Source organism: Capricornis sumatraensis, chromosome 8 (genome assembly GCF_032405125.1).
Source record: "Capricornis sumatraensis isolate serow.1 chromosome 8, serow.2, whole genome shotgun sequence".
Lineage (NCBI taxonomy): Eukaryota > Metazoa > Chordata > Mammalia > Artiodactyla > Bovidae > Capricornis > Capricornis sumatraensis.
In genome coordinates this window covers 104,784,973-104,908,753 of record NC_091076.1, presented here as the reverse complement: position 1 = coordinate 104,908,753, position 123,781 = coordinate 104,784,973, and the positions used below count along the sequence as shown (strand labels likewise).

At 53.8% G+C, this 123,781-nt stretch overlaps 6 protein-coding genes across 8 annotated transcripts in view; 4 read left to right on the top strand and 2 right to left on the bottom strand.

Moving 5' to 3' along the window:
• The first annotated feature begins 30,982 nt into the window (after positions 1-30,982).
• On the top strand, positions 30,983-38,460 carry SPHK1 (sphingosine kinase 1). Of its 2 annotated transcripts, XM_068977930.1 has the most exons (7): positions 30,983-31,002; positions 35,578-35,612; positions 35,918-36,106; positions 36,441-36,593; positions 36,689-36,783; positions 36,885-37,000; positions 37,277-38,460. In XM_068977930.1, the coding sequence occupies exons 1-7, from the start codon at positions 30,983-30,985 to the stop codon at positions 38,079-38,081; spliced, it is 1,413 nt and encodes a 470-aa protein (XP_068834031.1). In that variant the 3' UTR covers positions 38,082-38,460. The 2 variants fall into 2 exon arrangements, with proteins under 2 accessions (XP_068834031.1, XP_068834032.1); XM_068977931.1 differs by lacking the exons at positions 30,983-31,002; positions 35,578-35,612 and having other exon boundaries at positions 35,874-36,106.
• A 912-nt stretch (positions 38,461-39,372) lies between these two features.
• UBE2O (ubiquitin conjugating enzyme E2 O) lies at positions 39,373-87,387 on the bottom strand. Its single transcript, XM_068977208.1, has 18 exons — positions 86,983-87,387; positions 51,300-51,359; positions 51,083-51,193; positions 48,998-49,095; positions 48,431-48,494; positions 47,629-47,772; positions 47,238-47,347; positions 46,940-47,090; positions 46,265-46,737; positions 45,777-45,931; positions 45,435-45,547; positions 45,212-45,340; positions 44,586-44,675; positions 43,109-43,805; positions 42,776-42,912; positions 41,633-41,836; positions 41,466-41,523; positions 39,373-41,347 (listed from the first exon to the last, which is right to left on the bottom strand). The coding sequence occupies exons 1-18, from the start codon at positions 87,385-87,387 to the stop codon at positions 40,689-40,691; spliced, it is 3,858 nt and encodes a 1,285-aa protein (XP_068833309.1). The 3' UTR covers positions 39,373-40,688.
• LOC138084243 (small ribosomal subunit protein eS27-like) lies at positions 74,697-74,951 on the top strand. The gene has a single exon (XM_068978424.1). The coding sequence runs from the start codon at positions 74,697-74,699 to the stop codon at positions 74,949-74,951; it is 255 nt and encodes an 84-aa protein (XP_068834525.1).
• Positions 87,388-100,219: 12,832 nt separating the features above from the next.
• LOC138084025 (serotonin N-acetyltransferase) lies at positions 100,220-101,471 on the top strand. Its single transcript, XM_068978092.1, has 3 exons — positions 100,220-100,382; positions 100,674-100,828; positions 101,166-101,471. Exons 1-3 carry the CDS (start codon positions 100,220-100,222, stop codon positions 101,469-101,471), a joined length of 624 nt encoding a protein of 207 aa, XP_068834193.1.
• Positions 101,472-112,502: 11,031 nt separating this feature from the next.
• Positions 112,503-113,752, top strand: LOC138083693 (serotonin N-acetyltransferase-like). The gene is made up of 3 exons (XM_068977517.1): positions 112,503-112,665; positions 112,955-113,109; positions 113,447-113,752. The coding sequence occupies exons 1-3, from the start codon at positions 112,503-112,505 to the stop codon at positions 113,750-113,752; spliced, it is 624 nt and encodes a 207-aa protein (XP_068833618.1).
• Positions 113,753-114,738: 986 nt separating this feature from the next.
• RHBDF2 (rhomboid 5 homolog 2) overlaps positions 114,739-123,781 on the bottom strand; it is a 9,664-nt gene continuing 621 nt past the window's right edge. The window contains exons 3-18 of one of the 2 annotated variants that reach the window (XM_068977161.1): positions 123,242-123,367; positions 122,582-122,777; positions 122,301-122,504; positions 121,278-121,406; positions 120,791-120,903; positions 120,441-120,635; positions 119,310-119,421; positions 119,013-119,087; positions 118,665-118,826; positions 117,987-118,096; positions 117,693-117,756; positions 117,506-117,600; positions 117,229-117,304; positions 116,997-117,097; positions 116,675-116,828; positions 114,739-115,947 (exon numbers count right to left, since the gene is read on the bottom strand). In XM_068977161.1, coding sequence (XP_068833262.1) covers positions 115,528-115,947; positions 116,675-116,828; positions 116,997-117,097; positions 117,229-117,304; positions 117,506-117,600; positions 117,693-117,756; positions 117,987-118,096; positions 118,665-118,826; positions 119,013-119,087; positions 119,310-119,421; positions 120,441-120,635; positions 120,791-120,903; positions 121,278-121,406; positions 122,301-122,504; positions 122,582-122,777; positions 123,242-123,367 — 2,332 coding nt within the window. In that variant the 3' untranslated portion in view covers positions 114,739-115,527. Of the gene's footprint in view, positions 115,948-116,674; positions 116,829-116,996; positions 117,098-117,228; positions 117,305-117,505; positions 117,601-117,692; positions 117,757-117,986; positions 118,097-118,664; positions 118,827-119,012; positions 119,088-119,309; positions 119,422-120,440; positions 120,636-120,790; positions 120,904-121,277; positions 121,407-122,300; positions 122,505-122,581; positions 122,778-123,241; positions 123,370-123,781 lie in introns of both variants that reach the window. The other variant, XM_068977162.1, reaches the window with a different exon arrangement.

The window sequence follows — 123,781 nt, the reverse complement described above, 5'->3', positions numbered from 1 at the left end:
TGATGACATTGCATCCAACTGGAGAATCCAGTAAAATCTCCCCATCTCAAGGACCTAACCACATCTCATCTGTGAAGTCACTTTTACCGTAATCGACTCGCTGGTTCGGGATGATAAAATAAATTTTCACATATTGAGGCATGGAAAGTCATTCTGGCTTATACATGAGTTAACTTGAATTTTATACTAACTGTAACAGTCTGTTAGTGGCCTAGGAAAATTACAGTGTACATCTGTTTTAATTATTAAGGAAAAGGGCACACTGACCAGAAGTAAAGAATGAAAGTAAAAGTGTTAGTCGCTCGGTCATGTCTGACTTTTTTCGACCCCATAGACTGTAGCCAGCCAGGCTCCTGTCCATAGGGTTCTCCAGGCAAGAATACTGGAGTGGGTTGCCATTTCCTTCTCCAGGGGATCTTCCCAAACCAGGGATCAAACCCGGGCCTCCCACGTTGCAGATTCTTTATCGGGGCAAAGTGAAGAATGTACATGTTAAAAGTAAAGATTGAATGCCTCCCTCTGGGATGCCACTGTTGGCTGCTCTTTCAATGCTAAGACTCCCTTCCCAGGCACAAGGCCATGAGTCACCGTGTTCCTGCCGATCTGCTGGTTTTTTTTTCTCAATTTGGAAAGAATGTCTTGCTGACTTGTTTGATGTTGTTTGTCCTAATAAGACAAAAAACTGTGCTGAAAACCATGCTTCTCTGGAGCAGTTCCTCAGAGTTATCTGGGAGGCTGTCTTCCAGCCTATAGTTTGGCTCAAATAATACTATTTTCTTTTCCTATTATAGTGTTTTGTTGTTGTTTTCCATTTAGTTTTGTTCTGAGGCATATGGAACTTCCCTGACCAGGGATCAAACCGTTGCTTCCCACTGTGGAAGTGCAGAGCCTTAAACACTGGACCACCAGGAAAGTCCCTTAGATTCTTTATTGATTATTTTCATCGACAAGGGGATCTGGAGGTCAACATCTTTGGAGGAATGTTATCCTTGCTACCACAGAAGAAAAAAAAATAGGAGAAAGAGCAGAAGAAGAGGGTTCTGGGGTGGGGTACCAACCAAGTTTTGTGTTTTCTACTTTCCGAAAGTTCTGGAAGCCCTCCCACCTTCTTAGCCCTGTGATAGGTGTCTCACTAGGGTAGCCAGCTCCTTCCTACTGGGTTCCATTCATAATGACTTCTCTATGTTCACCTGTTCTCCACATAAGCCAGCCTGGGACTTACATATACAGATCTGATAGTGACTCCTCCCAGAAGGAATCAGAGGTTCCCTGTCACTTTTAGAATAGAGCCAAAGCTTAAGGTCTGATCCCTGCCTGTGTCTTCAGTTTCTTCCCTTTGGCATCAACCTGATTGGCTTTCTTCCAGCCCTGCTCTGGCCCTGTACCCTGCTGCCACAGGATTTTTACATGTGCTGTTCCTTCTAATGGGAAGCTCTGCCTCCTTCTATTCACCCAGTCAGCACTCATTCCTTTTCAGCCCTGGAGAGTCTTCTCTGACCTCTCTGAGCAGGTCAAAGTCTCCTCCCATTGCCTCTCCCAGCAATATACCTTGGTCACATTCTCATAGCTCAAACGGTAAAGAATCTGCCTGCAGTGCAGGAGACCCGGGTTCAATCCCTGGGTCGGGAAGATCTTCTGGTGAAAGGAATGCCGATCCATTCCAGTATTCTTGCCTGGAGAATCCCATGGACAGAGAAGTCTGGTGGGCTACAGTTCATGGGGTCGCAAAGAGTCAGTCACAACTGAGCGACTAACACTTCACTTCACACTCACTGTTTATTGTGATCCACACAGTCAAAGGCTTTGGCATAGCCAATAAAGCAGAAATAGATGTTTCTCTGGAACTCTCTTGCTTTTCCCATGATCCAGCGGATGTTGGCAATTTGATCTCTGGTTCCTCTGCCTTTTCTAAAACCAGCTTGAACATCTGGAAGTTCACGGTTCATATATTGCTGAAGCCTGGCTTGGAGAATTTTGAGCATTACTTTACTAGCGTGTGAGATGAGTGCAATTGTGAGGTAGTTTGAACATTTTTTGGCATTGCCTTTCTTTGGGATTGGAATGAAAACTGCCCTTTTCCAGTCCTGTGGCCACTGCTGAGTTTTCCAAATTTGCTGGCATATTGAGTGCAGCACGTTCACAGCATCATCTTTCAGGATTTGAAATAGCTCAACTGGAATTCCATCACCTCCACTAGCTTTGTTCGTAGTGATGCTTCCTAAGGCCCATTTGATTTCACGTTCCAGGATGTCTGGCTCTAGGTGAATGTGAGTGATCACACCATCATGATTATCTGGGACATGAAGATCTTTTTTGTACAGTTCTTATGTGTATTCTTGCCACCTCTTCTTAATATCTTCTGCTTCTGTTAGGTCCATTTCTGTCCTTTATTGAGACCATCTTTGCATGAAATGTTCCTTTGGTGTCTCTAACATTCTTGAAGAGATCTCTAGTCTTTCCCACTCTATTGTGTTCCTCTGTTTCTTTGCATTGATCCCTAAGGAAGGCATTCTTATCTCTCCTTGCTATTCTTTGGAAATCTGATTTCAAATGGGTATATCTCTCCTTTTCTCCTTTACTTTTTGCTTCTCTTCTTTTCACAGCTATTTGTAAGGCCTCCTCAGACAGCCATTTGGCTTTTTTGCATTTCTTTTTCTTGGGGATGGTCTTGATCCCTGTCTCTTGTACAATGTCATGAACCTCCGTCCATAGTTCATCAGGCACTCTGTCTATCACATCTAGTTCCTTCAATCTATCTCTCACTTCCACTGTATAGTCATAAGGGATTTGATTTAGGTCATACCTGCATAGTCTAGTGGTTTTCCCCACTTTCTTCAATTTAAGTCTGAATTTACTTTGCCAACAAAGGTCCGTCTAGTCAAGGCTATGGTTTTTCCACTGGTCATGTATGGATGTGAGAGTTGGACTGTGAAGAAAGCTGAGCGCCGAAGAATTGATGCTTTTGAACTGTGGTGTTGGAGAAGACTCTTGAGAGTCCCTTGAACTGCAAGGAGATCCAACTAGTCCATTCTGAAGGAAATCAGCCCCGGGATTTCTTTGGAGGGAGTGATGCTGAAGATGAAACTCCAGTACTTTGGCCACCTCATGCAAAGAGTTGACTCATTGGAAAAGACTCTGATGCTGGGAGGGATTGGGGGCAGGAGGAGAAGGGGACGACAGAGGATGAGATGGCTGGATGGCATCACCGACTCGATAGACGTGAGTCTGAGTGAACTCCGGGAGTTGGTGATGGACAGGGAGGCCTGGTGTGCTGCGATTCATGGGGTCGCAAAAAGCTGGACACGACTGGGCGACTGAACTGAACTGGCAATAAGGAGTTCATGATCTGAGCCACAGTCAGCTCCTGGTGTTGTTTTTGCTGAGTGTGTAGAGCTTCTCCACCTTTGGCTGCAAAGAATATAATCAATCTGATTTTGGTGTTGACCATCTGGTGATGTCTATGTGTAGAGCTTCTCTTGTGTTGTTGGAATAGGGTGTTTGCTATGACCAGTGCGTTCTCTTGGCAAAACTCTTTTAGCCTTTGCCCTGCTTCATTCTGTACTCCAAGGCCAAATTTGCCTGTTACTCCAGGTGTTTCTTGACTTCCTACTTTTGCATTCCAGTCCCCTATAATGAAAAGGACATCTTTGGGGGGTGTTAGTTCTAAAAGGTCTTGTAGGTCTTCATAGAACTGTTCAGCTTCTTCAGCATTACTGGTTGGGACATAGACTTGGATTACCATGATATTGAATCGTTTGCCTTGGAAACAAGATCATTCTGTCGTTTTTGAGATTGCATCCAAGTACTGCATTTTGGATTCTTTTGTTGACTATGATGGCTACTCCATTTATTCTAAGGGATTCCTGCCCACAGTAGTAGATATAATGGTCATCTGAGTTAAATTCACCCATTTCAGTCCATCTTAGTTTGCTGATTCCTAGATGTCAACATTCGCTCTTACCATCTCCTATTTGACCACTTCCAATTTGCCTTGATTCATGGACCTGACATTCCAGGTTCCTATGCAATATTGCTCTTTACAGCATTGGACCTTGCTTCTATCACCAGTCACATCCACACCTGGGTGTTGTTTTTGCTTTGGTTCTGTCCCTTCATTCTTTCTGCTTTATTGACTATGCCAAAGCCTTTGACTGTGTGGATCACAATAAACTGGAAAATTCTGAAAGAGATGGGAATACCAGACCACCTGACCTGCCTCTTGAGAAATCTGTATGCAGGTCAGGAAGAAACAGTTAGAACTGGACATGGAACAACAGACTGGTTCCAAATAGGAAAAGGAGTACATCAAGGCTGTATATTGTCACCCTGCTTATTTAACTTATATGCAGAGTACATCTTGAGAAACCCTGGGCTGGATGAAGCACAAACTGGAATCAAGATTGCCGGGAGAAATATCAATAACCTCAGATATGCAGATGACATCCCCCTTATGGCAGAAAGCAAAGAAGAACTAAAAAGCCTCTTGATGAAAGTAAAAGAGGAGAGTGAAAAAGTTGGCTTAGAGCTCAACATTCAGAAAACTAAGATCATGGCATCCCGTCCCATCACTTCGTGGCAAATAGATGGGGAAACAGTGGAAACAGTGGCTGACTTTATTTTGGGGGGCTCCCAAATCACTGCAGATGGTGATTGCAGCCGTGAAATTAAAAGACGCTTACTCCTTGGAAGGAAGTTTATGAGCAAAGTAGACAGCATATTAAAAAACAGAGACATTACTTTGTCAACAAAGGTCTCTAGTCAAGGCTATGGTTTTTCCAGTAGTCATGTGATGTGAGATGTGAGAGTTGGACTAAAAAGAAAGTTGGGCACAGAAGAATTGTTACTTTTGAACTGTGGTGTTGGAGAAGACTCTTGAGAGTCTCTTGTACTGCAAGGAGATCCAACCTGTCCATCTTAAAGGAGATCAGTCCTGGGTGTTCATTGGAAGGACTGATGTTGAAGCTGAAACTCCAATACTTTGGCCACCTGATGCGAAGAGCTGACTCATTTGAAAAGACCCTGATGCTGGGAAAGATTGAGGTTAGGAGAAGGGGATGACAGAGGATGAGATGGTTGGATGGCATCACTGACTCAATGGACATGAGTTTGGGTAGACTCCGGAAGTTGATGATGGACAGGGAGGCCTGGCATGCTGTGGTTCATGGGGTTACAGAGTCGGTCATGACTGAGCAACTAAACTGAACTGAACTCACACTCGAAAATGTGTATATTGTGAGGATCACCAGTCATGAGACTGTACCCAATCTCCCTTCTTCCTTTCAGTATTGAACCAGGCCAGCTAGTGTCAGGTCCCAGCCTCCCTTGCAGCTAGGGTGGCCGCGTGAACACATTTGGCCAAGGGAATGAGAATAGAAGCAATGTGTGCAATGTGCAGGCATCTGGTGCCCCTGGTCTGTCATTTCACTGCTGGGAAATGACAACCACTGGAGCAACCACCGTGGACCTGGAGGTGGAGGCCGTGTGTTGAGGACGGCTGAGTCAGCTTATCACCTGAGTTGCTGGCTGACCTCAAGAAGCAGACCTGTGTTGGGAGCCAGAGTGAGGAACTCCACCCATGGCAAAGGTCATGAGGAAGGAAGCTTGGCATACACAAAGGCATGATCAAGCCTCAGGAAATCCCCTGTTCCCGAGCATCTATCCCCAAAACCAGAGTACCTTATGGGGAGCTCTCCCCCATAACCATTTCTCTCAGAGAAGGAGTTAACTTGCAGCTCCAGTTGATAAAAATTCCTGGGCGTGATAAGAGTGTTTCAACTTATGAACTCTGAAGTTTCTCTGGCCTGCCTGATCAGGCTCCTCCGGCCGCATGTGATTGTTTACAGCCTCCCAACTGTGAGAGGCACGGGATGTTTTAAAACTTTCTAAATACAGACTCTTTTGAGAAGTTAGAAGATCATTAGTATAGTATAGTAGGTTGATTAAGAATTATATTGGTGAAGGGTTTTTTCATTTGTCGTGCCAATAATTACTGCTAATTCCCTGCCCTGGGTGTGACAAGGATGTCTCAGGTCAAACCTCTCTGCTGACAGACTAGCTTGTGTGACAACCCCTCAATCATAAACAGCACAGAGAGTTTGGAGTATTAGCGTAGGGCTTTTTTCATTGATGAGTCAATGATTGCCATCAGCCCTCCATATCCTTAGGCACCCGGGAATATATTAATCAATGTATTTGGAATATAGAAAAGGAAATACAGTAGTTTTTGATGTTAGCAATACTAGACTTTTTGAGTTAATGAATTTTCTCTTTTATTATAGACCACTGTACTTTGTTATAAATCACTGTGTCCTTGCTATGCAAAAATGTAACTTTATCACTATCTTAAGACAAAACAGATCTTAAGGGAAACATTGGTGAAGGGTTTACATTTGTTAAGCCAATATTTGCTGCTAAATCTCCATATTCCTGCCCTTATAATGAATATAACTAGCATATAGGAGAAATAAGTATTAACCTTTAAGATTAATCATGTTAAACCTTAGGTTAAGTAAATTCCTTTCTTGATTGTAACTCACTACATCCTCACCCTATAGGAATGCAACTTTATTTGAAGGGTGGCGCCTGATTTAAGAAAAAATCACCCCTGGAAAAATAAGTTTTGTGGTTAACTGACCGACATCAGAAAGAGCCATAAAATGTCAGCAGACCTCATGCCTAAAAGATGATGAAACTCATAAGATCTTTGTATAATTTTATATGAAGCACCTGATTGTGACAAGGGTCAGGTCTGCTGACCCCCGCGTGACTCTGTATTCATCCCTATGTATAACAAAAAGGTATATAAACAAACCTGAAAAATAAAGAAATCGGATCAGTTTCTGGAAAGACTGATTCCCCCGTGTCGTTTCTTTCTCGCTCCCCGTTTTCCTGGCTGAATTCCCATCTGAAATGTGGGTACTCACCAAGCCTGCTAATTCTGCCTGGGCTTCTGAGGTCGGACCGGGGAGGCCTCAGTGCCTCCTCTCCTTTGGGAGAATGGAAAGACGCCTGTGGCCTACGTAGGTGGTGATTGGTATTCCATGTAAACCAGTTATTCAGCCTCTTTTCTCCACTAATTCTCCTACTACACTATCTGTTTCTAATCTGTCTACATATCTGTAATTAAATAAGTTTTTTCCAGGACGCCAATTCCGTCCCCACCTCCGAATTACCCTGGATCCACCGGGGCTGGACCCCGGCAGACCTGCCCTGCCAGGTCTGGACCATCCACCTCTGCTTGGTCACAGAGGACAGGAGATCACCATCTATCTGATTTAAAGCACTGTATGCTGGGAGCTTTCTCTTAGAGCCTTTTAGCCTGTCCCCAACCGGTCCCCATTTTTGGATGATTATTTATCTCCCCACCAGACTGTTAGCTCCAAAAGGCACGGATGTGTTCTTTCATCCTTATGTCTCTCGACCAGACAGACCATGTTTAGCCAGCGCATCTCATGTTTAGAAGTCTCTGATGAAAAAAATGTACAAAATTTGAGATTGGAAGTCCTCACTTTCACAAAGCCTCAATGTCTAAATTCCTACAAACTTCTCTTATTTCTCCAGTGATAGGCTGGAAGGGTTGTAAAAAATGAATTAGGGGGAATTCCCTGGTGGTCCAGTGGTTAAGACTTCATCTTCCAGCACAGGTTGTCTGGGTTCGATCCCTAATTGGGGAGCTGGGGTTCCATGTGCCTCATGGACAAAAAACCAGGACATGGAGCAGAAGCAGTTGTGACAAATTCAGTAAAGACTTTAAAAATGGTCCACACAAAAAACAGCCTTCAAAAAAAGAGATGAATTTGTAATAACTATTTGGGGGGCTACTGATGAGAAACAGCTGCCCTCCCAGACTGCCTCAGGCATGGAGGGAGGAGGCTGGGCTTTATGTACAGAATGTCTTTGGAAGTGCCGTCAAGCTAGGCATTTAATCTTAGCCTAGCGTCAAGAACTACATGCTCTGTTTTAATGTGACACTTCATAAAGAATGAACATTTCAGTTCATTTCGGTTACACTGCTGGAAGTGCTCCCAGTTAGCGATCTGTGTATGACAATCTACGTGGCTCCAAGATGCTTCACTCGCTCCACTTGGAGCAGGGATCGGTAGTGCCTTTCGGGCACATAGTAAGGGCTGTGCTTGTATTTATGGACCTGACACGTGACACAGCAAATAGCTATTGATCTCTGATGTTGGGCAGAGGTCTCTCAGCTGGCCTCATGCTTTCACATTCTGTCCTTCCTTCCCTCCAATGGCTCTAGCCCACCCTCCACACACACAGCAGATTTCCTGGTAAAAAGCCTTCAGGGCTGTCCACTGCCTACGAGGCCAGACTCCCTAGTCTGACATGATCGGAGCCTCCCTCTCCGTCTCCTGCTTTCCCCTCCCCCTCCCCCCATAGGCCATGCCCTGGGTCTGTGGCTTTCTCAACTCTTTGCCATTTGCTGAAAATGACGTGGTTTTTTACATCTGAGAATCTTTGGAATGTTCACTATGATTTCTTCTTTGTCATGTGAATTGTTAGCAGTGTGTTGCTTGATTTTAAAACTCTGAGAAACTTCTAGAGACTTATGACTGATTTCTAATTTAATTCCACTTGGTAAGAGAACACACTCTAAGTGAACTCAGTCCTCTGCTATGTGCTGAGACACTCTTGGTGGTTCGGCACGTGATCTATGTAGGTAAATGTCTTACCAACACCTGAAAAGAACAGGTGTTCAGCAGTTTGGAAGTGCATGTCCTATATCTTTTGGTTAGATCAAGTTTGTTAGTTGTATTCAAATTCTTTATTAACTTAATTATTTTTCATCTGCTTGTTCTCTGATTGGGGAGTTTTTAATATTTCCTTTTAGTTCTTTAATATTTGCTTTCTAGGGACTTCCCTGGTGGTCTAGTGGCTAGGACTCTGCTCTCCCAATGCAGGGGGCCCTGGTTTGTTCCCTGATCAGGGAACTATAATAGAGCCCATATGCTGAAACTAAGTCTCGGAGCAGCCAAATAAATAAATATTAAAAATTGTTTTGCTTTCTAGATAGACAGATAATCATATCAATTCTATTTCTTCTCTGCAGAACCCTGACCAATACAAGGTCTGAACCGAGGGAAAAAAATACCTCTGCTCAATTTTGTAAAGAATTTTTTTTTTTGCTTTTTGAAATGAGACTTTTCTTGCCCAGTTCTATTTTTTTTTTTTTTTTTTAAGTTTTCTCTATAAGAACAGGCTGGTCTTCCAGATCTGCTGGACACTTCCTGCAAAAAAAAAAAAAAACCAAAAAACAGCTTTCTCTGCCAGTGCAAGATGACATTTTCCGCATTCAACTCAATTTCGGTTTTCAAGTTAAAAAAAAAAAAAACCTGTTGTTAACTGGGCTGCAGGTTCAGCATAAATTATGGAAACATAATCTCATCTATTCTAAAAACTGGAAGAGAAAGCACAGGTTCAGATTTGACACAAAGAGTTGTCCAAGAGAACAGGCAGACAAAGACAAAGAGGGGTGTGTTTCAAAAGACTCAGCCTTGTCCCCGGGGAATGAATCCTTTGGAAGACAAGGTCAGTCTCTGCAACAAAGGAAAACATTTGAGGCAGCGATTCAGAAGTGTTGCCTCCAGGTCGCATTACTCTGACTTGAACTTTGAAAAAAATATGAGATTTTTCCCCTGTTTTCATTGCCTGAACAGGACTAAGCAAGCTGAGACCAAATGATCTTTAGTTCTAAAAATAATACCGATTTGGATCTCTTAGCTGATTCTCTCCATAGGACACCAGAAACCACGCTGGGGACGAGGGCAAAGTACTGCATAGACAGAGCCAAGCACGCCGGGAGTGACCCTTCCCAACTCGAGCAAGGGCAGTGATGGAGAGCAGCTGCCCTGACGGCCACTGGGAAGTCTGAAATGGAATCCAGCGTGGAGTCTCAGTAGGACAGAACCGCTCTGTTGTGGGGTTTTCAGGAACTCTTGGTGAAGGCCTTTGGAGATACGTGCTAAGCAGCTTCAGTCGTGTCCAACTCTCTGTGACTGCATGGACTGTAGCCCACCAGGCTCCTCTGTCCATGGGATTTTCCAGGCAAGGATACCGGAGTGGGCTGCCATTTCCTCCTCCAAGCGATCTTCCCCACCCAGGGATCGAACCTGTGAAGACATAAGTGTCTCTTAAGTCTCCTGCATTGGTAGGTGGGCTCTTTACCACTAGCTCTACCTGGGAAGTCAGAGACGTTTCAGGGCATCACCAATACCCATACTTGCTGAAGACTTTGGTTCAAGGTGAGACCATAGTGCCTTGTAGAGTTCTGCCAAATGAAATGTTTCCTTGCCCATATCTCCAGATTTATAGCAGCACTGGCAAGGCGGTGGGGGAGCTCATAGGGAAAGACATGAAGGGAGGAAAAAGGTCAGTAGGGGCTGATAAGATAGAAGATAAACATTAAGGAGACAGCGGACTCTCCTCGTGGTCAATGGCTAAGACTCAGAGCTCCCAGTGCAGGGGATCAGTTCGTTTCAGTTCAGTCACTCAGTCGTGTCCGACTCTTTGCGACCCCATGAATCACAGCAGGCCAGGCCTCCCTGTCCATCACCAGTGAACTCTGGGAGATCACTCAGACTCACGTCCATTAAGTCAGTGATGCCATCCAGCCATCTCCTCATCCTCTGTAGTCCCCTTCTCCTCCTGCCCCCAATCCCTCCCAGCATCAGAGTCTTTTCCGATGAGTCAACTCTTCGCATGAGGTGGCCAAAGTACTGGAGTTTGGGGACCTGGGTTCAATTCCTGGTCAGGGAACTAGATCCCACACCAATGAAGATTGAAGATCCTATGTTCCAGGACTAAGACCTGGCACAACCAAATAAATAAACAAAAACAACCTTATTAAAAACAAACAAATGTTAAGGAGGTAGGTTGCAACAAATCACGGACCAAATAATTCGGAAAGCTGCAAGATTCCTGGCTCAAGTAAACTAAATTCATCAGATTCAACGTGATTCAGGATCTCTAATAGCCAAAACCTCCACATGATATAAACATCCAAAAATAGCCCTAGTCCATCCATAAACTGGGAAACTATGTGTTCACTTAATGCCCCAGGGACACCCTGAGAGGGTGCATACGTGTGTGCCATCTTGGGCCCAACTCTTTCCAGCTGTGTGACCCTGAGCAAATAATTCTGTCTTCATTTGCCCTTCAGTTTTCTCCCCTGTTGAAGTGAGGATAATAGTAATTGCTGTTTAGAAGGGTTTTGTGAGAGTTAAGTGAGCCCATCCATGTCAAGCAGAACAGGGTCTGGCATGTTGGAGGTAATTAGGTGAAAAGTATTAGTGGCTCAATTGTGTCTGACTCTTTGTAACCCCATGGACTGTAACCCCATGGACTGCAGCCCGCCAGGCTCCTCTGTCCATGGGATTCTCCAGGCAAGAATACTGGAGTGGGCTGCCATGCCCTCCTCCAGGGGATCATCCCAACCCAGAGATCGAACCAGGGTCTCCTGCACTGGTGGATTCTGAGCCCCCAGGGAAGGGAGAGGGGAAATGTTCATACATATTTATTAGTCACGGGCAACCAGGAAAACAAGAACATTCATTATTTTAACAAAGAATTTAGAACAGAGAATTGGTTAAATGGGCATTGCAGGACAGAAGCAGCAGAAAGCAGACTCTGGGGGAACCACAGGAAGCAGCTACCCCACCCCCCTTGGCTGGGGAACCAAGAGGACAGGTCGGGGTTATGAGATCCTTAGAAGCCTGGAAGAGGGGATCCCAGGGAGCTGGGACTCGGATCTCTGGCGAGGGGTCACTGCCCAGCTGGTGCGGTATTTCTGTGAAGCACAGAGGCTGGTTCTCGAGCACAGGGACCCTGGAGCCTGGAACCAAACATCAGGGTGATGCTCGGGAGCCGGATCAGGGAGCCGACTGGAAGCCACAGCCCTACCCGCTCCGCCGGCCCTGTGGGCCCGGCTAGCGCCCCTGGCGGCAGAGGCTGGAAGGGAGCCGTGGCCGAGGAGAAACGCGGGTTCGTGGAGTCTTGGCAGCATCACGGAGCCGCTTGTGGCCCCAACTTTAAACGCTGCCCCTCCTCCCCCTCCCCACAGCCTCAGGACGGCGGCGGATCGGAGGAGTGAGAGGAGGTGCTCAAGGGTTTAAAGGTAGGCCTGAATGACAGCGCGGCCGCAGGAGGAAGAGAGCAGGACAGCCTGGCACGTGGACTTCAGTCCTGGAGAAGGGCTTGGTGATCGGGGGCGGCCGCGAGAGAGTAAAGGCTGAGGTCGGACGCGGATGGAAAACGCTCTAGATCGGAGAGAGATTATGGCAGGCGTCCAGCTCCCAGAACCTAGTGTTCTACACTTTCTCGGAACTTTGAGTCAGGAAGATTAAGAGCAGAGGCCAGAGACGCCCCAGAGAGGAGTGGGTGACCACAGGGGGAGGGTTCGGAGTGGTGAGCCCCGTAGCAGAGGGTCAGGACACGGCTTTGCAGGAGGAAGGGAGGTGTTTTGGAGGCCGTTGAGGGGAGCTGGCATGATTACACCAGGGGGTCAGGGGATGAGGGGTTTGGGGAGAGCCAGAGCTCTGCTCCTCATGAGTGGGCAGCTCTGGAGTCAGACAGACCTGCACTCAGTCCTGTTCTACTGGTTTACCTGGGGAGTCTCTCAGCCTGCACCTGCGTTTCTTCATCTGTGGAAGGGTGATCACAATAACACCTGCCTAGGGGCATGGGGGTGGGAGACTGGTTGGACTAAATGAGCTGATGTACATGCAACAAGATGGAGGCAGGCACCCTGCAGGATCTTTCCTGCTCTCCAAGAATTGCCAGAGCCTACGGACACGACTGAAGTGACTTAGCAACGACAACTGCCAAGAGTAAAATGCACCCCACATTGTAAGTTCAGAGAACTAGCAGCCAGGGGCTGGTTGGGAGATGCCACGCAGCACGGACTCTATGAATCCTGTGTGTAACCCGGCATTTGGATGGTCCTTGTCTGGTTCTTGGGAAGCCACCTCTAAATCCTTGGAATTTTCTACATGATGGGAGTGTCTGGTATTCACACTGGACTCCTCCAGCTTGACCTGTTGGTTTAGGATAAACCATGTGTTGTTAGCTCAGTCTCTGGGGAAAGGGAGACTTCCCTGGTGGCTCAGATGGTAAAGCGTCTGCCTACAATGCGGGAGACCCGGGTTCTCAATCCTTGGGTTGGGAAGATCTCCTGAAGAAGGAAATGGCAACCCACTCCAGTATTCTTGCCTGGAAAATCCCATGGATGGAGGAGCCTGGTGGGCTACAGTCCAAAAGAGTCGGACAGGACTGAGCGATTTCACTTTCACTTTCTGGGGAAGGGAGGGGAACTGGAGATTGAATTCAGTCAATGGGGTACATATATAATGAAACTGCAGTAAAAACGCTGGGAAAGATTGAAGGCAAAAGTAGAAGGGAATAGTAAAGGATGAGATGGTTAGACAGCATCACCAACTCAATGGATATGAATTTGAGCCAAGTCCGGGAGATAATGAAGGACAGGGGAGCCCGGCATGCTGCAGTCCATGGGGTTTCAGAGTCACACGTGACTTAGGGACTGGACAACAGTGACAGCAACAGCAATAGAAACTCGAGACACTTCAGCTTGGTGAGCTTCCTTGGTCTTCCATATTGATGTGCCAAGAGGGTAACATGTCCCTGAGGATGTCAGAAGCGTCAAGTTTGGGACCACCCCCCCACCAGCCCTTGCTCGAGACTGGTTCAGATTTGTATCCTTTTGCGATCATTAAACTGTCATGGCAAGTACAGCACTTTTCTGTGAGTCACTCTAGTGAATTATTAAACCTGAGGGAGTAGGGGGAGCCCCCAGGTTTGTAGCAAACTGGTAAAAAGTGAGTGTGGCCTGGGGACCCCCCAGACTTGGCTGCTGGTGTCTGAGTGAAGACGGTCTTTCAGAGGACGGAGCCCTTAACCTGTGAAGTTTGGCCCAACCCTGGGTAGTTGGTGCTTCCAAAGGAAAAGGGAGGGAGGAGGGGTGAGAGGCTGCTTCTTCATGAAGACTTGACTGGCTTTTCTGGGAAACAGGTGGGAGTGAAGGGGGTTGGGGACACAGTGGAGTCATTGTAAAGCGGGTGGGACAGCAGAGAGGAACACCTTGTCTCCCACTTGGCTGTCTACTTGGCCATGGGCTGGTGGCTCTTTCCTAGGGCTCCTGAAGTTTGGAGAGTGTTCAGGGAAGCTGGGGTGGTGGGCAGTCAGCCAGGAGGCGAAGGACTGGGACCATCCCCACCCCCACTGCCCTACAGTCCCAGAGCTGGATCCAGAGTACTGACGGAATTGCAGAGTCTTGGTGGTTTTTTGAGGCTTTTTTAAAATTTTACTTTTGGTTGCACTGTGTCTTCATTGTTGCATGCAGGCTTTCTCTGGTTGCAGCCATCAGGGGCTACGGTTTATTCTGGCACTCATGCTTGGCCTTCTCATTGCGGTGGCTTCTCTTGTTGCAGAGTCCAGGCTCTAGGCATGACAGCTCAGTAGTTGTGGCACACAGGCTCTAGAGCGCATGCTCAGTACTTGGGGTGCACAGGCTTAGTTGCTCTGTGGCATATGAGATCTTCCCAGACCAGGGATCGAACCCACGTCCCCTGAGTTGGCAGGCAGATTCTTTACCCCTGGACCACCAGGGCAGTCTAGAATTGGATTCTAGGGTTTGGAGGCAGGGGAACACCTCAGAGAAAGATGACATGAGGCCAAGGGTCAGCAAGAATATGTAACCAGGGGAGCCCCATGGGAGAGAGTCTCGGTCGGTAGGCCCATGGGGCACCCCTTTGGGCACACCGAGTCTAAGGAGCACTGGTTCTCAACCAGGGCATATTGGTAATGGCTGACACATTTTTGGTTGCATAACTTGGGGAGTGGTACAAGACTTAGGACTGAACAACTGGCGTCCAATAGGGTGAGGACAGGGATATTGCCAAACAATGCATAGGACAGGGCCCCACAACAAAGGATAATCCAGCCCTAAACATCAGTAGTGCTGAGGATGAGAAACTCTGCTCCAGAGAACGAGTTGGGTCAGCAGTAAAGACCCAGGCCAGTGACCACAGGAAGCACCTCTGTTTTCCATTTCTCTCCCCAGTGCCTCAAGTAAGCAGAGAGGAGGGTGGTATGAGAGGTATGCTTGGTCCCTGCTTCACTGCTGAAACCTCAGGCCTGTGCTTTGGCAGGGGTAGGGGTAATCTGAGACAAGCTTGACTTCATTTATTTATTTTTTTGGCCATACCAGGTGGCTTTTGGGATCTTAGTTCCCTGACCAGGGATGGAAACTGTGGCCCCGGAAGTGAAAGTGAAGAGTCCTAACCACTGGACCACCAGGGAATTCCTGAGTTTACCTTTTAATTTATCTTTATTCTTTAATTTTTATTGGAGCAGAGTTGCTTTGCAATGTTGTGTTAGTTTCTGCAGTACAGCAAAGTGAATCGGCTCTGAGGATACGTATGTGTGTGCTCAGTCATTTAGTTGTGTCCCAATCTTTGCGACTCTAAGGACCGTAGCCTTCCAGGCTCCACTGTCCACGGGATTCTCTAGGCAAGGGTACTGGAGTAAGTTGCCATTTCCTACGTCAGGGGATCTTCCCGACCCGGCAGTCAAGCCACATCCCCTTTGCCTCCTGCACTGGCAGTCATTCCTTACCAGTGAGCCACCTGGGCAGATCATGTGAGCCAAGGCTCTTCGGTCATGTCTGACTCTTTGTGACCATATGGACTGTAGCCCATGAGGCTCCTCTGTCCATGGGATTCTCTAGGCAAAAGTATTGGAGTGGATTGCCATGCCCTCCTCCAGGGGATCTTCCCGACCCAGGGATTGAGCCTGCGTGTCTTATGTCTCCTGCATTGGCAGGTGGGTTCTTTACCACTAGCACCATCTGGGAAGCCCTGGGAAGCTCATGCATATACACATATTCCCTCTTTTTGGATTTCTTTCTGATTCAGGTCACCGTCATGCATTAAGCAGAGTTCCCTAGGTATACAGTAGCTGCGCCTTAGTTATCTGTTTTATCGCTAGTGTATACATATGTCGATCCCAAGCTCCCAGTTCATCCCCCCTCTCCCACCTTGGTATCCGTAAGTTTGTTCTCTACATGTGAGTCCCAAGTTTAACTTTTTAAATGGACAAGCCTTAAACTCCCAAGTGGGGCTGCCTTAATAACAACAAAAACAAAATGACTGGAAAAGTGGAATCAGATTGAGGTGCCTTAAGAAGGAGCCTTACACTCAAGTGACCAAAGAGGTTTGGACAGAACACAGCTGGTGGTAGTTATTGGAAACAAACAAGCAAGAAAGCAACCTTTTCCTAACAGGCACTTCAACAAGACAAGTCTTCTTAATGGAACGGGCTAAGTGCATGCATTGCTCAGCACAGTGTCTGGCACAAAATAAGAGCGTGATGAATGTTAGCACTTGTATTAAGAAGGAAGTGGAAAATCAGCAGCTTCCAATGGAGAGAGAGGGCTTAAGGATGAATGCTGTCTGGCTGGGTAGCTGGTTCCAGTTAAAGCACGAACACTCAAGGAAGCTGGGGTTTGATCAACCAGGCACTGGGGGTTCCTGAAAATACATTTGAAGGAGTCTGTTCTTAAACTGAAAAACAGTTTCCTTCAGGGTGAAGCCATTCCCTAAATTTGTCCCAGTTCCCACTTCCTGAGATAAGTAACTGAGTCCCTAAATATGGCCTCCATAGACCCCTCCTCCCCCACCGAGGGGGAGGGGCCCTGGCTCCCTTCCCTGGAATCTGCCCTGGCCTTAGTGACTTGCTTGAGCTGTAGAATGTGATGCAAGTGACAGCCTGGAACCTCCAAAGCCAGGGCATGAGATGCCGCACAGCTTCCGCTGGGCATCTTGGAATGATGCCCGTGAGACAGTCGCTCTGGGAACCCAGGCTCCATGTCACCTGGATGGGCCACGCAAGAGCTCTGGCTACCGGCCCCAGTTGAACTAGCTGATAGCCCCCCCTCAAGAGTCCCCCGGGAGGGACCCATTTCAGATGTTCAGACCATTAACATGCAACCACATGAGTCCTTAAGTGAGAACCACCCAACTGAGTGCAGTCATCCTGCAGTTCACTTCACTTCAGGCGCTCAGTCGTGTCCGACTCTTTGCAACCCCATGAATCGCAGCGCGCCAGGCTTCCCTGTCCATCACCAACTCCCGGAGTCCACCTAAATTCATGTCCATCAAGTCAGTGATGCCATCCAGCCATCTCATCCTCTGTTGTCCCCTTCTCCTCCTGCGCCCAATCTCTCCCAGAATCAGAGTCCTTTCCAATGAGTCAACTCTTTGCATGAGGTGGCCAAAGTACTGGAGTTTCAGCTTTAGCATCATTCCTTCCAAAGAACACCCAGGACTGATCTCCTTTAGAATGGACTGGTTGGATCTCCTTGCAGTCCAAGGGACTCTCAAGAGTCTTCTCCAACACCACAGTTCAAAAGCATCAATTCTTCGGTGCTCAGCTTTCTTCACAGTCCAACTCTCACATCCATACCGCAGAGGACCCAGTAAATTATTGCTTCAAGCCACTACATCTTAGGGTGATTTATCACTCGGAAACAGGTAATTAAAACACTTCCCTAGGGAGTCAAGAACTCTCAGAAACATATGGTGCTTTCTTGAATGAAAAATTAATTGTCTTTCTAGTGACTGTCCAGGAAGGGTTTGCATAAATGGCATATCCAGGCTGGTGGAAAGATACACGCCAAACACTCTTCCAATCCTAAGTTCTAGCTCAAGCACAGTATCAGCTCATAAGATGGGTGACATGAAAGCATTCCAGCCCCCTACCCCTTGTTCTCCCCTCCCTGCCCATTTCTTCCTGCTGTCAAGCCTTTCCCATTCTTCCGTAAATTTTAAACCACTATTCCAAACAACCACTATAGAGCCACGGTCAGGTTCTTGGAAATCTGACCCATATCATAAAGGTATAGTGTGTCTAGGTGGGAGGAACAGGAACATCAGAGGTTAACCCCCACCCCCGCCAGTGAGAATCCTCAGGGGGTGGGGGGTTGGAGGAGTTGGGGAGAGTAAGGCAACTTTATCTTCCTTTCAGGGAAAGCAGAATCCCACCAGTAATTAAATACCAATTCAATACTAAGAAGGAGCACAAGGAAATAAGGTTTGAGGTTTTTTTTTTTTTTAAAAGATATTCACAAGAGCTTCTGATCTGGCGCCACCTAGTGGGAGTGACTGTAATAACAGTCCCAGCCCCCACGCCCCACTTTCCTGGAGCCTGGGTGGCAGCCAGCTTTGTCACTGTTCCCATAGTCCCACGCCGGCATCCGGGAGGATGTGGGGAGAGGCCGTAAGAGTGTGTGTCACTTGTGTACTACAGCTGACTCATTTCCAGAAGTGAAATAGTCAAGGGGACCATGACAATTCATGATGCTCTTGAAGAAGATGGATTTTTGTGGTAATTACAGAATCTCTGGGAGGCTTTTGAGTCTGCCCACCTGCTTGGAAGGCAGGCTTCACATCCTCCTTGTAAGCTAAGTCAGTGGTTCCCAAATTTGTCTACGTATTAGAATCACTAGAGAGCTTTGAAAAATTCTGAAGCCCAGACCAGTGAAATCACCATCTCTGCAGATGGAGCTCAGGCATCTGTAGTCCGGAAGCCTCCCTGTGTGGGGGGGAGGGGGGTGCCAAAGTGCTGCCCAGTTGACCTGGGAAGGCGATAGGGCCATCAGTTGATCCCATGGCTACTACCAGCTGCCTCCTTCTGCTTTCCCTTGGGAGCAACCTGAGGCCAAACTGACAGCTCTGTCTTTACCATGTCTAAGCCATTTGGAAGATCCTTCACAAAAAAACTTCCCTGGTGGCTCAGACGATAAAGCGTCTGCCTACAATTCGGGCGACCCAGGTTCCATTCCTGGGTTGGGAAGATCTCCTGGAGAAGGAAATGGCAACCCACTCCACTATTCTTGCCTGGAAAATCCCATAGATGGAGGAGACTGGTAGGCTACAGTCCATGGGGTCAGGAAGAGTCGGAGACGACTGAGTGACTTCACTCACAAATAAAAAGTGCTGGATTAAAATTTTTTCCATCTCTAATATGTGTTTGCTTTGCTTAAATTTTAAGTATTTTTTCCCCAATATACACTGCGTGAGTAGTTATTGTGGTTGGGGGGTGGGGAGGAGCTGGGAGGGAGTACGAGGGGTCTCTAGGATGTGTTCTTTTATTGATCCAGGTGTGTTGGTTCATAAACTCAGTTTATAATGTGTGCTTTCCTGTACATATTTATACCTCAATAAAAACCCCACATAGCCAAGCGATTCAGTTATACAGATATGTACATTCTTTAGAAAAAAAACCCAAGGGATTTCCCTGTTGGGCCAGTAGTTAAGACTGTGCTTCCGCTGCAGGGGGCACAAGTTTGATCCCTAGTCAGGGATCTCGCATGCTGCACGGCAGGGGTCCAAAAACTGCTAAAAACTAAAATAAATAAAAACCCCACACATACTTCATAACTATGTAGGGAAATACAGATAAATGAAAAAAAAAAAAGAACCAGTGAAAACCAAGGATTGCCCTTTAGGGCCTCCACAAGGTGACACAACTTTTGAGACAAGGTAAGTCCCTCCAAATAAAGCCACCAAAGTGCTGGTGGCCACCTCTCACCCCTGTAAGGAGATGGAAGGAGCCCCTGGGAGGTTCCATGAAGTTGACATACTGGACTCCGAATAATTCAGTGCCAAGGAGCAAGATTCTCTCTTTGATCTAATCCAGCTCACCTGAGCCCTCTCTTTGACCAGGTCTCAAACCCTGGGCCCTTTTGTCCTTCCATGCAATGTCCAGTTGTAACAAGAATCCTGATAAGTCAGTTTAGCCAGAACCCCCATCCTCCAGGTCTGGTCACCTTCAAAATATTTGGGTTCCCCATTGTCCAGCATCCTCGGGTGATGTCTGAGCCTCCTGGCCTGCCTTCAGCAAGTTTTTTTTTTTTTTTAAATTAATTTATTTGGCTGCCCCAGGTCTTAGTTGAGGCATGTGGATTCTTTAGTTGTGGCATGCAAACTTTCAGTTGCGGTATGTGGGATCCAGTTCCTTAAACGGGAATCGAACCCAGACCCCCTGCAATGGGAGTGTGGCATCCTAGCCACTGGAAGTTCTGCCAGGTCAATTTAGTGAGAATCTCCCCTGATCCCTGATGGTTCCTTTTAGTGATCTTCCACCCACTGATGCCTACCCTACTCCTTGGCTTATATTCCCACTTGTCTTTGTATTGACAGTTGAACTCAATCTCTGCTCCCTCCCACCCATCTGTAAGACCCCAAGGTAGTGGTCCCTACCCCTATCACAGAGGGTCTGAATATAGCCCAGCTTACCCTTCTTTAACAAGTGCCTGGAATTGTTGGGACCTAACAAACACCATGATAGGCTTCAGGGACTAAGGTAGGACTGACGGGAAAAGCTGAGTCATTGCCCAGTGAGGTCATCCCTGCGGATGCCAGGACTTGTCTAATCAGCATACTCCCCGTAACCTGGTTTGAGTTCATCAGGACGTAAAAGACATCCCCCTGCAGCCAATAGCCAATTAGTAAATACCATGAAACCCCTGCAGCCAATAAAAGATTAGCCAATTAATAAATACTAGGAAACTCCTGCAGCCAATCAGCCCTTGCCGACTCTCTGTTCTAAAACCTATAAATACTGCTGTAAATCTGGGCTCGGGGCTCCTTGCTCCACTCCACTGTGTTGGATGTGGTGGGAGCCCTAGCTCGAGCTAGAAATAAAACCCCTTCATGCTTTTGCATTGCTGTGGACATCTTATTCTCTCGGTTTTGGGGACTCGGACTCTGGGCATAACATTTGGGGGCTCGTCCGGGATCCCTTTAACTGGGAAGAATAACACTCTCCCAGTAGAAGGGGTTTCCTCACTAGGAGGAGAGATATCTGAACACTGGTGTTAGTTCTGGTTAAGACCAGCGTAAGGCCGAGGCCTGGCATCGTGCTGGGGAGGCGGCTGGCTCTGTTCTCTGGTTAAGACCAGCGTAAGGCCGAGGCCTGGCACCGTGCTGAGGAGGCGGCTGGCTCTGTGGACGCCTTGTTGGTAAGATTACCTCGAGGGAAAGAAAGTTTCAGGGGGGCCCAGGAAGACCTAGTGCTGTGTTCTCGGCCGATGTGTATTTGTTATCCGTTTGTCATGTCTGTGTGAGTGCCGGCATTGTCTCTGCTCTTTGTGTGTCCATTTTGTCTCCTGTGTTCTCTGTAATCATGGGGCAAGCGACTTCTACTCCTTTGTCCCTTATGACTGATGTTAGTACTTAGATCTGAAGTTCTGTGTCTCTATAGGAGGTTTTCTGAGAGACTGTATTTTTGTATTTAAGGGCTTCCCTGGTGGAGCCGAGGTTAAAGAGTCTGCCTGCAATATGGGAGACTTGGGTTTGATCCCTGGGTCAAGAAGATCCCTTGGAAAAGGAAATTTTGCTTTGTCTGGCAACCATGTGGTTTAGACCTGCCACCATTTTGTTAGAACTTGATTTTCTTTCCCTGTGCCTTGAGACCAGGGCTCTCAGGAACACTTATCTGACACTGAGGAAAAAGGAAAAAAAAGACTTGAAGCTAGATCTTGCACTGTCTGTCTAAATATGTCTTGGTAATATTTTTGTATATGAGCTCTATTTATTTGGCTTAAAAAAGGTAAGCGCTTACAAATCAAGTAATTCTAAATTAATAAATTCCAGGTTCATGTGAACTGGGAAATATTCAATGTTAAATACCTGATATTAATGTTTGTTGACCTATCTAATATAGACATGTCTTAGAATAATTAACGTTAAGAATATTTTCATTCTACCTAGGATTAATATAGGTTAAATATTATATCTGTTACAAGTTTGTCAACAAGGAAATTACCTCAAGTGAAGAAACTTCTAAAAAATGTAAATGAGATATGAGCTTTTATATCTCTAGCTAACTTTGGGGTGCTTCAGAGGGCCCCTGGAGCATCCCAAGGAGAGATATTAAACTGTTTATTTGGTTAAATTACATGAAAAAGACTACCAGATGAGTAATAAATCCATTCAGGTTATAATGTATGGTAAAATTACTAATACAGATATCCTAAAAATTATATGGAGTTTTTAACATTCTGATATATCCTGGTATTTTAATGGAAAACCTGATGACTTCACAAAAGTTAGCAAAAGGACTGAATGAACCAGCGAATATGCTTATAACTTTTATGGCTTCTATCTGAAAAATTATGGGGTTGAATCTCATGTTTTCAGGGAGTAGGGAAAATCTTCCTCTCAAACTAATTCCAGTATATAATTTTCCTGGAAGATAAAGATTCTACAGGACAGACTAAGTCAGATGACCTGAAGATATACTGGGCTACATCTAATGGAAGTTCTTAACATAAGCCTTACTTGTGACTTTACTAATACTGCTGGCTATGGTATTTGTATTTCCCCTGTCTTACAAAATTGCTGTTTCTTACACTGTCAAATGTGTGTATGAGGCCTCTAATAGAATAATGTATAGTCCCATATGAGATTGATGATGGTAACAGTGTAACTCTAGATATGGCAAGAAGCAACAAGAGGGAATATTTTCCTGGACCAAGAAGCTAATAAGACAGGTGGTCCAGAGAATTTTAGATACTGTTTTATGGCCTAATCCAGTAACAGCACATTGAGTGGCCTGTCAACAAAATCTTTTGCCAAACCTGAGAATGGACATTCTCAGCACCATGGGATAAAATGGTCATGAAGTGCCCCCCCCCTCATAATCATGGTCAAGTTTATGAGCAAAAAGGGGCTCTGCCAACTGAAGACTGACACTCACCATCTGCATCTACAAAGATTAAATCATGGCCGCTGCAACTGCTGGCTTTCAACGCCCCTGAAAGGAGTTCAGGGTGAAAATCAGGAATGAGGCACTCTGTGCTCTGGGAAAAACTGGCAGAACAGGCCGACAGATAGTTAGATCTTTTCAGGAGAAAATTTTATGAGTCCCAATTCTTGCATCTTCTCATATCTAGAGAAACACTGACGTCATTCACGGTGAAATCTGCTTTGGCTATTAAGAAATAGTTTACAAAAGTCAAAATAGAGTAGCTACGGTTCAGATATCCTGAAAAATAACTAGGTGATGCTATGGGTGTACTTTCAGATTAGAGCTTGTATTGCTCCAAGCTGGGGCGGTCCTTTGCCCCATTTTGACAGGAAGTTATCTTAGTCATTGTTGCCTAGTTCCCTAAAATTAAAACTGAGCGGGACTCTGTGGGGCTCTGGAGTACAGATCTGCTCTGGGTTCTCCATTTCTTATCTGTAGGATATAGACTTTGTTCAGCCTCCTTGGCCTTCCCTGAATTCCAAAGCATGGATTCAAACAATGGCTAATCAGGGAAGGGAGGGGATACAAAAACAGAAACAGTCAAAGGCTGGTACAGCCTCCAGACAGAGTCCTGGTTCCTACTCAAAGAAATATGCATAGCAATGTCTTTGAGCCCCCACCCAGGTGGAGGATGGTAACTTCAGACTGAACACAAGATTCCTGGAGCACTGCTCTGTTGCCTCACCACCAGCCAATCAGAAGGGGTCACAAGCCCTGTAACCCTCACCCCAAACGTTGCCTTCTGTTTCCGGGGACCAGAGATGACCATCCTGGTAGGTCTCTTGTTTGGCCCTTGTCTATCTCATCTCTGAGAGGGGCCAACTAAATTGCTGCAACTACAAGGGTAAAAGCTGGTTTCAGATGTGGAAAACCCCAACTTAGATCGGGTAGAGAGACTTCTGCTCTGCTAGGCAGGCCTATGCCCATGCACAGCAGGAAGAAGATACAGAAGAGACCTCCGCCCCAATTCCCAAAAAGTATCTTGAGTATGAAGTCTCTCAGGGGGCCTATGTGCTCTGTTAGGGGAAGAATGTTGTTTTTATGTGAATCACTCAGGGGTAATCAGGGAGTCGCTGGCCAAGCTCACTCTTGGCCCCTGTATCCTAAATAGACCTATCACATTTGTTAAGGAGCACATCAATACAGTCCAGGTACCAGTACTTAGGCAGCAATATCAGGCCCTGCCCCAAAATGCTGAGGAAGATTCCTCAGTATAACAAAAGACAGGGGGGAATGTTGGGACCTAACAAACACCATGATAGGCTTCAGGGACCAAGGCAGGACTCACGGGAAAAGCTGAGTCATTGACCAGTGAGGTCATCCCCACGGATGCCAGGACTTGTCTAATCAGCATACTCCCCGTAAGCTGGTTTGAGTTCATCAGGACGTAAAAGACATCCCCCTGCAGCCAATAGCCAATTAGTAAATACCAGGAAACCCCTGCAGCCAATAAAGATTAGCCAATTAGTAAATACTAGGAAACTCCTGCAGTCAATCAGCCCTTGCCGACTCTCTGTTCTAAAACCTATAAATACTGCTGTAAATCTGGGCTCGGGGCTCCTTGCTCCACTCCACTGCGTTGGATGTGGCGGGAGCCCTAGCTCGAGCTAGAAATAAAACCCCTTCATGCTTTTGCATTGCTGTGGACGTCTTATTCTCTCAGTTTTGGGGACTCGGACTCTGGGCATAACAGAATGTTTTTCTTTAACAGCAGTCAAATCATAATTTAAACTGCGTCATTAGAAATGGACTTTTTTGTGCATCACAGAAGAATGATCCTGAAAGGGACATCGCTGGTTCAAGTCCCTCATTTAAAAATAAAAAGGGAAGAAATGCATATAACAGGAAATAAACAAGTCAATTAGCATATTCACGTTGTGCAACAATGAGCTCTATCTGGTTTCAAAATAAAACCCACAATAAAACTATCACCAGAAATAAAATCATCCCCAGTAGAACCCATGTCCATTAAGCATTGTCCTCCTGGCAACCACCAACCTGCTTTCTGTCTTGGTGAATTTATCTATTCTGGAGGTTTCATTTAAATGGAATCACACAATATATAGCCTTTTTGTCTGCCTTCTGTCACTTCTTTCACATGATGTTCTTGAAGTTCACTCACAGTGTAGCACAGATCAGAACGTCATTCCTTTTTATGGACAAACACTATTCCGTAATGTGAATAAGCCATGTTTCTTTTAGCTGTTCATCTGCTGATGGACACTTGGGTTGTTTCTGCCTTTTTTGGGTATTGTGAACAGAGCTTCTGTGAGCATTTGTGTACAAGGTTTTATGTGGACACATGTTCTCAGTTCTCTTGGGTAAATACCTAGGAGTGGAATTATTGGGTCACATGGTAAATCTATGTTTAATTTTTTGAGGAACCTTGAGTTTCTCTTTTTTTTGGCCACACTGTGTGGCATCCGGGATCTTAGTTCCTGAAACCCTGTCCCCTGCATTGGGAGTTCAGAATCTTAACCACTGAACTGCCAGGAAGTCCCAGGTCTCTCCTTTGTAAAAGAGATTTTTTTGGGACTTCCCTTGTAGTCCAGTGATTAGGACTCCAGGCTTCCACTGCTGAGTCTGGGATCCCATAACCCACCTGGCATAGCCAAAGAGAGAGAAAAAAAGTTTTTTTTTCTTGGGGCAGTGTTGTTGTTGGTCAGTCGCTAAGTTATGTCTGACTCTTGTGAATCTATGGACTGTAGCCCGCCAGGCTCCTCTGTCCATGGGATTTCCCAGGCCAAGAATATTGGAGTGGGCTGCTGTTTCCTTCTCCAGGGGATCTTCCCAACTCAGGGATTGAACCTACATCTCCTATATTGGCAGGAGGGTTCTTTACCACTGAGCCATCAGGGAAGCCCTGGGGCAAGGTGGGGAGGTTACATCAGGAGCTTGGGATTAACAGATACACACCACTACCACAATATATATACACAAAAGAATAACAACCTACTGTACAGCACAGGGACCTATATTCAATGTATTATAATAACCAGAATGGAAAAGAACCTGAAACAGAAAATATGTATAACTGAATCACTTGGTTATACACCTGGAACTAACACACTATTGTAAATCAACTATACTTCAATAAAAAAATTTTTAACATATTTTCTGGGTGGGTACTCCAGATTCGTTTTCCACATCTATTAGTAGTACTGTTAGCTGCTCAGTTCTATCCGACTCTTTGCAACCCCATGGACTGTAGCCTGCCAGGCTCCTCTGTCCATGGAATTCTCCAGACCAGAGTACTGGAGTGGGTAGCCATTCCCTTCCCCAGGTTCCTTCTCGACCCGGGGTTTGAACTCAAGTCTCTTGCATTGCAGGCAGATTCTTTACCATCTGAGCTACAGGGAAGACCCTGTTCCACATCTGTTACGACCAGTTTTTCATGGGTGACCAGCCTGTCTTTGTTAAGTACACATAATATCCAAGTCTCGGTTTAGAATTAAAATGATGTTGCTGTTCTTTCAGGGGGCTCAATGGTAAAGAATCCACCTGCCAATGCAGGAGACACAGGAGGCGCAGGCTCCATTCCTGGGTCAGGAAGGTCCCCAGAGGAGGAAACGGCAACCCACTCCAGTGTTCTTGCCTGGAAGATTCCATAGACAGAGGATCCTGGCGGGCTACTGCCCGTGTGGTTGAAGAGAGCCAGATACAACTGAGTACAATGAAGCCTGAAGCCTGCGCTTCCACTTAGGGTCCTGCCTGAGCCCTTACTGTCCTAAGGTTTGCCTGGCTCCTGGCGGCCAGCCAGCCTTCCCCCAGTCAGTGTGGTTACTGCACCGCTAATGGCTGCAAATTTGGGTCACGGATCCACCCCCAAGGACTCAACACGCCTCTCCCCTTAGGAATAGCACTCCTGCCAAGAGATGCAGGTGGCAGATCTGATTCCATGCTAATCCTATTTTACAGTTAGGTTGTCTTCCCTTAAGTGCTCCAAGTCCTCAATTTGAGAACCAAGTGGTCACAGATACTTGTCACGTGGCAACTGGAATTCAGCCTAAAATGACAGGATCTTTGCGCTTGTTGGCAAATGCCAAGTTGATGCTGTGGATTTTTCTAGGTCATGCCGAGTCCGGAAGATGGATACGTCCTTTAAACTCTCATCAGAGCCGTCTGTCTGTCCCTCCCTCCCGGGACCCATCAGTCTGCTGTGCAGAGCCAGGAGGAGGTGGGGTGTTTGACTGTGTCCTTCCTGGGCTCTCTGCATCACTGCAACAGCCACCTGGCGCCCAGATGGGGCTCCCTCCCCTGGATCCTCTGCTGTGGTTGGGAGGGGTCAGTCCACAAGCATTTCTCTCGAGGACTTCTGTGTACAGAACCATGCTCATGGCAGCTCTAGGAAGGAGATGGACACGGAAAAGAAAGGATACTTTCTTCGTATATGCTTCCCATTATATGCTCCTCCCAAGCTCATTCCATCTTTTGTTTTCTTTAAAAATAACTTTATTCCTTAGTCTATAAGCTTTGACAGGTAATCACTCGGCTCCCTCTTCTGTTTTGAGACAGGGAGTTTCAGAGGAGGCTGCTAGGATCATTTGATGGTGCCTTGAAGGAGAAATGACATCTCGACTCATTTTCAAGATGCCGGTCACGTTGCCGTGGTCAGCACTTTAGGGCAAGGAGCAAAAAGGACAACAAGCCACTTTTGGAAGTGGCTCTCCTGTCGGATCGGCCCAGCATCACTCCCTTGGCAGCACAAAGCTTCGGGGGCACACGTGTGGAATGAGGTTACCGTGTCCCTTGCCCCAGGGCCCCTTTCCTCAGCCCCAGCTGTCCAGCCCATCCTGTGTAATCATTACTTAAATGACCAGGGTTCTGTCTGGAAAGAATCGAAGGGTTTGACCTTCAGGAGGCCAGCCTCCAGGGAAGGGGAATGTCTATTTTCGGGATGTGGATAATGAGCGTCAGGGGCAGGCAAGCACTCCAGGCACCCATCTTTTTTTTGCAGCTTGGCAAAGTAGGGCGCTGGCCCCTCTTTGGCCTCCAGTGAATTGGCTTCTGTGAAGGAGGCCTGAGAGTCGAGAGGGATGCAACCCCAGGTGCCCACCAGGGGCCAGCAGGATGCCTTGAAAGGGCGTTCCCCATCTCCGGAGGTGGGTGAGAGAGGATGTCACCTCTGCTCTGTGGAAGTGGTCCATTCCCAGGTAGGAGGAAACCACCCCAGACCATTAGCGCCAAAGCGCTGCGTCCAGCCTGTTTGCTTTGGGAAAAACCCAAGGACGCGGCTTAGCTTTGGAGTGATGTTAAAGTGGAAAACACTCTGCACAACAAAAAAGGCCCGGAAAACTGTGTACACACCCATCCCCTTGGCTTGGACGTGGGGAACCAAATAAAAGCGGCTCAGCGTTCCCGCTGCCTGGCTGCAGAGCGGCCAGGTCTCTCTTTCTGCTTTCCAGAAGTTCTTTTGGGAATCACCCAAAGCAGTTTGACACGGTTGCTGACTGCTCTTCCCTTGAAGGAGACGACCAGTCACACAGCGTCTCTCGGAACCAATATGTGAAGTGAAGTCGCTTCAGTCGTGTCCCACTCTTTGCGACCCCATGGACTGTAGCTGACCAGGCTCCTCACTCCATGGAATTTTCCAGGCAAGAGTACTGGAGTGGGTTGCCATTTCCTCCTCCAAGGGATCTTCCCGATCCAGGAATTGAACCTGGGTCTCCCGCCAATGCAGGCAGATGTTTTACCGTCTGAACCACCAGGGAAGCCGAACCAGTATAAACCAGTATAAATGAGTAAGTGATTTCAAAGCACAGTTGAGGGCTTCCCGGGTAGCTCAGTGGTAAAGAGTCCGTCTGCCAACACAGGAGTCATGGGTTCAATCCCTGATCTGGAAAGACGCCAGATGCCGCGGGGCCCCTAAGCGCATGCGCCACAGCTGTAACGCCTGTGCTCTGGAGCCCGGGAGCTGCAGCTACTGAACCCACACGCCCAGACTACTGAAGCCAGTGTGTTCTAGAGCCTGTGCTCCAGAACGAGAGAAGCCACGGCAATGAGAAGCCTGCACACAACTAGGAATGGCAACTAGAGAAAGAAGTCCCTGCCCAGAAATAAAGATCCACACAGAAAAATAATATTTCTTTAAAAAGGAAAACACAGTTGGGTAGGGCAGGGGCTGGCTGCAGCCTCAGAAGGGGACCTTCTCTCCCCTCACACGTGTCCAGGATGTGGGACTGAGTGCTGGAGACAGGCCAGAGCCCGCTGTAGAGAGCCCAAACCGGAGTTGATGTCAGCAAGAACCTATGAAATATTCCTAGCCACCGTTCTCCATGTGGCTGCCCTGGTCCAGCCTCACCACAGAGTGTAAAAGTAGCTGGACTGCCAGGCTTCATGACAGGAGCTGTGAGGACCACGTCTTTTGTGTGGTACCCAGTGGGCTGGGCTGGTGGCAAGCCCTTCCTGCAGAGTGGGGAATTCTGCCAAACTCGAAATGGATGGGCAGGTCTGCGCCCCACCCTTTCCTCAGGTGAAAAGACATTTGCAATCCTATAATTACTATGTTTAGTGAATATGCCACTTGCTCCTTCTCGGGCAATTTCTTTTTTTCCTCCTGTGCAGTTTTTAAAAATGGAAACTGGTGTTCTTTGCGGGGGCCTCTGTCTGATGAGTCAAAGACCGCAAAGTCTACGGAATCACGTGTCAATGACCTCAGCAGGAATGTTTTCGTCCCCACCATGACGAATTCGAATTGAGGGAAACCAAGTTCCTGGTTTGTGTTCAGCTGGTACCACTGTGGATATGCGGAATGCTAGAAAGAAGGTTCTGGCTCCAAGTAAGGACATGATTCCCAGACATTCCCTGCCCCACTGTGGTTGGCAGAATAATAGCCCCCAAAGATGTCTGTGTCATAGTTCCATACGATCCATGAGTATGTTACCTTATATGGCAAAAGCGATTTTGCAGTTGTGACCAAGTTAAATTAAGGCTTTTGGAAGGGGAACTCAACTTGGGTTAGCCAGGTGGGGCCAATGTCATCACAGATGGAAGAACTTACAAGAGGGAGGCAGGAAGATCTGGGGGTTTCCCTGGTAGCTTAGCTGGTAAAGAATCTGCCTGCAATGCGGGAGACTCCAGTTTGATTCCTGGGTCAGGAAGATCCCCTGGAGCAGGGATAGGCTACCCACTCCAGTATTCTGGCCTGGAGAATTCCATGGATTGTATAGTCCTTGGGGTCGCAAAGAGCTGGACACAACTGAGCGACTTTCACTTTCAGGAAGATCTGGGAGCTTCCCAGGTGGCAGCAGTGGTAAAGAACTCTCGTACCAACGCAGGAGATGTAAGAGACTCAGGTTCAATCCCCTGAGTGGGAAAGATTCCCCTGGAGGAGGAAATGGCAACCCACTCCAGTATTCTTGCCTGGAGAATCCCAAGGACAGAGGAGCCTGGAAGGCTACAGTCTTTAGGGTCGCAAAGAGTCAGACACAACTGAAATGACTTAGCAAAGAGCAGGAAGGTCAGAGATGTGACAACAGAAGCAAAAGTCAGACGGAGACTTGGAGATGCTAGACTGCCAGCACGGAGGTGAAAGGAGGGATCCGCGGCCAAGGAATGCAGGTGCTTCTAGACGCTAGAACAGGAAGACAGCTCAGCCCTGCCAATCCATTCTAAACTTGTGACCTCCAGAACTGCAAGATGAGAAATCGGTGCAGCAATGAGAGCCCAGGCCACTAACACAAAACCCAGCTTTGTTCTTCTAAGGACTGTGGAAGAAACCATCTGCTCAGAAAACCAGAGACGCCATAAGCCGAGGTGCAGGGTAAGATCTGAAAGTCGGGGGAGCTGGGGTGGTGTGCAAGCCTGGGCAAGGCCACCTGGCAGCACAGGTGTAAACAAGTTCCCCCAACAGTGGGAGGCGAGCAGGGCCAGTTCCCAGATCCCTTTCCTGTGACACCCACGGGAGCCTACACTGTTGTCCTCTCTGGAGACACCTAGTAGTTTTTTTTTTTTTTTAGTTTAAAAAGTGATACATCCATTCACACTGGAGTCCTCATAACTAACTGGGTTTTCCTCCCAGAGTAATTTGCATTCGAAAAAGAACATGCCCGCAGAAGATAATGCAGACCCTGAAACAACAAATTTCAGCCAGATCTTTCACCAGGGAAGAGGGCCACGTGGTGGCCAAGGCGGAGCTTGCGTGATGCATGCACAGGTTATGGGAGCGTGCTCAGTCGCGTCCAGTTTGTGACCCCATGGTCTGTAGCCCACCAGGCTCCTCTGTCCATGGGATTTCCCAGGCAAGAATACTGGAGTGGGTTGCCATGCCTTCCTCCTGGGGATCTTCCAGACCCAGGAATCAAACCTACATCTCCTGCATTGACAGGTGGATTCTTTACCACTGAGCCACCTGGGAAGCCTGCACATACAGGGGTCAAGGAACACCAAAGTTGGCCAGTCAACCACTAGTAGCTAGGGGAGAAGCCTGGAACAAGACACTGCCTCACAGGGCTTGAAAGGAACCGACGCTACTGACATCTTAATCTTGGATTTCTTAAGAACCGTGACACAGTAAATTTCTAAATCACTCAGTCTGTGGTACCTTGTTATGACAACTCGAGGAAACTAACACAGAGGCCTTCAGATGCCAGACCAGCAGCTGAAATGAGTGGTGGGGGTGAGGGTCTTTTCGGGGAGGCTGTGCTAGTGAACTTCCCTGAAAGGGATGTGTCCCTCTGAGCAGGCCTGCTCAGATGCGGGGTGTGTGGGAGGCAGAGTCCAGAGACCCAGAAGAGACGCTGGCTGGCAGCCTCGACAAGGACACCTGTGAGGAGGAGGAGGCCACCTCCGAGGTAAAGCCAGGCTCACCCCACCACACCTGGAGCAGCTGAACCACCACAGAGACAGAAACTTGGAACACTGCCTGCAAGTCAGGAATCTCATGCGACCAGTCTGGTCTCCTGCATGCCCGTGCAGGGCACACCTCTCCACCCACAGCCTGCCACCCTCAATGCGTGGCAGGGTCACTGGGATTTCAGAATGGAAAACCACATCTGGGTCCATCCCAGGAGACCAGTCTTAAAAACAGTTTGTCAGGCTGGACACCTCCCTTTCCCTGCCCTGGCAGCCTTCCAGGCAGAAAGCCCTTGAGGTCAAGGCAGGCCTCGGGGTCCTGCAGTTCAGCCTGGGAGCTGGAACCTCAGGAACAGGTGAGATGGCAGGAATGAAGAAATGAATGTTAGTTGCTGAGCCGTGTCCAACTCTCTTCGACCCCATGGGCTGTCGCCTGCCAGGTTCCTCTGCCCATGGAATTCACTAGGCAAGAATAAATACTGGAGTGGGTAGCCAAGGAGATGGCAGGAAACCTCTCCTAATAAAAGCAAGTCATTTGCCATCTGGCAGCCTTGGCTCCAAGTTTCCAGAGAGCTGGGCTGGGCCCAGTGCATGCCTACTTGCTTTTTTTTAAAAAAAAAAAAAAAGGATCAGGTGTGTTCTGGGAAGGCTGCCCTCAAGGAGGAGGGAGGGTGACTGGGGGAGTTGGAACAGCAGTCTCTTTCCCCTCTGAGATAGGTGTACCTGATGGTTGCTGACCGAGACAGATCAAGCCTCATGCCAGGCCTGTGGCCACAGCAGCCAGTTGCTTAATCAGAACCTGGAGGATGAAGCCTGGAGAGGGCTTCCAGATGCTTCCTCTTTCTCAGAACGATTGAGCAGCGGGGTGGGTGAGGCAGCTCTGTGGCAAGCAACACGTGGAGCGGATGGATACTCAAACGCCAGCTAGAAGCCTGGGGTCAGCTGGGCCTCCCGGGCTGGGGGCTGGGATCTGGGTTTGCTTCTCAGCTCTGTAGGCAGCTGTTCAGTGGCTTAGCTAGGCAAGACCCTTCACCTCTTAGGGTTTCACTTCCCCCAGTTATCAAAAGGGGAAAAGCATCTTCCTCTTGCCCAATCCGGTCTCCTGGGCCATGGGTACTGACGAGGGTCTCTGGAGATGAAATAAAGCTCTTTAGAGAGGGGCTGGGGGTGGGGCGGGCCGGGAGGGAGGGAGGCCGGAGGGAGGAGGTGACAGACGAGAATGAAGCGGGCAGAGCAGGGACCTTGGGGGTGGGGACAGGGGCTGGGGAGAGGCGGCTGGGAGGACAGAGGAGCCTTTGTGCGGATTGGAACCGGGGCCAGAGGGCTCTGCCCTTCACCTCCCTCCCACTGGGCTCTCGGAGGCCGGATAACAGCCCAGCAGGCCGCCCCGCCTCCCTCGCCGCTGGGTTTCCAGTTAACCCCGCCCCCGCGCGGCCGTACGACCCCGGGGGCTCCAGCTAGGGAGGCGGAGGGACCCTGCGGCAGGTGGGCTTTCTCACTAGGCTCGTGCACGGCCACGTCCTCGCTTCCCGGGCCTGAGTCCCACCAGACTTCGAGGTTTAAGCAGCGGCTTCTCAGGACTGATGGAAGCGCTCGCGGGGAGACGAGGGAGGCCGCCCACCTCCAAGATCCGAGATCCCCGGGAGCATCACGCCGCGTCCCGGGTCTTCCAGGCGCCCAAAGCCCTGACTTTGACCGTAGTCCTGGCTGGAGGAGCAGGCAGGCGAGGGAGGAGGGGAAGAGGAGAGCCGAGGGATCCAGCCCGGGCTCCCGCAAGGAGCCCCCTCCTCCCGCCGGCGCTGGCGTCCCCGCGTCGCGTGACCGCGGCACTGCGGCTGCAGCGCGGCGCTCGGCTCCTGGCGCCGGATTCCTGGCCGGGGGGTGGGGAGCCTGGAGGTTCAAGATCAGACCTCGGTGGACTCCGGTCGCGGCGCTGCTAGAGGGTGATGACGCCCCGCCCCGCTCCCCGCTCGGGTTCTTAGTTTCGCAGTTTCTCGACCCGTGAAAGCATCGCTGAGTCACCTTCCCGGAACGCGCTCGGGACACTCACGACACAGCCAGGAGTGCCCCCAGAGCTGCGCAGGGCGGAGGTGGCCACCACCCGGCCGTGTGCCAGGCCAACGGCCCTGGGACCCACGCGTCCCAACCTGAGCCTCTCCCCTACCCGGGGCCCCGCCCCGCCAGGTGTTGGGGAACAGGGCCGCCTGGGTCCTCTCGCAAAGGGGTACCTCGGAGCCGTGCCGAGACCTGCCTCTTCTCGACTTTCAGGGGCGATGGGAAGCGAGACGTGTGAATGGGTGTCGGGTGGGGGCAGGTGTGGGCGCGTGAGCACCCTGCAGCCCGGGCCTGCACCAGCTAAGCCTCCTACAGCGGTTTGGTCTTTCCTAATTTTGGTTAGAGAGTTAGAAACTTGGTAACTTGACCTTGGCAACTTCCTCCTCTGGGTCGCCACACACTACCCCCCCCCCCCCCACAGGGAGCTTACTCGAGCGGGTCGTGGACACTTTCAGGTCGGACACTTACTTGCCGGTGATGTGTTTATCACACCCCGTTGACACCCGAGGCCGGGGCCAGTTTGCAGCTCCCCGCTGAGCCAGCGGGGGCGACGGAGGACACGCCCCCATGCTTGGCTCCCCAATCCAAATGGGGTCGCCTAGGCCTGTTTACACCGCCAAGGTCCTTTCAGGTGGGTGAGGGGCGCGGGGCCTGGAGCGCTCGCTGGTTCAGGCGAGCCTCGATGTTGTCCTCTGGGAAAAGCACCCAACTTTTGAGGTTCCCAAGGCCCCCTCCTCCGGACCGCGTCCCTCCCGCGCTGCTGGCCCTCACTCCCGGGATGGCTCCTGCGGCTGTCTCAGGCTCCGTGGCCGTGCGGTCCAGGAGGTTAAAAATAACTCTGGGGGGGGGGATGGGAGCGGCTGCAGCGACACCCCAGCACGAAGTGAGGGGTACCTGGCGGGACCTGGACCTCGAAATCAGGGTGGGATTGGGGGGCGCGGGCAGCGGGGCAGGTTCCACCAGGAGACTATCCAGTGACAGGCAAGGGTCTAACCAGAGCCCTGAGCCACGCGCGCCTGGAGCACCATCAGGGGGCCCCTCAGATTTTGCGCGCCGCGGCCTGTGATGCGCGTTCACCCTCGCGCGCCCGGGACGCTGCGCTCGCGGCGCGCCGCTAGTGGCCGGGCCTGGGGCTCCGCGCCTCGCCAGCAGCCTCCAGGCCTCCCGCCCGGCCGCGTCGCTCGCCTTCCTTCTGGGTCCGAGAGTCCCCAGACCTAGCCAAAGGGCTGCGCGCTTGGCCGAACCGTGGACGCGGACCGGGCGGGGGCGGAGCGGCGAGGCCGGGGCCCGGCTGGCTTGCACCGTGCCGGGCGCGGGTTCCACCCCCGCGAACGCCTGGGCCGCGGGGCGTGGCCAGGCCGGGAGGCTAGGCACGGCGCCCTCCCCGAAGTTGAGCGAAAAGTTTGAGACTGGAGGCAGCGAGGCCGCGCAGTCAGCGTTTACTCGGCGCTCCGGTTGCTCCGCAGATGCGAGGCTGAGCCCGGGATCGGCTGTGTTCAGCCCTAGGCCACTGTGGGGAACGGAGGTAGCGCTTCCCCAGGAAACTGGACCGACTGGGTAGGGCTGGCCGCCTGCCCTGCTGTCTCGCCCTTCTTGGCTTCCTGGGGGACCGGGGGAGCTGCCGTGCAGCACATGGCCTCCGCGCCCACTCGGCTCTGGCCGAGGGAGGTGGTGGCTGGTGGCCCGGCTCCGGCTCAGCCTCCGCGCGACTTCGGCGGCGCTTCCACGAGCGCTGCGCGCGGCACCGCAGAGCCCGGCCCTTGGAAACGCGCGCGGCGATCCGAGCAGCTCCAGAGCTCTGGGTAGAGGACACGGCGACCCGGCTGTTTCGGGCCGAGGATCGCTCGCCCCGAACTTCGCTCGCGGCGATGGCCACTGACCTTCTGGGATTTTTTTACGCAACTGGACTCCCCTCCCCCTGGCGGCCCCCGGGGAGGGGCTTGAAGACCCGATCCCACGGAGAGAGCCGGGGCTCTGACTCATCGTCGGGCCGGAACCTGAGGTCCTAGAAAAGACAGGCTCTCAGGAAAAGACCCTTTCCCCCTGGGGGGGGGGTGGGGGCTCAGTTCCAGGACCCAAGCGCTCTTGGTGGCACTGGACCTCGGCTTTCTGGACCTCTCGGAAAACTAGGCGATGCCGGTGCGCGCGACTCCCAGAGCGTGGTCCCAGAACCTAACGGGGCGCCCCCCACCTCAGGGGGCCGCTCCAGACTCCACCAGCGCGGTTTCCTCTCCCTCAGATCCGGCAACCGCAGGGAATGACGCGGGCGGGGAGGGCGAGCCCCACAGCCATCACCGAGAGGCCCGCCTGGGCAGCACCGATAAGGAGCTGAAGTCAGGAGCCGCCGCGGCGGACAGCGTCCGGACAGTGACGGGGACCCCTCGGCAGCGGGGGCCAGGGGGCGAGGTCATGGATGCAGGTTTGTGGGGGCCTGGCGGGGAAGGCCTGTAGGGGGATCCCTTCTCTCCCTGGTGAGGAAAGTTGGCCGGAGTCAACTGAACAAAAGAGGGGCTGGGGACCCTGGAGAGAAGCCCTTTTCCCCACGAGACCAGAAGCTGGTGGGAGTCTGAGTCCAGCCAAACTGGCTGGGTGTGGAGCGTGGGGCTCCCGCTGGAGCGCCCCGCTGGAGGCCGCTGCCGCTGTCCAGGCTCAGTTGGATCCATTACCCGTGGATTTCAGGCGCTGCGTTTCCACCCGGGTGCCCGCGTTGTGATCCTCAGCCCCTAGTGGCGGGTTCTGGTTTATGTTTACAGCGGACGGCTCCCGGAACCCGCTTCCAAGGCCCTGCCACGTGCTGGTGCTGTTAAATCCGCGCGGGGGCAAGGGCAAAGCCCTGCAGCTCTTCTGGAGCCACGTGCAGCCGCTGCTGGCCCAGGCCGACGTCTCCTTCACGCTGATGCTCACTGGTGAGTGTCTCCCCGGGAGCGGGCGCGGGGAGCATCCCCAGCCAGGGGACCCGCCCCTCCAACCTCCCACCTTGATAGCCGCGCCCTCTGCACAGAGCGGCGGAACCACGCCCGGGAGCTGGTGCGCGCCGAGGACCTGAGACGCTGGGACGCGCTGGTGGTCATGTCCGGAGACGGGCTGATCCATGAGGTCAGGCCTTCCCAGGAGAGGCTGGGCCTGGGTCTGGGTCGTGGGGGCGCCGAGGCGGGTGGGGGGAGCTTCCCAGGCTGAGGCCGCCTGTGCTCCAACAGGTGGTGAACGGGCTCATGGAGCGGCCTGACTGGGAGACCGCCATCCAGAAGCCTCTGTGTAGCCTCCCGGCCGGGTCTGGTAATGCGGTGGCCGCTTCTTTGAACTATTACGCCGGGTGAGAGCCAGGGTCCAAGCGGGCTTATTTTCCCTCAGGGCCTGCCAGGCTTTCTTTTATGAGTGCCCGCGAACCACCACTCGTCTCTGGAGCCCTGAGCCTCTGTTCCAGGGTCCTCTCTCTCTCTCTCTCTCTCGTTGACTCCAGTTGGCTGTCACCCCTGCCAACTCCCCCCAGGGGCTCAGGGTCACTTTGGCCTGCCCCAGCTCCCCGGGAGGAGGAAGGGGAAGTCGTGTGGGGGCCCCTGCCCTCCTCATCTGACTCCCTCCCCTGCAGGTATGAGCAGGTGACTAAGGAAGACCTCCTGACCAACTGCACGCAGCTGCTGTGCCGCCGGCTGCTGGCGCCCATGGACCTGCTATCCCTGCAGACCGCCTGCGGGCAGCGCCTCTTCTCCGTGCTCAGCCTGGCATGGGGTTTCATCGCCGACGTGGATCTGGAGAGCGAGAAGTTTCGGCGCCTGGGCGAGATCCGCTTCACTCTAGGCACCTGCCTGCGCCTGGTGGCTCTGCGCACCTACCGGGGCACCCTGGCCTACCTGCCCGCAGAAACGCTGGCCTCCAGGAGGGGCCCCTCCCCGGCTCGGGCCCCGCAGGCCCCCGCGGACACCCACGTGGTGCCCCTGGAGCAGCCAGTGCCTCCTCACTGGACGGTGGTGCCGGAGCAGGACTTCGTGCTGGTGTTGGCACTCCTGCACTCCCACCTGGCCAGTGAGCTTTTCACCGCCCCCATGGGCCGCTGTTCGGCTGGCGCCATGCATCTGTTCTACGTGCGCGCCGGCGTGTCCCGGGCCACGCTGCTGCGCCTCTTCCTGGCCATGGAGAAAGGCAGGCACATGGAGTGCCACTGCCCCCACCTGGTGTATGTGCCCGTGGTTGCCTTCCGCCTGGAGCCCAAGGATGGGAAGGGTGTGTTTGCTGTGGATGGGGAACTGCTGATCAGTGAGGCTGTCCAGGGCCAGGTTCTCCCCAACTACTTCTGGATGGTCAGTGGCTACAGGGAGTCCCCACCCTCTCTGAAACCGCAGCCCTCACCCCGCAGGAAGTCTCAGCAGAGGCCGCCCCCAGCAGAGCGCCGGTGACTCCGTGGGCCTTGCCAGTGCCTTTCTCTACTTGGTTTACTCTGTGCTCAGGCCCCTCACCCCTCTCTCCCTCCTCCCCCAGGACTGGAGGGCCTGTCCACAGCGCACTTGGTGAGTTGGGAGGAGGAGGAGGAGACGCCTGGAGGAGGCTGGGAAAGACAGGCTCTGCCCACCAAAGGCCAGATGGTGTTGGGGTAGGAGCAGGGAAGCCACCCTTGAATCAGATCTGAATAAACTGACATTCCCAGCCTGCTGGTCTTATCCTAGGGGGTGCGGAGAGTGGGGTCTTGCTTCTGCCAGAGCTCTAGAATTTAACCTGATGACCAGCCCAGTGGTCCCTCCTGGATGGGGCAGTGTGTGGTACCAGCCCCTGGGAAGTCATTTTGGTAGTGGGCACAGGACCAGAGCTGGTCCAGGTTGCTTTTGCAGGGGTTGGGGCCCTGCCCCAGTGATGATTATACCCTGTCTGGTTTGGAGCCAACTGCCTCTTGGCACAGGTAGGAAGACTGAGGTTTAGAGCAAGTCTTACCTAGGGCCATACAGCCAGCGCATCTCAGCCAAAAGGGAGACTGTCCCGGAGTTAGGGGCACTGGGGAAAACTGGCAAGGAGCAACAGAGGTCAAAATGGCAGGGAGCCGTCCCCTTTTTTACAAGGAGTGTGTCTGTCCAGGGCGGGCTCTGGGGCTCCCCTGCCCTCATCTGTCCTTGTTGGGGAGCAGTGGGCTGGGGTTTAAAAGGAAGCAGCGGTGAGGAGGGGCAGATTCCAGCCATCCAGAGTGGCTTTGAGCCCAGGCCAGCCCCCCCCAGCATCTGGAAGGAGCTGAACTGGTGGACCTGGTCAGAGGCCCCCGGGGACCAGAGATGCTGCTGCTGCCCTGCTGAAAGGTGGCTCCAGGACCCAGGCCCTGCTCAGAGGCAAGAGCACCCACCCACTGAACTTCTAGACCCTCACCTCCCGGCCCCTGCGAGTCCTTGATGGGAGATGAAGAGGCTTGGGAGCGGGCTAGGTGGGGAAGGGGCTGCTGCCTTGAGATGCCCCCCACCCCCTGCCCCCCAGCCACAGGGACCTTTCCTTCCCCTGGGGAGGGTGTGTGAGGTGCCCCCGAGGGAAAGAAAGGCGACAGAGCCCAGATGAATGGCAGAGGCAGGTTTAATGGTGCCACCTTGTCTGTTTTGTACATTGTAATGAGCCAAACCGAAAAAAATGCAAGTAAAAAAAAAAAAAAGTTTAATCACACAGCACTTTATACAGATATCTTAAGCAATAGGCATTCACATCTCCACATGAACAACGCACCGGGAAGCACAGCCCCGCCAGTCACTCTGGGTGATCCTCAAATAAGACCCCGACTCTGGGCTCCGATCGCCGCAGCCCCGGTCTGGCCCCCGGCCTTCCCCGCGCTGCCGCCGGCCGCGTGCTCGCGGCGGCCCAGGTGTGGAGCCAGCGTAAGGCGGACAAGACACGTCATGCTTTGGCTTCTTATTTTGTCTTTTTTTTCCTAGTAAGAGTTAATATTTTTTTATTCTTTCAACCTTAAATATTACATTACATACACCAAAAATTACATAGCTGCAATGTGCTCAACAGCATCCCCTTCACCTGGAGCTTCACATTATCAAACGCTTAGAAAACTTGTAAACCTCTGGGCCCAGCTCTGCGAGGGAGAACCCTGCTGGCCGCCATTCTGCCACATCGAGCCTGCGGTTTGTAAGCGCAGGGCTGACAGGCTGTGTTCTTGTCCGGGGCGGGGAGAGGGCTGGCCCGCTCTGAGCTCCGTGAGCTGCGTGCCACCCCTGCCGGCGTGAGCACTGGACACAGGAGGGGAGAGGGCCCGATTCCACGGGAGAGGCCCTCGTCTGTGCTGCTGCCCCCGCCTCCGGGGACCTCAAAGCCAGAGCTGTGGTCCCCCTCGCCCTGAGGGGCAGGAAGGGCAAGGCACCTAGAGCCGTGTCTTCCCAGCAGCAGCTCCCTGTCCTCACCCCGTGGCAGCATGCGAGGGCCATCACCTCCCGGGCGTCTCACTGCACCTGGCCTGGTGCCCACCTCTCGCAGAGAGCAAGTTCAACAGGCCAGGGCCCAGCCGGGGGTCAGCGGTATCGGCATTGCTCTGGGGGAGGGTGGTGGAGCTGGGGGGCAAGGGAAGACCTGGCAGGCGGTGGCGACGGGTGGGCCCGGGACACCAGGAAGCGTCATTGGGACTCGAGAGTCGACCGGGGCGACCGCCGTGGCAACCCACACTTCATGCAAGGCACGTCCACGCGGCCCGTGTTCTCCTGTGTCAGACCCCAGGGAGAGCCCACCCCTGCCCTGAGGGTGAGAAGGCGCAGGAGGAAGTGCAGGGGCACCCTGCCTGGGACTACAGGGGAAAATCAGCCGCGCGGTTTCGATTTCCTTTGCCACAGGGCACCCGCCTGTTGGAAGATTGCTTCGGAATACAAATGGCAGCATCTCAAGAAACTTCCTGCACGTCAGCAGCAAACTCACCTTGGGAAGGAGGGGGCGAAGGGCGGGGGGCGGGGGGCGGGGGGCCTGCACTGGGGACAGAAGAGGAGAGGGAAGGGGGGCGGCCTCTCCCTGCGGCCACGTGCCTTCCTCCGGGCTGCTGGCTACTTGTCCCCCGAGCTCTCGGGCATGCCCGCCTCCGTCAGGGCGGCCCGGAACTGCGTCAGGACTCCCCGGATGCTCTTGACGAAGCCCTTGGAGAGCGGGAAGAGGGGGAAGCCGAGGTCAGGGTAGCCGCTCTTCTCAGGCAGGAAGCTCCGGTAGCTCTTTCTCCTCTTCTTTGGCTTGACGCTGGGCGGCACCGAGGCGTCGGGCGGGGCCTCTGAGGCCTGCTCCGTGCGGTCTCTGGGGGCTGAGGCCGGGCCCTCCGAGTCTGAGCCCTGGGAGGCCTCCCCAGGGGCCAGTCCCCCGTCCTCAGGTTCCTCTCGGCCGAAGTCTGAGAGCTCGGCCACGGCTGGTGGCTCCGGCGAGCTGCTGTCCTTGGGGAGCCCATTGGGCAGCGCCTGGGCCCTCTCCAACAGGGCATGGGTTTCCAGCCAGGACTCGATGCGGTTCACCAGCCGCCAGCCGCCGGTGCTGAAGTGCTGCCGGATCTCCTGCTCGAAGACCTCGGGCGGCCGCCGGACCAGCTGGGTCATGGACTGCACCACGCGTATGAGGGCCATCTCGTTGTAGCAGCGGCTGTTTTCGTAGCCCTCTTGTAGGCCTCGGTCGCTGTCGAAGCCCGCCTCGTTGTAGTACGGTTCGTTCACCAGGATTAGACCTGCGGGAGGGAAGGGGAAGTCCCTCAGGGCCGGCCCGACCTCCACCCCCAGACGGGAGGTCAAGGGGCGCCACGGCCAGAGTGACGGTGCCCTCCAGCCGCGCCCCGCCCACCGTACCTTGGATGGAGATGAGCACCTGGAGAAGGCTGGATTTGCTCGTCCACCTCTCTGTCCCCTGCAGCACACACACACACGCACACACGGTGCAAACTGATCAGCTGTGTCCCAGGCACCTGCCGGGACTGGCCCGCCCCCACCCTCACCGCCAGCCAGCGCCGACCCACCTTTCCAATCCAGGTGCCCAGGAGGCTGACGCACACCTTCCCGTTGTCGTACAGGTTGGGGTTCAGGCGGCCACTGCACTGGGAGAGGTAGCAGAAGTGGGGGGGCACGGCCGGGTAGATGTTGGGGAGCTGGATGTCGAACAGGTACAGGCCGTCCTCGTAGGGGGTGCGAGTGGGGCCCTTGATCAAGGCCGAGAAGAGGTCCTAGAGGGGGGTACAGGGAGAGAGCAGGGAGGCTGACGCGGGCAGCGGGCACCTGCACGTGGAGCCCGCTTCCAGTCTCTTCCAGGGCGCCGTGTGGCTGCGGTGGGAGTGGAAGCGGCCTCGGGATCCAGACACCCGCAGACAGCAACAGAGAAGCTGAATGCAGACACCTCTGTACAGACTCACTTGGCACCTCTTTAACTCCTGGCATGAAAGGAATTTTCCAAATTGGTTTTTATCTTACCAGGTTTTTGTTTTTTTTTTTTAATAAATTACTACTTGTAAGTTGCATTCCTCAAAACACCACTGTGACCTCCCCCCTGCTCCCCCCCCCACCCCATGAAGGCAGCAACAGTGACGGCCAATAAGAGAAAAAATCATTCCAGGATGGCAAGACTGCACTGGCTTCAAGGGAACTAGAGGGTTGAGAGGATCTGGACTCGAGGAAAATGCTCTGTCAGTCATTAAGGAGACTCTGGACACACATCAGAGACCCAGGCTGAGGGCTGGGGCAGGGGCACCATCGCCAGGGCAACGTGTTGGGTGAGCCGCCAGCTGAGCGACTGCCGGGGCTGAGTGGACCAGCGGGCGTGCCGGCAGGCCCCTTCCCACAGCATCCCTCTTTGTGGTCCCTTTCCCATGGCCCCTTTCTCCAGGGCTGGGCCAGAGGTGAGCCTCCTAAAATCACTGCCCCTGGGGGCGGGGCAAGGACTGGTCAAAGGATAATACAGCTTTTCCTGTAACATTCTAATTTTTCAAAAAAAGAAAAAAGTCAAGTAATGTATTACATAATTTTAAACTAAGCTTTAAAAGGACGGCTGTCTGGTCTAGAGACAGCTGTGGGAGTCTTGTCAGAGCTTCTCCCGCCCTGTGAGGAGGGGCTGCAGCCTCCTGAGCGCCCACCTGGATGCCTGTGCCCGCCCACGCCCGCCTACTTGCCATTCTATCCTCGAACGTCTTGACCATGATGCCATCAGGCAGCGAGGTGGCCAGCAGCGCCATCTCCTTCCGCACTGTGCTGAAGAACTTCTTGGCTTCTGGAGGCTGGAACTCAATTTTCTTGAAAGAGTGATTCGCTAGAGGGGGAAATAGGGTGGTCAGTCCCTCAGGCGAGGCCTGGGAACGCCAGCTGGAGGGGCAGCAGCAGCTGAACGTGCTCCCCAGACGGGTGGACAGAGCCCCCCTGCCCCCCCGCCCTCTCCTGGCACGGGGACTGGGGGCCCCTCCAGGGACATGGTGCCCTGGCCCTGGAATGAGGCCAGGCGAACTCACAGGGTGCAAACTCCAGCACCGAGAAGACCTCGCCCTTGGCGCTGGTGAAGGTGACTCCAGGCTTGCCGCCACACTGCTGGCAGAGCACTGGTGTCTCGCTGGGCCACTCAGCCTTCACCGGTGACTGCCCCTCGGGCTTGTCCTCCTTGCGCTCCATCTCTGGCGCCGCCTCCATCTTCTCCTCCTCGGCGATGGCCACGTTGTCCAGGGTCTTCTTGAGGTTCTCCTGCAGCTTCTTGATGTCATCCAAGAACTTCTTCTCCCGAGTGGGCTTCTCAGGCTCCGCCGTGGGAGAGGTGGGCGAGCCTGTCAGCAGCTGCTCCACCGTCATGTTCTTGAGGCTCTCCAGGATCTTGATGGCTTCCTTCAGCTCCCGAAAGCTCTTCGGGGGCCCATCCTTGCCCGCCTTCTCCATCAGCCCGGCCACAGGGGCGGCCATGGCCACAGCCCCCTGGATGGCGGCCGTGGCAGCCTCCTCACTGATCACCACGCCCTTGTCCTCCTCGGGGGCTGCCGGCTGCTCGGCGGTGGGCATGGGGGGCTCCTCTATCTTGGGGTGCTCATCCTCTACCAGCCCGTTGTCTGTCTCCCAGCTGTCACTGTCGTCTTCCCATTCGTCCGAGGACGCGCCACTGGTGCTGCCTTCTACTGAGTCGTAGTCCGACTCCTCAATCTCAGACTCGATGTTGTACAGGTGCTGAGGGGAGATGGGACGTGGGCTGGGCAGAGGCCCTCTGCCAGGGACTCCGAGCCTCAGAGCTGACACCGACCGGGGGCCCTGAGGCCTCAGCGGCCCTGCCACCCTTCCTCCCTTTCGTGCTCTGGCCTCACGGTTGGGCCTCTGTGCTAGGTGGTCCCTAGGCCTCTGGGAGGCACCCCAGCCCAGCCCATGGGTCCAGGGCCCAGCAAATGCCAATTCTAGCCGCCTCGTCACTGAGTGCACTTGGTCTGCTGGACCGTGGCAGACTCTGTGACTCTTGTTCCCGTTCTTGGAATGGCCTCCTGGACAAAGGGGGAGCCACCCCCTCGTCCATCCTGTACTGGCGCTGGGAGAGGGAAGCCAGGGTGTGAGCTTCAGATCCAAAGAGGGGGCACAGAAATGGAGCTGCGAAAGCCCCGTCCATTCCCTCCCCCCCCGATCTGTGATAGTTTCCTGGAAGTGTTGGGGGAAGGCCCTCTAAGATATAGGGCACAACCTGCGCATTCTCAGCGCAGTGAGATAGGGATCCAGGTAGATCTGTGAGAACCTAGACATGCCTGGAAACCAGGAGCCTGCTGGGTGGGGCGGGACGGTCGGGCCTGCTGCGGGCAGCCTCTCCGCTCTCCTGACTCTCATCCAGGGCTCTGGGTGTAACACTGCCCTTCCTTTCCCCAAGACCCTGCTCCCCAAAAGAAGATTCCTTTGCCAGGAAGGCCTTGAGCTCTCAGCCTGGCTGTCACAGTCTGGAGCTGAGCCATGGGCTCGCGGGGGTCTCACCTGAGGCAGGATGATGGTCTTTGAGTTGTCAGCCCACACCACCTCCACTTTGCTGCTGACATCCACGCGGGCTACCTGGCCCACTGATGGCTGCAGGGCAAACAGGACAGGGTCAGGGGCAGCTCTCCAAGGGTGAGGGCAGAGGCAGGGCAGTGAGAATGGAAGCGATGTGGGCGCCGCCCAGAGGCCAACCGTGAGTACTGAGAGCACGGCCCTCCGGCTGAAACACCGCCAATGCTCGCTGTCCACTGAGCCTGGTCTCTCTGGATGCTCCCCGGATGAGGCTCCAGCCTTGGGACTCTGGTACCTCTTTTTCCCCTGCCCAGAATCTGCCTGACCTCACTGCACTCACTGCATGTCCCCACTTGTTCCCTGGGGCCGAGCTCAGGGTCACCTCCCCAGGCCTCTCCTGTGCTCCTACAGCACCTGCCACCACGCTCACAGCACTAAGGACAGGACTGGGCGCCCCCAAGAAACCACCCGTGGAGCTCGGGGAGCAGCTGTGCAGACCGGCAGGCGGGCCCTACAGGTGTCGGGGCGGGGCAGGGCGCCTCCTTCGCGGGGTGGACGCGCAGGCCCCCTGGCGGCAACGACAGGTACTGCAGCGGCTGCGCAGGACGCCCTACCTCGTCCTCCTTGTGCGGGGCTCCGTCCTCAGTGTTCCCGATTCGGATGACGATGTCGGTCGTGCGGAACCGGAAGTCAGGGTGATCGGCGATGTCGTAGACGCTCACGTCTTCCTCCTCTCCGATCAGCTAGGGCGGGATGGGCGGTCGTGAGCCCGGGGGGCTCTACGCCCAGCTCAACAGAGCCCACCCTGAAGGAGACACGGGGGCGGCCCCTGCTCACCTCCACGTCATCCCCGCTCGGCCGCAGCTTGAACCACTTCACCATGCACGTGCGGCCCACGTGGTCCCCGGACTGCACCACGCCGTAGACAGCCGGGTCCGGACAACTCTGGACTGTGGACCCAGTGCAGGCGAGGGGTGAGCTAAGGCACCCCGGTGGGGGCACTGGCCGCCACCCCAACCGGCTGCACATCAAGCACAGGGGCCCAGGACCCCCTGCTTCCCTGGCTTGGTCAGAGAAAGCCAGAAAGGCTGCGCTGTCCTCAAAAGCTGGAGCCACCTCCCAGGGGAGGCCTGATGCCAGACCTCATGACCCTGCCTCCTGAGCCCCGCCTGGCAGTACCTCGCTTGTCCACCACGAAGTCTCCCGGGCAGAACTCGTTGTTGTCCAGGTGATGCACAGGGAACAGGTCGTTGGAGCGGATGTTGCACTCCACGGAGCCGTCCTGCCACATCACGTCCGCCGAGGTCATTGTGGTCACCACCTCCACAGCCACCCTGCAGGCGGTCCCGTGAGCAAAGGCCAGGGACTCTCCCTCTCCCTCTGTGGGCCTGGCAACTTGGAACTCAGCTTCAGGCAGGAGGGAGGAAACAGCGCTGCTCCCCTGCAGTCTCCATGCCCAGCATCTCCTTCCGGAGAATCCCTCAACCCTGGTTCTCACCCTCTCCTGTTCTCAGATCCTTCCATCCCACCTGGCCGACCCCAGGCAACCCTGAGCCCGCATGGGGCTTCAGACCATGTGTGCACCCGTAAGCCCGCCTGCGTGCGGGTGCCAGGGAACGGTCTCAGGCTGGACACCCAGCCGGGAAAGAGGGTGCCCCCGAGTCTACCTGTCCCCCGGCTTGAAGTCGCGCGTGATTTTATTCTTCTTCCTCTTGTGTTTTCTCTTCAAATTCTTGATTGACAAGGGGATGCTCTTCTTGCGACTCGCGCCGCTGCCGCTCTGGGAGGAGGTGGTGGAGCTGGCTGAGGAGGTCACCGAGCTGGTGTCGTCCGTGTCGTCGGCGGCCTCGTCGTCAGCGTCCTGCTCGGCCGAGTGCAGCCTGTCGTCCCCGCCCTCCTTCAGCAGGAAGGGGGGCAGCTGCTCGCCCGCCTCGTGGGCCTCCTCTGGGCCCTCGTCCTGCATCTCCAGTGGGCTGGAGGACCCATCGGGCGTCTCCTCGGGGCTGGCGGAGCCCATTTCACTCTTGGCTTTGGCCACCCCCTTCTTGCCTGCGTCTTCCATGGAATGGTCCCTGGAGCACTGGACGTCCGGGGAGCAAGATGTGATCCTCACAAGCTGTTTCTTCAGGAGGCGCTTCACCTGCCGGCAGAGGGGAGGGTGGGCACCATGGAGAGCTGACTCCAGGCAGCTCGCTCGAGGGGTGACGGCTGTATACACCTAACTGGCCTGCAAGGGTCATCAGGGCTGCCCCCCAAGGCCTAAAGCACAGACCTTCCTGCTGTGGAAATGGCTCAAGGCCAGTTCCTCAAACGCCCGCCAAGCCCCAACCCCGAGGACATACCTTCTTGGCCATAGAGCCCTCCCCCTGGGCGCAGTGTTTTTCTGGACATTCACAGGCAATCTTGGCCGGCTCTACCTTGGCTGGGAAGACATACAGACAGCGCTCCCCAAGCTGCCGCTGAGCATGGTCAAAGCATCCGAGACGCTTCACCCTGGGAGGCGAGCGGGAGAGGGCAGAGGCGGGCGCTGGGCGAGGGGGTCCTTGGCAGCCCCCCCGGCATCTGTGCCTGTGGCCCAGAGACTTGCTTGGGGACCACCTCTGGGGGTGCTGGAGCAGGGGGCGTGCTGGGGCCGCTCACCTGCCTAGGTTTTCCTGGGTGATGACAGAGGGTGGGGGGCTGACGCTGTCCGTGCCCCCTGGACAGAAGCTCTTGGTAATCCAGGTGACCTTCAGCTCTACAACCTGCACCTGGGAAGGGGGTGGGACAGGGCCCCAGTCAGCAGACCCTACTGCCTCTCACTTTCAGCAGCTGTCCTCCAAGGCGGGAAGCAGGTCTTCATCGTAGTTCAGACCCTCCCAGAGGTCACGGAGGCCTCCTCCCCTCCAGATGGGCCCAGCGTACCTGCCACTGGCCACCTCCCTCCTTCACTCAGCCCGGGCTCCCCCTGTCCTCAGAGCAGCCCCCTTCCAGGCGAGGGACGCTGGGCGGGAGTGCCAGGGCCTCACTCCCCACCACGCCTTCTCCTTACCTCTTCGACCACCACGCGGAACTTGCTCTTGGTGCTGAGCACCGGCTTGACGCCTGACAGCCACTGGACACTGGAGAAGATCTTGGCAGGCCCAATGAGCACCTGGCCCGGGTAGAAGCCGTAGGAATCGTCGAAGAAGAGACCCTGCAGGATTGGGGGCCAGAGGGGGGCCCGTGAGTGCTGCCTCTTCGGGGGCGGGGGAGCAGTGTTCACACCTGGATCTCCTACTGGGCACCTGCCGTCCACCCCAGGCCTCCATGCTCCACACCCCCAAGACTGCAGAGTAGTACTTCTCAGACCTCAGATGCACACAAACCACCAGGGGTTTTACTCACTAAAAGGCATGGCTGACCCATTCTGCTTATAACAAGCTCTCGGGCCACAGCAATGCTGCTGGTCTGGGGGGACAAAGCTCTAAGGCCGGGGGTCCCCAAACCTGCTTGATCACACACACTCTCCTAGTGTTATTTACAAACTGTCATTTACCACTGCTCTAAAATGTCATATCACAGTAAAATACTGCATACACTCCAAGAAAAAGGAAGATTTTAAAAGGATGAGATAAAAAGTTTACAAAATGCAAAGAAAGTTCTACTGCTTCCTGCAAACACCCAAGCTTTCACCTTCTGCTACACAGCCCCTCCTTCCAGGAAAGCACTGGCCGAGACCGCTGGTCGCCCCGGGCCAGCCCCCCGCACTCCGCCGAGAAGCCCAAGCTCCCTCCTGCGGAACCCAGGGCTGAGGAACAGAAGACGCGCCCCCCACCCCCGCCTCCCAGGCTCCTGGGGTGGAGCCAACGTACAGAGTCGCTGACGTGCGGGCAGACATCGTAGAGCTTGGCGCCATCCTCTGTGTTCATGGAGCACCTGCAATAGGGGGCGGGGGCTTGGTGGGCGCCCAACCCAGTGCCTGAGTCTCAGGGGAGGCGAGGCAGCCAGGACCCCAGAAGGGGTTGGTCATTGTCTACAGGACTTGTCCAGAGGCGTCAGTGCCTCCGCGGGCCTTAAAATGGGTAATTCACCCTCCGCCCACACCTCAGTCCCTGCACTGGAACAAGAACTCTCTAAAACAAACCGGACTCAGCCAGCAGATCTCAGCGCTCATTCCCTTAAAGTGCCTAAAGGAGAGCATCAGCCCCTCTTGGGGGTCCTATGTGACGATGAGGGTCTCCCCAAGCCAGGGTAGAGCGAAGACCAGGAACTGAGCCAGAGAATCCAGCCAGGCTAACAAGGAGACCAGCCCGAGGTCGGGCCCTGAGACGCGAGGCCCGCAGCCCCTGGCACAGCCCTCGGGGGACCCAGGACGCACCCCGGCCCCTTCCCCAGCGGCCCCGCCCTGCGAGGGTTCCTGCGTGGTGGGGAGACTGCACCTGGCGCCGTTGGACAGTTTCAGGATGATCTGGTTCTTCAGGTCGTAGACCTTGCCCAGCCAGCAGTCGTAGGCGATGTAGTCTCCGTACATGAAGGGCTGCAGACAGGGAGACAGGCGGTGAGAGACGACGGAGGACTCTGGTGTCTGGAACCCCCGTTCCTCTTGGCCCCACAGACAGGGCAGGAAGGCTCCATGTGGGTCAGACCTAGTAACTGTGCAGCAAGCTTGCCCCAAGAGTCCCCAGCTGTTCGCCCCCACAGAGGCAGAGGCTGGACGGCCTTCCAAGGACACAGGACACGTGAGTGGGAGTGGGCTGGGGTGGGTGGTTACACAGTAAAATGATTTAAATGAACAGATAACTATACGGAGGATATCAAGAGCCAAGTCTCTCCCTGCTGGGGACAGCAGTCACTAACACAGGCAAGGGAAGAGAGAGGAGCTGGCCTGGGGTCAGAGGGATCAAGATGAACTCACACATCTCAATACGTACACAGGATGGGCACAGGCATATTTAGACATGTGTGAGTATCCACCTACGTACACATACGTGGATTCCCTAGTGCTGCCCTGAATGGGGCCCAGGAGCAATTAGCACACCCAGCTTGCACCCAGACCGTGGCTTTTGAAAGAAACTAGGGCTTGCTGAAGAAACAGCTGATTCTAGGCTGGATCAGAAATAATACGATAGGGAAAGTAAGAAAGTGTTATCTTAAAAAATGGTGGAGACATGTCAAAAGAGCACAGATGCCAGCTTGAAGGGGTTCCTACCGGCCAAATCTGGGTGGGATCACTGAAGCAACAAAACAAGTAACGGATTACAACCAACGACTAAAACAGGAGTCTCTGCATCTGATGTAGAAAATGAAGAAATAAATGGGACAGCAAGGTCAGCTCTTCCACGTGGTAGAATGCCAAACCCATAACAAAGCAGGCAGTGATGGCGTCATGAAATCACCATTTAGCAGCCATCAGACTGCCGGCTGGGTCAGGTGGGAATTGTTAATGGAGGCTAAGGCTGGTGGATGGGGGTTGAGAAGCACCCGTTTATTGACACAATCCCGGAATAACTCCCCACAAAACCAATATGATCGCTGGCAAAGGGGTGAATTCTGACTTTGCTGGGAGGCAGCTCAGCAGAGCTCAACACGACTGGGGAGCAGAGAGAACATCCCCACACTGTGGCCCAGGCACGTTCCGGGGCCAGGGAAGAGCTGAGTAGTACTTCTGGGGCAGTTCTGCCAAAAGCGTGGGGCCCGAGGCTGTCATGGGCACTGCCGGATGGCCCCAGGCTCAGGGTCATCAGGGACAGGGAGACAAAGCAGGACCGGGAACCGCTCCAGCCTTGGGGAGATCAAAGAGCTGACGACTGAGTGTGTGCTCCTGATGGAGTCCGGGTCAGAAGGGGAAAACGGAGATTGTTGGGACAACTGAGTGGGGTCTGCGGATGGACAGTAACAGGTCAAGGTCCTAATGTGGGGGTTTGAATGGTTGTTAAATAGGAGAGTGTTTCTGTTTTGGGAAAATACACACTCAGGGGGCAGACGGCATCATAACTGTAGCTTGCTTTCAGATGTTTCAGAAAAGCAGGGATTTCCCTGGCCGTGCAGTTGTTAACACGTGGCCAATGCGAGGGGGCACGGGATCGATCCCTGGTCAGGGAACTAAGATCCCACATGCTGCATGGTGGTGCCAAAGAAAAAAAAAAGGTTAAAAACAAAGTTTCAGAAAAGCGGAGAAAAGAGAGAGTGGGGGAGAGAGGGGTGGGCAAGAGGGAGAACAGGCAGGAGCAGGTGCTGACGCGCACCAGGTGTGCCGCTGCGGGAGACACGGCACCTACGACCTTCAACAAGTTTGGAATCGTAAACGCGTAAATAAACTACTGGAAAAAAATTTGTTTCAAAAACGATGACAAAAAGTCTTAGACGAGAAAGGAAACCAGCCTTGTCTGCTGGAGACATAAAGTGCCACCTGACCTCAAGTCCGGATGGCTGACTCGCAAGAAGCGCCACCAGGCTGCAAGGAGAGGCTGAGTGCTGGGCTTGGCCGCTAGAGCCCCATGGGGGGAGGCCGGCGGGGGGCTCACCCAGATGTGCTGCAGGTCCTTGCTGTTGACGGGGTAGACGATGCAGTTGGTGCCGATGAGCTTGACAGCGCAGTCGATGTTCACGTCGATCACGGTGCCGCACTGGCTGTCCTGCAGGCGGGAAGGCATCCAGGCCCAGGGAAGGCACCCTGGGGGCCCACCCAGACCCGCCCCGCCCCGCCCCAGGCCACGCCCACCGGGTGGGATGGGGACTCACAGTGGAGCGCATGTGCCGGACCACATCGCGGGGCACCACGGAGCGGTCCTCGAGCTTCAGCTGGAACAGAGAGCAGAGAGTGGGAGCTCGGCCTCCAGTCACATGGGGCATGGTCTCCTCCCAGCTGCAGTCAAGCACAAGAACCCCAAGTTCCCCCAGGCTTTCCCAAATCCCACGTGCCCCTCCCCGGCACCCGGATCAGGGGATAGGACCGCACTCTGATCAGGGACAGACCAGGGGCAGCCTCCCCAGTCCAAGGCGAAAGTCGGGCTCACCGGAGGGAACTGATCACACTGAAAAGGGTGGCTAAGCGACAGACCACGGACAGCCTCACTTAAACGAGAGCAAAACATTCTGCTACGCTTGGAGTCCTACCTCCGCCTCTGCCTGCCCCGCGCCCCTGCTGCTGAGTGCTGGGGAGGGTGGGCTGGAGGAGGAGCATGACGTAGGGCCAGAGGGCACCCCGAGGCGGCTATCAGCCGCACCACCTTCTAATCTGGGCTATCCTGCACAGCCAGCCGGAGCCTGCTCCTTATCGACAGCCCGGCGGAGCACTGCAGGCTGCTGAGTAACTCAGGACGCCAGCTTCTGGAGCCTGGCCGGCTGCACAGCAAGCGCTGACCCCTTCCCTCCACGACTGTCCCCCCACCCACCCCTGGGCACAGGATCCCCACAACAGCCCAAAGCTTCTCCACTGAGCCAGTCCACCTTCTGCACTGGGCCCCCAAGCCTGGGGCAGCTCCTCTGGGGTTCTTCACTGCATCCTGGGAATGAAGGGGCTCTGGGACTGCCCACCTTCCTAGCTCAGAACCTCCAAGACCCCAAATGAGGAGGGGGGAAGAGCTGTTCCCACAGACACCCAGCTGAAAACCCTCAGGGTTACTCTCGCCACCGCAGAACCTGGGGCCTGGAAAGGTGACCTCCATGAGGTGGCCTGAGGTACTGAGAAGGGAGACACACTCAAGGTCACCAAAACCCTGGCATCCGTGCAATGTAACTTATGAAACAAGGAAAGTGGAAGCAACGGGCCTGCCACCAACAGGTGACGGAGATGCTCCCACAGAGAGGGAGCCCCGGGTTAGGCACAGTGGACCTTCACCTGAGAGACGGCACTGCAGCCCCCCAGGACCCAGAAGATTCACAAGGTGGTGAAAGCACAGAGAGCCACCGGGCGCCTTGCTCACAGTAAGCGCTCAGCCAACGCCCACTATGATGCCTCCACCCGCCTCCGCTGCCCCCAGGTGCAGGCTGATAATCCCAAGTTCAGGCTCCGAGACCCCAGGAGGGGTCTCCTGGGAGACACCAGGAGGCTTCGAGGGGCCATGTGGAACTCTGCCAAGAAGGTACCGGAATGATGGTGCCGTTTTGCTAACTCAACCAACCTCCCGTCCTCTAACCCTCTGGGTCCAAATGCCCGGGGAGGACACAGTATTTTCAGTGTGCTGTCCTGCTCTATCTCAAACCTCGGCTCCCGTTTTAGACTTCAAAAAACCACAACTACAGGTCTTTCCAAGTTGCCATGGAAACCAGGAGTTGCAGCGAGGGGAAGCCCTCTTGGAGAGGGGCTGTGCTACGAGGGGTGGGAGGTGACCCTGCGTCTGGCCGTGAAGCACAGCAGCCCCACCTCACGTCGGGGTCGGTCCCTGAGAGCATCCTGAGAAAAGGATGGGAGCAGCCTGGGGCGAACCCTGAGTCACTGCAGTCCTGGCAGGGACGTGGCCCAGCCCTGCTGCCCCTGTGGGCGGAGGGGTCGCTGAGGCTGCTGCTCGGAGGCCCAAGCAAGAATTCCACAGCTCATGAAAGCTGGCATCACGGCCAGGCCAGGGGCGGGCTTTCTCCTTCCTCCCCTTGCAGAAGTGCTGCCAGGACGTGGGGAGGCAGGTCACACAGTTCCCGGGGGGTGAGGGAGGGCTGGGGAGCCAACGTGTCCCCGGGTGGGGCTCTCCCGACCTGCACTCGGCCTCCTGCCAGAGTCTGATTCCCTCCCACCATGAAGCTGGGTCTCCAGACTCTTCTAATCCTGCAGGACAATGACAATGACACAGTGCGTGCCAAGTGGGAATGGCAGGGATGGCAGGGAGGAGAGCGGGGCGCCGGAGCCACGATTCTGTCCATGTGCCCTCCCCTGGGAATCCCAGAAGAGTACAAGACGCCCGGGAGGGCAGGATGACTTGCCAGGCTCTCCTCTCTGCTCCACAGTGTTGCCTCCTGGGCGCCTGCATGCCCCCACACCAGGCACGGCTCTCTGCACGTCTGCCGGGTGCCACCCAGGGACCGGGCCTTCCCCTCGTCCTCCTCGCCTCTCCCTGCCCCAGGCACGTGCTCCCGGCATCTCACAGGCTCTAGAAGGAACCCCTGCTCTGGAGGCCTCTCCACAGCGACAGCACACCTGGTGGGTGTCACGCTCCACGCGGTCTTCAAGCAGTTCACATGTTTTAACCTGAGAGATCCTTCACAACCCCGCAGAATCAGTACACCATCCTGGCCTTACAGAGGAGGAGACCGGGACAAAGAGCAGAGAAGTCACGCATGCAGGGGCACACGGCTCCACAGTGGTGCGGCCTGGACTTGAACTCGGGCAGTCCAGCTCGAGTCCATTCTCTTAACCACAGAAAAAGCTCCTCCCTTCCCAGAGCTGTAGAGACAAGAACAGAGCAGACCACGTTTCTGGCAGCTCCATGCACTCTGCAAGACAGCAATCCTTGTCCTGGTTGTAAAAGCAGTAACTGCTCTGCTCATCTCTGGAACACATGGCAGGCAGCTGTCGTGGCCTCAGCCGGTGGACATCATGAGGGCCCCTGAACACCCACCAAGGCCAAGGCCACAGGTGGGGGAAGCCTCCTGGTCTCTCTCAGCAGAGTGCCCTCTGCTCCTCCCGCCCTCCAGAGATCCAGTACCCAGACCACAGGTGCCGGGCACGGTGCTGACACCAGGGGGCGCTGTGCCTGCTCCAGGAAACGGCCAGGATCACAGGAAGACTAAGCCAGACAGTCTCATTCTTAGTTGGGTGCACTCTGATGTAGTTTTTATCATGATCAGCTCTAAAATTCTGAACGAGCTCTGAGGTGGTCAACTATGGTTTAACATTTCTGGAGGAGAGTTGTAGCTGTCAGAAGTTTCTGAACAGAAAAAAAAAAAAGACACCACACCAAAATGACACAGTGTCTGAGTGAAGAGGGGCTACAGGTGGTTTCTAAAACGAACACGCATTACTTTGGAAAGACTGAAGAGCAGAAGGAGAAGACGGCGACAGAGGATGAGACGGCTGGACCGCACCACCGATTCAATGGACATGAACTTGGGCAAACTCCGGGAGATGGTGGGGGACAGGGAGGCCTGGCACGCTGCAGTCCATGGGGTTGCAAAGGGTCGGCCACAACTTGGCGACTGAACAACAGCAACAGCAGCTGGTTTACAATCCTGGGTTAGCTTCAAGTGTATAGCATGGAGATTTGTTTTTGTGAGATTTCTTCCTTGGTACATTTATTTTAGGTTATTATAAGATCCTGGGTATAATAATTCCCTGTGCTTAGGCACTTCTGGGACATGTCTGAGGGATGTGCCTGGTGGAATCCAAGAACATACATCCTTTGCCTCCACCGCCTCCTCTGGAAATGAGTAGCAAACAACATGCCTGCCACCCTGGGGGGGGGGGACGGAATTCCTGCACCTTTGGGGGTGGGGGAGCCAGGCTTCAGGAGAACAGGCACTGCTGAGACAGGTCCTGCTCTGACTCAGCTTCCGTTCAGTGAAGCACAGGAACGAGGTGAGCACGAGTGAGCCATTTAAGTGGGTGATCAGGAAAGGCCATTCCAAGGTGACGTGTGACCAGAGGTCTGAGTGTATTAAGAGAGGGAGCTTGCCAAGCAGACAAGAGAGCTGCCCCAAAGACCCGGCGGCGTGTGCCTGGAGTGTTCAACGGCCAGCAGAGGCTGTGACGGCAACAGTGAGCAGGAGGCGAGGCCGGGTGTCTCAGGCCTCAGAGAAAGCACCGGGGAAGGACCCGAGAGTCCACCCTGAGCGAGGCGGAAGCCCCTGCAGGTCTCTGCAGCGGGGCATGCTGGGAGAATCACCAGGCAACTGGGCAGAGAAGCAGCTGCAGAGCAGGCAACGGGACCAGGCAGCCCAGAGTTCTCAACTGCGCAACTGCACCCCCAGAGGACACGTGTAATGTCTGGGGATACCTGGCTGTTGAGGCTGGGGGAAGGGGCTCCTGGTGGGTGGAGGCCAGGGATGCTGTTAAACATCCAACAAACCACAGGACAGCCCACGGCGGAGAATGATCGCCCAAAGCATCATCGGTGCGGAGGCTGAGGAGCCCCGAGGCTGCCCCCAGGGGAGTGCGGCGGTGTGGACACCGGGGATGGGTTAAGGGATGGCTCTCCGGCTGCTTCCTGAGGTCAGAACTAACGGGGAGCTTGAAGTCGGAAAGCAGTGTGGTGGCACAGGAGGGGGCCCCACGGGGGACCGCCGCCTGCAGGGAGGCTTCGGACGCCCACCCCGCCCCTTTCTGGGCTCCCAGGGGCTCTGGCCCTTCCCCCTGGGCCGCCCAAGGCGCACGTAGCTCCCCTGCGCTACAGCTCCGATGCCGGGCACTGATGGTGCCGCAGCTCAGGGTCTAGACCCTCAATCTCAACACTGCTCCCAGCTGACCTGGAAGAACCTAAATCACTGAACAAAAATGTTCTGAAGAGAGAAAAAGACAAACTAAGGCTGATCAACTGGTTGAATACACAAGGAAGCTGAAACAAGATGCTCCTTTCCAGTGGATCTGAACATCACATCCTGTAGGACTGGGTGGTCCTACGGGCTGGCATGCTCAGTGGGGGCTAAGCACATGCTCGAGGGATAAAAGGGGCCTTTGTGCCTGGTCCCTAAGATCAGCACCCACTAACAGGGCCCCTAGCATGAGAGAAGCAGTAGGAAGTTGGACAACAGGCAGAGGAGGGGCCTGAAAGGAGCCTGAACGTCTGTGTTGAGGCTGGAAGCCACCCACCCACCACTGTCCTGTCAAACTCTGGAGGCCAAAACATGGGGGAGGAGAGACATGTGTCCTTCAGACCCACAGCAAGAGAACCACGGGGGCTTCTCCAGGGGTTAGTGATGTAGGCCGCACCAGATCTTCAACTGATAATGGGGGTAGCTTTGAACCTGGAGCTCAAGGACCAGCTGTCGGCCAGCCCCTTGCCAGCCCCACACGGCGCCCCTGGCGAGTGAGTGGAAGACGTGGAAGATGGCGTGTGTGTTGGGGGGCGGGGATGGGCCCGCTGTGACCCCGGTTTGGGCTGTAGTCAATGGACTGAGTCAGGCCCTGCCTGGGGTGGGGGAGGGTGGTGCGGGGAAGTGGCAGGTCCAGCAGACACATGGGCGATGAGGCTGTTTACCTAGGCCAGGACTCAAAGAGCGATTCCTCAAAGAAATATGACGAGGTCAGACCAGTGCCGGAAATTTCTAAAGGCCTGCTATTCCCAAGGGGTAAAAACAATCCGAGACACATGATCCCTCCTGCCCCTTGAGCCAGCACAGTGATCACTGCAGGGTGGGGGACTTCGGGTCCCCTAACCAGCTCCCCTCGCTCCCTCAGCCGAGGTCACAGAGGCTGCAGTAGGTCCCAGTCCGGCTGCCCTTGGGTCCACCTGGCTGTGAGAGCCTGGGCTCACTGCAGAGACGGGGGCGGGGCACACTGGCCACTGGCTGAGAAGCCCAGCTCAGTTTGGGGGGTGAGACTAGAGGAAAACTATTCAATAGGAACTTTGCTAAAACCTAGGACTGAGGTAAATGAAACTCTTTTTAATGTTCCTACGGATTCAAGGCTTGATAAGGTTACAAAATGTGAAACAAGGAATGTACGCAGTCTTTTAAGGACGTAGAAGGATCTGGTGCAGAGATGGGTGGGGAAAAAAGAAGGGCAGGCCCAGGGATACTGACTCCTTCCTTCCAACACAAATGCAATCTGGAGGCCAGAGAAGCTGTGCTGGCAGACTGGAAGTTTGCCCCTCGGGGCAGAACTCTGAAAGAGCCTTGGGAACCCTAGAATGGATGCTCCCTAGAGCAGAGATTTCTTTTCTCTTTTGCCATGCAATTACGCCTGTGCGGTCCCCATTCCTGACCCAGGCCGTCGGCAGTGAAAGTGGGAAGTCCTAACCACTGGACCGCCAGGAATTCCTGAGCAACACTGTTTCCAACCGAGGGTTCGGACCTGTTAGTGGGTTATGAAATCAGTTTAGTGGGTCATGGCCAACACTGGGCTTATCACATACAGGAAGGGTGAGTACTGTCTTGAGAAAACTTTTCCAGTTGCATAAATGACATACATGAGTCCTGGGTCACGACATAAAAGGTATAGTCAATGGTGGGTCACTTTCAAGGTGTCTGAGAGCCCCCACCCTACCCAGCTGCCCTGAGGATCCTCTCTGGCTGGGTCCTTTCTGGCTTGGGTTTCAGCCAGTTATATCAAGCGGAGGGAGACATCTCTTCCAGTCAGAAGCTCGTCCAGAGCCAGAACCAAGCAAACGATAAAAAATCCTAGGATCCAAACGTTTACACGGAGACACTGTGGGGTTGGGGAAACTCTTAACTCTTTCTGACCTTACTTAAAATGTCAGTATGCTGGCTTTCAGAACAGTCCAACTGGGAGTGGCAGCGAATGGTACTAACTATGGGCTGGAGCCGGGCTCCTCTGCCAGCGTTCAGTTCTGAATGGATCTGGGGACCTGACTGGCCAGTGAGCCCAGCGAATGCCAGAGTAATGACTTTCTCACAGCAGTTGACCATCATGTGACTGAAAGTCCCTAAAAATCCAGCCATCAGCAAGCTGCCCACCTGAGGACTGAAGGTTTCGATCCTAGCAAACACAAATGGCCAGAGGGCCTCACGTGCCTGCAGGAGAAGAGCTGGAAACGGCTGGGCAGTGGGAGAACAGACCAACACTGGTGCCCCTCGCTGGAAAATTCTGTCAATCACATGCTACAGAAACCACTCAGCAGAAGCTCCGCTGAATTTGAAGACTGAGGGCGATCAATTCAATAGTTTTTTAGTGTTTTCTATAGATTTCAGAGCAAGATAAGAGTACAAATACGAAGGTATGTGTCCCAGCTTTACAGAACTTACATTTAGTTGGGGGGAAACAAAATGAAAATACCTGAAAAACACTTATACGAGTAAATAACACAAAAACTTCTGTAGCCAAAGGGCAGGTGGGAAGGGCCAGGCTGCAGAGGAAACGTCCATCAAAGATGTAGGCAAGGGTTACCCCCCCACACACCCCTTCAGATGAAAGCTGTGCTGGCCAGGCGTCTACACTCTCACCTCCCAGGGTGGTGGCCCTGTCCCCAGGGCCCCCTTGCTCTGATGGTATGCCGCAGACCAGAAGCCTGCAATTAGGGCCAAGTAATGCATCATGACTGCATCACTGCCTGGAAACTGCAGCTGCGGCCTGCCAGCTTGTGGAGACGGCCCAAGGCTCAGCGTGCCCAAGGGGACAGAGAAAGGGGACCGAGTCCAAGCGCCTGCTAAGTGGGAGGGAAGGACTGGGGAGCTGTGCCTGGCAGTGGACCAGCGGAAGCCCAGGCTGCAGAGCCGGGTCTCTGCAGATGCTACAGCATCAGGGGGAGGGCAGCGCCCACCTTCAAGAACTCAGCACTGCCCTCAGTGTCTTGGCCCCAGCCTGATCAGCCTGGCTCCAAAAAGGTCCAAAGAGCCCAGGATTCCTGGATTCAGGAGGAGGGTATGAGACAAGAAGCTTCAGAGTGAGAAGAACTCCCTCCTCAAGAGATAAAGGAGAAGTCAACAGCATGGTTTCAGGCCTGTCCTCATGGCTAAGCTGCTGGGCATCCCTGAGTGGGCAGAGAGAGCAGGCCCAGAGAGGGCTCAGCGCTGCTCTCCAGACCCCTCCCCCACCCCCACGTGTCTGATGTCAGCTTAGCTCGCAGAACCATGACCCAGGCTGGGAACCCCACAGGCAGACCCTTGAAGGTTTCTCCCTGCGAACTCAGACCTCAGCTGGAGGAAACATACACATGAAATTAACATCTACAAAGACAGAAACAGAGGCAAAAATTAACATACAGGTGCATTTTGATTTAGAGGGCATTTCTAAAAAGTCTTGTATAAACTGAAAGGATCTCAGTATCAGGGAGCTCTTTCAAAGAAAATCTCAGGAAATCACGGAGTCTGCCAGTCACCACCTTCTAGTTTATATGGTCACAATTCTCCTCCCCTTTCAATAAGAGCAGACACACCCATCTCCATGACTCAGAGTGAGGTGGATCAAGGAGACTCAGCCAAGGGTGAATCAGAGCACGCAGGAGACAGAGCGCTCAGCTGGTGGCACGGCGGCACTGAGATGCCTACCCTGCGTGAGGTGTGGTCCAGGGACCCGGTAAGAAGAAGACGGCACCGGGCCAGGGGTCAGCACGGGTGCTCTCGGGCCCGGGGGAGTGAGGTTGGGGGTGGGAGGGAAGGAGTCTTCAGGGCCCGCTCAGCAGCAAGGGCCTGGAGATGGCGTGCAGGGGGTGGTCCCAGAGCTGGCACTCATGGAGTGAGCCTCGTCCCCGGCCCCCACCAGGACCAGCCTTGGAGCCTCACGGAGCCCCTGCGTTGTCGGAGGAGAAGGGGTGACCAGTGAGCAGACGCCAGCACACGAGGCCCTGGCCTGATTTTCTTTTCTGTCTGACGAAGCACAAAACTTCTTTCCTCTGAGCTCCTCTAGGTCTCACACAGGAAGGACGTCTCAGCTAGAATTCACAGTATCACAGGTCTGAAGGAGGACACAATTCTGAGAGTGAGGGATTCAAAATGCATCTCAACCACTGGACACCCACCTGCAGACGCCAAGCCCTAAAATCAGCAACAGCAAGGCAGTGTTTTGGCTGAACACCCACCACTGTGTTTGATCTTTGAAGGGCAACTGGTAGAAACGAACCAATGGCCCCATAAAAACACAGTGGAGAGTCTAGATATATTTAACCCAGCAGTGCTGAAATAGCAAAAGATTATGAAGAAAAACGGAGGCCACCTTGGCAGGTCCCTTGGGAGGAGGAATAAGTTTTAAAGCAACCATCAGAATCTGCAGAGTGCTTTCAAAAATACAGATTCCGGATATCCCAAACCTACCAAATGAATCTCTAGGTGAAACCAGCAATCTATTTCTTAATGTTCCCTGGGCGAGTCCAATTAGCAGCCTGGTTAAAACAGCTCTGCTTTCTTCTAAAACAAAAGAGGGCCCTGACTACTCAGGGACATTTGTTTTTAGATTTTTTTTTTTTTTTTTTTTGGCTGCACACCATGGCCTGAGCAGGATCTTAGTTCCCTGACCAGAGATCGAACCCTTGTCCCCTGTAGTTAACCCCTGGACCATCAGGGAGGTCCCTGTTATTAACTTTTTAATTTAAAGATAAAAAACCTGGGGATCAAGATGCAAAAGTGAGGTGGACTACAATAACTAGCAAAGTGAGGCTGGGCTTACACCCGCGCCCCCATGCCTTCCCCAGTATCCCTGACACACTCCAGTGGGTCAGCCCTTGAGCACACACAGGGACCAGGTTCTCTAAATGATGTGGCCCCAACTCTGACCTCTGTTCAGGTGGTCCAGACCCTGGCCTCTGTCAGCTTCCAGACAGATGCCAAGAACAAAGCCCTAGACCCTGGGGGCCAAGAGCCCTGGGACCTGACCCAGGCAGGCTGCTGCCTAGGGGGTAAAGAGCGGAACTTGCCAGCACGTGTCCCTGGACACCCAGGGGACTTGGTTTTCCCACGGTGGAGACCTCCAGGCAGGAAGGCAGCTCCGGGCCCCACACTACAGCCATAAAAACCACGGGGATTTTAGAGCTGGGTGACCGGACGGGCAGGAGCTGGTGCGCTGAACGCGGCTCTCCTTGCAGGTAAGAACCCGAGTCTGAGAAAGAACCATCCTGGCAGGAAGCCCAGTCTCTGCCTGGTCCAGTCCTCAGGGATGACCACCGGGACCTCAGCTCCCAGATGCTCCTGCCCCCTTCTCTTCACCTCCCTCCTTTCAAACCCGAAGAAAAGTGACATCACCTTCAAGATGACGTCATCGCTGGCTGGCAGAGCTGGGCCTGTTCCTGCAGTGGCAGGCTGGGGACGCTTCTCCCCAGGAGAGCCCACAGCTCCTGCGGTCCATGCTCCCTAATGCTGAGAATTGCTGCTGATCAACAGCCACACTCCCTGCGAAATGCACCCTACCTTCCACAGCAGACTCAGACTGACAGGGATTCACTCAGCATTGCTATTTTTAAAAATGCAGATATGGGAGGAAAAGGCAGTAAAAATACACACCAGAGCCCTGGTCCAAGGCTGAGTCTTTCCTCCAGGGCCAGGTTCTCACTGAGGTGGGCTGGGCGGTGGCGGGGGGCTGACCTCCTGGGCAGTTCTGTCTTCATCATCCGTGAGGGCTCTGTGCCCCCATCCCACCCACTCCCTGAGCCGCCCAGCGGGCAGGTAAGGGAGATCCACACCAGGGGGCAGGAACTTCCAGGACTCGCCCCGGAATAACTGTGATCCTCTGCTTTCCTCAATTCCCAAACTCCATGTTTCTAACACAAACTGGGTGGGGGGCTGCAAACATGTTCTCTCCCCACCCCCTGCCTAGGAAGCAAGAGCTTCGGCCAAGGCACAGACAGGCGAGGAGGAAGCAAGGTGAGCACCGCCCCGCCCCGGGATGGAAGGCAAGCCAGGGCCTCACATCCCTGAACAACGGTCCCACAGCCAGCTGCTCCCAAAGTGCTGACGGCCTTCTGAACTGGCCTGATGCCCTCAGTCCACGGCATAGCCACCCGGAGCCCCACAGACAGGCTGGCCCCCCCGGGGAGCAGCTGACTGGCCTCACTGCTCACCAGCGCCCACCTCGACAGTCACGTCTTCCTTTCTCAGCCACCCCATGTCACCAGAATTAGACCAGGGGAGGATCGGGTAGCCTGCCCTCTGGGCAAAGATTTCTAACAGAACGAAACACAAATGCTTACTGAGCAGCCGGCTTCTGGGCTGAGCGTGTGGTAACTGGCGTGGCTGGGAACGAGGAAAGGGCTCGCCACCACCCACTGAGCAGGAAACACAGGTGCCAGAGACCCAGCTTGGTCCTGCAAGCTCCCAACTCCTCCAAAGACAGAAAGGCCAGAGTCATCGTCACCTGAGCCCTCAGGGCACAGAAGGTGACTATTTTCTGTTCTCTGAGGGACGGGAGCAATCAGCATGGATGAAAATGCATTAACACATTTCGGTGGACGCCCTGGAGCGTCAGCACCCCTGCCTGAGAAGGGCTGGAGACCTGCCAGGGTACACGGTATATACCTTTTACGAGAAACGTCTCAGCCTTGCTATCTCTCCAACCTGCATGCATGCTAAGTTGCTCAGGTGTGTCCAACTCTTTGCCCTCCCATGGACTGTACCCTGCCAGGCTCCTCTGTTCCATGGGATTTCCCAGGCAAGAATACCGGAGGAGGTTGCCATTTCCATCTCCAGAGGATCTTGCTGACCCAGGGACTGAACCCGCATCTCCTGCATTGGCAGGGGGACTCTTCACCACTGTGCCACCAGGAAAGCCCACCCCTCGGACCAGGGCTGGCCTTATTTCTCTTAATCCCTGGGCCCTCAGCACTGGCAAACAGGCTGCAGAACCAGAAGTGTGAAGAAGAACCAGAAGACGACCCCAGGCTGGCATCTGAAGAATCCTCCCCACCTCCCGCAGGCTGCATCCAGGAACCCCCATCAATCTAAGTGGGGGAAGACGGGACAAGCGCTCTGCCATGATCCTTCCAAGGCCCAGCTGAGTCACGTGAGGGTGATGGCAGGTGGCAGGTCTGTGATGGTTCTGAGATGGAAGCCCCCAGGACACGAGTGGCATGTGGCGAGTAATGGAAATGGCAGCTCTCTTGCCCGCCCCTGCTTATGCTCTGCCAACGATTGCAGGGCTTACTTCACTGGTCAGTTTGAACGGCCCTGAAACGGGATGTGAAGCAAAGAGCTGTGCAGTGAACCACACAGGGAGAAGGTGTGACTGGGCACCCAGCGTGAACCCCGCTTCCCTCGGGCCTGGGCTCCAGACCCGCCTCTCCTCCCCCAGCGGCCGGGCAGGGACAGAGCCCGCCCTGCAGAAGCCTGGGCTGGCTTCCCTTGACATCTGTCACAGGCTGCTCAAGCGACCGTGCACCAGCCATCCATCTATCCACACACTCACACGACAGTCTGCACACCTACGAGGATGCCAGACGCTGCGTGTGCCTGGTGCTAACGAAACATCAGGCTGGGAGGAGCCAGGAGGCGGTGGGGGCATGAAGTGCAATGAGCAGTCACACACGAGGCACCGCCACGGTGACAGTCACGGCTTTTACACGGGCCCAGACAGCTGACTCCAGTCTTTGCCTGGGCGTCACCCCATCAGGAAGGCCTTCTCTGACCGCCCCGCTTCCTTCTCCCGCAGCACCTGCCCCGCCCTGGAAGCAGACGGCTTTGGGGGAACCCGTGGGAACTGGGCTGGGGACAGAGGCAGTGGTCAGCAGCACCCCCACCAGAGAGCCACTGGCCCCCCAGGAAGCAGGCAGTGGAGGGTGGCAGCTCCTTCCGGAACTAGGCTGGAAGGAGGGACCAGGGAGGGGACGTGGGCTGGGGAAGGGCCTCTCTTTAAGACTTCGAAGACAGGTCTGGTGGGAGCTGCCCAGGGAGGCTCTCGAGAGTGCAGCCTGTGAGGTAACCAGGGCGGCGCCTCCGGTCCGGTCTCTTCCACGAGGCTGGCTGTCCCACAGGGCAGCCGAGCCTTGTGCCAGCTCAGGCAGGCTGCAGGGCTAGGCTTCAGCCTCATAAATGTCGTGCATGGCCAGCGAGAGACCCTCTGCTGGCCGCCACCTCTGAACATGTGAGTTGCTCCTCCAACTAGAACAGCCACTGCTCAAGGGCAGGGTCCCGTCACACGTGGACTGTGGTCATCGGCCCGGCCCAGGGGTCAGCCCTCCACCCCACCCCCGGGGGGCCCCGTCTAACAGGACGGCTCTGGTCTTGTCTCTCTCCCTCTTGCAGATTCCAGCCCCTCTCCAATGCCTGCCTGGGTGGAGCTCGTGGCCTGGATCCCAGGACACCCCCTGGTCTGGGTGCAGCACACCTCCCCCCAGCTTCCGGAGGAAGGTCTGCGGGAGCACGTACCTCCAGTCCTTGTGGGCTGGGCAGAAACACTTTCCAGGCGACTGGCTGGTTGTGATGCTCCCACAGAGCGTCGAGGGCTCTGCTCGTCCAAACTGAGAGCCTCCGGTGTGACCTGGCGCTGCTGCTCCGATTATATTCACTGTGATCTGTGCGGATTTCCTTCCGTTACCTGTCTTTCTGTCTACCGCACTCTTTCCTCTTTTTTTCCAGTGAGATGACCTAGTTTTTATAATTCCGAACATTCTCCCTCTATTGGCTTGAAGGCTCTTGATCCTGTTTCTACTGTGAACGTTCTAACGTGTCCGACTGACTCAGAAAGTCTAGAGGAAACCAGCTGCCCTCCCATTCTTCCTTAACAGTTCAAAGATCTTCATGTTCACTCCCATGACCCTCTCCCGCATTTCCACTGACCGCTGTGTCAGCACTTTAGTTTCTAACTCTCCTCAAGTCAGTAACGACCCCAGTTTTACACGTTGACCATGATTCAGCTCGACCACAAGTTTCTGCTGTCTCTGACCTGGGTTTAGTTTCCGTCTTCCTGAAGTCCAGTGAGAGTCTGTGAGTGAATAAACTTGGGTTTCTTTTCTATGAAAATGCTTATATATTTTAAAAATTAACTTATTTTTAACTGGAGGATAGGTAGTTGCTTTACAGTATTGTGTTGGTTTCTGCCATACTCCAACATGCATCGGCCACAGGCATACACATGTCCCCTCTCTCCTGAATCAATGCCTGCATTCTGTTCTCACGACAGAATGATATGCTGGTCTTACCGTCCTCGTGAAGATTTTCTTCCACCGTGGACTGACCTCCCTATTACTCTGTAGACACTTGCTGAGCTTCACTGTTGAGCCTTGGGAGAGATCTCTGTTTTCCTCTCAAGCTGCTTTTAAGATGTGGCTGAGCCCTCTGGGAACTCCATCAGAGCCGGCCCGGGTCCTCCTCGCGCCCTCCCCTCTGCACCACCTCTCTAGATCTCTGTGCTAAGTCCACTTAACTTCTTCAGATCTCTTTTCTGGCTCATGCATAATTCTCTCCTGGGGTGTGTCTATTTTGCCGGTTAACATCTCTGTTGGGTTTTATATGCAATGGCTAGAGTTTTTATCATAGAGATTGTATGTGGTCCTTAATAAAAAAACAGCCTCTTTAAAATGTACTGTATCCTAATCTTTTCTCTTTAAGCCCTGTGATCACCGTAAACATTATATTAAGATCTCTTCTATCATCTAGTTGTAAAATGTTGGAAATCCTCCTGTTTGTTGTGACACCTGACTCTTGCTTATGATTTCTATATGTTTAATAATTTACTGGCATGAGCTCATAATTTGTAGAAATTGTAGGATTCCAGGTGGCCTGAGCTATGCAAGGGTCATTCTACAGACTTTTTGCTTTTCTTTCGGCAAGTGGCTCCAGGAGTATCACCAGCCTGGTGCTGGCTTGGGGATTCCTAAAACACGTAGGGATTATAACACAGACCTCAGACTCGGATGTTTCGATGGCTCACAGGAGACTTCCCCCAGCACCTGAGTGCAGGACAGTGATAAACTTCCTCATCTTTTCTCTGGCTCCATGGGGGAGATTTTCTCATGTCTGTTTTTCCCCCTTTTACTGGTTAATAGCCCTTTAATGGGGATTTCTATTTCAATTCTACACATTTTTAAAAGAATCCAAAGTTACATTATTGTTGGGCTTGTTTCAGGGCCCAGTAAACATCCCCGGGGCTTTCCTGATGGCTCAGCGGGTAAAGAATCTGCCCGCAATGCAGGAGACACAGATGTGGGTTTAACCTCTGGGTAAGGAATTGCTGATGAAGGTCCCTACAGTCAAAGCTATGGCTTTTCCAGTAGTCATGTACAGATGTGAAAGTTGGATCATAAAGAAATCTGAGCACTGAAGATATTGATGCTTTTGAACTGTGGTGCTGGAGAAGACTCTTGAGAGGCCCTTGGACAGGAAGGCAATCAAACCAGTCCATCCTAAAGGAAATCAACCCTGAATATTCATTGGAAGGCCTGATGCTGAAGCTCCAATATTTTAGGCCACCTGATGTGAAGAACTGAGTCACTGGAAAAGACCCTGATGCTGGGAAAGACTGAAAGCAGGAGAAGGGGACGACAGAGGATGAGGTGGTTGGATGGTGTCACCGATCTGATGGACATGAGTTTGAGCAAGTTGGTGATGGACAGGGAAGCCTGGTGTGCTGTAGTCCATGGGGTCACAAAGAGTCAGTCAGACACTACTGAGCAACTGAACTGAACTGACTGAGGAAATGGCAACCCAACTCCAGTATTCTTGGCTGGAAAATTCCATGGACAGAGTAACCTGGCAGGCTGTGGTCCATGGGGTCTCAAAGAGTCGGATACGGCTGAGCGACTCACACACACACACCCCCCCCAGAGCTGCCATGCCATTACCAGCCTGCTGTGGTTTCAGGCTCCCTCTTTGATTCTGTGTCTTGTTATCTCATTTGTTTCTTATATGTTCAGTTATATTTAACACCTTTGTTATATTTTACACAGCACTTCTAAATGACTGCACTTAACAGTGGTTCTATTGTACATTAGCTTAGTCTACCACGTCAGACTGGAAATCTACTCCGTCGCCTTCTGGCTTCCCATGAAGTTGAGAATCCAATGCATCTTCATTCCCAGACTTGTTTAGTGACTGGTCACTTTGGAAGCTTTATCCCCAGTGTTCTGGAATTATACGAATGTGCCAGTTAGGACTTTTCCCGTTCACCACCCTGGAACCTTCTGATCATCAATTCTGGAAACATTTCTCCTTTCTTTGATACATTTCGGCCCTTTGTTTTCCCTCTCTTTACAGATTGCCTAGATGTCAGATAGTCTATTTCCTGGGAGTCTTTGTCAACACTTTTTTCCCTTCTAATGCTGTGTTTTTAATTTCTAAGAATTATTTCCTCTTCTGACTTTTATAGCATCCTGTTTTATTTCACTGACAAAATACTGACTCTTATTTCTCTGCGGCTATTCACTATGTGTTTTGAGGGCTTTTCTGTTTGCAGTTATCAGCTGTTTCCTCTGATATATCTTTGTCTTTGCTTGTTCTGGCCTCTACCCTTCGTGCTGGGAACCTTTTGAAAATAGGCAGTGATCCTTGCTGTCCATCCCTATCTTTAAATGAGTCATCAGGGAATTCTTTGTGATGATGGAACAGGCCTGTACTTTGACTGCTGTGGTGGTTACGTGAAGCTACATACACAAGCATCCGGGACATGTCAATTTTCTGGCTTTGTCCGTAGTTACGTACGATGTAACCACTGGGGCAAACTGGATGGAAGGTGCAGGGGACCTCTCTGGACCATTTATTGCAACTTCTTAGGAATTTACACTTATTTCAAAACAAAAACATTGGAAAGCTGAGGCAATAAAAAGATAATGGAAGCTTTGTGCACACAAGCAAGCCTCTGGAGTCGTACTGATCACGTAGCTGACGCATCCAGCTCCTGCTTTGCGGGCCTGCCAAGCGCTAGCGACCACAGGTCTATCTCCGACACCGCTTCTTCTTCCAGAGGGGAGTCCTCCAACCCCGGGCCCTGCCTGGACTCAGGCTCTGGGATTTCCCCTCAACTGGACAGACTTCCCTGAATCCCCTTTCAGGGTTTGGCTGCCCACTTTGCTCTGCCTGATGTGCCTCGTCCAGAGTGTCTGGTTTAAGGATTTCTCCAGAGCATCAGCCTCTGTTCTTATGAGCAGAGGAGATAACTATTCTCTAGCTGGTACAAGCAGACAGGTAACTTGGGGAGCTTCATTTCCTCCCATGGAGACTGTCAGCGAATCGTCCCGTCTTCAGGCCCAGACACAGTCCCGGCACTGAGGGACCCCAGGGTTCCATACCGCTCCCCTGGGCAGGTAGCTGCGGCACCAACATTTCAGCGCCTGCTCTGCTGCCTTCCACCAACAATCTTCCACAGCTTGAAGCCTCCTGTCTATTGTCTTCTCTCCTATTCTTGGTCCTCGCTGGGTTTAGACATTTAAAAAATTCTTTTACTGTCATTTTAGACGGGTTTCTGGTGGAAGTGGAAATAAATCAATGTGTTCAATCACCCATGTTAACCCAAGCATGCCACGTCAACCACCGCTCCTTAACCTGAATTCTGCAAAGTATTTACACACAACCACAGCCCTAAAGGGCTTCCCTGGTGGTTCAGATAGTAAAGAATCTGGTTGCAATGGGGGAGACCCAGGGTTGATCCCTGGGCTGAGAAGATCTCCTGGAGAAGGGAAAGGCTACTCACTCCAGTATTACTGCCTTGAGAATTTCATGGACAGAGGAGTCTGGCAAGCTACAGTCCATGGGGTCTCAAAGAGTCGGACACAACTGAGCAACTAACACTTTCACTTTTATAGTCCTAAAGAAATGAACCCTGAACATTTGTTGGATGGACTGATGCTGAAGTTGAAGCTCCAATACTTTGGCCACCTGATGCGAAGAACTGACTCACTGGAAAAGACCCTGATGCTAAAAAAGATTGAGGGCAGGAGGAGAAGAGGGTGACAGAGGATGAGATGGTTAGATGGCATCACTGACTCAAGGGACACAAGCTTGAGCAAACTCTGGGAGAGGCTGAAGGACAGGGGGACCTGGCGTGCTGCAGTCCGTCACAGAGAGTCGGCCACGTCTCAGCGACTGAACAACAGCAACAATGGGACGTGTGTGAAGATGGAGAGACGGTAACGTGCCAACAAAAACGAGAAATTAGAAATTTCCAGTTTCAACACTCCTTTACAAGTACGTGCACACCAGCTACTGGACACCAGGGCATCTCTGACAGGCTCTTCCAGTAATGGCAGCTCCAAGATTCGAAATGGGGGACAGGAAGAGAGAGCACAACTCCGCTTGAAACTCCCTCGATGCTCTGAAAGGGCCACCTGTCTGCCCCTACAAACGGCTTTTGTTTCAAATGTCAAAGAAACTTTAAATTCCATAGATGGCTGTGATTTCCAATCAGAACTGATCCAGGACAAAACTGGGCTCTGGGAGGGAGGGACTTGCAGTCACTGTCAGCCAACAGGCGTGGGGAATCAACACTTCACACACTTACAAAATGAGATGCGATTCTTACATGCTAACCTCGGAACAACCACTGAGAAAGTCGCAGGGCATAAAGAGCAGCACATGTGCCCCTCGGCAGCCGGCCATGCTGCTCGAGGAGGGAGGATCTGCGAAGCGGCGGCAGCCAAGACATGCTCGGAAAGCCCAGGGCCTCTGCAGACAAAGGCCCGTGTCACACACAGGCATCCTTGCACAGTCTCAGCACGGCCACCTGCCAAACGGCTCCAGAAACGATGGGGACCAAAGCACATTAACGTCAACCAACAAGCATTTCATCATCACTGTTGCTATTGTTTATTCACTCAGCTGTGTCCGACTCTTTGGGACCCCATGGACTGTAGCCTGCCGGGCTCCTCTGTCCCTGGAATTCTCCAGGCAAGAATACTGGAGGGGGCTGCCATTTTCTTCTCCAGGAGATCTTCCCAATGCAGGGATCAAACCTGCGTCTCCTGAATTGGCAGATGAATTCTTTATCCGGAGAACCCCATTTCATCACCTACCGCATAAGAAATATTACAATCTGTACTACGAGAGAGTCAAGGGGGAAGAAAAGATGGTACCGTCTATGCCTTTGAAAACCTTCAATTGTAAATGGCATACTATGCATATTCCAAGCGACTGGAACATATGTGCAAGGTTGCCCCGCTGTCTAAGAAGCCCCATTCAACAACCTCACCCTCATTCTACAGTGACTGTGCAGCGCCAGAGGCACCGCAATCAGAACTTTGCTCTTAGAAAGATGCAGAACCTAAAGATCTTTCAGTTTAATATGGGTCTCAAATCCCCTAACACTATTTGAACAGGAAAGGAAGTTAGATCCCAGCGTAAAGCAAGACACCTCGCACAGACCCCAGGGACACAGACAGGGCACCTACCACAGGAGGGGGCCCACCTGCCAGGGTCTAAAGGAGAGACAAGACCCAAATGCAGGGTCTCAGAGGCAAGTCAACACATCACCCGATCTAAAAAATGGGCAAAGGATGTATCTCAATAGACATGTCTCCCAAGAAAATACATGGCGATCAAGGAGATGAAAAGACACAGCATCATTAGTCATAATGCACATGGCATCATAATGTGGCACCACTGCATACCCACTAGGATGGCTGTCATCCAAAGCCTGATAACAGCAAGCCAGCAGGGAAGCCCACAGTGGATGACCACCTGGCTGTAAACAGGAACGAAGCACTGTTCTGTGCCGTTACCAGGTGGCTCAGTGGTAAAGAATCCTCCTGCCAATGCAGGAGACGTGGGTCTGATCCCTACGTCAGGAAGACTCCCTGGAGAAGGAAATGGCAACCCGCTCTTAGTATTCCTGCCTTGAGAATCCCACGGACAGAGAAGCCCAGCGGGCTGCAGTCCATGGGTTTGTAAAGACATGACTGAGCACGCAGGCACTGTTATGTGCTACGACGTGAAGGAAACTCGGAAACAGGCTAAGGGAAAGAAGTCAGACACACAAGGCCACACAGACACAGAAGGCTGACTCTTTATGTTTCCAACTATATGAAACGTCCAGAACAAGCAAACCCCCAACGACAGAAAGTGGTTATTCCCAGGGGTTGGTTATTCCCAGGGGCCGAGAGGAGAGGGGAATGTGGTGTAACTGCTGATGGGTATAGGGTTTCTTTCTTGGGGGTAATGAAAGTGTTCTAAATTTAGACTGTAATGGTGGGTGTACAAACCTCTGAATATACTAACAACCATTTGAACTGTCTTCCCTTAAAGAGTGAATTTTATGGTCTGTGAGCTAAGTCGCTTGCGTCATCATATCTGACTCTGCGACCCCGTGGACTGCAGCCTGCCAGGTTCCTCTGTCCGTGGGATTCTCCAGGCAAGAATAGAGGAGTGGGTTGCCATGCCCTCCTCCAGGGGATCTTCCCGACCCAGGGGTCGAACCCACATCTCTTATGTCTCCTGCATTGGCAGGCGGGTGCTTTACCACTAGTGCCACCTGGGCATATGAGTTATATCTCAATAAAGTACTTTGGCCACCTCATGCGAAGAGTTGACTCATTGGAAAAGACTTTGATGCTGGGAGGGATTGGGGGCGGGAGGAGAAGGGGACGAGAGGATGAGATGGCTGGATGGCATCACCAACTCGACGGACGTGAATCTGAGTAAACTCCGGGAGTTGGTGCTGGACAGGGAGGCCTGGCGTGCTGCGACTCATGGGGTCGCAAAGAGTCGGACATGACTGAGTGAATGAACTGAACTGAACTGAAAGCTGGTGGCTGTTGTTTTTCTTCTTTTTTTTTTTCCAAGCCCAGGTTAAGCTGCCTGGTTGTATGGTCTTGAGTAGAAAGTTTTCTTGGAATATGTCTCTTGAGTCATGGTGTAAATCCCCTAAATCCTCTGTACTATAGATTTTATTTTCCAAGTCAAAAACCAGAAACTGTCTCCACTACAACTAAAATCACCAGAAAACTAAAATCAACACCACTGACCCCTCTCGACTTCTACTCAGAATTAGATGGGTGCCCCCTGTGGACTTCTCTCTCCTAAGGCTTAGTGTTGGTGTCCATTTGTAGATCCCATCAACCTTGATCCCAACCACTTAGCCCCTCGGGGTCTTAGTGCCTTGATTACAAAATTAAGGAGTCAAACCAAATCTGATCACCCCTCCAGTCCCTTCCCTGCTGCCACGGACCTCGACACCCTAAAACCCGGGATGCAGCCAACAGCAGCCGTCCCCGGGCCTCAGCCGAAGACCCACCTGCACTGATCACGCCCTTGTGGTTCAGGGTCACCAGCACAGAAGAGGGGAACCTAAGGAGTGAGTGTCCATGGGAGGCGGGGAAGCTGGAAGCCCCTCTATGGAGGAAACACACGCCGACCTTGGGAACCACTGCCAAGGACACAGTGCTTCTGTGTGCTGCGCCACCTGGGCAACGTCTCACTGGAGCCACAGGGAAGAGAGCCTGGGCGCTAGGATCACGCCTGCCCTGGAGACAGCAATAGCCCACTGCCCGTGGCACGGTCTGCTCTGGGGCTGTGGAGGGTCCTTGGCTTCTGGAAGGATTTCTGGGGTGGCCCCAGCCTGAACCTTCAAGCCTCGTAAGCAAAATGCCAAGAGTGGACACAAAAGGCACTAGGAAGTTTCTGGGAATGCTTTTTCGTTTAAACTTGAAAACAACCAAACCAACCAAACCACAACTGTCATTCCCCTCCCCTCCTCCGCACCCCGCCCATCCTGGGCTCCACCAAGGGTCTTCTGATTCAAGGACCGCCAACAGCCCCCACTCACATCAGTGGCACCTCTGGCTACTGAGAAGACCCTAGACAGAGGGCTTGGGGGCAGGTGCCAAGGGAAAATAAATGCTGGTCCTGCTGCCGCCAACAGCACAGTGGTCTCTCCCTATGTGGTACCCAACTCAACATGGCACACTGCCCGTGCAGAGAGGAGAAAGTGGGGAAGGACAGGCCAGGGACAGGACACTCTTAAGTCCATCACTCAACGTCGCAAAGCTAACAGAGAGGGTGAACCCCACCCAGGCCGGCCTGGAGTATGACCTGGCAAGTGCAGACAGCTGTCCAGAAAGCCATCGTATTTAAAAAAAAAAAAAGGGGGGGGGTTGTGTGGAGGAAAATATATATACATACATGTCAGAACAAGCAGGGAATAGCGGAGACCATTTTGAAATGTACAAAAATACTGAAGCAGGATGTTGTGCACCAGGAACTGACAGCGCTGTAGGTCAAACACACTTCAAGAACAAACTCAGAAAAACAGCTCAGATTTGTGGTTACCAGGGGCAATCCGGAGGGGGACCTGGACGAAGGTGGTCAAAGGTACAAGCTGCCAGTTATAAGGTAAGTACGTACTATGGACGCAGTGTTCACCGTGGCACATGTGGCTAACGTGCTGTATGTTAGCTATGAGAGTTGAGAGTGAATCCTAAGGGTTCTCACCACAAGGACGAGAATCCTCTTGTTTTATTTTGTATCTATGAGACTATGGATATTCACTAAACTTAATCTGGTCATCATGTCATGATATATTTAAGTCAAACCGTTATGCTGTATACCTTCAACTTATACAAAGCTGCACATCAATCGCATCTCAATAAAACGCAGGAGCAGGGAGAAAGAAGTAGCAAATAGTTTTAAAAATCTAATTAGGGACCTCCCTGGGGGTCCAGTGGCTAAGACTCAACGCTCCCAATGTAGGGGGCCTGGGTTCAGTCCCTGGTCAGGGAACATTTTTATCCCACATGCCGCAACTAAGACCCCACTAAGACCCCACACAGCCAAATAAATAAATATTGAAAAGAAAAAAAATCTAATTAATTCAGTCTTGCTGCAGAACCATCATAGAGACATTCTCAGCGGGGTGTTAATATATGCCTAGTCTTGTTAAATATATATGCTTAGAACAGACTATGTCTGGTCATAGTGATGGTCTCTGGGGAGAAGAAATGTTAGGAAGGAAATATTTCATGACATCCTCTTTAAGCCTTTTGAATGTTGTTCCATCTGCATATATTATCTATTTAAACACACACACAAGAGCATTAAGATTTCAATTTAAAGGGCAGGCAAGCTAATTAGCAATATCCCCCCTCGGAACTGCAATCATATTTACCGTGCGGGCTCCCAAACATGACCAGGAAACTGAAGCAGAGCTAAACGACTCCCCGGCAGCAGCAGCTGCTAGCCAGCGCGATGCTGAGTGGTGCTCAGGGTGATCTCGTCCAGTCCCAGAAACTGTCCAAGATTCTGTCTACGGGGCGAGCTGTGGACGTGGAGCCATCACAGGTCTCCATGACGACTCCAAGCCCCAGGGAGCACTTCCTGCACCCCAGCTTTACCCTCTGCCCCCTCGTCCAGCCCTCTGCCTGCGGAAAATGCTCGCCGTGAGCTGAAGGCACGACAGACTGGCCCGCCCGGCCCGCAGAGCTCAGGGCCAACCCCTGGCACAAGAAGGGCTTATTTCTTGGCAACCGGGGCACAGTCAGCTGACTTGCGCTCTAGTCCCCTAGATACTGCCAACTAGCTGGGTGCTCCTGCCTAAGTTACAAAAGGCTTCAGCATCATGCTGGGAAACAGGCGTTCTAAGATGGAAGTTTAAGTGGAGACCACTTAGGGGGAGGGCAGTGTAGTAGAGTGAATCAAGTCTTAAAAATGTACTCCTACCCTTTCCGGCGGTGACGACCTCCTCACGAGAACATGCCTCTCGCAAAGGATCCTCTTCATCCCTCTCCAGAAGAGGAGAAGAGGAAACACAAGAGGAAGCGCCTGGTGCAGAGCCCCAATTCCCATTTCATGGATGTAAAATGCCCAGGATGCTATAAAATCACCACCGTCTTCAGCCATGCACAAACAGTAGTTTTGTGTGTTGGCTTCTCTACTGTCCTCTGCCAGCCTACAGGAGGAAAAGCAAGGCTTACAGAAGGATGCTCTTTCAGACGGAAGCAGCACTAAAAGTACCCTGTATCAAGATGAACGGGAAACCATCCCAATAAACACGTTTTGGATACATTAAAAAAAAAAAAAATGTACTCCTACCCGTTGACCAGTGATTTCATTTACGAATTTAACCTAAGAAACTTACAGAGCTAGACAAAGATAGAGAAAAAGTACGAGATATTAGTCCCATCATTTAAAACTGAAAACCTGACAACAATTTAGCTGGTTAAAAGAGACAGATCAAAGAAACAGCTTCATCCATCGGATGGAATTATGGACATTAAGAATCACGGTATCAAAAATTCTTTGTGAAATGAAAATGTTACCAAAAAAAACATATCTGCCTCTGAACACCCAACCTGGGAGAATATGAAGGCCCCAAGGTACGGGCGACAACTCTAATAAAGGGAATGCAGAAACTGCAGGGGGAACTGCATCTGAACGTAGTTTATGGGATGAGCCGGTCAACAGAGGACAGGACCCTGAAGGGCTGAACAAGCCTGTGAGGCGCCCACAGCACACCAGCGCCACCGTGGGCTCCGCAGAAGGTTCGGAACTGAGACCCCGAGGCTGAAGCAAGGTAGAAGCGGCCAAAGTATCCATCACTGGTGGTGTTTCTAAAATACAATCTGGGGACTGTCTTCGTGGCTCAGTGGATAGGAATCCGGCCTGCCAATGCTGGGGACATGGGTTTGGCCTCTGATGCAGGAAGATCCCACGTGCCGTGAGGCAACTAAGCCCATGAGCCACAAGTTCCGAGTTCATGCACCTTGAGCCCCATGCTCTGCAGCAAGAAGCCCCGCACAGCCACTAGCGAGTAGCCCCCCACCCGGCTACAACTGGAGAAAAGCCACGTAAAGCGAAAAGACCCAGGGCAGCAAAAAATAAAATAACCAAATACATTTTTAAAATTTACTTCATAAAATACAACCTAGGAGTAAGTCTTTAGGTTCGAGCCCAAGAGAATCAGTGTACATCAAACAAAGCAGGTGGGGTCGCCTGCCCAGCAACAAACGTGAGCGGGCTTCCACGCAGACGGCACTGCCTGTCGTGGGAATGCTGTGTTCCGGAACACAGACCAGCAAAGAGAAGACGATTCTCTGGGTTTAAAGCTTCCCCTGTTCTGTGGAAATACACAAGTACTGCAAACTTGAACTCCCCTGGACACGTGCAAACGGTCCATTTACATGGTCCATTTTAAGTCTGTTAAGTGGCGTGGGGCCAGGATTGAGCACCGTAAGCACTTTTCTAAACAAATATGGATACGCTCATAACAGACTAGAATAACCATCCACTGCAATGATCAGCAGCAGTTATACCTGAGTGCTGGAGTTATAGGTGACTTTTTTAAACCAGTTTTTGTATGTTCTTGCAACTGTGTACTAAGTATGTATAAGTAACTCAAAATAACCTGAGCAATCAGAAAAAAAAGCAAAACAAAACAGACTGTCATCTAAGACAAATAAGAGAATAACCCTACCGATTTTTCTTCAGTGATGATCACAGAGACTGACAAGAGGCCACTGAGCCTGCACTTTCCCCCAACACCTGACCTGGATGCTACACTCCCACGCCCTTGCATTCACCTGTCCACCCGCGGCTGCCCTCTGCTCTCCTCCGGCGCCGTCCACGGTTCCTGTGGCTTCCAACTGTTTCTTTCTAGAGAGCTTGACCCCTTCTCTCCGGCATCAAAAGCTGTTGAGCAAAATTCTTCAATACAATGACTCAGGGCAAAGGATGGAGTGTGGATTAGATAAAGAGCAAGAGCAATTAGAATGGTTTTTCCAACATTCAAAAGGCAATTATGCTAAGTGCAATGTGGAGTCATAGATTTGGATCCCGGAACAAAAGGAGGACAGGAGTGGAAAACTGATCCAAACAGAAGTGCGTATTTCAGTTAATGGTGTGGAACCAGGACTAACTTCTTGCTTTTGACAATTGTACCATATTACATAAGACGTCAACCTTGGGGGAAGCTGGGAGAAGGGTATACCATGGTCCTTACAACTTTCCTATAAACCCCAAGAGAGTTTATAATGCAGACATGCAATAGGACAATGATAAGAATAAAAGAAAGATGGGGGACAGACTGAATACACATTTCCACAGGGGGTATCTCTCTTCACGTGGCTGCTTCCAGGCACCCAAGACACAGCACAACCAAGACTCTGTCCCTGGTGCTGTTACAGGAGGGGCGTCACCTGCTTGAGCCCTTGGGAAACCCGGGTCTCTGACACTTTAGGGAAAGAGAAAGATGACACACTCAAAGCAACCATGATGCTGCCTGGCGCAGAGCTGGCAATCCACGGATACGGGCTAGACACAAGACAGCAATTCCAGCCCTTCTCCTCTCAGACTGGCTGCATTCTACTCATAACAACTGTCATACAGTTTCACCCCTAAAAGAAATTAAATCCAACGACACGTCTTAGAGACAGCTGCGTATAAATACCGGTCAGTAGGCAAAAGGGGGTGTGTGTGTGCTTAGTCACCCAGTCGGGTCTGACTCTTTGGGACCCAGGGACTGCAGCCCGCCAGGCTCCTCTGTCCGTGGAATTCTCCAGGCAAGAATACTGGAGTGGGTTGCCATTCCCTTCTCCAGGGGATCTTCTCGAATGCAGGGATCAAACTCAGGTCTTCTGCCTTGGCTGGCGGATTCTTTACCATCTGAGCTACCCGGGAAGCCCAGGGGAAAGGGTAGAGGGGAAGAAAACAGGTTTTTCTGCTACTAGGACCTGAAAGCACTGCCCGCTTATCGAGGGCAACTCAATGTCCCTTCCCTCCTGTGGCCCATCTTTTGCAATCTCTGGCATTAACACCGTTACTAGAAGACTAGGCAGAGGGGAGACAAGACCCCAAATTAGATATATATATACTTAAAACTTGGGGTGTGGGGTAGATTAAAACACTGAATCTGCTACAACAGGGTTTTTAAGCACCTATACATCAGTCCAACTCAAAGGGTAGTTAGTTCCAACCAGCAGACTCTGCGTCACAGGGAGGACATTCCCCTCCAGGTCCTCGGGCCCGCCCAACCCAGTCTGAGTGTCAGAAGAACCTGCGTTAACAAGAGCCAGCTGATTCCACACCATCGGCTTTCGCAGGTGTGACTGGGGATCATTTACCATGCTCTCCCTACTCCCCCCAGCCCCACAGGTAAACAGGGTGGTTACATCCATTTTTAATTGAAGGAGTTACTCCTCCATGTGAGTCATTCGGAAAGTAAGCTTTCACAGAAAGCCCCGTTTCTCAAGAAGCACCCCACCCGGGGAGAGAACGCGGGGTGTTCAGCTGTATGATCAGTATAACCCCAGGGAACAGCACAGGTGACCTGGGGTTCAAATGAAGGAGCAGAAGACCGCTGGGAGTAGGTGAGGAGCCCCGAAGCCACGCGAAGGCAGGACAGGAGGCTGGGAGCTCAGCCTACATGCTGGGCTGAAAAGCGGTCCAGAGGCCAGGAGGCGCGTCCGGGCTGGGGCAGTCAGAGCGCAGAACCAGTGCAGGAGAGAGGACCTGCGGGGCACGCAAGGGGCATTTCCAACAAAGAGCTGACGACAGACGAGAACGGGGCCTGGCACCAGAGGCACAGGCGACCAAAGCAAACTAAACAGACAACTTGGGCTTCAGGAAAATTAAAACAAGCTTTATGCATCCAGAGACTGCCGAGAGAGTAACATGCAACACCCACGAAGAGAGAAAACACCTGCAACCAGGTATCTGACGAAGGATTAACGTCCAGAATACAGAGTGGTGGTTTAGTCGATAAGTCGTGTCCGATTCTTTGAGACTTCGTGGACTGCAGCCCACCAGGCTCCTCTGTCCATGGGATTTCCCAGGCAAGAACACTGGAGGGGGTTGCCATTCCCTTCTCCAGGGGATCTTCCTGATCCAGGGATCGAACCCAGGTCTTCCAAACTGCAGGCAGATTCTTCACTGACTGAGCTACCAGGGAATATAGAGAGAACCCCTAAAACTCAGCAGCAACAGAAAACAATTCAAGTCAAAGATGGGCAGATGACCTGAATGAATGTTTTTTCAAAGAAGACACACAAGTGATCAATAAGCACATGAAAAGATGCCCAGTACCGCTCATCTAATCGTTAGGGAAATGCAAATCACAACTACAATGAGGTATCACCTCACACTCAGCACGATGGCTACTATCAAAAAATAAATAAATAAACAAAAATTACAAATGTAGGGTGTGGACAAATTGGAACCCTTGTGCCCAACAGGTGGGAATGTAAAATGGTATCGCTGCAATGGAAAAACAGTTTGGCAGCTCCTCAAGAAAGTAAAAATAGAATTACCATGTGATCCAGCAATCCCACTTCTGGGTATATACCCAAAAGAACGGAAAAACAGAATCTCAAAGAGATATCTGTACATCCATTTTCCCAGCAGCATTATTTATAACAGGGAAAAAGGGTCAGAATGGAAGCCCAAAAAGGAGAATTTTAAATGATCCCAAGTGTTCTGATGTTTGGAAGATGCACACTTGAGTACTTGGAGGTGAGCGTCACGGCGGCTGCTCCTGACTCACCAGGGGCTCTGGAGGAAGCGTATTTACATACTCTTACAGACACAGATAAAGCAAACTTGGCATGAGGTTAACTGCTGACTCATGGTGGCTGGTAATTAGTAATCACTGGCCTAGTCGTTCAACTTCTCTGTATGTTTAAAACTGTCTCATAATAAAAAGTTGGGAAAAGAAATGTTTAAAATTCAACAGACTTGCGGGTGGAGAGGGCAGGTAACACTCGCAAAGTCGGAGGTTCGAGATGACAGGATGGAGACATCGAGGAAGCAGCTGGGAATGAGCGAGTAAGGACGGACATGCAGGTGCCAGCAGCCCTTCCCTGCTGGCTCAGACAGTAAAGAATCCGCCTGCAATGTGGGAGACCTGGGTTTGATCCCTGGGTTGGGAAGATCCCCTGGAGGAGGGCATGGCAACCCACTCCAGTATTCTTGCCTGGAGAATCCCCATGGACAGGAGAGCCTGGTGGGCTACAGTCCAAGGGGTACCAGAGTCGAACACGACAGAGCAACTAAGCACAGCACACAGCAGGGCAGGCTGATGAGAGCACTGAAGAAAAGCCCAGAGGAGCGGGGACTCTCCAAAATTTCCTAAGAGGAAAGCAGTTTTACCTGCTTCACTACAGCCAGAAGAGTGGAACTCAATGGAAAAGAGTTTCCATTAAGAGGGTGATTGATGGACCATACTGACAAGGCTGGAGGGTCAGCAGGGCAGGGACTGAAAAAAGTTGTAAGTACCGTGACCAGGAATTCCCTAGGCCTTTGCGACCTTCGGGAGAGCTGTTCACACGCTTCAGTGGGAGGCCGGAAAGAGAAAGGCTTTGGGATGCTCCGGTCACGGGGAAATGGAGGCAGACACCCCTTCTCACCCGGGGGTGATGGGTGCCCCCAAAGCACTCTGGGGGAGGATGAGCTGCTTTTTCTCCCTTGTCCTGAAGATGACATCATCAGCCTTCAGGGCCCTCAAACTCCCTCAAGTAATTAAACAGTCAGAGCTGCTTTCAGCCCGGAGTATGTCAGGTCCTAATGCTCCCAGAAGCCACACAAGAGACACAGATGTGTGTGTCTGTCTTTCTTCCCACCTGCACTTAGGGGGCCAGTAAGTATAGTCCCATGGACATGCCTGTCAAGGCAGCTCCGCCAGCCCTCATCACAGCAGCATCTCCCACAAAAAAGGATTAAAATTAAAGCTAGGAGGAAGAACCTCATCAGAGCTGCTGAGTGTGAAGGACCAGCTCTCACTTGCAGGATGCAAATGAAGAACGCTCTTCAGACTGCAGGAAATCTCTCCAGGAGCTGGGGGTTTTCATTTTATTGTTGAATAGGATTGACTGCAGTTTGTTTTTTTTGTTTTTGTAAAGCACTACTCAGTATCTTGAATTTTTTTAATTGCTCAGATTGTCACAGTCAGAATGAATTTTTACCAGATATAGCTATGCTATCAACTTAAACCATAAGTGATCTGGTGTCTAGTTCCTTTCATCTTGCTGCAGAAAATAAGATGCTTCAGTCTTTCAAAATATGCAAACACACCAAAAACCCCTCAACCAGTCAACTAGCTTTAACCCCCAAAAGACACGCATCCCAGGACTTACTGCTGAGCTGAACCCCTCTGAACAGCTATCATTTGCCTCAATGTTTAAATCCTAAGACCTTTTTCACAATCCTGCTTCAGAAGAACACAGTGGACCTGCGGACCCAATGGACCAAGAGATCCATTCAAATCAGTCAGCCTGGGTCGAAGGACATGAAACCCTCAACCACAGGGTGTAGCTGACGAGCAAAACACGGGCAAATAACCTTGGAGTAGATACATTCAGAGGGTCATCCACTAACATGATTCAGTTCTATTCTGAACTACAAAAAATTCCAGTAAGCGTTTCGCTCTTCGCTGTTGGTAACCACACGTGTCAGGTAGCTCCTAATAGAGCCCCCTGAGGCTGGCAGAAATGTCAGTGAGAGAAGCAACTCTGAACGTGTGTTCCAGCTCAGTCAGAGTTGCCACTGTGGGCTCAAGAGCATGAAAACCTCGTCCTTCTCAGGGCTTGGCATCCAGCCGCTGGGCCGCTGGAGCCTCAGGGAGGAGCTACGGTTAAAAACACCAAACTGCTAGTCGATGTGAGTGACAGCATTATGTAAAGCAAAAAGCACTCTGGAAACGGTCCTGCTGGCCATTTCTCCCCTTGAGCATCTTCCCACTCTGATCTGGGCAGCAAACTCCGAAAAGCTTCTTTCAATCAGAACAGGAGCACAGACTGTGTCTTCCAAGGGTTAAGACTCTTGAAGAGAGAACCCGCTAATCACCAAAATCACCGTAAATTCAACTCCGAGGGGACCGCAGGGTCGGCTGCACTGCTCACGGGTCCAGCGTTGTTGCGATGGCAACGCACATCACCCACTACACCCGCAGCCCTTTTGTAAAGCGCTGGCCCCATGGATGCTCCACTGGAGTCCATGAGGCCCATGGGTAAAGCTGTAAAAGAAAAAGTTCCTCTCGGTAGAATAGGAAAGTGACAAACAGAAAGGCAGGACTGCCAGGGACACGCGGATGGGGAAAGCACCAGGGGACCTCAGTGGCCTAAAGCAAAAACAGGTGCGGAGCGGAGTCAGCCTGACAGGGGAGGGGCTGGCCTGGGAGAGGAGACTGAAGAAGTCCACCTGAACCTGGCTCGTGACTCAGCATTCCCAGCGGGAGGGTGACGATGGCAGCAAGACGGGCCAGGAGGTCACGATGGATTTCCTGACAGCGCCCTCGTCTAAGACAACACAGGAAGGCCGGTTACCTGCGGGCAGGGAATCAGACTTGCACAGGTTTCTTTCACTCAACATCTAGGGGTATTCACAGGTTCTCTAGAAATAAAGTGTCTTCTGACAGTTGTTTGGATAACGACCAAGGGGCTAGGGAATGAATGACAAAAGTAGGCGGGAAGCAGCCTGCAGCGCAAACAGGGTGTTTCCCCCACACTTCTGCTCTTGACCAAGATGGCCTCCCTTCTGGCCAATGCCCCACCTTCCACCCATCCCAACACCCTGCCCTTTCTCCTCGCCTGTGGCTCCCTCCCAGCCCACTGGGACATCCAAGTGTGAAAAGACTGGATGATTAATGCCAACCACAGGGCAGTGACTCATGTTTGATGGGGGTACTCGATTCTAGTTAATGACCTATGAAACCTCAGGTGACGGCAAACTGTATTTACTTCCACTTGTATTTGGGTTCCTCCACTATTATCAGTGTGACCGGATAAGTTACACAACTACTCTGTTCCTCGGGTTCCTCCTCTAAACAATAATAATAGTACCTAATTCCCAGGGGTGTTGTACACTTAAGTGAGCGAAACGCGTAAAGCACTTATCGCGTGCCCAGCACATAGTAACACAGTAAGAAGAACCAGCATCATGTAATCTTTAAATATAAAAGCAATACTCTGCCATCCTTGTAATTCACAATCTCATTTCCTGTCTTTTGGGAATCTCAAAAGATCCCCCTGGATTCTAGAAGATACATACACCTTCATACACACATTCATCCCATCCCCCTCCTGGAGGCTGGCAGACTTTGCCAGGTGTTACTTTAAATGTCCATTACTGTTTTCTTATAAAGTAACAGGAGTGACTATCATGAGTATTTATAGAAGAGGCTTAAAGAAGAAGTCAAAGGTGTAATCCACCAGGTTGTAAATTGCAACATCATCAAACAGGAATTCCTACATCACTGAAACAAACTGCACCTTCTGGCTTCTCTGTGGCGGGGCATCACCCTGTGACGCATGGATGTGATCTCCTGAAGGGACAGGGCTGGCCCTGTCTGATGGACATCAGGATAGTGTCTGCCAACAGCCAAGAGCTTCTGGTTATTCTACCTGTGCAGGCTCAGTTCAGTGGCGAGAAAGACAGACCTCGTATTTCATTTTAGACAGAGAAAAGGAGGCAGTGACGAGGCCAAGGTCATTCAGAGTAGGTGACAGCCAGCAAAAGTACCCAAAGGTTTTTACTTCCAATCACAGGACGCAGACACACGTCCCTCATCGGGTGAAAGTGCCCTTGAGTTAGGCAGTGGGCCAGAGAAGCCAGGAAGACACTGGGGCCTCGGAGTTAGAAACCAGAAGCCAAGGGACAGAGGTTAAAATCACAGAATAGAAGTGAGATGCCACAGCACTGTGATCTTACCTGAATAAAATGGAATTCGATGCACTCAGTCCTGCACCTTGGTTAACCTTACATAACTTCTTCCTATTACATCACTGAGAACAATTGCTTTTAATGGGTCCAGCACTGGACCAGTGAGGCAAGCAAACCTCACACGTTATGATGCTACACTAAATAGCTTTCCCCGTGGAAATGCTGGCCTGAGGAGGAGCCAAAAATAAACCCAACAGCCAATTCCAGAGGGACCTGTCACCAGGAATGCCACACACACACACAAAAACACACACCACCTCACAAAAGGAGGGTGATCATGAAAGACAGACCGTGAAAACTGGCAGCTAAGAGCAACAGACGACGCACAAGAGACAGGAAAGCAAAGGAGGGTAGACAGGAAGGCCCGAAACCTGCTCAGACAAACAGCAGTTGGCGCTCTTTCGTACAGAGGCTGCTCTGTCCAACCATGACAGGTGGAGATCAGAACGACCCACCATGTTTAGCCAATGCGCAAGAAGGGCAAGAGGCTGTCAGCACTCGGCTTCATTCCAAAGATCTACTCAAAGGATGCCCACTGACGGGAAGGCCGAAGTCTCCACACAGGACATCCCTGGCCCAATGGGACAAGTCTCAAGTGGATAAAGCAGCTATCACACTGAAGGGGTCGGGAGCGCAAGGAAAGGAAGGGGCACAGATTGCGTGCCTCTTTTTAAGTCCTAAAGAAGCTTATAACTTTGGCTGCTTGAAGCCTCAGGAGTCAGACCAGAAATCCTGCAGTTTCCAGGAAGAACGACTTATTTTTCTGTTGATAACTTTCACGGTAGTGGCCAGGAGGCGACAGGACTTGTTGACTGTCCTCTTCATCTCTCTTTCTCAATTTGCTCATTAAAAACTTAAAAGAAATTAAGAAACTAAGAGTACTCACTGTCTGCCATATTAACAAAAACTACAAAAAACACTCCACAGCCTACCAAACAATTCACATTAAAAGGACACTATTTATAAAATGGCAATGGCTGGCAGCTTTAAAAAGAAGTTTCCCAAGACTGTCACTGCTTCATCCTATCAATAACTGGGTTCTCAAGTCTCATAACCAGATTAGTGATGGAGTAGGAATCAGAACCTGAAAGCTCACTCTCGGTCTAATGGTCTTTACAGCACACTGTCACTTCAATGGGTACATGAGCAGTGGGAAGTGAGAGGGAAAATCTTCCTAAACCATAATGTCACACGGTCCCAGGCCCCACCCCACCACCCAATGGGTGCTCAGGCAAAACCTCAGAAGCAGAACTGGTCAGGGCCGTCTGTGCCTATGGTTCACGGTAATAGAGAGCTACCTACCAGGTAGGTATAAACTCCCCTCTTCCCCACCAATAAACCTATTCTCAAGTCCAGACAGAAGCACTAGGTCCTGCCATCCATGAATGGGCACTACGTGTCACCCCATCCTAAAATCCCCACGTCCCTGAGGCTCCACCAAGCTCAGACGCGGGAGAAACTACGAGAGCAAAGAAAACATCCCCACTGGGGCCACGATGGACTTCACCGAATTCAAAGCAAGTCGCAAGAGGGCAGCTTCAAGATATACCCAACCTGGGGCCTTAAACTTATTTTCTATTTAATTCCAAAATAGATTATTTTAAGTCAAACTTCATATAATTACACACTGGGGGAGGAGACAGACTGACCATAACTGTAAACAAAGTTAACCACCGAAGTCAAGATGAACAGGAACAACAACGGATAAACACTGCAGCTCCCAGCGGTGAGCCGGGCCTGCCGCCGTGAGTCCCAGGGCAGGAGGCCCTGACAGGGTCCAGCGGGCTCCATCCCAGAAGTCACAAACCTCCAGAGGAGATGGTTAGGGAAAACGTTTTTTAAGAACCAATGGAAAGACGGTGGCAACCCTTCACCAGTGTGACAACCTTCGCTAGTGTGACCACACACAAACGCGGTGTATAGAGCAAAAAGTCTTATCTCCCCAACAATACTGGTAGTGATTTTTTAACTGGCATTCTGCAGCAAAGGTCATCTATTCCACATACTTCTGCGTGAACTTATCATTTTCTCTCTGACTCAGAGAAGCTACTGCCTGATCCGTATTTTTCTGAGGGGAAGCCAGAGGTCCTGTGCAAGGATTTGATGCGCATGTACTGGCTGGGAAAAAGACCCTGCTGGTATCCGTGGTGACTTCTGCCACTAGGAAATAGATCACAGGCTCTTCCAGAGAGTGGGGACTTCTTCCCAGCCAGACCGGTCATCACAGAACCCTTGTGCAGGTCGCCTTCGTCTCCCGTTGGGTCAGAAACCCAGATTAACTTCTAAAGTGCCCTCCCCTGAAATCAGACCACTCAACATCCCGGGCAGCTAAAACAGTCCAGGCCTGATTTTTGCCAAGAAATGTTTTCTTGAAGGAGAGGAGGAGGAGATGAAAAAGGGGTGAAAGATACAAGAGGCGTGTGTGTCTGTGAATTACTGATAGGAGTTCAACACTTGGGGAAAACAAGATGTGAAAAGCCACCAAACCAACGCTGGTTCACGGTTTAAATTTTATGATGATGAACGGGGGAGTCTGCTACTTGCTTAATGGCCTCAGGTAAGACAAATCCTTCAGGTTTCCAAATGGGTGGCTCCTCTCCATCCAGGGTTCTATAGTATTTTTTTTTCCCCCCCCAAGAAAGTCCAACTATACTTAAGAGAGTCATCAATTCCAGTCAGTAGCTGCCACATCCCTCCCTGCACCACCAGGGCTATTAATATCAGGGCTCCGATTGTTAATGATTTTACTCAAAGTTCCCTGCAGCAGTTAAAACCAGGCAACCAGCTAAAACACAAAGGGGCTGGTTTTCTTCACCCATAATAACGCATTCTGCAATCCAGTGAACTTCCTGGGGTTTCAGGTCGGCCGAGATTTTCACTTCTATCTTTTGTTTTGGAATGCCCACAACCCCTCCCTGCACGGACCGGCACGGCCTTCCTTTCTGGATGCACAATGCAGTAGGTAGCTGCTCTGGGGGTCACAAGAACGCCGCACTGGTGTAAAGCCGAGAGCGTGCCTGCCCCAGGAGTTCCCCCACCGGACTGGGTTCACATACAGGATCTTGAGGCCGACACCGCAGCAGCCTGGCACGGGCTTGCCAGTCTTTCGCGTGGGGGAAGCCCGGGGCCCGGTGGCCCAGGGCTGGTGCAATGACTTTGCACCGGAGCGTCCCTGCCGCGGAGGCTTGTCCTCCCATCTCGGCCCCACTGCAGTGTGGCACCACTACCGGGCAGCGCCCTGCACGCCTCCCCTCTCGGCCCAGGGCTCGAGCGGCCGACTCGGTCCCCCGCCGGGCCCCCGGCCCGGCCCCCGCCCGCCGGCCCGCCGCACCTTGGTCTCCTTCACGTGCTGCTTGACGCCCTCCGGGTACCACTGGACGCGCACGTAGCCGCGGCGCAGCGGGCTGGCCCGGCCCTCCTCGTGGCCCGCGCCCCCCGCCTCCGAGCAGCCCGAGCTCCCACGGCCCTCCTCCTCGCCCTCCGAGTCCGAGTCCTCGCCGTGGATGAGGCGCACCAGCCCGAAGTGCACCGAGCCGCGGTAACGGCCCGACACCAGGTCGTGGGAGAAGAGCAGCCGCTGCGAGCCGGCTTCGGGGCCGGAGTCCGAGGATGGCCCGGAGCCCGAGTCCGCGGCGGGCGCCGGGGCCGGGGCGGGGGCTGCGTCCGGGCTCGGGGGCGCGTCCGGGACCTGGGCGGGAGCCGGGGCTGCGGGCGCGGACGCTGCAGGATCCGCCATAACTGCGCTGCGCGAGTCTCGGGCGGCGGTGGCGGCGGCGACGGCGGCGGCGACGGCGGCAGCAGCGGCGGCGAAAAAGGCACGGGGAGGCGGGGCCTGCCGGCGCCGGGGGGCGAGGCCACGGCGCGCTGACGTGGCTGCGTGCCGCCGTCGTCAGGGAACCGAGATGCGGTTGCTAGGGGCTACTGTCTGGTCGCTAGGGGACGCTGGAGATTCTGCCGCGGGCGAGGGGCGGGGTGTGAAGGGATGCACTGCACGAGGGCGGGGCGGGGCCAGAGGGAGTAAAAGGACGGAGAGAGAAGGCAGGGGTAGGGACCCAGGAGTGGGAAGTGGAGTGCTCACCGAGGAAGAGGGGAGGGGGTGAGGCAGGACGGAGGATGGTCCGGAGACCGTCCGCAACACTTAATGAGCTCCCTAGACGTCTCCAGTCTACTTCTAGGCACTGGGAGGGATACAGAAGGAACAAGATACAGCCTCTGTCCTCTAGGTGTTTACAATCTAGTTGGGAAGACGAAACGTACACACATTAAATAGCTTAAAGGCAACTCCAATGCAGCTTGTAAGCAAGGCTAAATATAGAGTGTATCTAGAGTGTACTGCATTAGGGAATTCTTTGCAAAGCCTGGAAGGTCATGACCCCTTAGGGACTGGTCAAGGAATTGGTGAAGAAGTCCCAGAGAAAGATTGGAAACGTAAGCAAGTGTTAGTGGCCCCTATGGTTTGGCTTTAAACTCATCTAGATGACGTCAAAGCTCCTTGAGGCTTATGCGTTGCAAGAAGGAGGAGAGAGGGGTAGTTAAGAGTGTAAGCTGTCGATTCCAATTTTGGGCATAGACACTAACCTTATAAAGTTGGCAAGCTGATAAACTTCTTTTCACCTTAATTTTCTCATCTGTAAAATTGGAGAGGTAATAGCAGTACCTCTGTGATCTGGCAGTTGAGAGGATTAAGTGAAATAGAACAGTGCCTGGCATATAGTTCCCCACTAAAGGAATTTTTTATATATTACATTATTATAATATTTCAAACCCCCTGCCTAGACTAACATTCTAGACTGGCAGAATTCTTAGACTTACAGTCTGCTCCAGATTGCCATTTTAAAATATTAAAAGTAATTATGAAACAGAAGTAATTATACTGATGTGTCTCTCCTAAGTAACTTCCAAAAGATTTAGATACATTCTCAGAGGACAGATTCATGCTGGGTTGTTGAAAGGAAATTAGGAATACTCAAGATATGGCCCTCCTCACCTTTCTCAGTTTAAATCTTTTTTTTTCACAATTTTCTGCAAGACCACAAGTGGTAAATTAGCAAGATAAGTCAATATTTCAATATTTAGGTTCTTCAGAAAAGGCACTGGGTAGTTTATAGGCTACCAAGGATATAGAACTATACTCATGGAAAAGTTATGGGCGTTCATGAAAGGGAAAACACTTTTTTTTTAATTAAAAAAAGCACACATGAAGTGCAGATGGCAACCTGAGTACTTGAGATGCCCTGAGTTAAGTACTTACAGAGTATTGATATATTACTGAGCGTGGAGTGGTTGTCAGTGGACATATATCTTGGAAAATTCACATACTAAGGTACAGGAAAAAAAGACTTAAGGGGAAATGAGGATATGATGGCGAGACAAAGCTTGATTCCCAAGTCATGGCCTTCCTATCCCAGACCACAGTGCAGAATATCCATCTGGAATTATTGCTGTAAAGACACACTTCCCTACTCCTTTCCCCATAAAGACTTGGGAGGCTTAGTAGCAGTGACATAGTAGCTTCTGTTCCATCTACCATGTCCCTTTAGCTCTGTCTCCTTGGCCCCTGATCACTTAACATTTATTCATAACTTATTATTGACCCGCACTGTGGCAGACACATTCACATGATCTTATTTGTTATCACAATTCTAAATACAGGTGTAATTAACTCTATTTTACCAGTGAGAAGCAGGGCCCAAGGAATTCAGTGCCTTAAGGGCAACTGGTAGAGTCAGGTTGGAACCCAGCTTTCCTGACTCAAGTTAAGGGTCTTGTCTTTTTTTTTGGCCAGGCCTCCAGGCTTGTGGAATGTTAGTTCCCCAGCCAGAGATTGAACATTGGCCCTCGGCAGTGAAAGCTCAGAGTCCTAACTGCTGGACTGCCAGGGAATTCCTTCAGGGTCTCTGTATCCATCAAGGGATGGGGGGTGAGCAAGACCTTAGAAGGGGCAGGGCAGATCTTTGTTTGATGTCAAAAATCTAAGTGAGTTTTGCATTCTTCTCCAGCTTATGCCAATGTTTGTTTTAATATAATAAGAATGTCCTTTCCTCCCTAATCGTTGAGTAAAATTAGCACTCCAGGAAGACATGCCATGTTTATTCTGGAGCTTCTTATAATAATGGCTAATAATAGCTACCATGTATTGAGCTGTAACTTAATGCCAGGTACTATGATAAATGTTTTACATAGATTACCCATCTTTACATAGATTTAACCTGTGAGTGAGGAAGTATCAGCCCCGCTTTGTGAAGCACCACCCCAGACTGGGCTGTCCCCACTCCCCCACCACTACCAGGAACATGCTAGGTTGTAGGCAAGAGCCCTTGATTTCAAATGTTGATCCCTCCCTTGCTCAACCTGTTTCAAGCTGGTGGATCCTCGCACTAATATGTGTAACCTGGTGCCTAGTAAGCACTGCTGCTGCTGCTGCTAAGTCACTGGCAGCCAAGTGAACAGATCCCCATGAAGCAGGCTGTGTCTTTCCCTGCCTTAACCGGCCACAGCTCCCTCTCCAGAACCTTCAGGTGATCGTGAGCCCCACGCTGCCCCCTACTGGAACCCTACCCTGCTTGGCCTCTCCAAACCTCTGAGTAGGAGGAAATCCAGATGGGCCCAGAGATGTCCCTTCCACCTTGCAATGAGTGTTTGGGAGCTCTAGACTGCCTGCAGCACTGGGGTCTTTGGTTGGGAAAGGGGGACAGGAAGGGTGTGGCCCTGAGGAGCCGTCCCACACCCTCAGTGGCTGGCTGGAGAAATGCCTTTGAGGTCCACCAGTGGCTTGCTCTAGAATCATAGGCTCTTAGGATTTCCCTGGTAGCCCAGTGGTTAAGAATTTGCCTTCCAATGCAAGGGACATGGGTTCAATCCCTGTTTGGGGAACTAAGATCCCACATGCTGCAGGGCAACTAAGCTTTCATGCTGCAACAAAGGCCCAGCTCAGTCAAAAAAATTTTTTTAAATTAATTATTTTTTTAAATTTATTTTTAATTGAAGGATTATTGCTTTGCAATACCGTATTGGTTTCTGCCATGCATCAACATGCATCAGCCATAAGTATTCATATGTGCCCTCCCTCTTGAGTCTCCTTCCCACCTCCCACCCCATCCCACCCCTCTAGGTTGTCACCAAACCCATTTGAGTTCCCTGCGTTGTACAGCAAATTCCCACTGGCTATCTATTTTGCATTTGGTAGTGTTAATGTTTCCTGTTACTCTCTCCATCTGTCCCACCCTCTCCTTCCCCTGCTGTGTCCACAAGTCTGTCGTCTATGTCTGCGTCTCCATTGCTGCCCTGCAAACAGGCTCGTCAGTGTGTGCGTGTGTGTGTTAGTCACTCAGTCGTGTCCGACTCTGTAGCCCATCAGGCTCCTTTGTCCATGGAATTCTCCAGGCAAGAACATTGGAGTGGGTTGCCATTTCCTCCTCCAGAGGTTCATCAGTACCATCATTAAAAAAAATTTTTAAAGGCTCTTTTTGTTCCTGGAGCCTCACTCCTCCTTGCTTTGATGCCCTGGGTGAACTAACCGCGGGACACGCCCAAGGTCACCCTGCAGTACAATCAGAATGAAGACCTGGAGCAGCTGGTCTTTGGCTGGCCACTCACTCCTGACCATGAGGATGGGTTGCAGTCCACAGGGTGAAACCCTTTGTGCTGGGGGTGACAGTGGAAAGGGTGAGCTGTGAGTGAGAGCCCAGGATTGGCAGGCTCGTCCTGCTTCCCTCCTTCCTGAGGATTCAGGGCCCAAGGACGGCAAATCTGGCAGACCAGCTTGCAGAACAGGAACAGGGCTGCTGTGGCTTAACCATGCCACACTCTTCATCACCACTGCCCCACCACCAAAGCATGGGCGCTTCCTGGATGACCAGCCACGGGAGCAAAGTAGCATCTTCTCCCTAAAACCCTTTCCTTCTCCCAGAGTCTTCATCCAGGTTGATGGCAGGGACACTTACCTGGATAAGTGTCCAAGGTACCAAGTTGGCCACCTGAGGGTCAGCCTTTGATATGGAGCTCTGTAAGTCAGCTAAGCCCAGAACCTGGTCCCTCCACCCTCCCTTTTCATGCGCAAATAGCCCCTGGCTGCTTCACTGTAAGGGTCTGATGGGGCTGGGGTGATGGGATGGTGCAGTGGTTACGGCTGAGGTTCTGGAGTTAAATGAACTTGGGTTTGAAGCTTGTGTTGCCGCTGACTCACTAGGTGACCTTGGACAACTTATTTTCCTTCTCTGAGCTTTGGTTTCCTTTGGGAATGTTAGCAGTATCTACTAGATAAGGCTGTTAGAATTTAACTGTTATGAAGGATCGGAGATGCTTTGCCCGTGCCTGGGCACTATAGGAGCCTGATCAACGTTAGCTGCTGCTATCAGTTCTTCTCCACCCCTCGCCACCTTGTTCCCGGAAGACTGGCATAGAAACACTCCTCAGCTTAGTGTCTTTCCGTGGTTCTCCATGGCCATTCAGAGAGTGGTACTCAGGGCCCTTCAGGAATTCCTTCATTCATTCCTCCCAGCTGCCTCCCATCACATCTTCCACCTCTGCACCCAGTTCACACCCTCCATGCTGCAGCCTCAGCTGCTCACGCCAGGATCCTGACTTTCCAGTGCCTCTGTGCTTTTGCTTGGCATTTTTTTATTCCTCTGCTTCAGCCCATGGTTTTGCATAAAGAACTCCTTTTCATCTTATGATGTCTTCCAAGAGCCCCATTGTGCCCACTAATTCCTCCACTTACCTAATCATACCTGCCTGATCGCATTTATTTCACTCTATTAGGACCATTCGTTTGCATGCCTGTCTCTCCTGTGGTACTGTGTCTTCTTTGTACCTTTGTATTCCCAAATCTAGCACAGGTCTGATTCATAGTAGGTGCTCAAATGAGTTTTGTTACGAAACAGACTCACAGGCATAGAGAATGAACAGACTTGAGGTTGCTGAGGGGTGGGAGGATGGATTGGGAGTTTGGGGTCAGCAGATGCAAACTCTTACATATAGAATGGATAAAAAACAGGGTCCTACTGTAGAGCCTAGGGAACCATATTCGATACCCTGTAATAAACCATAATGGAAAAGAATATGAAAAAGAAGGTATATCTGTGTATAACTGAATCAGTTTGCTATACAGCGGAAGTGGACACAACATTGTAAATCAACTATACTTCAATTTAAAAAAATATTTATGTTAAATGATTGTGCAAAACAAGCCAGCCTCTTTCAAAGGGCCCGTATATGCCAACAGGTCACTGCACACCTCTGTCTTTGCTCAAGTCCCCAGTTCTCCATTTTTCCTAGACATACACCCCACTCAGGCACACTCACCCTACACACACATACATACATATGCACATGTGTACACACATGCACACACATACATATGTGCTGCCCCTTCCCCAAGATTTTGCTGTCTCATTAAACTTCAGTCTCTAGATCTGGGCTGCCCTCTGCAGGAGCCCCTAAGCACATGTGGCTCTCGAGCACTTGAAATGTAGCTGATCTTGGGCTTCCCTGGTGGTCCGGTGGCTAAGACTCGGTGCCCCCAATTCAGGAGACCTGGGTTCAGTCCCTGGTCAGGGAACTAGATCCCACATGCCACAACGAAGCGTCCCCATGCTGCAGCTAAAGCTTGGTGAAGCCAAATAAATAAAGTTATTTAGGCATCGTTTAAAAATGTGGCTGGTCTGAACTGACGTGTGCTGTAAATATAAAATACACACGACTTTTCTTGTCATCCTTCATCTGTACTTTGTATTTATTCTATAATAAATATCTAATTATATACTATAGAAATGATATATTCTTTTAAAACAGAAGGGTCCTCAAGTATAGATTCACATATAATTGGCACCACACCATACTATAAATTTGTACTATGTACTCTTTTTTATGATTCAAGATAGTTTTATTACACCAAGCTACAGACTCAGTATAATAAGGAAAAAAAACCAGAATATGTAATATGTGTAATAATTTTATATCAGTTATTTGTTGAAATGACAATACTTCTTATCTACTGGGTTAAATACAATGTATTAAAATTGAGTTAACCTGTTTCTTTTGGCATCTTCTCATGTGGTTACTAGAAAACTGAATGTCATGTGTGGGGCTCCCAGGATTTTTCTGTTGGAAAATCAGCAGGGCTCCAGATCCTTAGGGAGCTGTAGGTCCCTTCTTTCTCCAGGAGGTGGCGATCTCTCCCTGCTTTTGACGCCTCTGTTCCAGAAAGGTCTGGAAGGTTCCTTAGAAACTGTGTACCATGGCAGATACTGAAAACCCTAAATAAGGACAAGACCACATTCAGCCTATCTATCCAAGTTCAGTTCAGTTCAGTTCAGTTCAGTTCAGTCACTCAGTCGTGTCCGACTCTTTGCGACCCCATGAAATGCAGCATGCCAGCCCTCACTGTCCATAACCAACTCCTGGAGTTCACTCAAACTCACGTCCGTTGAGTCGGTGATGCCATCCAGCCATCTCATCCTCCGTCGTCCCCTTCTCCTCCTGCCCCCAATCCCTCCCAGCATCAGAGTCTTTTCCAATGAGTCAACTCTTCGCATGAGGTGGCCAAAGTATTGGAGTTTCAGCTTTAGCATCATTCCTTCCAAAGAACACCCAGGGCTGATCTCCTTTAAATGGACTGGTTGGATCTCCTTGCAGTCCAAGGGACTCTCAAGAGTCTTCTCCAACACCACAGTTCAAAAGCATCAATTCTTCATCGCTCAGCTTTCTTCACAGCCCAACTCTCACATCCATACATGACCACTGGAAAAACCATAGCCTTGACTAGACGGACCTTAGTCGGCAAAGTAATGTCTCTGCTTTTGAATATGCTATCTAGGTTGGTCATAACTTTCCTTCCAAGGAGTAAGCGTCTTTTAATTTCATGGCTGCAGTCACCATCTGCAGTGATTTTGGAGCCCCCAAAAAATAAAGTCTGACACTGTTTCCCCACCTATTTCCCATGAAGTGGGACCAGATGGGACCAGATGCCATGATCTTCGTTTTCTGAATGTTGAGCTTTAAGCCAACATTTTCACTCTCCTCTTTCACTCTCATCAAGAGGCTTTTGAGTTCCTCTTCACTTTCTGCCATGAGGGTGGTGTCATCTGCATATCTGAGGTTATTGATATTTCTCCTGGCAATCTTGATTCCAGCTTGTGGTTCTTTCAGCCCAGCGTTTCTCAGGATGTACTCTGCATAGAAGTTAAATAAGCAGGGTGACAATATACAGCCTTGACGTACTCCTTTTCCTATTTGGAACCAGTCTGTTGTTCCATGTCCAGTTCTAACTGTTGCTTCCTGACCTGCATATAGGTTTCTCAAGAGGCAGGTCAGGTGGTCTGGTATTCCCATCTCTTTCAGAATTTTCCACAGTTTCTTGTGATCCACACAGTCAAAGGCTTTGGCATAGTCAAGAAAGCAGAAATAGATGTGTTTCTGGAACTCTCTTGCTTTTTCAATTATCCAGCAGATGTTGGCAATTTGATCTCTGGTTCCTCTGCCTTTTCTAACACCAGTTTGAACATCTGGAAGTTCACAGTTCCTGTATTGCTGAAGTCTGGCTTGGAGAATTTTGAGCAATACTTTACTAGCGTGTGAGATGAGTGCAATTGTGTGATAGTTTGAGCATTCTTTGGCATTGCCTTTCTTTGGGATTGGAATGAAAACTGACCTTTTCCAGTCCTGTGGCCACTGCTGAGTTTTCCAAATTTGCTGGCATATTGAGTGCAGCATTTTCACAGCATCATCTTCCAGGATTTGAAATAGCTCAACTGGAATTCCATCACCTCCACTAGCTTTGTTCGTAATGATGCTTTCTAAGGCCCACTTGACTTCACATTCCAAGATGTCTGGCTCTAGGTGAATGATCTCACCATCGTGATTATCTGGGTCGTGAAGATCTTTTTTATACAGTTCTTCTGTGTATTCTTGCCACCTCTTCTTAGTATCTTCTGATTCTGTTAGGTCCATACCATTTCTATCCTTTATCGAGCCCACCTTTGCATGAAGTGTTCTCTTGGTATCTCTAATTCTCTTGAAGAGATCTCTAGTCTTTCCCATTCTGTTGTTTCCCTCTATTTCTTTGCATTGATTGCTGAGGAAGGCTTTCTTATCTCTTCTTTGGAACTCTGAATTCAGATGCTTATATCTTTCCTTTTCTCCTTTGCTTTTCACTTCTCCTCTTTTCACAGCTATTTGTAAGGCCTCCCCAGACAGCCATTTTGCTTTTTTGCATTTATTTTCCATGGGGATGGTCTTGATCCCTGTCTCCTGTACAATGTCACGAACCTCAGTCCATAGTTCATCAGGCACTCTATCTATCACATCTAGTCCCTTAAATCTATTTCTCACTTCCACTGTATAATCATAAGGGATTTGATTTAGGTCATACCTGAATGGTCTAGCGGTTTTCCCTACTTTCTTCAATTTAAATATGAATTTGGCAATAAGGAGTTCATGATCTGAGCCACAGTCAGCTCCCGGTCTTGTTTTTGCTGACTGTATAGAGCTTCTCCATCTTTGGGTGCAAATAATATAATCAATCTGATTTTGGTGTTGACCATCTGGTGATGTCCATGTGTAGAGTCTTCTCTTGTGTCGTTGGAATAGGGTGTTTGCTATGACCAGTGCGTTCTCTTGGCAAAACTCTATGAGCCTTTGCCCTGCTTTACTCCTTATTCCAAGGCCAAATTTGCCTGTTACTCCAGGTGTTTCTTGACTCCCTACTTTTGCATTCCAGTCCCCTATAATTAAAAGGACATCTTTTTTGGGTGTTAGTTCTAAAAGGTCTTGTAGGTCTTCATAGAACCATTCAACTTCAGCTTCTTCAGCATTACTGGTTGGGGCATAGACTTGGATTACTGTGACGTTGAATGGTTTGCCTTGGAAACGAACAGAGATCATTCTGTCATTTTTGAGATTGCATCCAAGTACTGCATTTCAGAGTCTTTTCTTGACCATGATGGCTACTCCATTTCTTCTAAGGGATTCCTGCCCACAGTAGTAGATATAATGGTCATCTGAGTTAAATTCACCCATTCCAGTCCATTTTAGTTCACTGATTCCTAGAATGTCGATGTTCACTCTTGCCATCTCCTGTTTGACCACTTCCAATTTGCCTTGATTCATGGACCTGACATTCCAGGTTCCTATGCAATATTGCTCTTTACAGCATCGGACCTTGCTTCTATCACCAGTCACATCCACAACTGGGTATTGTTTTTGCTTTGGCTCCATCCCTTCATTCTTTCTGGAGTTATTTCTCCACTGATCTCCAGTAGCATATTGGGCACCTACTGACCTGGGGAGTTCCTCTTTCAGTATCCCATCATTTTGCCTTTTCATACTGTTCATGGGGTTCTCAAGGCAAGAATACTGAAGTGGCTTGCCATTCCCTTCTCCAGTGGACCACATTCTGTCCGACCTCTCCACCATGACCCACCTGTCTTGGGTGGCCCCACAGGGCACGGCTTAGTTTCATTGAGTTAGACAAGGGTGTGGTCCTAGTGTGATTAGACTGGCTAGTTTTCTGTGATTATGGATTCAGTGTGTCTGCCCTCTGATGCCCTCTTGCAACACCTACCGTCTTACTTGGGTTTCTCTTACCTTGGATGTGGGGTATCTCTTCACGGCTGCTCCAGCAAAGCGCACCCACTGCTCCTGACCTTGGACGAGGGCTATCTCCTCACCGCTGCCCCTCCTGACCTTGAACGTGGAGTAGCTCCTCTAGGCCCTCCTGTGCCCGCGCAGCCACCGCTCCTTGGATGTGGGGTAGCTCCTCCCGGCCGCCGCCCCTGACCTCGGACGTGGGGCAGAAGCCGGGAGGACCCCATGCCTGAGGGGCGGCGGCCAAGAGGAGCTACCCCACGTCTGAGGTCAGGGGCGGCGGCCGAGAGTGCCAGCCTGCGACAGCACAGGAGCAGCCACCCCACGTCCGAGGTCAGGGGTGGCGGCTGAGAGGAGCTATCTATCCAAAGGAGGCTTCAGAAGAAATCCACAGGCAGTCGAGGAGCTAAGCGTCATCCTCATCAGCAGAAGAATCAACACCTAGCTGAGAGAATCTAGTCCATGTATCTAGCTCGCTGCCACGCATTCAATGCAATCTCTGTTTTCCAGGGGTTTATAAGCTGCTGGGAGCTTGCCGGGTGAACCTCCTGCACACAATGCTCCATCTCGGTCTCCATCCCCTGGAGAATCTTCTAGTGACAGATTAAGCTTGGAAAGGTCAATTTTTGCTCAGTCGCTCAGTCGTGCCTGACCCTTTGCAACACCATGGACTGTAGCCCGCCAGGCTTCTCTGTTCATGGGATTCTCCAGGCAAGAAGACTGGAGCGGGTAGCCGTTTCCTCTTCCAGGGGATCTTCCTGACCCAGGAATCGAACCCACCTCTCCTGCATCGGCAGGTGGATTCTTCACCACAGCGCCACCTGGGAAGGCTGGAAAGGTAAATATGATTAGGCAAAATGTGCTCTGTGCACTCTGTGCAGGGCAGATCTTAAGTGCAGGGGAAGAATGAGAGAAGGATGCTGCCCTCAAAACCACCAAACAATGCAACTCTTATAGTTTCACAAGTGCCTGAGCTGAACGCTGTCTTCCTTGCCTGTCTGGGCCTTTCAGTTGCTCTGGTGGGAAAATTGGGGTCTCAGAGGCATCGTTGGAGTTTTTCATGGGGTCCAGCTCTCAGTTTCCCCCAGGTGGATTCCCTGGGGTCCTGCAGTGGGAACCGGACAGCTGTCACACGTGGCGGGGATCAGGTGCAGCCCCACCCTGTGCCAGGCCCTCCAGGTGCGGCTGAGCTGCTGCACGCTGTGTGCTGGGGGTGGGGTGGACCAGCTGAGGGGAGGCTTCAGGCCCTGGCCGTGCCGGCGGGTCATTATGCCTTTCGCCAGTGCCCTCTGCCTTGCTGCCGCCTCTGCTTTGTCACCATAAAGTGTCTCCCTTGCATCTGTTCCCTACCCTCCCCTACCCCCTCTCCTGGAAGGACTCGTAAAGTCCATCAGGGGTGTCCTTGTTAGGAGAATCTGAGCTCCTGTCTCCACGCTTGGCTGCAGGAGATGCTGCTGATTGTCCAGTACTTGGGTTCTGGGATGTGTCCTGATCCCGGGCCTGCTCGTCTCCTCGCCTTTCTTCCTGTTAATGGCTCATCCTGCCCCCCTACTCCATCCAGAGAGAACATCCCCCAGCTCAGCCCCAGCATCCCTGTGGGGACACACAGCCCCTAGAATGTCCTTTCTATATTGAGACTCAGGTCCCATGGTCCTCTGGGGTTCTCCACGTGCCCTTGACAACCTGGCTCCACTGTCACAGAATGTTCTGGAGCAGGAGCCCACCATTGCCCAGGATCTGCCTGGGACCACAGAGCCTGTGGGAGAGACCTGGTGGGCAGCCGCAGCTGGCACCCAGGTGTGTGTAGCCCTGTCTTGTAGGCTGGGGGGCCCCAGAGGAGATCCCCAATGGGATCCCTAAAGGGGAGCACCTGGAGAGAAGAAGCGGGAGGTGAGCTGAGTCAGAGCCGGGGGAGCCGTGATTGCAGGACCCTCTCAAGGGGGCTGGTGCTGGAGGGAGTCCGTGGCATAGAGAGTAGAACTCCATCACCAGGGGCCTGGGACGCAACCCCCGAGCCAGAGTCCCCACTCAGACACATCTGATGGCATTGACTTTGTATCCCCTACCCAGCCTTGGCCTCTTGCCTCTGGTTCTGTGGTTCTGATCAGCCACTGAGCAAGTCCTCTAAATGATGACACGCTCGGGCTGCCAGAGCTGGGAGGACCCTCAGAGGCGGGCTTGCCCAGGGGATAGAGCGTGAACGCCTGTGCCAGTCAGTTGGCGCCAGGACACGGATTAGACTGGACCCACGAGGCTTAGCCCTGTGCTCATCCCCCCAAACCCTGGGGCCTCAGCCAGCCACTGTAATCCTCCACATCCACGTGCCATCTGAGGTTTCAGCCTCAGCCAGCAGGGACAGGGCTTGGTGTGCAGGGTAGGGGGGCAGAGCCCTGCTGGCTGCATCTGCCTGTAACGTGGGGGTGGGGCAGGCAGGGGATTAGAAATCTCTGAGATCAACATCACAAGTGTCTGGGCTTTTCTGGTCCTGAGGCTGTGGACAGCTCCCGGAGTGGTGGCTCTGTGGGGGGAACATTAGAGCTCCTGCAACACAGGAGTCCTGGTAAGTGGAACCCTGGACCCTGGGCACCTAGAATTTGAGAGCAGGAGTCCCCTGCCTAGGGCTTGGGGATGGGGGAGAGAAGGAGGCAGAGGGCAGGAGGGGAATGTGCAGCTCATGGGCTTTGTAAGGGAGGGACAGCCGCCCCTAAGAACTGCACATCAACAGGGGTTCAGAGAGTGAGAAAGGGGCCCAGGGAGCTGGTGAGAAGGCACAGAGCAGGAGGAATCGATGCCCTAGCCCCTAGACTCCCCGCTCCAGGTCCCCTACAAGAGATGCAAGAGGCACCATCGCCCTGGATGGCCCCCTGGGAGATGAGCACCAGCCGCCTGACCATCGCCCCTTTCCCACAGGTGTGGAGGGACCCTCCTTGTCACACAGGCCCCTTCTGAAGCTGGCGACCCCCTGGGTGGCAGCCACACCCAGGATGTCCACGCCGAGTGTCCACTGCCTGAAACCCTTGCCTCTGCACCTGCCCTCTGGGATGCCAGGGTCCCCAGGCCGCCAGCGGCGCCACACGCTCCCTGCCAATGAGTTCCGCTGCCTCAGCCCAGAGGACGCTGCTGGCGTGTTTGAGATTGAGCGAGAGGGTGAGCAGCCCCCTGGCCCCCCAGGGTCCGGGACTCTGCTGAACTCTGCCGCTGTTGCCCTTGGGGAGAAGACCCTGGAGTCCCCTGTTCTTGGCAGACGGGCCCCCAGAGTGTCTGATGGTGTGTTTTGTGCGTGTGCAGGAGCACATGCGTGTTTCAGGAGAGTGGGGGGAAGAGCAGCCCTGAATCCCATGCTTTCCCAGGGGAGGCCTGGGGACCCGGGGAGCCCACCCAGCATCCGAGCAGATGCTCAGTGGACTGGGGGTCACCCACTCGCGCTTCCTGATGCAGCCTTCATCTCTGTCTCTGGCAACTGCCCCCTGAATCTGGACGAGGTCCGGCACTTCCTGACCCTGTGTCCCGAGCTGTCCCTGGGCTGGTTCGTGGAGGGCCGCCTCGTGGCCTTCATCATCGGCTCCCTGTGGGACGAGGAGAGACTTACTCAGGTGAGGATGGGGGTGAACTGCCTGGTCCCGGGAAGGCCTCGAGAAAGGAGGAGACCATTTCCTATGGAGGCAGAAGATGGGGGAGGAGCGGGAGGCTGGGATGCCCTCCTCCAGATCCAACACGGGCGCTCATGGTGCGTCCTCTCCCGGCAAGACAGCCCAGTCCTTTGGGGCTCAAGGCTCTCCTGAGGGGGACCACAAAGGGGCTGGGGACACAGCTCCTCACTTGGGTAGAAGGGGGCTGACTGGAGACTCTCGGGGCAGCTGCTCTTGGCCCAGCGGGGGTGGTTTGGGGTGCACAGAGGCGACTCTGACTCGTGTCCGCCCCTCGGCCCAGGAGTCGCTGGCACTGCACAGGCCCGGGGGCCGCACCGCCCACCTGCACGCGCTGGCCGTGCACCGCAGCTTCCGGCAGCAGGGCAAGGGCTCCGTCCTGCTCTGGCGCTACCTGCACCACGTGGGCGCCCAGCCGGCCGTGCGCCGGGCCGTGCTCATGTGCGAGGACGCGCTGGTGCCCTTTTACCAGAGGTTCGGCTTCCATCCCGCGGGCCCATGTGCCATCGTCGTGGGCTCACTGACCTTCACGGAGATGCACTGCTCCCTGCGGGGCCACGCCGCCCTGCGCCGGAACAGTGACCGCTGACTCCCCAGGGAGCCCACAGTCGGGGGCTCCTACCCTGTCCCCAGCTGGTCCCCTTCTCTGCCCTGCCGTCCCCCTGCTCTGCTTGGTCTGAAGGGAGACGGTGATTCCCAGGGGATGGCGGAACGGGGAGAATGAGTGAAATAAAGAGAAGGTGGGGAGGCTGCTCCCAGCCCGGGTGCCCTTCTGGGGTGCAAGTACTGTGTGTTCCTCTCTGTCCATGCCAGGCCCTCTGGACCCCGTGCATCCAAACTGCACCCACACGTGCTGGGTCTGTGAACTGGGGACAGTGGGAGGCATCCTGCAGCCCTGCTTCTGTGTCTCACCAAAGAAGCCCCTATCCCCGCAGACCCGGGGCTGCCCCGTCTGGTCCTCAGCCCTGGAGTGGGGGCAGCCGTGGGGAGGAAAGGGCAGGGGCCACCTCCCAGCACCCCCACCACCCCAGGTGCCCTGGGTCCTCTGCCCACAGTAACTTCCATCCCATCGGGTTGGGGGTGAAGGACTGAGCGGTGGTGCTGCGTCCTGCTCAGCGGGTGAGATAGACCTGAAACGGGGCTGAGCGCGTAATGAAAAGACAGACACATATAATTTGGCCAGCGGGGAGTCAGGCCCCTCCCCCCACCATGGCAGGAAGACAAAATGGCCCCTTTCAGCCCGCACTTTTATTGGCAGAAGTCACATGAGATCATTAGGGAATAGCTATACAGGGGAGTTGGATTAGCTCACCGTAAAGAGGGAGTAAAGTTAAGGCTCTGCTGTTGATCAGGAATATCTTGGTTGTTTCCGTGGGATCGGACGCTGCGGTAGGCGGTGAAGCGGGGCAGAGAGCACGTGCCGCCCCAAGAATGTCCGCTGGGCATGCTTCCTGGGACAATCACAGGGGCGCCGTGTACCGCACCCTTGAGTCCCGGGGCGGGTTCTGGTCTCTGCTTCCCGAGGCTGCAGCAGGGAGGCATTGTGAGTGACCAAGTGCTATATCCCCACCCCAGCACTGCTTCGGCCCGGCCAGCCCTCCCCTCCGCCCAGCAGACCCTGACTCTGCTATGGGGAGGGGCAAGAGGCAGGGGGCCGTGGCCAGGCAGGGCTTAGAACGTGGCCGGAACCCCAGCCTCGTCCCCAGGAGGGGCGCACTCACAGCAATGGGGAGAGGACTGTACCAGCAGAGCCGGAGGTGGGGGTGGAGCAGCAGCTCAGGACCCTGGAAGAAAGCAGCCCACCCCCAGGAGGGCTCCCAACGGTAGGGCAGCACAGGGGCTGTCAGGCCTCAGCCCCGAGCTGCAGAGATGCACAGGCTCTGAGTGTCCCCCACCCTGGGCCTGAGGAAGGGGGCCCTTGGTCTCCCAAGGAGCCCCCCTTCAGGAGTGTGTCCCCTCCGACTCAGCCTTTCCTGGCGGAGGGAGCTCCTGGGAGCAGGGCCAGCCCCGTGGGGTCTCTGGGATGTGTGATGGGCGGGCATTGTGCAGGCCGACAACCCATTCCAGACACAGTCCCTGCCTCCTCCAAGCTGGGTGGGAGCAGCCGTGCTGGCCCCGCTGGGTAGGTGGTCCGTGTAGCTCCTGGTCCAGCTTGTACTTCTCTGCAGAAGCGGCTGGTGAAGGGTAGGCAGGTGAGGGCCAGGGGTAGACCTACAGCCAAATGATGAGCAGGGTGGGTGGGGAGGGCACAGGGTCACTTCCAGGTGCCAGTTGGAAGCCTGTGGGGAGGACCGGGCATATCCAGGCGCGAACTCTGGGGCCCGGGTTATCCTATGTGTTGTCCCCTCCCAGGGTGGGGACCGTAAAGCTGAGAGCCTCGGGGTACTGGGAGGTGCTGCTGGAGCTGCCAGAACACGGCTGGACTCCTCCCTTCCCCACTTCTTGCAAACATTGAGCACCGAATGTGTGCACGCCCAGGGCTGTAAGCAGGACAGGCAGCCTGCTCCGGGCGGCACACGTTGGGAGGGACAGACACTGAACAAACCCACAGCCTGAGGAGGAACTGATCAACAAACTGCTGACTCTTAGGGTCAAGAAGGGTCACAGGAGGGCGACTTCATTTGGCCTAACTCGTAGCTGTGGCATGTGCTGGCAGGCGGTGGTCAAGGTCACGGAGAGAAAGCAGAGAAGAGGCGGAGTGAAGGGCGGGGTCCCAGCATGGAGGTGACCTCGGAGCATGAATCAGGGGTTCGGCTGTTCCCTCTCATCCGGGGATTAAGGAATCAGCAGTGGGAACCTCGCAGCTGTCACATGGAAGAGGAGAGGGAGCAGGTGGGGCCCCGTTTGAGAAGCTCCCTGGGACCCTGACACCGACGCGGCCCTTGCTTGCCTGGCCCAGACTGGTGGTCAGTACCACACTGTGCCAGGCCTCCTCGGTGCCTCTGAGCTACCGTTGTCTCTGTGCTTGAGGCAGGGTCGGGTGGGGAGACTTCTCCAGGCCTTGGCCACGCTGGTGGGTCAGTATACCTTTCACTGATGTCCTCTGCCCTGTTGCTACCTCTGCTTTGTCACCCAGAGGAACCCTGGTGCCTCTGGCCCCTACCCGCCCCCACCCCTCTCTTCTGGAAGGACTCCCAGCAGCCATCAGGGTGAAGCTGAGCTCTTCTCTGCACTCTTGGCTGCAGGAGATGCTACTGGCCACTCCTTGGGTTCTGTGATGCTCCTGATTCTGGGTCTGCTCGTCTCCTCACCTTTCTTCTGGTTATCGGCTCATCTTGCCTACCCTCGGCCCCGAGAGAACATCCCCCAGCTCAGCCCCCACTCTTCCTGTGGGGACATGCAGCCCCTCAGAACATCCTTCCCATACTGAGACTCCAACGTCCTCTCCTTCATGAAGACAGCCAAGTCTGTCTGGTCATCTCACCGCTACAGAGTGTTAGTGGGGTGGGGGCTCAGCCGGGTCAGAGGGAGGCTCTGCTGGGCAGGTGGGCAGTCAGGTCCCATGGTCCTCTGGGGTTCTCCACGTGCCCTTGACAACCTGGCTCCACTGTCACAGAATGTTCTGGAGCAGGAGCCCACCATTGCCCAGGATCTGCCTGGGACCACAGAGCCTGTGGGAGAGACCTGATGGGCAGCCGCAGCTGGCACCCAGGTGTGTGTAGCCCTGTCTTGTAGGCTGGGGGGCCCCAGAGGAGATCCCCAATGGGATCCCTAAAGGGGAGCACCTGGGGAGAAGAAGCGAGAGGTGAGCCGAGTCAGAGCCGGGGGAGCCGTGATTGCAGGACCCTCTCAAGGGGGCTGGTGCTGGAGGGAGTCCGTGGCATAGAGAGTAGAACTCCATCACCAGGGGCCTGGGACGCAGCCCCCGAGCCAGAGTCCCCACTCAGACACATCTGATGGCATTGACTTTGCATCCCCTACCCAGCCTTGGCCTCTCGTCTCTACTCTGGAATGACAGTGGTGTCACCTGTGACTGCCTCACGGGTAGATGGCATTTTTCTCTTGCCCCCTCAGCCCCCAGCCTGGGCAGAGCCCCAGAAGGCCTCTGAACAGCCACAGGCAGTGGAGTGGGCACAAGAGATAAATGTCATGACCAGGAAGGGAAGGCGTGTGGGGTGGAGTTTCCAAGGGCCCAGGGGCCTGAACTGTGGGTTTAGGCCTCTGCAGGAATTGCATTTCATTCCAGGGTCCCTGTGGGGGCCCTCATCATGTCCCCCATTATTCTAGCAGGGTCCTCGGGGGAACCTTACATATTCCCAGCAGTTCTGTGGAGTCCTGCCCCAAGGCCGCAGAAGCAGAGTCCAGAACCACGGTCACCTCCAAAGTGGACTGAACCCTTTTGTTACCATTGCCAAAAGCCCCCCGATCATCACCAGCCAGCTTCCTGACCCCAGATGAGTCAAGTGAGCCAGTGCCCACCCTATAGCGCTCTAACCAATCACCTAAAGTCAGCTCTCCAGCAAGAAATTTCTTTGTCTTGAGGCTTTAAACACTGTCTACTAACCCATAAGAGACCCTGACGCTGGGAATAATTGAAGGCACAAGAAGGGGACGACAGAGGAGGAAATGGTCAGATAGCATCACTGACTCAATGAACATCAGTGTGAGCAAACTCCTGGAGATAGTGAAGGACAGGGGAGCCTGGCATGTTGCAGGCCAGGGGGTCCCGGACAGTCGGACACAACTTAGTGACTGGACAACAACAGCAACCCACGAAAAGCGTCGTCCCTCCCTTGAGCACCTGCTGTTCTAACAGCATCTCCCAGTAATAAACTCTATTCTCCCTTCCGTCGGGTCGGCACTCCCTGGCCTGTCAGGAGATGTCGGCCTGCTGCGCTCTCAGTGCCCACGTTATCTCTGCTCTTTGTTCTTAATAAACTCACTCCTTTCTGCAATACATGTGTCTGGAAATTCTCTTTCAACCCATGTGCGCACTGCCATAAGTTCCAGCCAGGCAGCTCTCGGTCCGGCTATACTCTCGCCCACTGCCACAGACTCCACTGGAAGCAATGGCTGGGGCTACAGAGGTTTGAAACTCCCGGGCTCTGTGCACACGGCAGGCTGGGTACCTCTGTTGGGTGACCCACATTCTTTCCCCACAGGAAGACAGGTTGCAAAATCATGACTAAAAGGCTGTTGGGAGAACAGGCACTTTGAGTACTGATTTTGAGCCCAAGTTGCACAGGAGAATCCCCTGGGGAAGGTACAGGACTTCAATATCAGAATCTCGGAGGGTGAGACAGGTATTGGAATATTTTTAAAGCTCCCGTGGGATTCTAATGGGCAGCCAGGCATGAGGACCACGGTTCTCAAGCAGGGAAAGCTGAACAGGTGCCAGTCACAGCAGGGGGCATCAAACTAGGGTGTACATTACAGGTTTCCCCCACTGTCGGAAAGTAGGGAGTTCTCATGAAAACTTTTGTAAGCTGAAAGGGCATAAAGTGAAGAAGCAATTACCATTAAGTTATATGGAAACACGTTTGAGTGTTCCCAGATCCCCCAAATAACCTTCCAAATCATACCAAATAGCACATAAAACCTAAAATGACACTAACATATAGCGAAGGCAGGAATAATAAGATAATCACACAGCGTTTATCGAATAGAAACAATGTATGACAGTTAGACTTACTCACCAGAATGGGGAAGACAGCACACACTGGGAGGCTGAGAGGTGGTAATGACGGTGGGTTAGGGTCAGTCTTGGTGCTGGCGGGGGAGGAAGGTACCTGAGACTGGGCTGCAGGACAGAGAGGAGGCAGTTCATCTAATAACATCTCGCCACCGTCTGAATCCATCAGGGCAGGCAGGTCACTAACAGCTGTGTCTTCTAGGCCTGCTTGCCTCGAAGTCAAAGGTCAGGGTCGCTGTCTGCTGTGCCTGATGTCGCTGGTGTGGCTGGTGAGGCTGGTGGGGAAGGCTGGGAATAGGACAGTAAGCTTGACTGCTTAGACTCACGCGTTGTTCTATCATAGAACCCTCGGCAGGCAGTCAACGTGCAGAGCGGCCCTAAACCCACAGGCTGTTTAAAAATTAGTCCTGTTTTCCTGTAATCATTGCAGCCCTGGCAATCACAGTGAAAACCTCAGTCAAGGGCTTCTCTGGTTCCTGGACGTCTTCCCTCGGGCTTTTTGCTGTTGCGTTCAGTTTGTTCGCTGCCAAACAACCCCCCAACGCTGTTTTCGATTTTCACCTCTTTTTAAGGAATAGTGAAAATCCTCTTCAGATTTCTTTTGGTTAGTGAAAACAGGTATTAATGTAAGCCTTTCATAAAAGTGAAATGGCAGAATGTGGACTTTTGAAAAGAAGGCGATAACTGTATGAGGTTTGGTAGCCAAAGGGTCCAGCCAGCCCAAGGCTCAGATAGCCGCTTCCCTGTTCCCTGTGCCCCGTGCAGACCTGTGATTCTCCCTGGCTCCCTCACGGGCCTTTACCGGCCCAGGCTGACCACTTCCCTTCTCATACCTCACAAACAGGGTTGCCAGACAAAATTCAAGACCTCTGGTGAAATTGAAATTTGAGATAAACTCCTTTTTTAGTATAAAAATGTTCTACATATCACATGTATGCGTGCGTGCTAACTCACTTCAGTTGTGTCCGACTTTTTGTGACCCTGTGGACTGTAGCCCTCCAGGCTCCTCTGTCCATGGGGATTCTCCAGGCAAGAACACTGGAGTGGGTTGCCATTTCCTTCTCCAATGCATGAAAGTGAAAAGTGAAAGCGAAGTCGCTCAGCCATGTCCGACTCTTAGCGACCCCGTGGACTGTAGCCTACCAGGCTCCTCCATCCATGGGATTCTCCGGGCAAGAGTACTGGAGTGGGGTGCCACTGCCTTCTCTGACTGCTGAGTCTAGTGATCTGAAATGTCTCAGTAGGGAATCTCCTGGCAGTTCAGTGGGTAAGACTCTGCGTTTCCACTTCAGGGGACTTGGGTTCAATACCTGGTCAGGGAATTAAGAACCCGCATGCTTTGGGGCTAGGGCAAAAAAAAAACCTCAGCAGATTTTTATTGCTGTTACTCTTGATGTTGATTTCACTGCAGAGGGCACCCTTATCTTTGTTCCCATCACCCTCTCCCTGCAATAGGGTATTGTCATTTTCTTCCTGTTAACCAGGAGAGAGGCCTCGTGATCACCCTTCCCTGCCCTTTCCTGCCCATCATGGGAGCTATGCCCCAGTTTAGCTGTGTTTTGTATCCTACTGGTCTTGTTCTCTGAGGATCCATGTGCTTAGACGGGTTTTCCAGAAAGCATAGGCCATATGGTGTCCAAACAAAAGAGGTGCATTCAACAGCCTGCATTTCTTCAAGGCTCCAGGCTGTTGTGATCAGCCACCAGGGGGCAAGGCGGAGCCACAGGATCTAAGAAGAGCTTTGCTGTTTCGTGGCTAAGAGGTTTCTGACTCTGCAACCCCATGGGCTGTATCCCGTGAGGCTTCTGTCCCTGGAATTCTCCAGGCAAGAATACTGGAGTGGGTTGTCATTTCCTTCTCCAGGGGATCTTCCCAACCCATGGATGGAACGCACATCTTCCTGCTTGGCAGGCAGATTGTTTAGCCACTGAGCCACCTGGGAAGCCCCTATCAGATGAGGCCTTTTCTGGGACCCCAGGCTGGAGGTGGGGGTGCCCAGCCCAGGTCCTGGACATGTTCCTCCCAGCAGGTGTGAAGGCCAAACCTGAGGAAGTCTTCTGGTCAGTCCTGAAAAGTCCAGTCGTCCAGACAGGAAGTTGCCCAGTGGCAGGTGGGGTGAGCAGGGGTCATGTGAGCTCTGGGGATTCTGCTGGGCCTCAGACAGCAGAGGGGCCCTGGGTGAAAGGGTGTGGGGGCACCTGGGCTGATCTGAGGTCACTCCAGTGCCAGGGCCGGGTGGGCCCAGCAGCACCTGGCCGGGCCAGCACTGGAGTGCCTCCCAGATCCTGGTGGGAGCAGGGGCTCCTGTGGTGTGTGGACAGGGCTCAGCTCTGCTGTGCAGGAGTAGAAGCTAAGGGCCGATAGGGCAGGCGGTGTGTGTCATTGGGGCTGGGTGCTGGCTAGGGAGGGGCTGAGAGCTGCAGGAAGGGTGTGAGTTGGGGGTGGAAAAGGAAGCCAGGGGCCATCTGCTGGCCTGAAGAGGGGCTGGGGTAGCGGCAGAGGAGAGGGGAGCAGGAGGCAGTTTGCTGAGACTCTAGATTCAGGAGGGAAAGCTCACGTCAGATACTAAGACCAGAGGGCAGCCCTGGGCATGGGGTGAGGCCAAGGGAGACCAGGAACTCTGGAGTGGACCTGCTAGGTGAAGCAGTCTTCCGGATATTTAAGTAAACAAGTAGAACAAATATGCACAAAATCACACAAGTTAAATTTAAGAACGTAACGTTACATTTCCAGCACTTCCCCAAAGCTCCCTTTGAGGGGACTTCCCTGGTGGTCCAGTGGTTAATACTCTGAGCTTCCACTACAGGGGGGGGGGGGTGTAGGTTCCACCCCTGATCAGGGAACTAAGATCCTGCATGCCGCTTGGGGTACAGCTGGGATTTTTAAAAAAGCCCCACCCCCCAACAGGCACTGATCCTCCGAGGTGGCAAAAGAACACGCCTGCCGATGCAGGAGACCTGAGAGACCTGGGCTCCATCCCTGGGTCGGAAAGATCCCCTGGAGGAGGGCATGGCAACCCACTCCAGTATTCTTGCCTGGAGGATCTCATGGACAGAGGAGCCTGGTGGGCTACAGTCCACGGGGTCACACAGAGTCGGACACGACTGAAGTGACTTGGCACACACACCCTGCCTTTGGAGATCTTCCCCAGAGCGCTCAGAAAGAGGTACACACGCAGAACCAGACCTTGGTTATCTACACCATGGAGGAGGTAATGTATGTGGACAGGGCTTCAGGGACAGGTCAGTCAGTGATGGAGCCCTTTCAGAGGCTTGTCCCTGTGGGCACAGCAAGGCCTGAACAGTGCAGTTACAGCCATGTGTGTGTCTCCAGGCTCACTGGTCCCACCTGCCCATCTGAGAACCAGATTTGAGCTGACAGGTGGCTCACTAGCTCCCTTTGCTTGGCAGACCCTGACTGGAGGACACTGATGACCGCGAGGAGAGAGGCGAAGCTGTGAACTGGTCACAGCTGCGAAAATCGATGGGGCCTAGCAGCCCTGGGGGTAACATACAGGTCGCCTCACCTCTCTGAGTTTCAGTTTCCCTCTCTCTGACATGGGGTTCATACTCACTGGGCGGAGCTGTCATGTGGATTAAAGGAGACTCTGATCCAGGGTTCAGCGGGTATCAAGTGCTATAAATGCAGCAATCTTGGGCTGTCAGGGCTGGAAGGACCCTCAGAGGAGGGTGTGCCCAGGTCCCCAGGGGACAGAGGGTGATGCCCCAGCCAACCAGCGAACACCAGAGCAGAGGTTAGAGCCTGACCCCTGAGGCTTAACATTGTTTAGAAATCGATGACAGGCCGAAAATGGAGTCCCTAGTGCTAAGCCGCACCAAACTGAGGTTTTAACACCTAACCTCTTGGCAGCTTCTGCCTCTCTCAGGTCTGGAATGCTAAACCAGTCAATCTGGAATTTTCTGGTCACCATTAGTGATGTACTCTTCCTGATAGACCTCATCTGCTCTTTCATTAAAAAAAAAAATTTGTTTGTAATTTTGGGGCTGCACCATTTGGTTTGCTGGATCTTAGTTCCTCGACCAGGGATTGAAACTGAGGCCCCAGTAGTGAAAGAGCTGAGTCTCAACAGCTGGACCATCAAGGAATTCCTCATCAGCTCTCTCCTCGTTCCTGGTCCCTTCAGCCTTTGAAGGTCTCCGATTTTGTACAGCTCTTTGGAACGCCTTTCTAAATATTTATTTGCTTCTTTATGACCGCGCTTGGTCTTCGTCGGTGCACGCGGGCTCTCTCTAGTTGCGGTGCACGAGCCTCTCGTTGCGGGGGCTTCTCTCGTTGCAGAGCAGGGGCTCCAGGCTGCCTGGGCTCAGTGGTTGCGGTCCCGGGCTCTAGAGCACAAGCTCAACAGTTGCGATGCAGGCGCTTGGTTGCTCCGTGGCAAGTGGGATCTGCACAGATCAGGGGTCGAACCTGTGTCTGCTGCCTTGGCAGGCGGACTCTTTACCACTGAGCCACCAGGGAAGCCCTGGAACTCCTTTCTATTTGCCAGGTGGGATGGTGCTTGACTCACGTTCAGTTCAGGTCAGGCGCTCAGTGGTGTCCGACTCTTTGTGACCCCATGAATCTGCAGCACACTAGGCCTCCCTGTCCATCACCAACTCCTGGAGTTCACTCAGACTCATGTCCATCGAGTCAGTGATGCCATCCAGCCATCTCATCCTCGGTCGTCCCCTTCTCCTCCTGCCCCCAATCCCTCCCAGCAGCAGGGTCTTTTCCAATGAGTCAACTCTTTGCATGAGGTGGCCAAAGTATTGGAGTTTCAGCTTTAGCATCAGGCCTTCCAATGAACACCCAGGACTGATCTCCTTTAGGATGGACTGGTTGGACCTCCTTGCAGTCTAAGGGACTCTCAAGAGTCTTCTCCAACACCACAGTTCAAAAGCATCAATTCTTCAGCGCTCAGCTTTCTTCACAGGCCAACTCTCACATCCATACCTGACCACTGGAAAAACCATAGCCTTGACTAGATGGACCTTTGTTGGCAAAATAATGTCTCTGCTTTTCAATATGCTATCTAGGTTGGTCATAACTTTCCTTCCAAGGAGTAAGCGTCTTTTAATTTCATGGCTGCAGTCACCATCTGCAGTGATTTTGGAGCCCCAAAAATAAAGTCTGACACTCTTTCCACTGTTTTCCCACCTATTTCCCATGAAGTGATGGGACCAGATGCTATGATCTTAGTTTTCTGACTCATGAATCCCTGAATAAAGCCAATTTGATCTTGGAATGGACTCGGTTGACTTTTGTTTTTGAGCGGTCCCAAGTGATCTTTTCCCCAACCCCTGGGGCCTCATCAGCTACTATAATCCCCTCTGTGTCCTGCACGCCAGCCTAAGGTTTTGCCCTCAGAGGCTGGGGACAGGGCACAGCCCTGCTGGCTTTGTCTTGCCTGCAGTGATGTGCAGGTGGGGCATTGCCTTAGAAACTTCTGAGGACACTGTCATGCGCTGCCCGGCCACACCTGCTACAAAAGCAGGTCCTGGGTTTCCCTGGCTCCTGAGCCCAAGGACGGCCTCTAGGGTAACTGGCCCTGTGGTCCTGGTAAGTGGGATCCTCTCACAGGCTCCCGGGAACAGGAGTCCCCTGCTTGAGGCTTGGAGACAAGGGGAGAGAAGGTGGAGGAGGGTGGGGAGGGCAACTCCCAGATTACAGGCTTCGTAATGGAGGCACAGCTGGATCTGCATGTAGATGGGGGTCAGGGAGACAGACAGAAAGGGGCCCAGGGAGCCAGAGCAGGCACAAGGCAGGAGGAATCGATGCCCTACATGCCCGCTCCGCCCTAGCGCCCAGACTCCCCACTCCAGGTCTCCTGCAACAGAGGCAAGAGGTGCCATCGCCCTGGATGGCCCCCTGGGAGATGAGGACCAGCCCCCTGACCATCGCCCCTTTCCCACAGGTGTGGAGGGACCCTCCTTGTCACACAGGCCCCTTCTGAAGCTGGCGACCCCCTGGGTGGCAGCCACACCCAGGATGTCCACGCCGAGTGTCCACTGCCTGAAACCCTCGCCTCTGCACCTGCCCTCTGGGATGCCAGGGTCCCCAGGCCGCCAGCGGCGCCACACGCTCCCCGCCAACGAGTTCCGCTGCCTCAGCCCAGAGGACGCTGCCGGCGTGTTTGAGATTGAGCGAGAGGGTGAGCAGCCCCCTGGCCCCCCAGGGTCCGGGACTCTGCTGAACCCTGCCGCTGTCCCTTGGGGAGAAGACCCTGGAGTCCCCTGTTCTTGGCAGACGGGCCCCCAGAGTGTCTGATGGTGTGTTTTGTGCGTGTGCAGGAGCACATGCGTGTTTCAGGAGAGTGGGGGGAAGAGCAGCCCTGAATCCCATGCTTTCCCAGGGGAGGCCTGGGGACCTGGGGAGCCCACCCAGCATCCGAGCAGATGCTCAGTGGACTGGGGGTCACCCACTCGCGCTTCCTGACGCAGCCTTCATCTCTGTCTCCGGCAACTGCCCCCTGAATCTGGACGAGGTCCGGCACTTCCTGACCCTGTGTCCCGAGCTGTCCCTGGGCTGGTTCGTGGAGGGCCGCCTCGTGGCCTTCATCATCGGCTCCCTGTGGGACGAGGAGAGACTTACTCAGGTGAGGATGGGGGTGAACTGCCTGGTCCCGGGAAGGCCTCGAGAAAGGAGGAGACCATTTCCTATGGAGGCAGAAGATGGGGGAGGAGCGGGAGGCTGGGATGCCCTCCTCCAGATCCAACACGGGCGCTCATGGTGCGTCCTCTCCCGGCAAGACAGCCCAGTCCTTTGGGGCTCAAGGCTCTCCTGAGGGGGACCACAAAGGGGCTGGGGACACAGCTCCTCACTTGGGTAGAAGGGGGCTGACTGGAGACTCTCGGGGCAGCTGCTCTTGGCCCAGCGGGGGTGGTTTGGGGTGCACAGAGGCGACCCTGACTCATGTCCGCCCCTCGGCCCAGGAGTCGCTGGCACTGCACAGGCCCGGGGGCCGCACCGCCCACCTGCACGCGCTGGCCGTGCACCGCAGCTTCCGGCAGCAGGGCAAGGGCTCCGTCCTGCTCTGGCGCTACCTGCACCACGTGGGCGCCCAGCCGGCCGTGCGCCGGGCCGTGCTCATGTGCGAGGACGCGCTGGTGCCCTTTTACCAGAGGTTCGGCTTCCATCCCGCGGGCCCATGTGCCATCGTCGTGGGCTCACTGACCTTCACGGAGATGCACTGCTCCCTGCGGGGCCACGCCGCCCTGCGCCGGAACAGTCAACCCTGACCTGGTGCCCCACTGGGGAGCCCACAGTCGGGGGCTCCTACCCTGTCCCCAGCTGGTCCCCTTCTCTGCCCTGCCGTCCCCCTGCTCTGCTTGGTCTGAAGGGAGACGGTGATTCCCAGGGGATGGCGGAACGGGAAGAATGGGTGAAATAAAGAAAAGGCGGGGCGGCTGCTCCCAACCCAGGTGCCCTACTGGGGCGCAAGTACTGTGTGTTCCTCTCTGTCCATGCCAGGCCCTCTGGACCCCGTGCATCCAAACTGCACCCACACGTGCTGGGTCTGTGAACTGGGGACAGTGGGAGGCATCCTGCAGCCCTGCTTCTGAGTCTCACCAAAGGAGATCCTATCCCCCCAGACCCAGGGCTGCCCCTTCTGGTCCTCAGCTCTGGAGTGGGGGTAGCTGGGGGGAGGGAAGGGCAGGAGCCACCTCCTAGCTGTCCCATCACCCCAGCGCCCCAGGTTCCCTGCCCATAGTAACCGTGCTTGTGCCCCGTCGGGTGTGGAGTGAAGGGCTGGGGGGATGTGCAGTGAATGGCCAATAGCTGCACCCCCACCTCCAACACTGCTTCTGCCAGGCCGGCCCTCCCCTCCGCCCAGCCAGACCCCTGACTCTCTCTACAAGCAGCTGGGGCTGGGGCAGCGCGGGAGTCCAAGGATTTACTAGCATCGTCTCAGCGCACCTCCTGAAACCCTCCAGGTGACCCCAACCTGGTTTCTGCCCCTAACAAATCCCTCGAAAGTCCCCCAAGCTTCCACGGTTCCTTTGGGTCACGCCCGTCACCCCTGCTCCTCATGGCTGACCCCCGCCACCCCACCGCTAAAGTTCCACCTTTTATTTTATTGAGGCCCCAGGTCAAAAGCTAGTCCTATCTTAAAGAATATCATTTAATTCATTTCAGACGTTGTCCATACAAAGTTAGCGTTACTTTAAAAAATTACGACCATGATATAAATTGGTAAAAAAAAAAAAAGTCCTGATTGACCTTGGGCAACCCTTGGGCGCAGGTCCACAGGGTGGCCCTGCCCCTTTCTTGGCAGAAGTGAGGCAGAGGGTGGTGAGCTGGTTGGCATCAGTCCAACCCCAGGAAGCTGAACACTAACTCGAGGGGAAGGGCTGGCTGGGAGGGCTGGGAGGGCCTGGAGGCCCTGGGGTGGGCTGGTGGGCTTAGCTTCTGTTGGGTAACAGCCCAGGCTCTCAGCTTCCCAGTCCAGCTGCGTGTCTTTGCTCCTTCTCTGTCCCAGACCATGGCCGAAGCCTCTCCCACCAGGTCTGGTCCAGGAGCGTAATGGCGAGGCTCACCAGGCTGCTGATGGAAGCTGGGCATGGACTCACAGGGCAGAGAGGGGAGGGACAACAGGCAGGGGGGCCGTGGCCAGGCAGGGCTGGGAACCTGGCAGGAACCCCAGCCTCATCCCTAGGCAGAGCCGGAGGTAGGGGCTGAGCAGCATTCCAGGACCAGGAGGGGTCCTGACGGCCGGGCAGTGGAGGTCTGTCAGGGCCTGGGCCCCGAGCTGCAGAGATGTACAGGCTCCGAGTGTCCCCCAGCCCAGGCCTGAGGAAGGGGGTCCCGGCCCCACAAGAAGCCCGCCTTTAGGAGCGTCTCCCCTCGGACTTGGCCTCTCCTGGGGGAGGGAGCTCCTGGGAGCAGGGCCAGCCCCATGGGGTCTCTGGGGTGTGGGCAGGGTGCTGTGCAGGCGCACAGCTCGGTCCAGACACAGTCCCCGCATCCTCCGAGCTGCGTGGGAGCAGCCATGCCGGCCCCACCGGGCAGGTGGTCAGTGTAGCACCTGGTCCAGCTCGTACTTCTCGCAGAAGCGGCTGGTGAAGGGGAAGCAGGTGAGGTATTCGACCCAGGGCCAGTGGATGGGGTAGACGTACAGCCAGATGACCAGCGAGGCGAAGAGGCCGGCGAAGACCACCAGCGACACCAGGATGAGGGCGCGCTTGCGGTACTTGTCGCTCGTGCCGAAGGTGATGTAGGGCAGGAAGGCGAAGGCCAGCAGCAGCCCACTGAGGAAGCCGAAGATGTGGGCGATGTTGTCGATCCAGGGCAGGAGGCCGCAGACGAAGAGGAACAGCACGATGGCCGACAGGTTCAGGAAGGCCTTCCAGGGCCGCTCCAGCAGCTGCCAGCTCTGGAAGAGCTCCACGAAGAGGCAGGCCAGGAGGCCGAACTGCGACCCTGCAGGGCCCACCTGGGGCGGGTGGGCGGGGCGCGGACACGGTCACCTCCAGGCACCGGGTGGGAGCCCGCGGGGAGCCCTGGGCACAGCCAGGCTGGAACCCTGGGACCCACATCATCCTGTCCGTGAGCCCCTCCGGTGGGGACCCCGAAGCTGAGGGCCGAGGTGGCAGGGGGAGGTGCAGCCAGTGCCGCCGGAACCCAGCTGGACTCGTTCCCCCCACCCTTTCTGCAGACACCCTACTATGCGCACAGTGGGCACAGCAAGCAGGACAGACAGCCTGCTCTGGGCAGCGCACGTGGCGGGGACAGACACTGAACCAGCCCTGAGTGTGAGGTGGAACCGACCAACGAACCCTGCTTTCTTAGCAAGAACGGCCCCATGAGGGCGACTTCACACGGCCCCGCCTGTAGCTAAGGGGTGCACTGGCAGGCGGTCACGGTCACTGAGAGAAATGAAGCAGGGGCTGGGGGTGGGGGCGGTCCAGGAAGGTCTTTCTGGAGGTGACCTCTACACGTGACCTGGGGGCATCGCTGCTCCCTTGTGCCCAGGGACAGACTAAGGAACTGGCCAGGAAGCCCCCAGCTTAGCTGTCCATCGACTGTTGAGCCTGACACGGCGGGGGCTGTGCATCCCTCTGGCTGACCCAGGTAGGGTAGTGGGGGTTGGGGGGGCAGGGAAGGAAGTGGCAGGGCTAGCCCCACCCCGCCCACTCCCCAGAGTGCCCAGAGCTCCCCACCTCTGCCCGGTACGGAAGGAAGAGGGCGCTGGCGAGGTTGCCGGTGATGCCGCTGAGGATGAAGATTATGGAGATGCGGTGCCAGCCGGCCAGCTTCTCCAGGTCACGCAGGATGGTCATTTGGAAGATCACAGACACGAGGCAGTGGACCACGCTGGGCAGGGACACACGGACATCGGCTTCCGCCCGTGGCCACCGGCCGGGCACTTGGGGGGCACTGGGGCCCAGCAGGTTGTGCCCTGGCTCAGGGGCCCTTCCTCCGGGGGTCCAGGTGGGCGGGCACCATGGGGGCCTGGGGGTTGGGCAGCGAGGCGCCTCTTACCCAGCGTGGAGGAACAGAGACAGCCAGAGCCTGTAGAACTGATCAGGGACCTCGGGGTTGAGGAAGGGCAGCAGTCCGCACACCTTGTCCAAGCAGTGCACCTGGGTCGAGCGCATGGTGGTCAGTCCCTGGGACCCGGCTGGATGGGAGGCCCTGATATGCGGGGTTGGGACTGGACACCTGGTGCAGGAGGGCATGAAGGCTGCTCACCGTGCCCAGGGCCCTGCCTCACCTGGGAGCAGAGCGTGGCCTTCTCGTGGAAATAGCCGTGCATGAACTCACAGTATTCGCGCGTGGTGATCTCACAGCTGGGGACAGGGAGGCAAGGGAGGACGTCAGGGGACTGAGTCCCAATCCCTCGCCTGGTGTCCAGTGCCTGGCCGCAGCAGGCATCGCTGGCAGGATGGGTGCCCCTCTTCAGGGACCCTCACAGCACGGACGGAGCGGCAGCGGGGACAGCGGCTGAGGAGGAGCACAGGGGCTCGGGCCCGGGGTCCAGGCCGGCTCACCTGCCCTTGGTGCCGATGCAGCAGGGGCGGCCTCGGATCTGGCAGTCCATGTGCGGGAAGCCCGAGAGGTTACTCTTGGCCTGCTCTGTGCAGATCTGCCGGGAGGGGCACGGAGCGGGGATGGGGCTGTGCGGCGGCCAGATGCCTCCCTGCCCTCCCTGGACCGCTCTCCTCCCCGCATACTCACCGGCCACTTGGTGATGTCGTCGGGCCAGATGTGGGCACCACTAGAGGCCGGCTCCTCGCAGGTTCTGGAAGTAGAGATTGGAGGGGGCAAAATGTGGGGCCTTGGCACCCCCAGCCTGCCACACCCCCTGGTCAGCATCCCCAGTCTGCCACGCCCCTCAGCCAGCACCCCCAGCCTGCCATGCCCACCGGCCAGCACCCTCAGCCGACCGCGCCCACTGGCCAGCACCCCAGTGGGTGGCACCAACTACATGACACTCAGCCTCGTCTTCTCAGAGAGCTCAGCCATGGGTACCTGGGGTCCTGGTTGCACACGGCCCCAGAAGTCCGCTTCTGGCCCAGATCAGACTTGTCCATGGGGGGCCCCGTATCATCCTGCCACTTGACGAAAGTGGCCAGAGTCTCCTGGAGGATGGGGAGGGGCTGGTCATGGCAGGCTGGACAAGGACATGGGTAGGGACCCCTCCAGGGCAGGGGCTCATTCCTTGCTGTCCAGGCCTCTGACTCATCTCCCAGACCCCCACCCCTCGCTGACACTCCTAGGACTTAGCTTTCACTTCTCTGGGGCTGGGGAGGTTGATACCCTCTCTGTGCCAGGCTGCCTACATTGGGTGTGAGGCCAGGGAGGGGCCGCGAGCCCAGGGAGGGCATTGTGAGCCCAGGGAGGGGGGCGCGAGCCCAGGGAGGGGGGTGTGAAGACAGGGAGCGGGGTGTGAAGCCAGGGAAGGATGTGTGAAGCCAGGGAGGGGGGCGCGAGCCCAGGGAGGGGTGTGTGAAGCCAGGGAGGGGCATGTGAAGCCAGGGAGGGGGCGCGAGCCCGGGGAGGCCAGCGGAAGGATGGACGCAGGGCAGCGGAAGGATGGACGCAGTGTGCTCACACCGCCCCTGCCGGCCCCTCCCCCAGGCTGGGCCCAGTGGAGCCGGCGCCGGGATGGCGCTGGGCTGGGCGGGGCTGCAGGGCCCAGGCCCTCACCGAGCAGTCCTTCCTTTGGGTCTGGATGCAGCCCGAACGGTCGTTTTGGACACAGCAGCCCGAGTCCCGCTCCAGGTCTCGCTCCCGCAGCACGAGCTGCTCGATCTGTTGGTCCTTCCGGATGCAAGGCGAGAACTTGGCTCCCAGGTGGATCAAGTCGATCTGGGGAGGGGGCCGCCGGGGTGGGGGTTGTGAGCTCAGGCCCAGACCTGGCCAGTGCGTTCCTCCCGAGGGTGCTCCTGCTGAGCAGGGCTTCCAGGTTAGACACAACCCCCCCCCCCTGCCCAGCTGGGGGTGACAGAGGCAGGGGGCTCCCCGCTGAGACGCCTCCGCGCCTGGGCCCCTCACCGAGCTGGGGCCGATCCAGAAGTTCTCCTGCTGGATGTACTTCACGCTCTCATACACACCTTTGTTCCTGAGCACCTGGTGCAGCGGTGGAAGGAGGCAGGGTCAGGGCTTTCCTGGTCCCAGGGAAGGGCTTCCAGGAAGGGGCTGAGAGGCAAGGCAGAGGAGAGCCCAGAGCCCCCTCCTGCCTGGGCCAGGTCTGTGCCTCGGAGGGACCGGGTAGCCCAAGACAAGGATGCTCCTCTTGGAGGGGAGGCTAGGATTCCCAGGATGGAGACCCCCTTCCCGAGCCCCACGCACCAGCTGGGTGGTGATGTGCTGGGCGAAGCCCACGGGAGCGATGCCATACGTGCCGATCACCAGCAACGTGATGATGATGTGGACAAAGGTCAGCCAGTAGGTGAAGTAGGGCCTGCGGGCAGGGCCTTGGGTCAGCAGAGCTGGATTCACGCCCCTACCCTCAGGCCTGTGACACCCAACTGCCGACAGCTCTTACCTGCTCCCAACCCTCCACTGCTCTGCTCAGACTCGTCCACCACCGCAATTCTTAACACGCACCTCTATGCCTTTCTCTCCCAGCTGAAACCCTCCCCGTGGCTTCTCGCTGCTCTGGGAATCAAGTCTAACGCTGCCCACTCCCACTGGTGGCCAGGCCTTGCTGCGCCTGCCCACCTTCCTGGCCTCCTTCCTCTCCTTCTCTTGCAGCTCTGGGAACGCACCCCGTGCCCTGCAGCCCCGGGGCCTTTGCACACGATGCTTCCTTGGCCTGAGATGCTCTGCCCGTCTCTCTTCACCCAGCTGACTGCTGCTCCTCCTGACCACACACCTCCCCACCCTCTGTTCACTCCTTCTCTGTCCTCCTTCTCCGGGACACACTCCACACCTGCCATCACTTAATTTTTTGTGATCTGGGGTTCAATGTCTATCAGGTTGCTGCTAACTGTACACAGAGAATGGCCTGTTCCCAATCCTCTGGCTTCCCCAAGGTCTTGTACACAGTCCCTCTCTACGGGCCCCTCACTGGGGATCACCGCTTCAAACCACGCCTCTGATCCACCACACCTGCCCTGCTCTGCTGTCCCAGGGCCTGTGTGGCACTCAGTGAATGCTTGTTGTCTGGGACCCAGGGAGAACGCGGGCCCAGAAAGCAAGGAGAGGCAGCAACACCCGACAACTCTTCCCGGGTGACGTGCACACTTGCAGGGTGACCCCAGGGACTGACCCTGCTCCCCCAACACATAAGAGGTGCTCATCAAAGCCTCGCTGAACAAGGAGAGATGCTCCGGGAGAGGGCCCAGGGGGATCTGGAAGCCCCTCGGTCCCTCCTGGGTGGCTCCCAGCCCCTCTCCCTGGGCCTTCTCCTGGGAGCAGCCCTCCGGGACAGTGAGCACCCCCAGGTCTCAAAGCGGGCAGGCCCGGCCGGCGGCTCACCGGTGGCTGTCGAAGCTCTCCAGCTGCCGCTGCACCGTGCTGCTGATGCTGCGGCGGTAAGTGCGGTTCAGCCAGTTGCCCACTACGCCCAGGCCGTAGTGCCGCTTCTTCCGGTCAAAGGCAAAGTGCTTCACCTTGGAGGCGATGCGCTTGCCGCGTTTGGTTGGGGGCACCGGGGCTCGGCTGGACTCCTTCCTGGTGAGGATGGCGGTCTCAGCCGGGTACCCTCACCTCCTCCTTCCCACGAGGGGAGAACCAGGAGGGACCTGCAATCTGGGGAACCCCTCCACCCTGCCCCCCACACCCGGGGCCGCCACCACGCTCCACCGGGAAGACTGCCCGGAACTCACAGGGGGATCTGATCAGGGGAGACTGGGGAGGCTGAGTGTGGGATCCCCCGGAAGTAGCTGGCGGAGAGTGGGGGCGACTCAAACACGTCATCGGGCATGGAGCTCATTTCTTCCTGGGGTAGGGGTGGAGTCGGGGACACAGAAAGAGACAGTGTGAGGAGTTACTGTCCCCCGCCCTACCCCTGCAACAGCTCAATTCAAGGGCAGGACAATGTCGGACAGGCTCCCGGGGAGAGAGGAAGGGGAGACACGTGTCTGTGGGCCCTGATAGTGACTTCCACTGGCATCTGCCCCACCCCAGGCCCTTGCTTTGCCAATGAAAGATGGGGGGCCCGGGAGCTCCGAGAGGTGGCACCCCAATCCCACGGACAGGCTTCTGGACATCTGAGGGGCTCCCGGCAGAGCATGATGGGAGGCCGGGTCTCTTCCCCCAGCTCCCGCCCACCCCAGCCCCCTGACCCCGAGGGCCCACACACCCCATGCTTGCCTTACTAAAAAACGAGGAGTCGAATGTCTCTGCCCCGTCGACCGCGTCCTCCTCCAGGGAGCTGGGGTAAGCAAAGCTGCACTTGACCACCTGGCTCCGCTGTCCCGTGGCCTCCAGCACCGAGCGCCCCTGTGTGGGCCAGAGGCACGGGCGTCAGGCCCATGGGAGGTGGTCCCGCCCCGACACCAAAGGGGTGTCAAGGCCATCCGCCCGGGGAGGTGGGACCCTGCACAGAGCAGGAGCGTCTGCAGAGGCCGGGACTGGGCTCCAGCTCCTCCCCCGGCCTGCACACGGTTCTCTCTCCACAGTTGGCTGCCAACTTCTCCTGGCAACCTCCCGCCTTCAGGCTTGGGTACCTGGCACCCCTGGCACCCCACCACTCACCCTGCACCCTTACTCCCGAGGTTCAGGCTTCCTGGCACAGCACACAGGGCCCCTGCTGACCTTTCTGATCCCACCTCCCATGATTCTTCTTGTGACCACCCTTCACTAAAACTACCTGCTACTGCCTCTTACCCCCAGGCCTTTGCATAGGCCGTTCCCTCTGCTGAGAATGCTGTTCCCTTCCTGGTGAAACTTTCTTTATACCTCCCAAGTGCCCTCTCTGACATCAGCCCCTCTCCTGGGCAAGACAGGGCAGCCTCTCCTCTGGTGGGGCCCCTGTACCTGTCACACCGCATGGTGACATCTCCCCCTCACCCGAGCTGAGGGCTCTTCCAGGGCAGGGACACTGGCTCAATTCTCTTTGCGGTGCCCCCATGCCCAGCATGTAACGGGGGCTCCACAAACACGGCTCAGGGAGCGGTGACTGTACATTGCACTTCCTACTTCTCCTGTGTGTGTCGGTGCAGAAACCAGCTGCCTGTACTAGGGAGAAGCTGGGCTAGAAGGATGTGGGTGAGTCTGCCTGCTGGGCTGTAGCCCCCTTCTCTGCCCAGGGATCCTGGAGCAGCCACTGCCCTGGCACAGACGCAGGTGCCTGGGAGGGGGGAGAGGGAGCGGGCTGGGCACAGGTGTCCTTACCTTAAGCAAGGCTGCAGCAGCTTGAAAGCTCATGTGGGCCACAGAGATCCTCTTGCGGCGGGGCAGGTGGGAATAGCCGGAGCGGACGCTGGTGAAGGAGGTGAGGGAAAGGACCCCGGGCGTCAGCGGCGGGTGCGGGGCGTGGGGCCGTTCCACCTCTTCCGGGTGGCGGAATGCCCGTCCTCGGGCCAGGGGGTCCACGATCTGGACAGGAGGGAGGCAGTGAGCAGAGGCCGCTGGGCGCTGGGCCCCTGATGGCCCTGTCCCCGGCTGGAGCCCACCTTGGGCATCTTGCAGGGCTTTGGGGACTCGGTGTCCTGGAAGGAGGGCACCTCTTGGCTGGGGAGCTCCAGGTCCCGCTGGCACGAGGCCTTGAGCCGGCCGTAGCGCACGCTGCAGTGGTGAAGGCTCCGGCGCTGCCAGTGCTGCCGCTTCAGCTCCCAGTCTCCGCTGACCCCGAACCACTGGGCCGCGCCCCTGCGGGGGCAGACAGGGCACAGGGCGCCTGTCACCGTGGCGGCGGGCCACGTGTGTGGGGAGGCGACAGGGCGCGTGTGTGTGCAGTGGGAGGTGACAGGACATGTGTGGGTGCAGTGGGGGGTGGGGGGCAGACTGACCCCCCCGACTCAGTGTCCAGGGATTGGACGGGCAGAGGCGGGGGAATAAAGTCCAGGGCCTGAGGGCTGAGCCGGGGGTGGGGGGAGCTGCTCTGCAGTGCAGGGTCCACCCCCAGCTCCTGGACCCTCTGCAGCCTCCTTGCTGGGTCTTCCTGCCAGGCACAGAGCCGCCCAGGCCTCAGTTTCCCCGGCCTAGAACATAGGCTGCTTGTCCACGCCTCCCACAAAGGGGCTTGGGGCCTCGGAGCGTCAGAGTCCGTCGGGTGGGGAAGGGGGGTCTGCTGCATGGGGGAGCATGTAGGCAGGGGCGGAACGTGTGCTCACTTGCGGATGCTCTGGGACAGCGAGGCCTGGCGGCGGAAGCCAGGACGCTTCTCCGGGCCACCCTCCTGCCATCGCCCTCGTGGCTCCTGGAGGCTGACGCTCTTCAGGAGGGCCGGGTTCCTGGGCCTCTGCCCTCCGGGTTCCTGGAGGCGGGAGAGGGAGACGGGCTGTGACTCCGTGGAGCTCCGAGACTCCCCGGCTGCCTCTGCTCTGGCTTCCGATGTGAAAACCCAGACAGGACAAACCCTGACCCCAGCTGACCCCGAGCCGCTTTCTCATTCTGAGGGTCAGATGGGCCCTTTTCTAGTGTGTCCGGGAGCCCGACACTCACTTCCCCAGGTCCCCATCCAGGGCTCCCCTTCTAGGTCCTGGCTGTGGCTAAGCTGTAGGCTGGCCCGGCTTTGCATGTTTGAAAGTGCCCTTGGCTTTGTGGGTGGCACGAGATCACCTCCCCGGGGCCCCGGGCTGCACGGGAGCCCACGCTGTGAGCAGCAGATTCTTGATGGACTCTATGGAGCGCTGGTTGGAACGCTGGCAACG

Excerpts from the sequence above, each read along its gene's own strand:
- UBE2O (XM_068977208.1), bottom strand. The coding sequence starts at position 87,387 with ATGGCGGATCCTGCAGCGTCCGCGCCCGCAGCCCCGGCTCCCGCCCAG. Across the intron at positions 45,932-46,264 it reads GACTTCAAGCCGGGGGACAG|GGTGGCTGTGGAGGTGGTGA; the intron begins GTAGACTCGGGG and ends GACCGCCTGCAG. Across the intron at positions 41,524-41,632 it reads TGGGCACCTGGATTGGAAAG|GGGACAGAGAGGTGGACGAG; the intron begins GTGGGTCGGCGC and ends TGTGTGCTGCAG.
- SPHK1 (XM_068977930.1), top strand. The coding sequence starts at position 30,983 with ATGCATGCACAGGTTATGGG. Across the intron at positions 35,613-35,917 it reads GACTCCCCTCCCCCTGGCGG|CTCCCTCAGATCCGGCAACC; the intron begins CCCCCGGGGAGG and ends GCGCGGTTTCCT. Across the intron at positions 36,784-36,884 it reads GAGACGGGCTGATCCATGAG|GTGGTGAACGGGCTCATGGA; the intron begins GTCAGGCCTTCC and ends GTGCTCCAACAG.
- LOC138083693 (XM_068977517.1), top strand. The coding sequence starts at position 112,503 with ATGTCCACGCCGAGTGTCCACTGCCTGAAACCCTCGCCTCTGCACCTG. Across the intron at positions 112,666-112,954 it reads GTTTGAGATTGAGCGAGAGG|CCTTCATCTCTGTCTCCGGC; the intron begins GTGAGCAGCCCC and ends TTCCTGACGCAG. Across the intron at positions 113,110-113,446 it reads ACGAGGAGAGACTTACTCAG|GAGTCGCTGGCACTGCACAG; the intron begins GTGAGGATGGGG and ends CCCTCGGCCCAG.
- LOC138084025 (XM_068978092.1), top strand. The coding sequence starts at position 100,220 with ATGTCCACGCCGAGTGTCCACTGCCTGAAACCCTTGCCTCTGCACCTG. Across the intron at positions 100,383-100,673 it reads GTTTGAGATTGAGCGAGAGG|CCTTCATCTCTGTCTCTGGC; the intron begins GTGAGCAGCCCC and ends TTCCTGATGCAG. Across the intron at positions 100,829-101,165 it reads ACGAGGAGAGACTTACTCAG|GAGTCGCTGGCACTGCACAG; the intron begins GTGAGGATGGGG and ends CCCTCGGCCCAG.
- LOC138084243 (XM_068978424.1), top strand. The coding sequence starts at position 74,697 with ATGCCTCTCGCAAAGGATCCTCTTCATCCCTCTCCAGAAGAGGAGAAG.